The 142,109-nt window shown below is 41.6% G+C and overlaps 1 protein-coding gene across 1 annotated transcript; it reads left to right on the top strand.

Moving 5' to 3' along the window:
• The first annotated feature begins 64,647 nt into the window (after positions 1-64,647).
• On the top strand, positions 64,648-140,055 carry ACTN2 (actinin alpha 2). Its single transcript, XM_036828222.1, has 21 exons — positions 64,648-64,972; positions 98,444-98,558; positions 99,480-99,599; positions 100,506-100,592; positions 104,833-104,920; positions 106,528-106,606; positions 109,575-109,656; positions 113,715-113,800; positions 115,346-115,438; positions 117,055-117,285; positions 119,527-119,674; positions 121,325-121,475; positions 125,062-125,170; positions 126,545-126,685; positions 128,460-128,642; positions 130,980-131,114; positions 132,037-132,216; positions 132,853-132,999; positions 135,284-135,349; positions 136,261-136,419; positions 138,475-140,055. Exons 1-21 carry the CDS (start codon positions 64,847-64,849, stop codon positions 138,631-138,633), a joined length of 2,685 nt encoding a protein of 894 aa, XP_036684117.1. The 5' UTR covers positions 64,648-64,846; the 3' UTR covers positions 138,634-140,055.
• The last annotated feature ends 2,054 nt before the right edge of the window (positions 140,056-142,109 follow it).

The following is a 142,109-nucleotide window of genomic DNA, read 5'->3' as shown; positions in this document are numbered from 1 at the left end:
AGCACCGCGCAGTGGTTACAACTGTGAGCTGCGAAGTCACAGCCCGGGTTCGTATACCCGCGCTAACGCCTTTGGTCGGTGTGAGCTACACCGCATTCTCATCTCTCTGTTTCTTACCTCCTCTATAAAACGAAAAGAAGCTGAGAATTTCAGGCGATGAGCTACTGATCGCGGTGCGAGCCGCTCCGCAAATTCTGGACACAACCGTCCTGGGGCTTGGGGGCCATCCCTTCCTCCACTTTGCGTTCTTGGAGGCCACGCATTGCTTTTTGTTTGTTCGTTGGTTGGTTTAAACTAACCCTGGTGAGAAGTAATTTACAAACGAAATCACACTTCAGTTTAGCAATTCGATGAGTTTTAACAAAAGAATAAGCAGGTAACACTATCTCCCCATTCAAGACATAGAAAGTTTCCATCGCCCCTAAAAAGTTCCCTCTTGCCCCTTTGCTGTGATGCCCACCCCACTGCCGGCCTCAAGTAACCATTGGTCTTCTTGGTGTCACTATAGATTGGTGTTGCTGACGAGTGTCCCATATGGATATACCACAATCTATTCCCAAAGCAGCGTTATGTGCCCAAATGGAGTGAACTGGCCTCTGCAAGAAGCTGCACCGGACACAGGAGTGAAATTGGATATCCCACCTATCTTTTTTGGATGCATTCGTTTCTCTTAGGATGTGGAGCTCTTCGATGCCAGGGTGTCAGTCTTCTTCCTTGGAGACTGGTGGAAACAGAGTTACAGTTTGGGGTGCTCACTTCTATACTCCGTGCCGATCTCTCCCTTTTGTGAACACAATCTTCTGTTGTGCTTTGCTTTAACAGCATTTAAAACAACCAAAAAAATCTTTTCAGTTATTTCTACAGAGAGTTAATGATCTCCTTTTGCATGGGGTGTTGATTGCCTTGTAGTGTGGTTTTTCAAGTTCTGGTGGTATCTCTTTCATCCTTAACAACACATCTCTCAAAGGAATTTTTTTTTTTTCTTTACCAAAGTAGTCAGTTTGGGGAGAAGTGAAAGTAGTGAGAAATGAAAATCAGGCCTATTTTTATCCACAAAGACATATTTGTTTTTTTGCCTAAAAAAAAAAATCTTCATATTTTTAAAAGCTTCATCAAAGTGAAAATAAATGGAAAGTTACCGCAAGTATTTGGTTCAACCATTTTTATGTCAGTTCCAATGGTGTATGGTACCGTCTGAATTTTACTTTAGAAGCAAACTAGCAGGGCTTCCCTGGTGGCGCAGTGCTTAAGAAGCCACCTGCCAATGCAGGGGACACGGGCCCGAGCCCTGGTCGGGGAAGATCCCGCGTGCCACGGAGCAACTAAGCCCGTGCGTCACAACTACTGAGCCTGCGCTCTAGAGCCCGCGAGCCACAGCTACTGAACCTAGAGCCCGTGCTCTGCAACAAGAGAAGCCACCGCAATGAGAAGCCCGCGCACCGCAACAAAGAGTAGCCCACTCTCGCCGCAACTAGAGAAAGCCCACGCACAGCAACGAAGACCCAGCACAGCCAAAAATAAATAAATACATTTTAAAAAAAAGAAGTAAACTAGCAAAGTAAAAAGAACAAGTCAGAGATCCATAAATGTAATATTCGTTTCAAAAAGCTTTGATTTAAAAAAATATGCCGTGATCTTGAGTTACATCTTCTTCTCCAGAATTTCTCTAGAATTCTCATCTAATTTCTCCAGAATTTAAAAAGAATTCTTTTGATATATTCCTGATTGTTTTCTGATTATCACCTCCTCAGTTTTTGTGATTATAAGCCTGTCTCCCAGTTTGATTATTCAGCCGAGGACCAGAGCAAGTGTCCTTTCTCAGTTGTTATTTGAATTTAAAATATTGGTTATAGATCATCGGTAGCTCTGCAATTCCTCCTATCTTATAATCCTCTTAATGCCTTGTGCCATTTTACATTCATTAAATCCAAAATTTTAGCGATAGCGATACATATTTCTTGATGCCAGTGTAAACATTGTTTTCAGAGACGGTATTTTAACCCTGCATTCTTACATCTTATGGGGGATGTCATATGGCAGAGTGATGATTCTACTCTGTATTTCAATCACTGTTCATAGCAAGGACTCTACCCCAAAAAAGCAAGTTCATGAGTGATTTGAATGGATGAGTTCTTTTTAAAAGGATTTTTAAAAAGGACTTTTAAAAAGCCCTTCCTCAACCCACTTGCCTTTAATCCAGAGCACGGATACTTTGATTCATTCCATGTGTACTTATACCAGGCTAGGCATATGGTCATGAACAAGACAGGTAAGTTCTCTACTCTTGTGGAGCTTACATCCCACCAGGAAGAGACAGATAAAAGGCAAACAGATAAATCAGAAAACCATCAGGCAATGTAATAAGGGGTCTGATGACAATAATACAAAGCCATATGATAGGGATCACAGAGGGAGGGCATCATTAGTCTGAGTGGTTGGAGAAGGACCCTCTGAGGAGGGAACATTTATGCTAAGACCCGAGTGACAAGTCTTGATAAAGTGGAGATATCTCAGCTAGGGTTGATCTTGACATTTACTCCAATCACAAGAGGGCTAATTTCTGCCCATCAAATACACCAAGCTTGTATTTTCCTCATGTCACTTATGGCTACCTGAAATGATCTGATTTGTTTGCATACCTATTTGTTTCTTGTATTCCCTCACTAGAATACTGTCTCCATATAGGCTGGCATGGATCCTGCCCTTATGATATTGGAGCCAGGGCAAGGATACAGAGGGACACACACCTGTCAGTCTAAATACTTAAGAGTTATAAATCAACCTAACACACTGTTACCTCGGATATGTTATAACCTCCAAATTTGACAAGTAAACAATTATAATGATAAAATGAAAATGTTTTCATACGGCTGAAAGACAGCAAAATACAAAAGACGACAGCATTTAATTACCATTGTAACTGTCTGGGTACAATATTGATTGGCTGATGATTGTGGATGAGTAATAAAGATATGTAGAGCTAATACATATCCTATATATTTAGCCCATAAAATTTGGCCTTCATTTCAGCAAAATTACCAATTATGTTGTTTAATCCAGACTAGCACTATTTGTGTTCTATTGGCAAAAATGATCAAAGAGATTAAAAAATAAAATTTAATTACATTCAAAGTGTACAAAATTTGAATATATTTTCATAAAATATAAATTAGGTAAAAATCAATACATTTATTTTTCACTTGTTTTCAAGAGAATTATATTCAAGAAGGCAAAAGTACAGATTATAACGACAACATTTTAAATAAAATTAAATTAAGTTAGTTTTTTTTAATTTTTTGGGAAAATTTTATAACCTTATTTCAATAAAATATTTTCATAAAAAATTATTCACAAGTTTATTAATCCATGTCCTTCTAGTTGCCAGTGTAAAGAATCAGTATCACCCTTCATTCATGTTATATCTATATTTACCTATTTTTAAATGTAAGAGTCTTATGAATTGTTTAATGTGGTTAAAGGATCCTCAGCTACCACATCCAATTTTTGAGAATATGTAGTACAGTAATTCATGAGTACCTCCAGAACCATAAATTGGAAAACAAAAGGAAACGAGAAATTACATGTTTGGAACTACTTAGAAATAATACTTTACTATGCAAAAATCTAATGTGTACATGCAGTCTGAAAGGAAGATTGTGACAAGTTCATCAATTTATCCTTTCTCTTATCTAAGCACTTCCAGATTCAAATCTTCCCCCTGCTCTGAAGCAGTGTGCAGAAACAGTACAATCCACAAACCAGAACATTCAAACAGGCTTTTTTCTTTTATTTGAGGACACAGGGCAAGAGACCTGTTTCCCTGAAATTTAAATACAAAAATCAGACACTGGAGATTCAGAGTTATAGGATGTGAGGTCCTAAGTGGCAGTTTTTGAGGGACAGGCTTCCACACTAAAAAAATATATATTTCTTATGTATTTGTGATATCCATGTGCAGACCTTATGCTGGTCCAAGGATGGTGTTGAAGACAGGGCTTTCTCAAGTTTATGGTTGAATCCCTGCTACACAGTAAAGTGCATGGCATATGGTTGACAATAAATATTTATGAGCTGAACAAATGAATGAATGAATGTAAATGTGTGTAAGCTCTATCTGTATCTCCTTCCTGTTCAAGAAATATGTATCAGAATGCAAGTAAGAGTAGCATTGTTACAGGAATAACTTAGAATTATTCTAACTATAATAAAAGTAAATCATTCAGAAAATTCAAAATTGTATTTTTAACAGATTATTTGCATCATATATTACAACTGATGGCATACTGTCTCCTTGAAAATGTATCAATTGATGACAAACCAAGTAAGATGTACCTAATTAGCACTGTAAATGCAGCATGTGAAATCTACATTTTAGTCAAGTGCCAACAAATACATGACTAGTTCAATGACTGAGAAGTTAAGAATCTGTTTCTTCATGTTGTGTCCCAAACAAAGTAATCTACATTATTATGAGGTTGAGCACTGTGGTCTTGCCACCCAAAATTGCAATGATTTTTCTGGTTATTTTGAAAGCCATTGGTAGGGAGCTGGGAGTTGAAAGAAATGGTTTGGAAATCAACCAGAGTAACTGGTATATCTTCAGGAACCAGCAGATGGCACCAGAGCATTTTCCTGACCCCGGAGTGCATTCAGCTATATCTCCAGGTACCTTCTGTGGAGCACTAGTTTTCAAACTTTTTAAATTTGAAAGTTATGTACAATCAAATAAAAATTGGTTCATTAACTCTTCCATATATTATAACATGTAATAAAAATAATGTTTTTCAACGTTATTTTAGAGAACCACGGGACTTTAAAATGTTTATATTTTCTTAGCTAATGAGAAGCATTCAAAGTCATCTGTTTGCTAAGTACATTAAACGGTAGGTGTGGGTAGCCTGAATCCACCCCCCGCCCCTGCCCCAGCCCCATCCTAACTTAAATTCCATTGAATATTTGCCACTGGAAAGATTTTTTTTGTTGGTTAGGGTAATGGTGAAGTAGAGAACCAAGAAAGCCAGCAAAGTGGAATTAATAGGGTTATCAGAAAATCCAGGAAACTTTGGGTGGTGCTGGTGGGGGAAGAACTTGGCTCTATGTGAGCTGGATTTGAAGAAGAATGTGGGGCAGAGAGAGGAGTTTTGGGGATAAATTGAAGAGCAGTTCCCTGTGTGAGATGATATTAGATAGACAAGAAGTAAATAGAAAAAATAAAAATCTTTTGCTTTGTGTTACATTTGGATTCTTCCTTGGGTATTTTTAAAAGGATTCTATGAAGATTTCAATTTATTTTCAGTTCAATTTGGGATCCAGACTAATATTTCTTGTAGTGAAACTCTATGTTGTAGCTAGTTTCACGACCCATTTTATGGAATTATTTAAGTATTGTAAATAAAGTGACAAAAATACCATTATTTCCTAGTGACATGATTATATACCTAGAAAAGTCAAGGGTTCAGTTCTAAAAACAACTGGATATAGTATGGAATATGGGAAGCCAGATCAGTGCAAGTATATATACACAGACACACAGGCACACATGTGGCGTCAAGAACATTTTATCTGTAATTGTAGAAAAACAGATTGACAAAATAAAGGTCAATTTCCAATAGCAAACACACACACAGAAGTACCTGAGAGAAAACTTATATTCACAAGATCTTTGTGAAGAAACTATAAAAACCTTTAGAAAATTAAAGTGAAAGATTTGAATGAGTGGTGAAGATTGATAGCTATATTATGCTCCTGGATAGGAAGACAAATGTTATATAAAATTTCTGTGGGCCATCCTCAAGTTAATTTCCATATTTAATTCAGTCTTAAGAAAAATCCCAGAATGGTTTTATAAATTTGACAAAATGCCTCTTAAACGGATATAAAAGAATAACAGAATAAAATTTAAAATTCTCAGAGGAACACTTAATGGAAAAGTATAATAGGGAAGATTAGCATTATCACATATCAAAAATATATGACAAAGCACCTGCCAGTAAAAGAGCATAGCTCTGGGGTAAAATTAGACAAATAGATCCCCAGTACCCAAGAGCTGATCCAGAAATAAACCCCAATTTAAGTGAGTGTTTAAAATAGTGAAATGTAAATATCAACAACAATCAGGGAAGAAAATTTTCACTAATTAATGTTGGGGTAAATAATTTGGATGGAGTAAAAAAAAAAATCAAAATAGATATGCACTTCAACCCATATGCAAGAAGGGATTCCAGATACCTAAAGAAATTATAGTTCTGAACTGAATGGAGTAACAGGTACCATTTTTACACTCTCACTGGAAACAACCCAAACGAGGACAAAATATATGAAACAATGGTTTTCAAGACACTGTACATCAGGCAACTAAGCTGTCAGTGATCCTAGAAAGACATGACATAAATGAAGTGAACCCCATGGTTGCCCCAGTTTACTGCCTTGGGAGAATCTTCTGGCTGCAGCCCAAGAAGAGGAAACCCAGGCAGAACACAACGGACCCTCTGAGTTGAAGAAATGGAGCTAAGAGTCCAGGGAGGACAAGGTGGCTGGAGTTTGTGGGTCAGAGTATGAAGAAGAAAGAACCTCAGAGAAGGCTCTGAAGATATGCAGAGGGTCCGCCTCAGCTAATGGTCAGCACTTGCTTGTGAGGAAGCTATCTCAAGCTGAGGAAAGAGTCATCTGAAAGGATCAGAGGGAACAATATCTGTATTCACCAGGAATGAAATTCTATCCAATCATGAGGCTTTCATCTCACTCATGTCACCAGCGAGATGAAAGTCTCATGACTGGGTAGAATTCATGGAAAGATCTTGGCCTCAGAAGTGGGGAAAAATTGCCCCTGACTGACCACTGCTCCAATGCCACCTAACATCTCAACAGCAAGACATGGAAGATGAAACTCTTTCCAAGTAACCTAACCGCATTCCAGAGCAAAACTCAAGCATGTCTAAAGGAAAACAAAAATAGCCAGCACCCAACAAGGTAAATTTCACAATGTCTGACATGCAATAAAAAAAATTATGAGGCATGCAAAAAAAGGAAGAAAACACAACATGCAGTGAGGAGAAACATCAATTGAAACAGACACAGAACTAACACAGGTGTTAGAATTAGCAGACAAGGACAATAAACAATTGTTATAACTATATTCTGTACGTTCAATAAGTTAAAAGAGACATGGGATATTAGAAAGAAAAAAAAAGACCTACATTGAACTACTCGAGAAGGAAACTACAACGTGTGAGATGAAAAATACACTGCATGGGTATAATGGCAAAGTAGATATCACAGAAGAAAAGATTAGTGAACTTGAAAGCATAGCAATAAAAACTATTCAAATGAAACACCCAGGGAAAAGAAAATTTTTTTTAAAAATGAACAAAGCATCAGTAAACTATGGGACAACTTCAATTGGACAATGTGTTTGTAATTGGAGTCCCCAAAGGAAGGGAGCAGGCAGAAAAAACATTTGAAGAGATAATGGCTGGACATTTTCCGAACTGATGAACAATGATGAATCCATAGATCCAGGAAGCTCAATAAACACCCATACAAGAAACAAGAAGAAAACGACACCAAGTCTCATCATAATCAAATGCCAAAAATTTATATAAAAACTTAAATATTAGAAAACCCAGAAAATAATGGAATTGCATATTTATCAATTTGGGGGATGTCATGAGAGAGGACTTCCTAGAAGTTTCAGAAAACAATTATTGAGGAAAAGGTCAGCAGGTATAACTACATATAAATGACAAATTTAAGTACTTCTGCTTTTTAAAATAACATGTAAACAAACTAAACAACTTTTAAAAGACAATCAACAGAGTGAGAAAACAGCAAATATAGAAGATAAAAGGATATTATATATGTATCTATGTATGCATATGACACATAGTTCATAATAATAATGAGAAAAACACTAAGATTTCAATAGACAAACAGCCAAAAATCATAAACAAATGATTCACACACACAAAATCCAATTATTAAATTTACAGGAAAATGTTGAACTCTGTTAGAAAGCAAACAATGTAGGTTAGAATAATGCACCAAATATCTACTAAATTAGCAAACATTTTTTACAAAGTAATGTTGTTTATTCCTGGAAAGAGCAGATTTTTAATTTATATTTTCATGCATTACCAGTGATACTATAAATTGGTGTCACCCTTTCAGAAGCAATTTGGAAATACGCATCAGGAATTCAAAATATGTTTGGACCCATTAACTTCCTAATTCCATATCTGGAAGTCTGTAACAATCCAACATTCCACAGCTGTAAACAGACTGTTGTCACTTTATTGTGTGGAATGGTAGATTTTAAAAAGCATAATTATATATAATTAAATATACAGTTAATGTAAGTATAAAATTTAAATTATAAACTTAAAACTATAATTTGATAGTTTTAAACAAAAATAATCAAAGATCAATTAAAAATGAAAAATATAATCAAAGGTCTTTTTCTAATTTATCTATGCATACAAACCATTTTTACATGTCATTTTCCATTTTAAGTCAGCCTCTAATATTTGAACCTTAATTAATATAGTTAACATTTTTCTTCATAAATAACTCCATATAATTGATTAGAGAATATCTATTAACAAGTATTTAAATAAAAATGGACATTTTGTGATATGCTATTTTTTTCCAGTTTGATTGAGAAATAATTGACCTACCACCACACGAGGTTCAGCTAAAATCCATCTTCTCGTGTAGATAGATACAGTAAAAGGAAAAGAAAGAAAAAAGGAAAAATTTTTCTTATGATGAGAACTCAGGATCTATTCTCTTAACAATTTTCCTATATATCATATAGCAGTGCTAACTATAGTCACCATGTTGTACATTACAACCTTAGTACTTATTTATTTTATAACTGGAAGTTTACACCTTATGCTATTCTTTTTTAAAGGCTTTTCTTTAGCCTGGGAACAAACAGCATACTTTGAAAAAGACATTCCATTCTGGGAATCAGGTTTCTATTACAGAAGAAGTAATGAAATGAATTAACTCCATTTAATATACTTACAAAGACACTGAGAAATTTTTCAGTGTGTGTCTCAGAGGACCTATCTGTAAAAGTCATTATACTCATAAAAATTTTAAGCTATCAGCATAATTGCAGACATTAAGGAATTGAAGGCCTTAGATTAAAGGGTGAGGTATTTATGTATAGGCAGTTATTATTTTGGACTGTCAGATAGGTATAGGGGGAATCCATTCCATTAAAGCTCCAAAATTGGTCACGTCAAAATTCTTTGAACATTTTAAAGGTTGGGGATGGTGGTATACCTTTAAAAAATTAATTGGATGAACACTAACAAAGCAAATTGTATTTTAGTTCGCACATGTGGTTAGTCTTGTGTTTTCATTGAATGTGCTTTCAAACAGCTCAGAAGATCACAGAACCTTTAGGGAACCATGGCTATTGTACAAGAAGTACATCAAAGAAGATTGTAAAAATAACAGAATGAAATCTTTCTCATACCTCCTTCTCCCAATAATAAGGAGCCGGGGATCACTGTGCCACAGACGTGATTCATTCGGAGTTTGCATGATTTATAAGTGTAGTTTATATGACAATGCTTTCTTGGAACTTATTCCATGATCGCCAATAAAATGAGTCTCCAAATACACTCAGATTTGCCACTATGTCATTCAATTCAAGTCAATTCAATGAACACTAATTACGTCTGTACAGTATGCCCGGCACTTTGATAAATGCTGGAAAGATGACCGATACACAGAGCCTATATTTACCCAGAAAGAGGCGTTAGCAGAGTCTAGTACAGAAAGCAGCCATTGAAAATAACCTCTGCCATCTGTTTAACAGGCACGAGACCAGACATTGAGGGCACAAAAGGGGTCAGCTTCCCCTGGGGAGTTCAACTTCCCAGAGAAGGTGACATTTGAGCTGCATCTTGAAACGTTGAATAGAAACAAACAAGGGGGTGACATGCTGGGGGACAAGTCATTCTGGGTAGTGGGTCCACCTGTGAAAAGGCATGGAGATACAGAATAGAGAGTTCAGAGAACTGCCAGGCTGACACGCCCAGAACGTGGGGTATGCTATAAGGAAAAAGGCGAGGAAGGAAGTGGGATCAGGAGACCAAGATCAGATATGGAAGATGCTCTAAGCCAAATCTTCTATAAGGCAGGGACGTTGTAGGTTGGGTCAAAGGAACGAAGGCTGGTGGCAGAGAGGCCAGTAGGAGGTGATTACAGTAGTTCAGTCCTGGGGTTATGTTAACATTTTAATAAATTTCCCTACAGGGACTTCCCTGGTGGTCCAGTGGTTAAGAATCACCTTCCAATGCAGGGGACTGAAGTTCGATCCCTGGTCCGGGAACTCAGATCCCGCATGCTGCGGGGCAACTAAATCCGCGCACAGCAACTACTGAGCCCATGGGCCACAGCTAGAGAGCCCAGGTGCCACAACTACAGAGCCCACGCGCCCTGGAGCCTGTGCAACGCAACTAAGACCCAATTCAGCCAAAAATAAATAAATAAATAAAATATTTAAAAAAAAATTCCTTACAGGTGCCATTTAGAAATTATTTCCTCCATTTTTATAGTATGATTGATTGAAAATTTGAAAGGTAAAAGTTTTAAAATTGCACAAGGATTTTATGAAATAAAAAGAGCTACCAGAAAGGAAAGCATTAAACAAAAACCAACAGTAATTAAGACGTAAGCCTTTACCGACTTTCGGAGCTGGAGGGAAACTCAGGAGTACCTTAAATCTAGGAGACAGCTTCCAAACTGCTACTTAAAAGACGCCGTAACTCTTAATAGAGCAATTGAGTGCCAAAGCCAGAAGGGCACATCAATCAAACTAACCTTCCCCTGGGTAGATTTTCCATTGCTCTGTCATAATCTTTTTTTCCCCCTAGGGCTAACTGAAAGTTTTATTAGCATTAGCCTAATATCTACATACCTAAAGTTTAGCCAGAAAGAAGACATTAACAGAGATAGTTTCATCAGTAGAATTATTACCAATAGTTACAGAGTCCCTGTCAAATGCTAGATCTTAAGTACCGAGCTTTTGTCCTTGGTTTATTTATAACATACAGTATTGAAAGAAGGATTATATATTTTTAGCCTTTTTGTTATTTTTTTTTTTTGGTACTGTTTCCTCCTTTTTAGTTAAAATTGCTGAAAATAGCAACAATTGTCTTCGTTCACTTCAGATGAGATCGTCAGGTCCCATATCTCTAAATAGATGTCCAACCTCCTCTGGAACCCTCAGCAAAAACTCTCAGGACTGTGCATTATAGTTTTGCAGATGGGTCAGGAAGGGCCCGGAAAAGTCCATCATGATGGCAGACATTTATGTCCTTAGGGAAAGCAATTATGTTTTCCACATAATTCCACATGTAACATTTTAGAACCCAGATGTCCTTAGAGAGCATGCAATCCAACTCTTCCTTTTATAGATTAAGAAAGTTTCAATAAGGTTCCATTTTCACTGATCAGACTGGCAGAATATAAGAAGATATGTGATATTTAATGTTGGTTAAAGTGTGCAGGGGGGAGCAGTCTCATACTTGATTAGGGGAAACATCAAATGGTATGATTTTGGAGTGCAGTTTCTCACCACCTACACAAACTTAAAATATATATACCTTTTGGCTCATTTTAAAAAAGCTATCCTAAAGGAACCTAATACATACACATGAGAATATATATTCCAATGTGCTTGTTTCATGATTTTTTACTTTTCATTTTTATTTTTTACTTTTTGGCCACACCGCTAGGCACACAAGATCCTAGTTCCCCAACCAGGGATCAAACCCACACCCCCTGCAGTGGAAGCATGGAGCCTTAACCGCTGGACCGCCAGGGAAGTCCCTGTTTCATGACTTTTAGATGGTGAAAAATTGGGGTCAAAGTAAATGTCCATCAGTAATGGAAACTGTTTCACCAATTAGGGTATCTCTGTACCACGAAATATAAGACTGCAGTTGGAATGTCCACGATACAGTATTAAGTGGAAAAAGTAAATTATAAGAATATATAGAGTTTGATCCTATTTTTATTTTTAAAATACATTTAACTGCTTATAAAGAAATGTATAGAGTGATGTACACCAAATTTTAAACAGTGGTTATACCATGGAGTAGACTCAGAGAGTGAGGCAAAGTACATTTTTACTTTACATACTTAAATGTTGCTTAAAAATTTTACAATAAGCGTGCATTATTTTTGTCTTTTCTTTTTCTTTTTTTGGAAGAAAACTCTGAGCCTCAGATAAGTGAAGTAACTTGTTCAAATCACTCAAATGGTTAGTGAAAATGACAGGACGAGAACCCAGGTTTTCTAATCCAAATCAGACGCTTTTTCTCCTACAGCAAGGCCTTGAGAGACTTTACCTAAACATCTAGCTTCCCGCAGATCTAGTCAGATCTCATATTTCTTAAGAAAGTAGGTAAAATGTGTGGTTTCCTGCTTTTATCAAGGCAAATAAATTTTTGGGTCTCTTAAACAACAACATATCCTTCTCAAAAATTTTTTCTCTATGTACTATTGTAATCATCATGGAAATATTCATTGATGGTTACCATATTTTACTTAGATGACCAGTTCTGATCATTTCCCTAACCACTAGCTCACAAAGACAGGATCGAAATTAACCTGGATATTATTTCATAGTTGAACAGAAGACCCAGACTTTCCAACAGAGCTCAAAAGTCTATTCTCAAACTACAGAGGTATTTGCTATCATGCTTCCTCATCTGTCCTTAGAATATCTTCTGCAGTCTTACTATTGTTGGTATTTTTAGCTGCATTTTGGTATTCATGATGGATGGCACCATTAAGTAAAATAAAATATATGAAATCTTTGTTTAAAATCTACAGCAATAGTAGCTGTTTCTTTATGTTTAATTTTTAAGTTACTTTTACTGATTAAAAATTTCCCAGTGTGGAGTTAGATTTTTCAAACTTTAGGAATGGCCATAATTATTGGGCTGATCTTTTTCCCAATTAATAGATGAAGAGAAACATCTGAAAGTAATTCAAGGGTAATTACCTGTTTAATTGAATATTTAATTATGTTGGAAAATGTCTCTATGCTAAATAAAAAAAGATACCAAAAGTGTGTATCACAAATTATCCCTACTCAGTAAAGATGTATTTTTATATGCAATCATACATGAATAAAATAAGATCTTGAAAGAAACGTATACCAATATTAGCATTAACTCAGGATGATGAAACTCTGTTTTCTGTTTTCTTCTCTGTGTTCCTTGCAGTTTCTGGTTTTGTTGAAAGAATGTTTACTTTTGACATCAGAAAAAAATGTTTGAAGACCTGGAAGCCAATTTAACTTAAAACAATACTTCCTGAATGTCATTTCTTTTTTAAAAAAATTAATTTATTTTATTTTATTTATTTTTGGCTGCGTTGGGTCTTTGTTGCTGCATGTGGGCTTTCTCTAGTTGCGGCAAGCAGGGGCTACTCTTCATTGCGGTGAGTGGGCTTCTCATTGCGGTGGCTTCTCTCGTTGGAGAGCACGGGCTCTCGGCGCACGGGCTTCAGTAGTTGTGGCACATGGGCTCAGTAGTTGTGGCTCACGGGCTCAAGAACGCAGGCTCAGTAGTTGCGGTGCACGGGCTTAGTTGCTCCGTGGCATGTGGGATCTTCCCAGACCAGGGCTCGAACCCGTGTCCCCTGCATTGGCAGGTGGATTCTTAACCACTGCGCCACCAGAGAAGTCCCCTGAATGTCATTTCTGAGAACAATAGTCAACTTTAGGCACTCCTGGAAGGGCATGACATAACCTCATATTAATTTGTTAATATGAGGCGAGGTCTAATTGAAGTTTGACCTTTTTAAAGAAAAAGTGGACTTCAATAGAGAGAGAGAAAAGGAGACTAAAAGACAAGAAAAGAAAGAAAAGAGGTAAGTAGACTGTTGATTTGCCTGGGTGGAGCTCAGATTTCAAACATAGGACGTACAAAGCCGGGGGGCTTCCAAGCAGGGACTTGTGGAAGATGGTAGAGAAAGAAGGTGTGTTATAGAGGGAAAGGGAAAGGAAAAAAAATTCTGGCCACAGGAAGGCATGAGCTGTAACTGGGTTTTCCTTTCCTCACCCCACCCTTCACCCAGGCCTTACACAGTGTCTAGTACATGGCAGGGTCTTTTTTTTTTTTTTTTAAGGATGATAAATGAGGAAAGTGCAGCAGCTGTTTGAACCTAGATGAGATTGAGGTAGTAGCTACAATTATAGGGGAAAAGCCAAGATGGAACACACCAGCAAACTCTTGCTGGGATCATGACGTTGGTAGACAGCTCTGTTACTCAGCCAAGGCTGAAGAGTCTGTAACTGAAAGCCCCGTCTAGGGTCCTGACAAAATGATTAGGCAGAGTAAACTAAAAAGGGGAAACTGAGCTAATCATCATAAAATATTAGGATTGTAGAAGGAAAAAGAAAAGACCAATGATCTAATTAGTTATTTGTTGTTTTATTTTCCTAGGAATCAAGAAAATGTTGAGTAGCATGGATGGACCTAGAGATTATCATACTAAGTGAAGTAAGTCAGAAAGAGGAAGACAAATACCATATGATATCACTTATATGTGTCATCTAAAATAGGACACAAACGAACTTATCTACGGAACGGAAACAGACTCACAGACATAGAGAACAGACTTGTGGTTGCCAACGACGGGGAGAGAGAAGGATTGGGAGTTTGGGATTAGCAGATGCAAACTATTATATATAGGATGGATAAACAACAAGGTCCTACTGTATAGCACAAAGAACTATATTCAATATCCTGGGGTAAACCATAATGGAAAAGAATATATATATGTATAACAATCACTTTGCTGTACAGCAGAAATTAACACAACATTGTAAATCATCTATACTTCAATAAAATTTAAAAATTTTTTTCATACATTAAAAAAAAGAAAGAAAACATTGAGTAGGAGGTAAAAAGGTCTTAGTCATACTAAAGACAGATTGAGCAATGATATTAATAGCTATCATTTGATGGACCACTGACTTTCAAAGTAAAAATATTAATATCTATCATTTAATAGGCCATTGACTTTTCCATCTTGTAAAAAATTTTTAGCCTCTTTCCATGCTTCGATATTCCACTCTGTAAAATAGGACCCAAGTTATACTTGCCCTTATTCCTTAAAAATAGTGTAAGCATTAAAATGCAGTGCTGAAATAACAACTTATAAACATATCGTGATACATTACCATCTAGTACTCTTGAGGAAAAATTCTCTAGCCCACTCACTCCTGGTGAATAACAGTTTGTTTTGGGTGAAGTAAAAAATAACAAGGAATTATTTATAGTAAGTTCCCAATATTACAAGGGTTATTTACCTGGTTCCTTATTTTTCCTCCTCATTCATCCTAAGGTTCAAAATCAATTGTATACTCATTACCAACTCCTAGAGTGGTGGTCCGAAATAGGAAATGTAATGACAATTCCTTCCATTTTTCTTCTTCTTAGTACTCATTTCAGAAGTCATATCGAGGAAGACGGTTGAAACTATAGATTAAAACAAGAAAAACTAGATTATCTGTGAATGTCACTTGTCTAAACTATCCTTAACCAGGAACCATGCCATCTGCCACCTTTGCCTCCTATAATAGTTGATTGCATTGGGGAAGGTGGAGTGGAGTTGGTTCCTTAGAAGAAGTGGAGTGCAAGTTTTGGAGATTTTTTGTTTGTTTGTAACACTGCATATAGATTAGTATTGCTGCATATCTCCACAGAATATCTTGACATTGGTTTTAAATCTTCTGAAACCCATATGTTTGTCAAAAAACATTTATTAAGAGCTTAATATGTCCAAGGGAGTTTTGCTAGGGGGCTAGAAATACAGAGATACATAACACAGTCTTCAGTCTCAAATAGATCACACTCTCAAATAAAAATGAGCAAAAACTTCTAAGGCTTGGACTTTCAATACAAAAGTAATACATTTCACTGTATTTTTTTGATATAGCTAAGTCAAAAGAAGAACTATAAAATCACCTATTATCCTTATCACCTAGAGATAACCACTTTTAACATTTATAGACACATACATGCATATTATTTAAAAGGAATCATGTTTGAAATATCTACTGTTTTTTCAAACTGTTCCCCCCTCTCCAGGAACACTTTTCCATGGTAAAATCTCTGTTAATAGCTACATAGTTTGAGTGTACTATAATTTGTGGGTGTCAAATTTATTTAAATATTTTCCAAACACTTAAGCTGTGGAAAATATTCCACGTTACTAAAAAAATGTATTTAAGAGAGGATTCTGGATATGTGCCACCTCAGTGAGGCTCACTTGTAACTTTACTTTCTGTGCCTCACCTGGACCAGGTAGCTGTAGCAGCAGCTAGGAGAAGCAGACCCTTTGCCATGTGTGAGGGCGAGCTGCTCTCCAGGTACCAGGGAAGAGCACGGAGGCTAAGATATCAGGAAACTCTTATGTGAAGACCATAAAGGAGAGGCTCCTGGGTAGAACATATACTGCTAAAATCTATGCTCCTTCCTATGGTAGGTTGATTTTGAATGCATGAGTGTGTCTGATCTTCCTGGCCCCAAGAGGCAGACACATCCTAAAGTGGTCCCCACAGCCCCTGTACTTGTCTTCATGCCTTTATATAACACTCTCCTTTTGAGTGAAGATGGGACCTATGACTTGCCTCTAACCAATAGAATATGGCAAAGGTGACAAGATATGTGTGATTACATTGCATACAATTGTGACATTAATCTTGCCAGGAGACTCTCCTCCTTGTTGGCTTTGAGAAAACAAGGAACTGTTGGGAAGACCCACCTGGCAAGGAACTTAGGGCAGCCTCCAGCTGACAGCCAGAGAGAAATGGAGGCCCTCAGTCCAATAGCCCACAAAGAAATGAATGCTGCCGACAACCACATGAGCTTGGACGTGGGTCCTTCCCTTGAGCCTTAGATGAGCCCAAAGCCCCTGCTGATACTTTAATTGCAGGTTTGTGAGATGCTGAAGCAGATGACCCAGCCTGGCTGTGCCTGGACTTCTGACCCACAGAAAGTGTGAGATAATAAATGTTTTGTTTTAAACCACTGTTTGCAGTAATATTGGTACCTAGCAATGATTACTGATACACAGTTCAATAATGTCCTGAGTCATCACTGATCTTGAGGCTAGGAAATAAGAAGAAACTGAGAACAGAAAGATTTTGTCTGTGATCCTCAATGGGACTGTCCACTTACCTTGTTCTATATTGTCAAGCCATAGGAGGAGAGACAGCTTCAGCTTTTATTACACAAAGGGAGCTATCAACTTAGTCAATCTAATATCAGACCAGAGCCCCATAAGCCAACAAAGAAAAATACATCTTATTTCAGAAGAATTGCCAAAAAGAGGAGTTTAAGTCAGAACTAACAAAACACACGTTGCTGAAGATGACAGCCAACATCTTGAATTTAAAAAAAGTAATAAAAGAAGTCTCACTTCCAGTACTGGTATAGTACCTAAGATGGACGAATTTTTTTGCTGATAAAAATCATTACATCTTCATGAAATATTTTTTAAAAACCTAATAATTTAAGGGACTAGAGAATGACCCATAGCAGGCAGACACTGCAGAGAAGTTGATCCTTGAATAATGAGCCATGTACCAGTAAGATCTCTTAATGTGACCTCAGCCCATTTTCTTATTTATTAATTCTCTGCAAGAAGCCAGCCAGGCACTGCTGAACCTCTGTGTCTGGAGTTTGTTAATCCTGCCCTATGTCCTGGCCTTTCCTTGAATCTTCTTGTCTCTGTGGACTCAGGATCTCAGTGTTCCTCACTTACCCCCAGCCAAACCCTTGATCCAGTAGTGCAGCCTCTAGCCCTTCCCTTTCCATGGCTCATTTTTCCTTTTTTTCTCAGGGCTGCAGCATGCTTTTCCTAATGACTCCCAAATGACAACCATCCTTCTTAACTACACACAAGGTGAACTTGGTCTCTGAACATCACCATACCAAATTGGTGTAGTCTTATTCGTGTTGTAAGTCAATGACCTATAAGGCCCTACCTACCCCTTACATTTCTTTGGCTTCTTCTCCTATTTCTCTCTTCTTTTCTCTCTCAATTTCAGCCACATTTGCCTCTTTGATGCTCGCTGCTTTTCCAACGCAGGAGACACACTTCCACCTCAGGGCCTCTGCACTTGCTGTTTCCTCTGCCTTAAGTGTTCTTGCCCCAGATATCTCCATGGCTCTTTCCCTTTTTTTCAGGTCTTTGCTCAAATTTCACTCTTTTGGTGAGCCCTTACCTGGAAATTCCATCTAAAACTATCAACCCAACTCCTCTGTCATGACACGCCTACCTCCCCTTAGCACTTATTACCTAACATGCTAAATGTTTTACTTATTTAGCTTGTTTGCTATCTGTCGCTCCATCTAAAATATGTGTCATGTATGCATGGATTGGTGTCTGGTTTTTTTCTTTTGTTAATTCCGTAGAGTTGGAACAGTGACTGACACATGTCAATCATTACTTGTTGAATTTCTCAACTTGGCTTAAAAGTTTCATTTTCTCATAGCGTAACTTCTCCTATAGATTGGTAGGCTGGTACTAAGTTGCAGGGGTGTCTTGATGATCCACAATTATGGTTTTAATATTTCAGTTCCTTTTGGCTAGAAGTATTGATACTTGATTCTAAGTGACCAAGGCAGAAGGAAATAGAATATCTAGGGCTTCCCCAATGGACAAAGTCATGGGTTCCAAAGTTCATTTATAAGTCAATTGTTTGGACATCCTAAACTTATTTTCAGAACACGATTGGACACAGCTAGTTAACTGCAGGGAGTCTGAGCAGACTGGAAAATACCAGAACTTGGAACCAGATCTGCCCACTGGGATGGGGCAGGCCCCGAAAGGACAGGAACAGGTGCACTGCACGCAGATGGTGTTCAACGCAGCCGGCAGGAGACATTGTCCTGAAGGCAATGGCACAGGCAGCAGTTAGGTTAAAGAGAACCCAGAGAAGTGGGGGGACCCCACTGGGAAGTCGAGTTTAGCAACTGGCCGTCTAGGAGTAGCGATACTTAAAAGACAAGTTTATCTAAAATCACCACTAAGATAGTGCAAAGGCAGGCCAAAGATTAGAGAGAAAACATTTGCCATATGTGTATCTGACAAATGGCTCATATGCAGAATATTTAGGGAATGGCTTCAAATCAAAAAGAAAAGATAAACAACCCAATAGAAGAATGGGCAGAAGTCTTTAACAGTCATTTCAAAAAAGACAGTCTCTAAATGTGTAATAAATATATGGATATGTTCTTAGCATCGATTATAAACAGTCAAACTAAAGCCACGGTGAGATCTTACTACACATCCACTAGAATGGCTAACACTGGGAAGACTGGAAATAGAATGGTATTGGAATAAAAACAGATACATAGATCAGTGGAACAGAATTGACAACCCAGAAATAAATCTACACATGTATTATCAATTAATTTATGACAAAAGAGACAAGAACATACAATAGGGAAGGGGCAGTCTCTTCAATAAGTGGTCTTGGGAAAACTGTACAGCTACACACAGAAGAATAAAACTGGACCACTCTCTTACACCACACACAAAAAGTAACTCAAAATGGTTTAAAGACTTGGACATAAGGTCTGAAACTATAAAATTCCTAGAAGAAAACATAGTCAGTAAGATCCTTGACATCAGCCTTGGCAATGATTTTTTGGATTTGACACCAAAAGCAAAGGTGACAAAAGCAAAAATAAATAAGTGGGACTATATCAAACTAAAAAAATTCTGCACAGCAAAGGAATCCATCAACAAAATGAAAAAGCAGCCTACCAAATGGGAGAAAATATTTGCAAAGTATATATCTGATAAGGGGTTAACATTCAAAGTAGATAAAGAACTCACACAACTCAGTAGTAAAAAAAAACCAGTCCAACTTAAAAATGGGCAGAGGATCTAAATAGACATTTTCCCAAAGAAGACATACAAATGGTCAACAGGTATATGAAAATGTGCTCAGAGTCAGAAAGAGAAAGACAAATAACATATGATATCACTTACATGTGGAACATAAAATATGACACAAATGAACCTATCTATGAAACAGAAACAGAATCAGGAACATAGAGAATAGACTGGTGATTGCCAAGGGGGAGAGGGTGGGGGAGGAAATAATTGGGAGTTTGGGGTTAGCAGATGCTAACTGGTATATATATATAGAATGGATGAACAACAAGGTCCTACTGTAGAGCACAGGGACCTATATTCAATATCCTGTGATAAACCATAATGGAAAAGAATATGAAAAAGAATGTATGTATATGCATAACTGAGTCACTGTGCTGTACAGCAGTAATTAACACAACATTGTGATTCAACTCTACTTTAATAAAAAATAAATTTAAAAAAAGAAAAAAAAAAGAAAGAAAAGGTGCTCAGCATCACTAAGCATCAAGAAAATGAAAATCAAAACCACAATGAGCTATCACATTACACCAGTTAGAATGGCTACTGTAAAAAAGACAAGAAATAACAAGTGTTGGCAAGGACGTGGACAAAATGGAACCCTTGTGCGCTGTCAATGGGAATGTAAATTGGTGCAGCCACTATGGAAAACAGTATAGACATTCCTCAAAAAATTAAAAATAGAACTACCAAATGATCCAGCAAATCCGCTTCTGGGTATTTATCCAAAGAAAACAAAAACCTTAACTTGAAAAGATACATGCACCCCAATGTTCATTGCAGCATGATTTACACCAGCCAAGATAAGGAAACAACCTAAAAGTCCATTAATGGATAAATGGATAAAGAAAAATGTGCTATATATTATGGTGTAAAGTATATTTTATATATTTATATTTTATTACTCATAAAAATATTACGCAATATTACTCAGCCATAAAAAGAGAAGGAAATCTTGCCATTTGCAACAGCATGGATGGATTCTGAGGGCATTATGCTAAGTGAAATAAGTCAGACAGAGAAGACAAATACTATATGATCTTGCTTATATGTGGAATCTAAAAACAAACAAACAACTGAACTCATAGATAGATTGGTGGTTGCCAGAGATGGGGGGGGGAAGGTGGGAGGATGGGAGAAATGGGTGAAGGGAGTCAAGAGGTACAAACTTCCAGTTATAAAATAAGTAAGCCCTGGGGATGCAATGTACAGCATGGTGTCTATAGTTAATAAGGGAATTGGCTAGTCTCTGCTCCAGCATGTTAGGGCTGGGAAGCCTGGAAGGCAGGGGGGACTTGCTGTTGCCTTAACTCACACCCTGGTGGTTGATGCTGGTTGGTGGCTGGGACCTCAGTGGGGCTGGACCCCACACCTGGGGAGATCTCTCTACGTGGTCCCTCTGCCAGGGCTGGTCTGGGCTTCCTCACAGCATGGCTAAGGATCCCAAGAGAACCAGGCAGGAGCTGTATCACTTTTTTCCTTGTGGTAAAAAACATATAACATAAAATTGACTATCTTAACCACTTAAAAAACAAAAGAGAGAGAACCACTTCCCTGGTGGTCCAGTGGTTAAGACTCTGAGCTTCCACGGCAGGGGGTGTGGGTTCGATTCCTGGTTGGGGAACTAAGATCCCACATGCCACACAGCATGGCCAAAAACCCAACCAACCAACCAAACAAACAAAAAACACCTGTCCTCTTTTCAAGCAAAAGTTAGAGGAGACATTTCTCGATTTGTTGGGTTGGAAAAGAAAACTATTTCTTATTTTCAGCATCTCCATCCCCTTTGAATAGTGGCAGATGTGGAGGAAATGACATTCTGGGACTTCCCATCTCAGCACTTAAAAAGGCACTGTGGCTTCTGCTTTCACCCTCTTTGGATCCAATTGCCTAAAAAGGAGTTCTAGATAGACCACTAAATGATGAGAAACCACATGGAGAGCAAAAGGCCCAGCCAGTCCCCAGCCATCCAGCTTCATTGGCTGCAGTGTGCGGTCCCTAACACACAGTTAAGGAAGACTTCTTTGTGGTTCCAGCCCCAGGGGAGCCCCCAGCTGAGCACAACTGCATGTGGGACCTCAGCCAATATCTCATGGAACAGAGCCAAGTCATCCCCACTGAGCCCTGCCTAGATTGCAAAACCGGGAGCAAATAAATGGTGGTGTTTGCTTCAAGACACTAAGGGTTCAGGTGGTTTTCGTGCAGAAAGAGATGGCTGAAATACCTAGCCCTAGGCAGCACACAGATGGTATGACATTTTCATATTCCTTACCCCAGTGCACAAGGTCCTAAAAGATCTGCCTGCTGTTCTTACTTCCTCTGGTATTACTCCCTGTGCTAGTTAGCCAGGGCTGCTATAACAAAATACCACAGACTGGGAGGCTTAAACAACAGAAATTAATTTTCTCACAGTTGCGGAGGCTGGAAGTTCAAGGTCAAGGTTCAGTTTCCGGTGAGGATGCTTCCTGGCTTGCAGACGGCCACCTTCTCGCTGTGTCCTCACATGACAGAGAGATAAAACACATGAGCTCTCTGCTGTCTCTTCTTATGAGGGCACTGATGCCATCACGAGGGCCCCACCCTCATGACCTCATCTAACCCTAATTACCTCCCAAAGACTCCACCTCCAGATACCATCATATAGAGAGTTAGGGCCTCAACATAGGAATCTTGGGAGGATGTAACTCAGTCCAGGCACTGAGAGGCACTCCCTCTCATTTTTCTCCAACAGCACTAAGTTTTCAGTTTCTCAGACATGACACACTCATTCCTACCTTGGGCTGTGTAACTGCTGTTGCCTGTCTGAAATGTTGTGCCATCCAGACCTTTGCCGTTTCCTTCTTATCATTCATCTCAGAGAAAATGTCACTAATATTTCCTCAGCATGGCCTACCCTGACCACCCAGTTGTAAAGTATGCCTCCTGGCCACTCCACCACATCACCCTGTAGTGTTTCATTCACAGAACTGAAGTCTCTCTGAAATGATTCTATTTGTTTGTTTACTTGTTTCTTTGCCCATCTCCCCCCACGTGATGACCACGATGATGGGCACCTTACCTGTCACTTTTATGGCTGTTTCTCTGATGTCTGGAATAGTTCCCAGCATGTGGTAGGTGTAAATTTTAATCTAATGAATAATCTACAATACACCTACATTGTCGAACTTTTTTTAAAGATTTATTATTTATTTATTTATTTAATTTATTTTTGGCTGCATCGGGTCTTAGTTGTGGCACACGGGATCTTTGTTGAGGTATGCTGGATCTCTCATTGCGGCGTGTGGGCTTCTCTCTAGTTGTGGCATGCAGGTTTTCTCTCTCTAGTTGTGGCACGCAGGCTCCAGGGTGCATGGGCTCTGTAGTTTGCAGCACGCAGGCTCTCTAGTTGAGGCACACGAGCTCAGTAGTTGTGGTGCGCAAGCTCAGTGTGTGGCGCATGGGCTTAGTTGCCCCACAGCAGGTGGTATCTTAGTTCCCTGACCAGGGATCAAACCCGCATCCCCTGCATTGTAAGGCACATTCTTTACCACTGGACCACTAGGGAAATCCCTGTCAAACTATTAATAATTGTATCATATATTTGACTGTTCATCAAACACACATTATCACACAATAGTTCATTGGGAGTTGAAGATGGATCAGATATGTTCCTTGACCTTCCAAACACTCCCCCTGGTTGCATAGGGTGTCTGGAGAAGGGCAGGACATAAACAAAAATTTTAACGTAATGTGATAAACACTCTAATAGAAGTGTACACAAGAAGGGTGGAAATTCAGGTTAGGGAGTAATGAATTCTGTCTGGAGAAGCAGGTCATGGAGAACAACAGACAGGACATTTTAGTTGCTCCTTGAAGAACAAGTAGCAAATGGTAAGGAGGTGAAGGGCAACACTCCATGCAAAAGAAAGAGTGTGAACGAAAATACAAGTGATACCACTTGGCTTGATGCCGGGAGGGTGCAGGAAGGAGGGAGGGCATCAGTTATGGCTGGAGCGAGGAGCAGAACTAGGTTATAAAAGGCCCGTGGATCATAATGAAATCTGTACTTTGTCCTGCAGGCACTGGGGAAATGAGAGCAAACCCCACTTTGACAGAGACCTAATTCTGAATGTCAGGAACTTACGTCTCCTCCGCTGCAGTCCTAGAAATGGATTAAGAACCTCCCAGGTGTACACCACTAGCAAGGATCTCATGGCCCAGGGCAGAAGTTACTGAGCCTCGGAGGCTGGGAAGAAGTGGGGAACAAGGATTGGGGACCCTAAGGAGGAAGGGACTATGGCAGGAGATGTGGGAGCAGAGAAAGGCTGGGGGCAGACTGGACAAGGGTGGTGGGCAGAGGGCCCTGTGGGTGCTGAGTAATGGTGTGGTCCAGGGGGTCAGGGGCCGTGAGGGATAGCACTGTGCCCCAACCTCCTGGGGTCAATCTTTTCCCATCTTCCTCTCATTCTCCTCACCATGGACACGTGGCAGGCACGAGGTGGTGGGGAGGAGAGGGAGGTGCAGTGGCAGGACGTGGGTGAGAGCCTTTCCTTTCCACATTCAATACCAGGGACTAGTGTTGGGAAGAGAGGAACAGATGGAGTGGGGTGAGGAGGAGGAGGTGGAGAGGGAATCTCTTCCCCCCTTTCCTCCACCAAAGGTCCTATTTTCTATTTTTATCTATCTATCTATCTATCTATCTATCTATCTATCTATCTATTTTTGGCTGTGTTGGGTCTTTGTTGCTGCGCGCGGTCTTTTCTCTAGTTGCGGCGAGCGAGGGTTACTCTTCGTTGCGGTGCGCAGGCTTCTCATTGCGGTGGCTTCTCTTGTTGCAGAGCACGGGCTCTAGGCGCATGGGCTTCAGTAGTTGTGGCTCGCAGGCTCTAGAGCGCAGGCTCAGTAGTTGTGGCACATGGGCTTAGCTGCTCCGCGGCATATGGGATCTTCCCAGACCAGGGCTCGAACCAGTGTCCCCTGCATTGGCAGGCGGATTCTTAACCACTGCGTCACCAGGCAAGTCCGGTCCTATTTCCAACAGATACTCACAGTAGAACCAGGAGAGGAGTTGGGGGCGGGGTTGTCATGTGGGAGACATGGCTAACCTCAGACATGGTGTGATGCAGCGATGATTCTGCAATGGCAAAGGCACTGGACAAAGAGAGGCAAAGCGTGTGTGTGTGTGCACGCGCATGCACGCACACCTCCAGAGTTATGAAGTGAGGGAGAGGGAATCTCTGGAATCACCCAGTTGGGGGGGGGTGGGTGGAAGGGAAAGGGGCAGGTACAAGGGGCAGCATAGATTAATGTCATGCCATCAGGGACCGGCAGCCGAGGGCCGGAGCCACCTAGCAGATGGGAAGGCACATGACCTGGCTCTGTGGTTCTACTGCAGTGGCTTCTGAGGTTCTTGCCAAGAACTGCTTGATGGACTCCCACAGGACTGGTATTGGCCTTCAGTGGAAAGAATTGCTCCCCTATGGCAGGACAAAGAGGGTGTAAATTAGAGAAAAGTATGCTAGTCATTTGCTGGTCAGATTGCTTTTTTTTTTTTAAATTAAGAAGCTTAGAAGACATATTACAAATTTGCTTTTAAGCCTTTTCACCAAACTCCTAGACTAGTTCCACTTCTATGCACTGTTTTCCTAAAACAGCACAAAAGTCGCGAAAGTTGTCTTCTCCACCAAGACCTCATTCCATTACTATTAGAAGTTAACTGTTTAAACTTAAATTTTAATGGAGTCAGTTTAATTATTGAAACCTCATAAATGAACGGTATTTAGATAAAAATAATACGTATATATATTTTAAAGTCAAAGTATAAGAACTATGTGGTTATACAATACCAGTACTTTTTCATAGAATTGAAACATTAAAGCTGAATATATACATATATATTCATATATATATATATATATGATATGAATCACTGAATCACTTTACTGTACACCTGAAACTAACATAACATTGTAAATTAACTATACTTCAATTTAAAAAATGGTTTAAAAAAGACAGATGGAGAAAGAAAAAAAGACCTCAAAAATAAAAGATATCATCCATTCAATTATATAAGGAATATACATAAGCTTATAAATAGGGTTTATTAATTTTTTGAGCATTATATTTCACGGTTTGTTTTGTTATACTAGCAACTAATATCTATTAAAAAGAAGGTTCTGGAATCTTGCCCTGGCTTCCAGAATTCTTGGGGAAAATTTTTCTAGAAGCGTTATTTCTGTGCACCCTCCATTAAAATAGCCCTGCTCACATGTATATGATTCATTCGTTTGTGTACAACCTACTTGATGGAAGGTGCTGTGGCCACTACTCTGAGATGTCAGATATATAAGGATATACTTATATGTGTACATGCAGAATAACACTTTATGCATATGTCCTCTCCTGCTGGCTTGTGATCCTCTTTAGGGCAGGTTCCATGTCTGTTTTATCTTTGTATATTTGTCTGATTTTTAGGACAGTGCCTTGACCATAGTTAGGACTAATTAGGTGTTTGTTGCCTACTGTGTGGTCTGCTGGACAAAAATGGTAAAGATGACCACAGAAAAGATGGGTTTGGACAAGTGTGGCTAAAACATACCCTTTAAGTGAGTAAACTCTATCCTCTTCCAGAGTGCATTTCCAACATCAAATGGTGATGAACTAAAGCTTTATTTTATTTTCTCCTTAACGAGTAGGTTCGTTAGACAGGACACTTGAAGCAGGGAATAACAGGCGACGTCATTACATTCTCTGTCCATGATGGCGTCATACGCACTGGGCTCCAGTCCATTCAGCTTGTATAGCACTGGCTGTGAACATTCTCTGAGGTTAGGATACCGTTCAGGAGTCCCACGTCATCATTTCCATTCCTTCCAGCGCCTGGAGTCCCATTTTAGCTGCAGGGATCACGCGGTGTGTCTATCACGTCACTTGTGGAGATACCAGGACTGTTTTGCGTCTACTGTCCAGTGCCCCCACTCCAACACCCCGTGTCATGTACCGTGTGTGTGATTTAGAAGAAGGGCATCTGAGCTGAAGGCTTTGCCTGCAGCAAACTTTTCAAAAAGAAAGTGTGAGACATAGAGAACAAACTTATGGTTACCAAAGGGGTAGGGGGGGGGAGGGATAAATTAGGAGAGTGGGATTAGCAGATATACACTACTAAGTATAAAACAGATAAACAACAAGGTCCTACTGTATAGCACAGGGAACTATATTCAATATCTTGTAATAAACTATAATGGAAGTATATAGTTATAAGATATATATATAACTGAATCACTTGTGCTGTACACCTGAAACTAACACAACATTGTAAATCAACTATACTTCAATAAAAAAAATAAATACAAAAAGAAAGTGTGAGCAAGGCAATTTCTCAGTGTTCAGCAACAAATTCAGTCCAAATACCTAGGTAGCTGTAACCCACATCACCTTTTCTCTACAATAAGAGACAGTAGGATAAAAGGTCTCCCTCTGAGTAGCCAGGGCTCCAATTGTCCTTCAAATCCTCCTGCAATTCCATCAAGATTACCATCCCATGGGTAGCGGCAGGGATTTTTAGTAACCTATTTTTCCACCCGGGAATATCTCTTTAGGACAATCACTTTCATTTCATTGCTATTCAGTTCCAGACGCAGAAACGTAAAGAGGGAAATCCAGAAATAAAATCGGAGGGACAAAGAAAGCAAGCGATGTAACAAAATACTTTCTGAGAGTTACGTGGACTTTGTGGAATTTCCTTTCTTAATAATCCTCAGGATCATCGAAAATAGGTCCCGGCTGCCCTTCTGGGTCCTGCAAAGTTCTCGGTCTTGTACCCCTCCTAACTTGAACACCACGCTGGGCAGGTGGGAGCTCTCAGGGCAGGGGTCCCTTACAGAGCAGCTGCACAGAAGCTTCAGGAGCTCAGGGCTGCCAGCACTCCCTTAGCTGGTTGCCAGGTTTCCAGAGTGCTAGAATAGTAAACAGTTGTTTCTCAGAAACAGAGATGGGGTTATCCACAGCCTCACATGCTAAATTTAAATTTAATGAAGCTCTTTCCTAACAACCCGTATCAGTGATTTTCAACCGGGCTGGTGGTGAGACAAGATCCATCTCCAGGGGGGTTGGGGGAAGGAACCAGCACGTGTACTTTGAGAAAGTTCCCCAGGTGACTCTGTATCCCACCTGCAAACCCCAATGCCTCTTCAGAAAACCACTGGCATAGATCTTGGATGCTGGTGGAGGGCCTCTCTAGCTTTTTCTGCAATTTGCCCACAATGCTCCTGACATTTTGGAGTTCACTTCTGAAGCACTTAGGGAAGATGACCTAAGCCTCCCTCCCCCAATGCTGCCCTGTGAACTTTCTCACACTTAGGAGAGCATAGCTAAGGAGGCTGAATAGCATACAGAGAATGAGGTGGGTATAATTCAATACTGACAACAGTTGACCGAATGTCTTAGGTTTGTTCCTTGGAGCTGCCGAAGATTTCAAATGTAAATTTGGATGTCATCAATCACGTCTTCCATAATCCCTGCAGAGCAGGGATGGTTGCACAGCCTGGAGCAAAGGGCTGACGGTGGAGGCAGATGCGTCCTTCTACTGTCCCATCTCAGACACATCTTCCTGCTCCATATCCTTCTCTCATGCCACGAGCTTGGGAGGGAAGCTTCCTTCTTGCAGAGATGCTGGGAAGAAGGAAAGCACAGGCAACATTTATTTGACCCGTGACTGAAAAGACCCTATGACTTTCTGAATCCAAATGCATATTAGGGAAACCAAAATAAGTCTGTATTTACAAAACTGCCGGTCGTTTTCTGTTTGGTAAGCCGTGAAGAGCTGCACATAATCGTGGGGAAGACTGTTCCTTGGTTCTGAGGCTAACACTTGAATTGACCATTTAGTTATGCAAATAAAAGGCAAAGCCCCAAATTGGAAAATGAGACCATGGCAGACACCCCTCAATGGCTAACACAGGGCTTCCCAACTAAAGACCACATCTATGCTGCACTGGTTCTCAAAGTGGTCCTGGGACCCTTTCAGGGGGTCTATGAAGCTGGAACTATTTCTTCCAACACGAAGACAGTACTTGCCTTTGCCACTCCCATCCTTTCACGAGCATACAGTCACATTTTCCTGACGTTATATGACATGTGATAATGAAACATTGCAGGAGCCGATAGGAGAATCCAGCTGTCTTCTATTAAGATACATAATAAAGAGATGTGCAAAAAAGGCAAAACAATGCTACTGTACCTACCCATTTTTTTTTTTTTTTGGAAAATAGAGTTATGGGGCTTCCCTGGTGGCACAGTGGTTAAGAATCCGCCTGCCAGTGCAGGGGACATGGGTTCAAGCCCTGGCCTGTGAAGATACCACATGCCACGGAGCAACTAAGCCCGTGCGCCACAACTACTGAGCCTGCGCTCTAGAGCCTGCGAGCCACAACTACTGAGCTTGTGTGCCACAACTACTGAAGCCCGCGCACCTAGAGCCCGCGCTCCACAAGAAAAGCCACTGCAATGAGAAGCCCGCGCACCACAACGAAGAGTAGCCCCAGCTCGCCGCAACTAGAGAAAACCCGTGCACAGCAACAAAGACCCAACACAGCCAAAAATAAAAACAAATTAATTAATTAATTAAAAGAAAAAAAGTCATTAAAAAAAAGTTATGTTTCATAAAAATATATTCTTTGTGTGAAACCTATATTATGGGTTTGTTATTGTTATTCTAAAATGAATTAAGAAATATTCTTAAAATTTGATTTTTCTTTTTAAAATTATTATTGTGATAAAATATCATCACAATTTAACATTTTAACTGTTTTAAGTGTGCAAGTTAAGTGCATTCATATTATTGTACAACCATCACCACTATCCATATTCAGAACTTTTTCATCATCGCAAAATAAACTCTGTCCCCATGAAACAATAACTTGCCAATGTCCCTTTCTCCCGGTCCCTGGTAACCACTATTCAACTTTGTTTCCATGAATGTGACTATACCAGGTACCTCATGTAAGTGGAATCATACAGTATTTGTCGTTTTCTGTCTGGCTTCCATCACTTAACGTTTTCAAGATTCATCTGTGTTGCATCAGAATTTCATTCCTTTTTACGGCTGAATAATATTCCAGTGTAAGTACATACCACAGAATTTCTCAGTTTTTATATCTGCTATGGTAAATATTGAGAGATATAAGCCACATAAATAAAAGCTCTTTATGGTTCCACTATAGAAAGTGGGGAAAACAAACAGGAAACAGATATTTGCTTTCCTGGCTTACCTTGCATCCAGCATCCTTGCATCCAGTGGCCATGCGTCTGAGTTCTCACCAGTAAGACCTAAAAGTAGGTGAGAGTTGTTTCTGAGAAAGCTTCTGCTTCCTCCCAAAAGGTCCAGGTAGGAGACAAGGACATGCTGACATAACCCTGTCTTCTCCCTCTTGCCTGGAATGCCTGGGCTGAGGCAGCTGTATTGCAACTGTGAGGGGCCACACACATGGCCTTTTGGATGACAGCATGGGAAAACTGGCCTAGATGGCATCCCTGTGGAGTCTCCTCATTCTTTTTGTCACCTCAGAAAAAGAAACGCTATTTGTTTAAGTTTTAGTATGACTTCCTGTTCTTAGCATGCAAAGCATGGCTAATGGATACAGTTACCTAAAAGCTCGAAATGTCCTGTGGCAGGCGGTGCTGTGAATTTTGGTTGCCTTGAGGAAAATGTTTTATTCATTTTTCCCCCTTACATATACTTAGAGATTATTCCGTGCCTAAAACATAAAACCACACACAAAAAGAAAACGTGTACTCTGGCAGGAGCGTGTGTGTGTGTTGAGAGCTGCTGACAGATCAGTGGCTGGGCAGAAGGTGGGAGAGCTGTCCCCGCATCTCTGGCAAGAGCAGAGCTGCTGGGGCTCCAGAGACAGAGTGTGGGGAGAGCCAGGGAAAGGGCGCGAGAGCCATCCTCCCCTTTGCCTGCACCTGCCAAACCCCAGCACCCTGCAATGGTGCCCTTCCTGTGAAGTGCTACCCAGAGACCCAAACTGCCGAGACCAGTGTCTCCCTGGGCGAGTTTTGGCTGCTTTGCTGGGACCCAGGACTCTGGTTCCACAGGCCGAGCCCTTCGTCTCTGATTATGGCTTCTCTCATTGGGTGTTCATCTCAGCTCTCAACTCTTCTCAGCATATGGCATTCAGGGTCCTTCTACCTTCACTCTCTCCTCCATCTGCTTGCTGCATCTTCCATCAGTCTTGGTGAAAGCCTCTTGCTCGTGGTGCTGGGGACCTAACAGCCCCCATAGGACCTCCTGGGCCTGGCCCCCCTGTAAAGGGGAGGAGCAGGGAATACGGCCACTTCAAAGACCGGAGGCAATCATCCTGAAAAACGACGTGTGAAAATAATGCCGGAAATAGAGGCACCTAATCACATGTTATTATCACTCTTGTCCCACATTGTGATCTTTGGTGGGTATCTCAGTAGCACGGGACGGCTGGTGAGCCAGCATCCCCTTTCCGGTTCCACTCACATTCTGCATGCTGAACACTTCCTTTTGTGCCTTATATTTTCTTAAGGCGCCTTGATGTTTGCTTCTATGTTGTTTCACTGCTATAAAAAATGTAGGGGTTTTAAAAAGTATAAATAACAATTGTAAGATATGAAATCTAATAAACGAATAAAAATGTCTTCAACAAAAAATTTCTCAGCTTTTAATAATCACTTTCTTATGGTCAATGTACCTGATTTAGCTGCCTCATGGTGTGTTTATTTTTTGTAAATATCTTCTCTCCCCAACTAAATTTTAGCCTTGTATGGAAGAGAATACACTGTGTCCTCTTTGTAAATCCCAACATGTAACACAATCCCTGCACGCAAGGAACGCTCCATCAGTAGGGTACTTGTCCCTACCATAACCATTAACAGCCTCCCCTTTCACTTTCAGATGTATCCCAGTTTGGACAACAAATATTCTGGTCACTCTATGAATAAGTGATTGTGGATGGTGAACATGGTGCAGAAGCATCCTTCATGCTGCATTTTATCTGGCTTCTTTTTCCACTCTCCTTTCCTTTCTCCATGTCACAGCCAGATTTCTGATGTTTGTTTTTGAAAACAAAACAAAAGCATTCATTAGCGGTTCTTTCACATAGAAATACAGAATTGTAATTTTCCTTTCAAGTCCAGCAGTATGTTAGGATGAGAGAATCATCTCCTGAAAAGCTGTATGCAAAATATGGTTGTTCTCCTTTCAGCCTAGCTGATGGGGAGACAAGGGCAGAAGCAGGATGGCACAGAGGCAACCCGGAACAAACTTGATATTCTTCAAGTAGCCTGAGCTAACCCTTTGAGCCTGAATGTAAGCACAGTGTAAAATCAGCAGGTGACACAATAAGACAGCAATTAATTCTCTGATATTTTAAAACATCATTATAATGACTGGCACAAGGAAGATGTGTTTTCGGATGTCAATTATCATTGGTATCAAGGGGATTAAGAAATTAAAATTATATTTAGTCCCTAAGCAGTCAGTTAAGATGTGATCCACCCAGGCAATGTGATTTGAGGATTTAGAGTCTGGTTTCAATTCCTCTGAAAATAGCAGACATTGCTGTGATCTGAATTTAGCATGGCCCTTTTGACAATAAGCACAATTTGTGAGAAATCTCTATTTGGCAGTGGTGGAGGCCACTTTATCTTCCATGTGCAGAGGGCTGCCTTTGAATTGGGTACCTGTGTGAGTCTAAGAACCCTTCATGTGAGAACTGCACTCAGTTCAGACTTGGAGGAGACAAAACTGTTACAGGATGGGAGGATTCAGAATTGACTCTTGTGGCCAGATTTCCCCTCCTGGAGTATGTATATTTTTGGTACAGGCAATGTTATGGTAGTGTTCACTATGCTTAGATACATTTTGAAAAGCACAAAGTTTCAGAGGTGAGTGGTATGTTCAATTAACCCTGTGCTCCAGAATAAAAGCCAACTCTTTGCTGGAACCTAAATAATATCTTGTTGGTTTGGAAGATAAATCTTACCCCAGGTACCAGCATGCTGATATAAATGTTAATCCTCTTGTGACTCGGTTTGATTGAATTTTGATTCTGGCTTCTATTTTTGGTCACCTTCTTCTGGAAAATGTCTTATGTGCCCCACAAACATCATGTAAGACCCACATTCTGAGGTGGATCTCAACCTACGCTCCTGCAAAAACTCTGTTGCTCCAATGCTGAACTCAAGTGTCCTGCTGGTAAATTCAAAGAATGGTAACTGTTTCTTAACTTTCAGAAAACGATAATTTAATGGATAGGATTTTCTCAACTTCAAATTATTTTTTTTCCCTACTTTTCTTCACACTTAAGAACTTGGGTTGACCAAAGACAAAATGAATACAAATATAGCAAATAAATAAAAACTCACGCATTTCCTGTTTTCCTTTTTTAAGTTCATATTGATTGTTGCAACTGTATATGCATCTATTAAATAGAGTTATCCTTTCTTTTAGTCAAATTATCTTGGTTTTGGTGAACGATTTGAATATATCAGTACGTATCAGAGCCTAGCACAGTGCAGACACTCAATAAATGTTTGTTGAATGTCTGATTATGGGATGAATACATCATGGTCTTCCCGGAAAGCACCATGGGATTCTGCAAAGAGTATCCTGTCTCCTGAAGAAGTTGGTGAAATCTCCCACCAACCGAAGGCAAGACACTGTTCTAGGCCCCTGGAGAGACAAAGAAGAGCTAGATAGTTTCCACCCTTTGGAGAATTGTTAATCTTTGGCAAAGTTTGATTGGTAAGATATGGCAAGAACACAGATTACTGTACTACCATATAAAGAAAGATGGGTGTCTTGGGTGGACCTAGAGATTATCATACTAAATGAAGTAAGTCGAAAAGAGAAAGACAAATACCATATGATATCACTTATATGTGGAATCTAAAATATGGCACAAATGAATTTATCTACGAAACAGAAACACACTCAGGGACATAGAGAACAGATTTGTAGTTGCCAAGGGGGGAGGGGCCGGGGAGGGAACCATTGGGAGTTTGGGATTAGCAGATGCAAACTATAGTATATAGGAAGGATAAATAACAAGGTCCTACTGTATAGCATGGAGAACCATGTTCAATATCCTGTGATAAAACATAATGGAAAAGAATATGAAAAAAAAGATTTGTTTATAAACCATAAAATTGAATCTAAAAGAGATATTTAAATGTTCCTATGCACTTGTCTGGACTATGAAAATTCCTTAACTGTGGAAAATTATTATAATATTTCTCCTTCAAAAGGAAAAAAAAAAGAAAGATGGGTGTCAGAAGAGAGGTATTTTTCAATGGCAGAGTGAATAATTATATCTGATTGGAGATGATCAGAATAGATTTCACGGTGGTTCTAGTACTTAATCTGCACCCTGAAGGACAAACTGGATGTTGTTGAGTGAATTTAAGATGTGTAGAATGAAATGCAGGGGCAAAAGCAAAAAGTGAGGAAGCATCAAGGGCAGATCCAGCAAACCTTGAGTTCTATTTGGTGTGTGTGAATTAGAGTGAATTGGGACCCTTCTGTGTGGAAAGTCCTACAGGCCTGGGTAGGGGTTATGGTTAATTAGGAAAGCAATGGAAACCACAGGAAGGTTTTGAATGGGGAAGGTGATGTGACCAGAGCTGCTCTTTGGGAAGGTCAGTATGTATGGAATGGATTTGCTCCCCCCAGGAAGCAGGTATGATCGTACAACCATCCAGCGAAGAAATGATGATTAACAGCAATGCTATGTTCTTTTGAGTTCTTATCACACAGCCATACCAAGGTCAATAGGCAATAAGTATTAATTCTTGACAATGATCTGTACTGTTACCCGCAAGGAGATAATAGCTAACAGACCTGTCTAACATCCCCACGACTTTGGATCCTTAGAAATGGCCTTTGTTTAAAGTCTGGGTAAGTTGTGCTGGCCCAACTGCAAGGAGCGCCACGCACTTCAGGGCACCACAAATTTATATGGGGATGACGACAAGAAGCTGTAAAATGTCCTTAAGAAGGGGATCCCTTTTCTAAATTGCACAAAGTCTCCTGTATGCAAAAAGTGGGGTGGCGGGTACATGATCCTTCAGAGGAAAAGACGCTTAAATTTCTTGGTATTTTTAGAGGGGCTGCTCCATGTTTGCTGAAAGCTAACTAGTGCCTTTCATTTCTAGTTTGCTAACATTCTATCATCCCAGAAACTCTTTACTAACCCTGGTAACTCAAAACACCGGCTGAATCACTCCATTCTTAGTGAGCGTGTCCTGTCCTCTTCCTACCACCTTGAGACCAAGAATCTTTCTCAGTCAGTCCAAGAAAATCTTAATTTAGGCAATGACTCTTCCAATCTCCCATGCTTTTTGTCCTCTTGCCAAAACTTGTGTAGGTTATCTGCTTCTAGCAGTTAAATGCCAGTTACCCTAGAGAAGCAAAAGAAACAGATTTTGGCTCTACACTTCCCTACACTGTTGACATGCACAGTAATAGGACTGTATAAAACCCAAATGCTATTATTAACTCTGAGCCCCTGCCTCCCCTTCCCCCCAAAAATAGATAAATAAAACCCAAGTCAAGAGGTATTCCAGGGTAGACATAAAAAAGGAAGTGGATGTCTTCATTTTAATTAATTAATTTATTTATTTTTGGCTGTGTTGGGTCTTCGTTTCTGTGCGAGGGCTTTCTCTAGTTGCGGCAAGCGGGGGCCACTCTTCCTCGCGGTGCGCAGGCCTCTCACTGTCGTGGCCTCTCTTGTTACGGAGCACAGGCTCCAGACGCGCAGGCTCAGTAATTGTGGCTCACGGGCCTAGTTGCTCCGCGGCATGTGGGATCTTCCCAGACCAGGGCTCGAACCCATGTCCCCTGCACTGGCAGGCGGATTCTCAACCACTGCGCCACCAGGGAAGCCCCGGATGTCTTCATTTTATTACTCCAACCTTGATCCAGTCAGTTGGCTTGGCCATGTAGTTGGTCTCACTTGGGTTATTTTCAGGTCAGGCCCCTAAAGGATCTCTCCTCTTAGGGGTAAGATAATGCGGCAGCCCAGTCTGAGAGACAGGCTGGGCAGACAGCGCTTGCCTGTTATGATTCAAAGCGTGAAGTCCTTTACCCTCAAAAAATATGTCTATTTATATAATAATATTGCTTTCTCCCTGTAAGTACAGTTACCCTTGAACAACACAGACAGTGAGGGGTGCCCACCCTCCGTTACAGTTGAAAAATCCACGTATAATTTATAGTTGGTCCTCCGTATAGGCAGTTCCTCCATGTCTGTGGTTCCTCTGTATCCCTGGTCCTGAATCCTTGGAGTCAACCAAGCATGGGTCTGGACCACGTAGTACTTTAGTATTTACTACTGAAAAAAGTCCATGTATAAGTGACCCACGCAGTTCAAACACATGTTGTTTAAAGATCAACTGTATTCACCTTCTGAAACGTAGGCATCCCTGCTACAACCTGTTAAAGCTTTTCTGCCTGGGGCAGTGAGGAAGGCCCAGCCCATCTGGTGTACAGAGGAGAGGAAGGAGCAAAAGAAGGGGGAGGATAAGACTGGACCTCACCTTGCCCTAATTTTGCCAAGGGCTTCCCCGCTTATGCATGTGGATTAGCAGACTGGCAAAATGCCTGTAACTAGAAGAACAATTTTTCAATAAGCCTGTTTCTTGGGGTGTAGAAGCAGCTGAAAAGTTCTTAGTGGTTTTTTAAGATGCCTTTTCCAAATGACATTTGTTCATTACCCAAAGTTTATCTGTAAAACCAAAACTATGAACAGGGGGCTTCCCTGGTGGCGCAGTGGTTGAGAGTCTGCCTGCCAATGCAGGGGACACGGGTTCGAGCCCTGGTCTGGGAGGATCCCACATGCCGCGGAGCGACTGGGCCCGTGAGCCACAACTACTGAGCCTGCGCGTCTGGAGCCTGTGCTCCGCAGCAGGAGAGGCCGCGATAGTGAGAGGCCCGCGCACCGCGATGAAGAGTGGCCCCCGCTTGCCGCAACTGGAGGGAGCCCTCGCACAGAAACGAAGACCCAACACAGCCAAAAATAAATAAATAAAAAAATTAAAAAAAAAAAAAAAAAAAAAAAAAAAAAAAAACTATGAACAGGACCGGCTATGTAATGTATGGGGCCCAAAGCAAAATGAAAATGCAAGGCCTCTTGTTCGAAAATTTAAAATTTCCAGTGGTTGGTGAGAGCAGAGCATTAAACCAAGGACTAGAGCTTCTGAGGGGAGGTGGGGAGCCTGGGGTGCTGCCCAGGTTGTGTGCCCATGAAGAGGCTTTATTCACCAACTCTCCTTGGACCAGTTTTCTCCACTGCCGAAATCTAGTGTTCTCAGGGGTGAGGTCCCTAGAAAGTGGCATCAGCGAGATCCAGGAACTTGTTGGACATGCCCATCTTGGGTTCCTGTCTGTGATTTAATCAGCCTTCCAGGTGATTCTGTCTCATGTTCAAGTTTGAGAACCACTGCCACGTGATGGAATTCGATGTTTAAAATGATGGATCTCGGTAAGTCAGACGGAGAGGGACAAATACTGTGTGATATCACTTCTATGTGGAATCCAAAATATACAACAAACTAGCAAATATAACAGAAAAGAAACAGACTCACAGATACAGAGAACAAACTAGTGGTTACCAGTGAGGAGAGGGAAGGGGGAAGGGTCAAGGTAGGGGTAAGGGATTGAAAGGTACGAACTATTATGTATAAAATAAATAAGCTATGAGGGTATATTGTACAACACAGGGAATATAGCCAATATTTTATAATAACTGTAAATGGAGCATAACCTTTAAAAATTATAAATCACTATGCTGTACACCTGTATAATATTGTACATCAACTATACTTCTATAAAAAAATAAAAATAATAAAATGAAATAAAATACAATACCATGTAAAAATAAAATAAAATGATGGATTTCGGAATGGAAGCAATCTTAGGGATCGTGTGGCCTAACTATCTTGTACTGAGGAAATGCAGGGCAGGGTGAAGCAGAGCGAGGCCTAGAGTTCGTGGTTAACTCTTTACTCATCCGCTGAATAATTTTTAGAGCACCAAATGGTCTACGGTTCATCACTCATGGTCACCTTCCCAGTCAAGCCAGCTCATATCCCAGTTTTAAAGATGAGGAAATCAAAATGCCAAAAGTGTTCAATGAGCCGACGAGTGGAGCTGGGATTAAAACGCTGAGTTCTTAAATCTCCTGCCCACTGTCCTCTGCTCGGCCTACAGGTAACATGATACAGGTGAGCTAAGCGGCTAGCCACTCTCCACCAGCATCAAAACCCAACACCAAAAAAAAAAAAAAAAAAAAAAAAACCCAACACCAACCAACAGAGCCCCATGGGCCCAGCAAATGTGCAGCTCAGAGTGGCTCAGTTCAGTGTCATGACAACGACTGACGGGGGCCTTGGCTGTTTTGAAGAAGCTGGTATTTGTGATTCACGCTGTGTGTACTCGTGGATCTCAGCACTGGCACAGAAGTGAGTCTTGGAGTTTTCTACCCTAGTCTAAGCAGCCAGCAGGAGAGGGATGCAGCCTAAGTCTTCTGCACTCAAAGGTTCTTCGGGAGGCCTGTAATACCCTCTTCTGTATCCTCAGGTCTGCCCCTTGCATTCCTGGCATTCAGTCACTTTGAAAGCTTTGGCCCCAGCTTATCATTTTTTCCATTCTTAGGCCAAGGCTATTTGTAGTTTCTCCACCTGTCACCATGTGTGTTAGGCTGCAAAGGGCAAGTGCAGCTTCATGAATCACACGATCCCAGCTCAAGCTCATTTAGAACACCATGCTTTCTTTGAATGTTCCATTTGACGGATACTTTATGAATCTTCGCAGCTTTTCAGCCGTGCCGTTTCACTTGGGTTGGGTGATACATATTGAGTTAGGTATATACGAAGTTAGTTTCATTTAGGGTCTGAATTATTTCCCATTTTAAAATGAGAAATCTTTGACTTACTAATTGCAAAATATGCTCATGATTAAAGAAGTGATTGTACAAGTCCAAACCATATAGACATTATAAAAGGATTATTGCAGAAGAAATACCAATGGAAAGGAAGCAGAAAAACATAGTGGAATAGAAAGTAAGAAGAACACAATTTTCAGAGCACAATTTATAGTGTGAGTGGAAAATAGCCACCAATGCAATAATTAAAATGGGAAATTATGGAGAGTATTAATCAAAAAAGAAAATAGAATGTATCACAGATCTAAATGAAAAACTCCTGGAAGATAACACAGAAAAAATCAAGGTTACCTTGGTTTGGTGATGAGTTTTAAATACAACACCAGAAGTGTTATCTATGAAAGGAAGAAATAAGTTAACATAGAAAACAAACATGGTTACCAAAGGGGAAGGGAGAAAGGGATAAATTAGGAGTTTGGGATTAAGATATACACATCACTATATATAAAACAGATAACCAGCAGGACCTACTGTAGACCACAGGGAACTATATTCAATACTTTGTAATAACCTATAAGGGAAAAGAATCTGAAAAAGAATATATATAGATATAGATATAGATATAGATATGAATCACTGTGCTGTACACCTGAAACTAACACAATATTGTAAATTAACTCTAGTTCAATAAAAAAATTTTTCTAAAGAAATAAGTTGGACTTCATTAACATTAAAAAAAAAAACCTTCTGGGGCTTCCCTGGTGGCACAGTGGTTGAGAATCTGCCTGCCAATGCAGGGGACACGGGTTCGAGCCGTGGTCCAGGAAGATCCCACATGCCACGGAGCAACTAACCTGTGCACCACAACTACTGAAGCCCACGTGCCTAGAGCCCGTGCTCCACAACAGGAGAAACCACCGCAACCAGAAGCCCGCGCACCGCAATGAAGAGTAGCCCCCGCTCGCTGCCAACTAGAGAAAGCCCGCTTATAGCAACGAAGACTCAACACGGCCAAAAATAAAATAAATAAATAAAATAATTAAAAAAACAACAACAACAAAAAAACCCTTCTGTTCTGTGAAAGTTACTATTAAAAGAATGAAAAGTCAAGCCACACACTGGGAGAAAATATTTCCAAAAGAGATCTCTCATAAGAGACCATTATCCAAAATATACAAAGAACTCTTAAAACTCAACAATAAGATCTGAACAGATACCTTAAGAAACCAGATATACAGATGGCAAATAAGCGTATGAAAATATGTTTTATATCATATTGTCATTAGGGAACTGCAAATTAAAACAATCATGAGATACCACTACATACCTGTTAAAATGGCTAACATCTAAAACACTGACAACCCAAATGCTGCTGAGGATGTGGAGCAACAGGAACTCTCATCATTGCTGGTGGGAATGCAACATGGTGCAGCCACTGTGGAAGACTGCTGGAGTTTCTTACAAAACTAAACATACTCTTACCATAGGATCCAGCAGTAGTGCTTACTATTTACCCAATAATTTAAAAACTTATGTCCATATGAAAACCTGCATATGAGTGTTTGTAGCAGTTTTATTCATAATTGCCAAAACTTGGAAGCAACCAAGACATCCTTCAGAAGGTGAATGAATAAACAAATTATGGTACATTCAGATAGTGGAATATTATTCAGTGATAAAAAAGAAATGAGCTATCAAGGCATAAAAAGACATGGAGAGGGCTTCCCTGGTGGCGCAGTGGTTGAGAGTCTGCCTGCCAGTGCGGGGGACACGGGTTCAAGCCCTGGTCTGGGAAGATCCCACATGCTGCAGAGCAGCTGGGCCCGTGAGCCACAACTACTGAGCCTGCGCGTCTGGAGCCTGTGCTCCGCAACAAGAGAGACCGCGATAGTGAGAGGCCCGCGCACCGCGATGAAGAGTGGCCCCCGCTCACCACAACTGGAGAAAGCCCTCACACAGAAACGAAGGCCCAACACAGCCATAAATAAATAAATTAATTAATTAATTAAAAAAAAAAAGACATGGAGAAAGTATAAAAGCATGTTACTAAGTGAAAGAAGCCAGTCTGAAAAGCTACATACTATATGACTATTTATGACATTCTGGAAAAGGCAAAAGTATTGAGATAGTAAAAAGATCAGTGGTTGACAGGGATTTGGGGGGAGAAGGCAATAAATAGGTGGAGCACAGGGTATTTTTAGGTCAGTGAAACTATTCAGTATTATTCTGTAATGATGGACACAAGTCATTATACACATCTGTCAAGATCCAAAGACTGCAGTACCAAGTATGAACCCTAATGTAAATGATGTACTTTAGTTACTAATAACGTATTAATGTTGGTGCATCAATTGTAACAAACATACCACACCAATTGCAAGATGTTCGTATTAGGGGAAACTAGTATTAATAGGGGAAATAGGTGAGGGAGTAGATGGGAACACTCTGTACTTTCAGCTCAATTTTTCTGTAAACTTAAAACTGCTCAAAAAATGTCTATTAATTAAAAGATTATATAAACTTACAATAGAATAAAGGATTAACCAAGCCTGAATTGCCTACCTCTGGATTTCTTGTTATGTGGGGCTATACATTTTCCTTGTTTAAGTGACTTCTAGTCAAATTTCTATTACTGGTAGCCCAAAGTGCCCCAACATAAAGTTTTTGTTCGTTTTCGGTGGTCTTTTAGAATTATGCCTTTTACACCACTCTGTATTGCTTTAACACATTCATTCTCAATGAAGGGGTGAAAAAAATCGTACTCTTTTTATGTGTAAAGCACAGATACACACACAGTGTCTAAACAGATTTACAGATTTTCTCTCGTATTTTAATTTCATGGAGAAGGGACAGGTTTAGGGGGAAAAAGACCAAAAAAGACTCCTGGGGGTATAATAATGAAAAAAGTGGTTGAGAAGCTCTGCTTTCACAGAAAAGATTGGAAATTTAGATAGCAGCATGATGTACTGAAAAGAACATTTAATTTGGTGTCAGAACACCAGCTGTGTGACCTCCATAAAGACACCTAAATTGGGTTTCCCTGGTGGCGCAGTGGTTAAGAATCTGCCTGCCAATGCAGGGGACACAAGTTCGAGCCCTGGTCTGGGAAGATCCCACATGCTGCGGAGCAACTAGGCCCGTGCGCCACAACTACTGAGCCTGCGCGTCTGGGGCCTGTGCTCCGCAACAAGAGAGGCCGCGACAGTGAGAGGCCCACGCACTGCAATGAAGAGTGGCCCCCGCTTGCCACAACTAGAGAAAGCCCTCGCACAGAAACGGAGACCCAACACAGCCATAAATAAATAAATAAAATTAAAGAATATTAAAAAAAAAAAGACACCTAAATCCTCTGGCCACATTTTCTCTGTCTAAAATATGGGATTGCACTGATGATCTCTAAAGGTGTATTCAAGTTCCAACAGTCTATAATTTTTCTTAATTTTTACAAATGTGACATTTTCTAGCATTAGAATACAGTGTTATCGAAAGCAATCTCAGTGCTGACAGCATCATATAACCTTACAGTGAAGGAAACAATAGAAAAATAAAAACATGTTGTCTACATTGGAATTGATAACTGTTTTTAGTTTTCTGTCTACAGGAACCTCTTCAAGATGAGCACTGACTAGAAAACTTTATCTTGCTGAGGGAGATAGGGCTCTGAGAGCCAACTGCAACTGGTCCAAGGGTGATTGATGTGCGACAGGGCTGTTGCCAAGGTATGTGACAGCTCGCCTCTCTTCCCACTTCCACCCTCCCCCCACCCCCAAACACACAGACATAGATACAGTCATGCGCACATCCTTTTGCCTCAACCGATATGCGGTTAGAGACTGTGCTTTCTGATGAAGGTAGAAAAAAGAGGGAGCAGGAATCAAAAAGAGAAGGGAAAGGATGGACCAGCTTCCGTTTATAAACTCAGGTGTGCGCAGGGGACTTGAAGTACGCTAGGTGGGAGAATGAAGCCTGGAAGTTGAAAGAACTCTTCAAGAACAGAGCCTCTGCGTACAAGCAGAGCTATGTGGTATTCCAGATGAGAAGGTTGGAAAGGAAGCCCACCCCCTGGCCTCTGCACAGAATCCGACAGTGCTCTGACATCCCAAGTCCTGGAAGCACTGGGGCTCGGAGGTTGGTGGTCCACGGATGGGCAATCAGTGAAAAGTGTCTTTCAGGGCCATTCCACCAGCCAAGAGGCCAAGGAAAAGCAGGCCTGGCACTGGGAGGAAGTGAAGGTAACAAATTGCTTTATGAGCACTTGACAATCACTCTTTAAATTCTCCAGAAACAGCTGGGAGATGTTTTGAGGGGGGCTGAGACCCCGTTGTTATGCATATGAATGCTGTTGAGTCAGTCAGTACGTGGGTTAAGAATGATACCCTGAAATGGTACAGATGAACCTATTTGCAAAGTAGAAATAGATACACAGACGTACAGAACAAACGTATGGACACCAAGGGGATAAATGGGGGGGTGGGATGAGCTGGGAGATTGGGATTAACATATATACACTACTATATATGTCACTACTATATATACACTATATAGTAGTGACATATATACACTACTATATATGTAGTTTAGTAACTACTACTACTAGTTACTAAACAGATAACTAGTAAGTACCTGCTGTATAGCACAGGGAACTCTACTCAGCGTTCTGTGGTGACTAAATGGGAAGAAAATCCAAAAAAGAGGGGATATATGTACACATATAGCTGATTCACTTCGCTGTACAGCAGAAACTAACACAACATTGTAAAGCAACTATACCCCAATTTAAAAAAAAAAAAATAAAGGCAATGTAAGGAGAAAAAAAAAAAGAATGATACCCTGTTTAATGGGTCCAGAGCTTTAATTTGGGAAGATGAAAACCTTCTAGAGGTGGATAGTAGCGATGGGTACACAGCAAAGTGAATGTAATCTGTGCCACTGAAATGTACACTTAAAAATAGTTAAAATAGGGGCTTCCCTGGTGGCGCAGTGGTTGAGAATCTGCCTGCCAATGCAGGGGACATGGGTTCGAGCCCTGGTCTGGGAAGATCCCACATGCCGCGGAACAGCTGGGCCCGTGAGCCACAATTACTGAGCCTGTGCGTCTGGAGCCTGTGCTCCGCAACAAGAGAGGCCGCGATAGTGAGAGGCCCGCGCACCGCGATGAAGAGTGGCCCCCGCTTGCCACAACTAGAGAAAGCCCTCGCACAGAAATGAAGACCCAACACAGCCATAAATAAATAAATTAATTAATTAATTAAAAAAACAAAACAAAACAATAAACTAGCTGTTTATCCTCAAGCAACCGCTCTCTTTAAAAAAAAAAAAAAAACCACAGCATGTTATACTAGATATATCATTCACATTATAAACACATCTTTAAAAAAAAATAGTTAAAATATTAAATTTTAAGTTTTAACACAATAAAAAAAAGTCCTGCAGAAATGCTGTCAATCATCTTGTATTGCCAGAATCTTCTTTTTAAATAAAATTAATAAAACAGATGTATGACTGAATCACTTTGCTGTACACCTGAAACATTGTAAATCAACTATACTTCAATTAAATAATTAATAAAACAGAGGTCTGGGAAAGGAAAATTTGATTAATATTTCTGGGACTTTCTCCTCTGTGAAAATGATCTCCAATTTCCTCCAAGCTCGAAGATACCAAGCTTCATAATTCTGTGACTTAATTTGACAGGGATGTTTGCAAAACAGGAAGGTTGGATGGATAATGAAGCAAAAATGAAATGGAAGCAAAAATGAAATGGATAAAGCATTTTCTGCTTTATCATTTCAAGGTGGGCTCAGCTCAGCTGTAGTTCTAAATGTCTCCACAGTCTATTGATAGAAGCAGACTTCCAGGAAATGAGACACAATTGTGAAGGGGCGAGTTTTTCTCTCTTGCCATTTGTGGTACTTTCTGCCCTTTCTGGGCAGCACTGCTGAACTCTCTCATACCCCCCGACCCCCTCCCTCTCCCTCTCAGCAGATGTCCTTGCTTCCTCCACTTCACTGGTGACTCTAAAAAGCCATCAGACAGAAGCGCCTCATCTTCCGGGGACCATGCCCACAGCCACCCAGCATCTGTGCACGTCTTCACCATCCCCCCACCCTGGGAGCCCCTGCCTCATCCTCATGTGCTCCGATCCCATTCCCTTCCTTTTCACACACACCTTCCTCCCTATTTCTCATTTCTTCCCCGAATGCTTCCTCTCCTGCTCTCGTCTGGATTATTTCCCTCCACATTCAAATTTGCTCTAATATGTTCTACTTTTCTGTTTTCCTTTCTTTTTTCTTGCCTTTTTATGGATAAAATTTTTTCTTTTTTTCCTCAATCCAATTTTTCCCCTTTACTACTTTGAAAGTTGTACACCATATTTCTATTCTGTTAGCAGTTAGATGGGAATTACAACATGATAAATGCTAACTTCTAAAGTTATACAACATCTTTAACTTCCTCCTGGACCATGCAAGGACTGTAGAACACTGTAATGCTGAGCACCTGTTCCTGATTTATATGCTATTGTTCTCATGCCTTTAAATATACATGACAGGGACTTCCCTGGTTGCCCAGTGGTTAAGAATCCTCCTGCCAGTGCAGGGGACACGGGTTCGAGCCCTGGTCCGGGAAGATCCCACATGCCGCGGAGCAACTAAGCCTGTGCACCACAGCTACTGAGCCTGCTCTCTAGAGCCTGCGAGCCACAACTACTGAGCCCACGTGCCACAACTACTGAAGCCCACGTGCCTAGAGCCTGTGCTCTGCAACAAGAGAAGCCACCGCAATGAGAATCCACCGCAATGAGAAGCCTGCGCACCGCAACAAAGAGTAGCCCCCGCTCGCCACAACTAGAGAAAGCCCACACACAGCAACGAAGACCCAACGCAGCCAAAAAATAAAATAAAAATAAATTTTTTAAAATATGTAAGAAAAATAAATACACATGACATAAAAATATATAGCAAAACATATATGACATAAAATTTACCATTTTAACCATTTTTAAGTGTACAGTTCAGTGGCATTAGGTACATTCACATTGCTGTGCAACCATCACCAGCATCCATCTCCAGACACTTTTCATCTTGCAAAACTGAAATTCTACACTCATTAAACAATAACTCTCCATTCCCTCCTCCCCCAGCCTCTAGCAACTACCATCCTACTTTTTGTCTCTATGAATTTGACTCCTCTAGGTAACTCATATAAATAGAATTATACAATATTTTTCCTTTTGTGCCTGGTTTATTTCACTCAGCATTACGTCCTCAAGGTCACCTATGTTGTAGCATGTGTCAGAATTTCCTTCCTTTCTAAGGATGAAATATATATGTGTATATATTTCACACTTTGCTTATCCATTCATCTGTCCATAGACACTTGGGTTGCTTCCATCTCTTGGCTATTGTGAACAAAACTGCTATAAACATGGATGTACAAGTATCTCTTTGAATCTTTGCTTTCAATTTTTGCGGGTATATACTGGATCCAAGGTAATTCTATACCACTGGATCATATAGTAATTCTATATTTAATTACTTGAGGAACCTCCATACTGTTTCCCACAGCGGCTGGACCATTTTACATTCTCACCAACACTGCACAAGGGTTCCAATTTCTCCACATCCTTACCAACACATTATTTTCCGCATGCGGGGTGGCAGATTTGGTTTCCTTTTAAGTAACATGATGCTTCCATATTCAAATTTTGTAAAACATTATTGATGGAAAACACTGTAGATGATGAAGTCCTCATTTCTATGTGGGATTTTTCCAGAACATACCTCTGTGTTCATGCAGGTAGTCTGAGTGCTCTGACACTGATTTCCCTCATGAGGTTGGGGCTTTGTAAGATCAAGTGACTCTTGGGTAATAAAGGGAAAATGAAATTGTGTTCCAGTTACCTGTGTGTTCTTTAGGGCAGGAGATGGCTAACTTTGACTGTAAAGGGCTAGATAGTAAATATTTTAGGCTTTATTGGCTATATATTGTCTGTGTTGCAACCAGTCAACTTATTGTACTTATAATAATATAATTATTGTGCTTACACTTTGTACTTATAATAATACTCCATTGTACGTGTATTCTATCTTGATTTTTTTTTTAATTTTATTTTATTTATTTTTTTATACAGCAGGTTCTTATTAGTTATCCATTTTATACATATTAGTGTATATATGTCAATCCCAATCTCCTAATTCACCACACCACCCCCCCATCTTGATTTTTTAACCATCAAGACATTACTATTTTTGTTTCACACAGTTCAAAAAAAATTTTTTTTTGTTTATTTATTTTTGGCTGCATTGGGTCTTCGTTGCTGCACGCGGGCTTTCTCTAGTTGTGGCGAGTGGGGGCTTCTCTTGTTGCGGAGCACGGGCTCTAGGCGTATGGGCTTCAGTAGTTGTGGCACTCAGGCTCTAGAGCACAGGCTCAGTGGTTGTGGCGCATGGGCTTAGTTGCTCCACAGCATGTGGGATCTTCCCGGACCAGGGCTCAAACCCGTGTCTCCTGCATTGGCAGGCGGGTTCTCAAACACTGCACCACCAGGGAAGCCCTGGCTTCCATTGTTGATGTTGAGTAGTTGTGAATCTAATTGTTGTTTCTTTGTGGTAAACTAACTGGGTTTTCTAATTGACTAGCATCTCTTTCTCTTTGTTGCTCTGCGGTTTAACCATGAGAGGTCTAGGGATGGATTTCTTTTCATTTATCCTGCTTGAAATTCAATAAATTTCCAGCATCTGAGAATTAGGATCTTTCATCAGTTGGGACAGTCTTATGTAACGACTTCTTTGAAAGTTGCCTCCTCCCTCCTATTCTCTATTTTGTCCTCCTGCAACTCCTTCTGGTAGCACCTTAGACTGCCTCACACTCTCCATATTTTTTAAACTTTCTTTCATATTTTCCATCTCCTTTTTTCTATGCTGCATTCTGGTTTTTTTTCCCCCCCCCACATCAATCTCTAGGTTATTTATTTTCTCTTCAGAATATCTGGATTCGTTTTCTATTGCTGCCATAACAAACTACCACAAACTTTGTGGCTCCAAGCAATACAACTTTATTTTCTCACCAATCAGTAGGTCAGAAATCCATTGAGCTTGGCTGGTTTTCTCTGCCCAACTCCCACAAGGCTGAAATCAAGACCTTGGCAGGACTGTGTTCCTTTCTGGAGGCTCCAGGGGAGAATCTGTTTCCAGCCCATTCAGGTTGTTGGTAGTACTGAGTTCCCTGTGGCTGCAGGACTGATGTCCCCATTTTCTGGTTGGCTGGTAATCAGGATTGTTCTCAGCTTCTAGAGGCTGCCCTCAGACCATGGCTCATGGTCCCCTTCTGTCTTCCAAGCAAGCAACCATGGGCTGAGTATTTCTGACCCTTCTGACCCACTTCTGACCCTCTGACCCACTATAAAAGGCTTGTTACCATAAAAAAGAATGAAATAATACCATTTGCAACAACATGGATGGACCTAGAGATTACCATACTAAGTGGAGTAAGTAAGACAGAGAAGGACCAATATTACAGGATATCACTTATATGGGGAATCTAAAAAATAATACAAATTAATCTATTTACAAAACAGAGGACTTCCCTAGTGGCACAGTGGTTAAGAATCCGTCTGCCAATGCAGGGGACACGGGTTCCAACCCTGGTCCGGGAAGATCCCACATGCCATGGAGCAACTAAGCCCGTGCACCACAACTACTGAGCCTGTGCTCTAGAGCCCGCGAGCCACAACTACTGAGCCCACGTGCCACAACTACTGAAGCCCGTGCGTCTAGAGCCCGTGCTCCGCAGCAAGAGGAGCCACCACAATGAAAAGCCTGCGCGCTGCAACAAAGTGTAGCCCCTGCTCCCCACAACTAGAGAAAGCCTGCACACAGAGACGAAGACCTAATGCAGCCAAAAATAAATAAATAAATTAATTAATTAATTAAAAAAACAAAACAAAACAGAAACAGACTCACACACATAGAAAACAAAGTTTTGGTTACCAAAGGGGCAAGGGGGAGGGGGGGAGGGATAAATTGGTAATATGAGATTAACAGACACACACTACCATATATAAAACAGATAAGCAACAAGGATTTTCTGTATAACACAGCGAACAATATTCAATATCTTGTAATAGGGCTTCCCTGGTGGCGCAGTGGTTGAGAATCTGCCTGCCAATACCGGGGACACGGGTTCGAGCCCTGGTCTGGGAAGATCCCACATGCCGCGGAGCAACTAGGCCCGTGAGCCACAATTGCTGAGCCTGCGCGTCTGGAGCCTGTGCTCTGCAACAAGAGAGGCCGCGATAGTGAGAGGCCCGCGCACCGCGATGAAGAGTGGCCCCCGCTCGCCGCAACTAGAGAAAGCCCTCGCATAGAAAGGAAGACCCAACACAGCCAAAAATAAATAAATTAATTTAAAAACAAAACAAAACAAAACAAAAACAACATAGCTTTAAAAAAAAATCTTGTAATAACCTAGGGTGGAAAATAATCTGAAAAAAATATATATGTATATAACTGAATCACTTTGCTGTAAACCTGACACAGACACAATATTGTAAATTAATTATACTTCAATAAAAAATAAATTAATTAAGTTGAATTAAAGGCTTGTTACTGAACCAGGTTCATTTACCTGACTCACAGCAAGCTGAATGCTGAGATGCCAAGGTCTGCAGCAGAGAAAAGGTTTATCCACGAGGCAACCAAGCGAGGAGAAAGGAGAACAAATATCAAATTGTCCTCCGTCAAGGCACAGAGCTCAGGATATTTATGGGATAAGGAGCAGGATGGGCTGAGGTGGCGGGGGCGTGTGGCAAGGTGAACGTAAATAGGAAAAAGAGGAGGTAATCATGGTTTTGCGCAGGCGCAACTAAGCTACAGCTATCTTCATAGGACACGTGCTCAGAAATTTGGGCATTAGCATGACCTGAGTGTGGAGCTTTCAGCCCTCTGATGTCAAAAGGTCACGGAGCGGACACTCGCGCATGCCCGGTTGGTGGGGGGGGGGGGTCGGTGGTCCTAACCAGTCTTAACCGGCTCAAGCTCCAACTGGACACAGCTGACTCCAGGTTCCTAAAAATCAGCTCAGGCAAACATCTTATTGTTTTCACCACTTGACGCTTGGAGGACAGGCAAGTCTTTTGTAGCAACAATTAAAGCGAGCTTGATCGGTGAAGGCAGGTCACAGGTGTAAGAGATCTCACTGATGACTAATTGCCCTCAGTTTCAAGCTCCCGTGTTGACAGTGGACCCACCCAGAGAATCCAGAATAATCTTCTCATCTCAAGATCCATAACCTTAATTACATCTGCAAAATCCCTTTTGCCCTGTAACATAACAGTGTCACAGGTTCTAAGGACTGAGGTATAGACATTTGAGGGGAAGGATATTATTTGATTTACCAAAGTATATTTTCAGCTGTGTTTAATTTGTTGTTAAATTCCTTTGGGTTTTGTTTTTTCTTTGGGGGAGGGAGGTGTTTGGCATGTGGGATCTTATTATTATTATGTAGACGAAGTGTTCATTTCTTTTTATTACTGAATAATATTCTCTTGTATGTATATTAGTTTCCTGGGGCTTCTGCAACAAATTACCACAAACTGAATAGCTTAAAACAACAGAAATGTATTCTTTCCACAGTTCTGGAGGTTAAAAGCCTGAAATCCAGGAAGACCACTCTTTTTCCAGGGGCTCTAGGAGAGAAACTATTCCTTGCCTTTTCCAGCTCGTGGGGAAAGTCTCCATTCCTTTACTTGTGACTGCACCACAATCTCTGCCTCTGTGGTCACAGTGCCTCCGCCTCTTCTGTTTGTCTTCTCTTCCTCGTGTCACTCTTATCATGTCACTTACGGTGGTATTTAAGGCTCATCTGGATAATCCAGGATTATCTTTTCTTCACAAAATTCTTAACTGAATCATAAAAGCAAAGACCCTTTTCCCAAATAAGGTAACATTCAGAGGTTTCAGGCATTGGACTTGGGTGTCTTTGGGGGGCAATTTTTCAGCCTACCGCAGAATGGATATACCACAATTCTTTTATCTGCTCACCTGTTGATGGACATTTAGTTTATTTTCAGCTTTTTGGCTACTACAAATACTGTAAGGACATTCATGTATAAGTCTTTGTATGTACATATGCTTTCATATCTCTTGGGTAGATATCGAGGAGTGGATTGGTTGGAAGATATGGTAGGCATATATTTAACTTTTAAAGAAACGTCCAAACCATTTTTCATCAGCAATGTCTGAGAGTTCTGTTTCTTCCACATCCTGGCCAACACTTGGTATAGTAAGTCTTTTTAATTCCAGCCATTCTAACATGCATGTGATGTTATCTCATTATGCTTCTGATGTGCATTTCCGTAGTAACAACTGATGTTGTGCATATTTTATGGTGCTTAGTTGCCACCCCTATATTTTTATTGGTGAAGTGTCTGTTTAAATATATTGCCCATTTTTATGGGATTGCTGGTATACCTAAATATAGGCATTTTACCGATAGGATTTGTAAATATTTTCTCTCCTGTGTAGTTTGTCTTTTCATTCTCTTACCAGTATCTTTTGAAAAAAGAATTTCCTAATTTTGAGGAAGCCCAATTTGTCAATTTTTTCCTGTCATGGATAATGCTTTTGGTGTCATATCTAATATAATAATGCCAGCTCATTAATGCATTTACAAAGATGTTTTAAAATATTATGTACAGTCTCTTAATTGATTTATTGTATTGGACTTCTTTCAATCCCAGGCTCCCATTAGAAAAATTCTGACATTTCCCGGATGAGAGAATGAAGAGGATGGAAGAAGCCTTCCCATCATTTCATAAACCTCACTGTGCAGGTAATTACCTCTCTCTATAAACAAAACCCATCCTATCAACTTCTCGAAGGTACTTTGTTCTACTATCAATAGAGTCAGGATTATCCCCTTTCTTAAAAGTTGCTTCTCTATAATAAATGTTTACGAAGTTCTTTTGCATATATTATTTCATTTGCTCTTCATAATACCCCTGATGAAGTATGCAAGGCAGGAATTATTCACATTTTACAGCTGGGGAAGCTGGAGCTTGGGGGATAATTTGTCCAGCATCACGCAAATAATAAGTAATAATTCTGGGCCTTGAATCTAAATTCTCAAGTCCTGATGATGTGAAATGTGAATTTGATCTGTACAGTAAGTAATTTGTTTATGTATGCTTCTAATTTACGTTTTTTAAGTGTAAACACATTAAATGTAATGTTAATATAAATATAATACAGAAATAATATAACTATAAATAAATAAAAATAAATAATATACATATACATATAATGTTAATATAATTAGAGTGTTTATGCTCAACACTACAGCACAGAGTATTTAAACACAGTGCTTCTCAAACTCTAAGCCAGTAGTGGATCTTGTTAAAATGCAGAGTCTGATTCACAAGGTGTAATCTAGGGTTTGAGCCACAAGCTCTGCTGTATAATAAGCCCCCAGGTGTAGCTGAAGGTCTGCAGACAGACCACTCTTTGAGTAGCAAGTGTTTCACAATTTTTGCAAACAAGAACTTACGGCGTGAGGGGCAGTAAAGTGTGGTTAAAATGTCCTGGACGAGGGACCAGGTAATTTTGGCTCCGATCTTAAAAAAGCCACTTGGGGACTTCCTTGGTGGTTTAGTTGTTAAGACCCTGTGCTACCAATGCAGGGGGCATGGGTTCAATCCCTGGTCGGGATGACAAAAAAAAAAAAAAAAGGCCACTTGGCTGTTTCCCATACCCTTCCCCAGTGTGCACCTCCCCAGCCCCGAGACCTTGGTGGCCATGTGATTGAGGCAGTGGCACGCCCCCCCCCAAGTTCACATGGTGGTGCACCACTGTGCATGCAGGCACAATTAAAATAAACAAACAACAATGAAAAGCCCAATCAACCAACCAACAACAACGAAAAACCATTTTCAGGATGCTATCACTTGAAGTGATAGTAGAGATTTTATAACCCAGGTTTTTCTTTTTTACATGGATGGAAATCTAGCTCAGAGAGGTAACTAAAGCTGCCTGAGGTCTCAGAGCAGGACCAGAAGCTGGGTCAAACTGGCTCTAGTACCAGTTCTTTTCTGCCACCACACATGGCCTCTCCAGACACCAGTGATGATTAGCCCAAGGGCAGGCCCCTAAAATCCATCAGCCTCAGTAAGTATATCCTCACCTGTAAAATGAGAGGGTTAGACATGATCACTACAATCCCACTACCTCTAATACTCTCTGAAAGTTGTATCTCCTTTACTTCTCACGTTGGAAAAGAATAGAAGGACAAGAGACGGGGTCCCCCCTCCTACTGTAGCAATTTAGACCTAAGGCAATTAACCCAAGCACAAAGTGTTGTTTAAAATAAAATTTCAAGTGGGAATGTACTCTTTCCACTGTTAGAAGAAAGTACCCTGATTCTCAGTCTCTGTCAAGTGAGAAAATTGTTTTGCCTTTTGCCTAGAAGCACTTGTGTTATTTTCAGCTGAGTTGCCTTAAGGACTAAATTATAGGGTGGGCTTGGAACTTGGCTTCTTTTTTGTGACAAAGAGATAACAAAAACTCATCATCCTATTCCTTTACCATTGCCAGACCTCCCAGGAGGGAGCTTTAATAGCCCTTCAGGTGTGGTCTTCCTACATTTCCTCCACTGCTTGACTTCCTATTTTGTTTGAACTGTCAGGGTCCATTACTAGGGATTGGGAAAGAGAGTGGAATTGGTCTTTAGAAGATGTATTTGAAGATTTCTTTTAGATAAAAATAAAAGTTCCTAATGATTTTATAACTTTCTAGAAAAAAAGCATATTTGTACGAACATTCAGAAAAAAGAAACCATATTACTCAATCCCACATACAAAATAAAGAAAAAGGAGACTAAAATAGAATAGAAAGTTTTCTGGCTTTTTGCCAAAGAAAAACAGCTAGCCTAGGAGACTAAAATAGAATAGAAAGTTTTCTGGCTTTTTGCCAAAGAAAAACAGCTAGCCTATTGGTATATTTGGTAGATCCATGCATCCTGATTAAATTCAAACCAACAATAGCTATTTTGAATCTCTACTAATGAAAATAGGATGCCATTAAAAAAATGATTGTCAAATCAATGAGCAAATCCACCCACAACTAGTTAATGCTGCAGTCAGGATTCAAACATAGATCTTTCTGATTTCAAACTCCTTAGCTATTGTGGTATACTGCTTTTCTCAAGGCAGTAATCTCAGTCTATCTCATTTTAACTGGTAGATTCTGATCCAAGCTAGGCAAATATCCTCTGATGCAATTTTTTTTTGAATTTTGCTTTTTTTTAAAATTAAAGTATAGTTGATTTACAAAGTTGTGGCAATCTCTGCTGTGCAGCAAAGTGACTCAGCTACACACATAGAGACATTCTTTTTTTGGTATTCTTTTCTATTATGGTTTATCAGAGGATATTGAATATAGTTCCCTGTGCTATTCAGTGGGACCTTATTGTTTATCCACCCTATATAAAATAGTTTACATCTGCTAATCCCAAACTCCCAGCCCTTCCCTCCCCCTCACCTCTCCCCCTTCCCCTTGGCAACCACAAGTGTGTTCTCTATGTCTGTGAGTGTGTTTCTGTTTTGCAGATAGGTTCATTTGTGTCATATTTTAGATTCCACATATAAATGACATCTTATGGTATTTGTCTTTCTTTCTGACTTACTTCACTTAGTATGATAATCTCTAGTTGCAGTCTGATGCAATTTTGAATTTAGTGATTCTCCCCAAGAGAAGGTAAGGAAACCCAAGGCAAAAGAATTTGCCAGACCTGTGCTTGAGGAAAAGTAGGTTCACCTCTTGTTCTTGAATGACCCACTTCCCTGGGCCACTTCAATTTAGGATACTCCCATACAACAAGTGAGAAACTTCCAGAAGTTCCTCTGTTCTCTGAATCAGCTCTGTTGCAGCCAAACAATCCAGACAAGGCAGGTCAAGAAGGTCACTCCTTTATCCAGCAAATATTTTTTGAGCAGGTTCTAAGTACCAAGGACCTGGGTAGGTGCTGGGGATACCAAGAAGAAAGCAAATTGCTCTTACCTTCAAGGAGCTCACAGACTAAAGGGGAGAGAATCACAAATGAAGGGCGAAACAGCAGAATCATTTAGTAGCTGTGATGGGAGTTTGTACAAATGCATGGGTGTAAAGGAAGATGGGACTCGGTTCTGATCAGCTGAGACAAGTCAGACTTTACAGAGGATATGGGGTTTGAGCTGAGATGTGAAAGTTGAGCAGGAGTTTTCCAGGTACCTAAGCTGGAGTCAGTATTTAGGAAGAAGGAAAAACACATGCAAAGGCATGGATGCCTGTTAGAGCCCTAAGCGTGAGAATCTAATGTGAGGTGGTGGGGTGGGGTAGAGCAGGAAGTGAAAGCAGACACATCACACGAGGGCTGGTGCAGACCCTGAGGAGGGGCCTCGTGTACTGCACTAGACAGTGTAGACTTGGTCTATAAGACAGGGGGGAGCTACTGGAGAATTTACTAAAGGCTCATAATTGGATTATCATGTTAGAAAGATCCAAAATTCAGGCCCTGGCACCCTATAGAACCATAAATCTGCCAATGGCATTAGAGAGCTTTTAAGGAATTATTCCAGCCATTACCCAAGTTCTATCAAAATTACGAAGTATGTAAAAGTCTTCGCCCACCTTTCTCACTTCCTTCTTCTCTTCCAGCACTGTGTTCTGTCCTTTACCAGCTAACATCCTACATCCCACCCACCCAGGTGTTCCCATTTTCCAAAAGTCCAAATTAAACCTTGCTACCTAGAACCTAAACTCAAATTCACAAGACCATCTCAGACATTGCCTCAATAAAACAGTTGGCACAAATGGATGTTTATGAACAGGTAGACTTAACACTGTGTGTCCTCTGGCCTTCTACCATGCCCCCACCAGGTGTGGAAGAATGCCGTCCTGGGGTGAACTTGGCTTGAGTGAATCCAGAAGGGCAATTCTGGCAGGGAGAGGGTCTCTTTGGAGATTACCTATCAAAAATTGTAAATGTGCTCTTTGACCCAGAAATTCCATTTTTGTGAACCTGCCCTACAGATACAGACAAATGTCCATGTGTAGGGGGTTGATTAAGGAAATTATGGAACATCTCTAAATGTTGATGTCTGTGATTGAGAAATGAAAAGCAAGTTGCAAAAGTGATTTCATTTCTGGAAGAAAATTACATATGTCTATAAAATGTTTGTATTTAGAAGAAAACACTCCAAACTCTTCATATCAGCAAACCATGGCAAATGGGTGGGGTGGGGGGGTGGAAAGATGCAGGTACTTCGACTATTTTTTTCATACCGTTTTGTACTATTTGTTTTTTTACAGGGAGTGCGTCACATTTATAATAAATGATAGCCTTTATTACTCCAGCTGTGTTCTCGCCAGCTCAGAGAACAATGCATCATGTAGAACTGAATATCACATCTATTAATCCAGTTTAACTTTGCATTTGATTTTTTTGGTCCGCCTACAGTTGGCTTCTATTGAACTTGCTGTCAGTTAAGACACCTAGGTCTTTTTCACAGAACCAGAAAGCAGTGTGGGTAAAAAAACAAGAGATAAAATTCAGTCCAATTATTGTTACTTATTGTTAAGAACAGACTTAAAACAAGATGAAATCCTTGGCATTTCCAACATTTATTCATGCATCAACCCACATTCTCTTTCCTATTGATGATGTTTACGGTTTCCTTGAGTTACCATGAGGTTCAGAGTCTCTTAAGAGAGTGAAAAAGCGCAGGTGGGTGGCGTGTGCAGGTAGGGCTATTTGACTGTGCTGGGGGTGTTTCAATTTGTTTGTTTTTTTATAAATGTACATTTAAAAATGTGATGCTTTTCCATAAGTTTTTAAAATTTAAATAAGATTAACCTATATGAACGATTGTACAACTTCCTTTTTTTAATGTAACACTATCTTGGATATGTTTCTATATCACTGCATGTAGACCATTCTTCCTAAAGGCAGCTTTGTCTCAATAATGTTGATTTAACTTCGTGACAATCAATCTTTTTTTAACTGAAGTATCATTGGTTTACAATGTTTTGTTAGTTTCTGGTGTACAGCAAAGTGATTCAGTTTTATATATATGTGTGTGTGTGTATTCTTTTTCAAATTCTTTGAAATATTGAACTATTGAATATACTTTCCTGTGCTATACAGTAGGTCCTTGTTGTTTATTTTATATATATGGTGTGTGTTTGTGAATCCCAAGGTCCTAATTTGTCCCTCCCCACCTTTCCCCTTTGGTAACCATAAGTTTGTTTTCTATAACTATGAGTCTGTTGTATAAATAAGTTCATTTGTATCATATTTTAGATTCCACATATAAGTGATATCATATGATATTTGTCTTTCTCTTTCTGACTTACTTCACTTAGTATGATAATCTCTAGGTCCATCCATGTTGCTGCAAATGACATTATTTCATTTTTTTTATGGCTGAGTAATATTCCATTGTATATATATATATATATATATACCATATCTTCTTTATCCATCATCTGTCCTTGACCAATCTTTACATGTAGGTGGGAGGAGTTGGGGAGAAGGGGCCAAAGGAAGGGTAGAGATTTTATAAATTTTATTGTTTACAAATGCTAACCATCATCTGAGCCTTCAGCAAGTTGTAACCTTTTTGCTGGTGGAGGGTCTTGCCTTGATGTTGATAGGTGGTGGTTGCTGAGCCTGGGGTGGCAGTGGCAATTTCTTACGATAAGACAACAAGGAAGTTTGCCATCAATTGACTCTTCCTTCCATGAACAATTTCTCTGCAATGCTGTTTGATAGCATTTTACCCACAGTAGAACTGCTTTCAAAATTGGAGACAGTTCTTTCAAACCCTGCCGCTGCTCTATCAACTAAATTTTTGTAATATTTAAATCCTTTGTTGTCATTTCAACAATTTTCATAGCATCTTCACCAGGAGTAGATTCCATCTCAACAAACCACTTTCTTTGCTCATCCGTAAGAAGCAACTCCTCATCTGTTAAAGTTCTATTGTGAGAGTGCAGCAATTCAGTCACATCTTCAGGCTTCACTTCAAATTCTAGTTCTCTTCAATTACTTCCTCCACTGAAATCTTGAACCCCTCAGAGTCATCTATGAAGGTTGGAATCAACTTCTTCCAAAGTCCTGTTATTGTTGATATTTTGACCTCTTCCCATGAATCGTGAATGATCTTAATGGCATCTAGAATGGTGAATCCTTCTCAGGTTTTCAATTGACTTTGTCCAGATCCATCAGAGCAATCACTATCTATGGCAGCTATAGCCTTAAAAAATATATTTCTTAAATAATAAGACTTGAAAGTTGAAATTACTCTTTGATCAATGGGCTGCAGAATGGATGTTGTGTTGGCAGGCATGAAAACAACATTAATCTCGTTGTACATCTCCAGCAGAGCTCTTGCATGACCAGGTGCATTATCATTGAGCAGTAATGTTTTGAAAGGAATTTTTTTTTTCCTGTGCAGTGCCTCAACAATGGGCTTAAAATATTCAGTAAACCATGTTGTCAACAGATGTGCTGTCAGCCTGGCTTTATTGTTCCATTTATAGACTCAGAGAAGATTTAGCATAATTCTTAAGGCCCCAGGATTTTTGGAATGGTAAATGAGCATTGGCTTCAGCTTAAAGTCATCAGCTGCATTAGCCTCTAACAAGAGAGTCAGCCTGTCCTTTGAAAATTTGAAGTGAGGCATCGACTTCTCCTCTCTTGCTATGAAAGTCCTAGGTGCTGTCTTCTTCCAATATAAGGCTGTTTCATCTACATGGAAAACCTATTGTTTAGTGTAGCCACCTTCATTAATTCTCTTAGCTAGATATTCTGGATAACTTGCAGCAGCTTCTAGATCAGCCCTTGCTGCTTCACCTTATACTTTCATGTTATGGAGATGGCATCTGAGAAGAAGCTTCCTCACTTCTCTCAGCCATAGAATTGAAGAGTTAGGGCTTTGCTCTGGATTAGGCTTTGGCTTATGGGAATGTTGTGGCTGGTTTGTTCTTCTATCCAGACCACTACAACTTTCTCCATCTTAGCAATAAGGCTGTTTCACTTTCTCATCATTCGTGTGTTCACTGGGGCAGCACTTTTAATTTCCTCCAAGAACTTTTCCTTTGTGTTCACAACCTTTGCTCACTGCTTGGCACAAGATGCCTCGCTTTTAGCCTGTCTTGGCTTTTGACATGCCTCCCTCCCTAAGCTTAATCATTTCTAGCTTTGGATTTAAAATAAGAGATGTGCAACTCTTCCTTCCACTTGAACACACTTAGAGGCCACTGTTGGGTTTAAGTGGACTGATTTCAATATTGCTGTGTCTCAGAGAATAGGAAGGCCCGAGGAGAGGGAGAGAGATGGGGAAATGGCCAGTAGACAGAGTCGTCAGGAAACACACACAACATTTACTGATTAAATTTGCCATCCTGGGCACAGTTCATGGCACCTCAACACAATGACAACAGGAACATCAAAGATCACTGATCACAGATCAGCATAACAAATATAATAATAATGAAAAAGTCTGAAATATTGAATTACCAAAATGTGACACAAAGAAATGAAGTGAGCAAATGCTGTCAGAAAAAAACGACACCAATAGAGTTACTCAATGCAGGGTTGCCACAAACATTCAATTTGTAAAAAACAAAATGCAGTCTCTGCAAAGAGCAACAAAGTGAAGCACAAGAAAACGAGGTAAGCTGGTAGTATATCCTCTCAGGTGAGTTATCTGTTCAAGCCGTTTGACCATCTTTTTACTGGGTTGATTGTTTTCTTAGTGTTGCATGAAGAGAGTTTTAAAAATATATTTTGGATATAAGCTCTTTGTTGGATATGTGATTTGGAAATGTTTTTATTCTTTTTATATATAACCAGTTCAGTTTGCTAATATTTCATTGAGGACTTTTGTATCTAAGTTCATGAGGGAAACTGGTCTAGTTGGAAGAGACCAATTGGAATAGACTAATTAGAATAGCTTTCTCTCTCTCCCTTTTTTTTTGTACTGTCTTTGTCTGGTTTTGGTACCAAGATAATGCTGGCTTCATAAAACGAGTTGGGAAGTGTTCTTGCCTCTTCTATTATCTGGAAGAGAATGTGTAGGATTAGAGGTATTTCTTTTTTAAATTTTGTTAAAATTTGCCAGTGAAGCCATTTGGATGAGGATATGTCTTAATACAGTTGATTTTTTGTATATTGATCTTGTATCCTGCAACTTTGATAAATTAACTTATTAGTTCTAGTAACTTTTTTGATGATCCCATTGGATTTTCTACATAGATGATCATTGTCTGTGAATAAATAGTTTTACGGGACTTCTCTGGTGGTGCAATGGTTAAGAATCTGCCTGCCAATGCAGGGGACACGGGTTTGATCCCTGGTCCAGGAAGACCCCACATGCCGCGGAGCAACTAAGCCCGTGCGCCACAACTACTGAGCCTATGCTCTAGAGCCCACGAGACACAATTACTGAGCCCTCGTGCCACAGCTACTGAAGCCCGCATGCCTAGAGCCCATGCTCTGCAACAAGAGAAGCCCCCACAATGAGAAGCCCATGCACCTCAACTAGAGAGAGCCCGGGCACAGCAATGAAGACCCAACGCAGCCAAAAATAAATAAATAAAATAAATAAATTTATTTTAAAAAACACAGTTTTACTTCTTTTCCAATCCGGATGACTATTTCTTTTTCTTGCCTGATTGCCCTGGGTTAGAATCACCAGTACAATGTTGAATAGAAGTTGTGAGAGCAGACATTAACAGTTTTGTTCCTGATTAGTTCCTGATTTTAGGGAGAAAGGATTCAGTTTTTCAAAATTAAGTATGGTGTTAGCTATAATTTTTTTTTTTAAATAGATGCCCCTTTTCAGGTTCAGAAAGTTCCCTTCCATTCCAATTTGCTGAGGGTTTTATCAGTTATGAATGTTGGATTTTGTCAAATTTTTTTGTATCTCTTGAGATGATCATATGGTTTTTCTTTTTAGTCTGCTAATATGATAAATTAAATTAATTGATTTTTGAATATTTAAACCAACCCTGAATTCCTGGAATAAATCCCACTGGATCATCAGGGATTGAATTGGTAAAATTTTGTTGAGGAGTTTTGCATCAATTTTCATGAGAGATATTGATCTGTAGTTTTCTTTTTTTGTAACATCTTTACCTACCTTTGGTATCAGACCAATACTGGTCTTATTAATGAGTTGGGAAGTAGTCCCTTCTCTTCAGTTTCCTGGTTATGTATAACCAGGTCTTCCCTGGTGGTGCAGTGGTTAAGAATCCACCTGCCAATGCAGGGGACACGGGTTCGAGTCCTGGTCTGGGAAGATCCCACATGCCGTGGAGCAACTAAGCCCGTGCACCACAACTACTGAGCCTGTGCTCTAGAGCTCGCGAGCCACAACTATGGAAGCCCATGTGCCACAACTACTGAAGCCAATGCGCCTAGAGCCTGTGCTCCGCAACAAGAGAAGCCACTGCAATGAGAAGCCCGTGCACCGCAATGAAGAGTAGCCCCGGCTCGCCGCACCTAGAGAAAGCCCACGTGCAGCAACGAAGACCCAACGCATCCAAAATAAACAAACAAATAAATAAATAAATAAAATTAAAAAAAAATGTTTGATCGAATTCACTACAGAAGCCATCTGGGCCTTAAGAGTTTTTGTGTGCCTGTGCTGCGGGAGAGGGGTGTTTTAAACTACATATTGAGTTTCTTTAACAGATATAGGGCTATTCCAATTTTTTACTTCTTCTTGAGTGAGTTTAGTAGCTTGTGTCATTAAAGGAATTTGTCCATTTCATCTAAACTGTTGACTTTATTGGAATATAGTTAATAGTATTAATAATAGTTGTTATTATATTTTGGTGTATATAGAATTGGTAATAATGAGACCTCTTTCATTCCTGATACAGATAATTTGTGTTTTTTCCCTTTTTTTTTCCTGATCAACAGTGTGGCCTGAAGTGGATCAATTTTATTGATCTTCTCAGAGGACCAGCTTTAAGTTTACTGGGTTTCTGTTTTATTTATTTTATTGATTTCTATATTGATCTTTATTATTTCCTTTCTTTTGCCTACTTTGGGTTTACTCTGCTCTTTTTTCTAGTTTTTAAGGTGGAAGTTGAGGTTACTAACGTAAGATCCTTCTTTTTTAATATAGGCATTTAGTGCTATAAATTTCCCCCTAAGCACTGCTTTAATGGCACCCCACAACTTCTGATATATAGTGTTTTCATTTTCATTCAGTTAAAAAATACTTTCTAATATCCCTTTTGATTTTTCCTTTCATACTTGGATTACCTAGAAATGCGTTATTGAATTTCCAAATATCTGGGGATCTTCTAGAGGTCTCTTTGTTTCTGCTTTCTAATTTAATCCTATTGTGGTCTGAGACCATACTTTGTAAGACTTATATACTTTTAAATTTATTGAGAGTTGTTTTATGGCCCTGAATATGGTCTATCTTGCTGCTCATGCTGGTTTTCCATAATTCCTAAGTCCCATTGGGGTGATTCAAAGGACCCATAATGGAAGCCTGCACACACTGTGGGTTTCATTATAGGAGAGGAAGACTGAGCTTGGGGACTCATGACTTTCATAGCAAGCAGAAGCAAGACTGTTCTTTGTTCAAAGGGGTGAACATTACCTCATCTGTCAAGATTGCTCACTGCAAATACAACCCGGTGAAATTGCCTGGATAAAGCGGCCAGGGTTCTGCAATTTTGGCATACCTGCAAGAATGTGCAGGCATAATCAGGACCCATGGTGGATTACCCCCCAACAAGGGGACACAGTTATGTGACTTGGAAACAGTTTGACTCTTTCAGGTCTTGCTTTTGCGCTTTTTCAGGTAGCACCAGTACATCATTTAGTTTAAGCCTAATGCCCCTTTCCCCACTCCCCCACTTCTGAACACTCTATCTAATGCTCTGTGAATTATGAGGTTTTCCACTCTGGTCAATGGAAACAGGAACTATTTCCAGCCCTTTGGAAATTCTAAGAATCGTTCCTTCTAATCTTTTTGGGTGCTTCCTTCCTTGGCCTCAGGTGTTTTTCTCCCACACATTCACTGATAAGACTCAAGGGAGACCCTCTGCAAATCTCCAGGGTTCTCTCTCTCTTTGCAGCTCTCTCCTCTTCTGCAACTGGCCTTGCAAACTCTACCCGCCTTTGTCTCTCTGAACTCACAGTTGAGGGAGACCACTGAGCTATGCCTGGGTTCCCCTTATTCTGGTACATCTTGGAAACCTTCTCCAGGCAATAACCTGGGGCAATCAGAGCGCTCATGTCATTTGTTTCCTGCCTCTCAGGGATCATCATCTTTCATTGCCTGATGGTCAATGTCTTAAAAAGCTTTGCTTAATATATTTTCCTCCAGATTTTAGTTGTTTCAGGCAGGATTGTAAATCTGGTGTCTTTTAATACATTTCATCTGGAACCTGAAGTCCCCACAATTTTTGGAGCATAACATTAACAGTTTTTGTAATTGCTGGTCCAGTTTCTAATAATTAAATTTACTCATAAACTTGTTCCGAGATTATAATTTTAATCCAAAATTTAAACTTTAAATTTTAAATTTAAATCCAAGCAAATTAGCTCAGTCACTGTTTCTTAGGATACTTATCTTGTCAACAAATACTTGAGCACCTAGTGGTTTTTGGGGATTACAGCTGTGAACAGGACAAGAGCCCTGGCCTCATGGAGTTCATATTCTAATGGGCATGTTTTAAAAAAATGTTAGCATGATGTATTTGCTAATTTGTCAAAGTTTTTTTTTGCAGAAAGCTCAAAAAAATAAAACTAAGTGATGTAAAAATTCTAAGGAACAATGATGAATCCAGGCATACTTTTGGCTTGAAACCTGGCTTCAAACAAATTGAAGCCAATTTGTTGGCTTGTCAACAAATTAGTAGCCCTGAACCACAGTTGTGTAGCACCGGTGGGCAACTTTTATTCAATTTGGACATAAGTTGCATGAGGCAAGTGCCCTGCCTGTCAGCTGGCCTCTGGATTCCCAGTGTCTAACACATATGTGATGAAAAAATGTCAACCTCCTCTTCAAGGGACCTCATCTTGGTTCCTACAGCGGCATAAGGGACAGGAAACAGCCAGCCAGGATGGTAGGGAGGAAAAGGCTTAAGTGCAGCACATCAGGGGGAGATGGAAATGTAACGTGAAGCTGGCTGCTTGTCCTCAATTGTCAGTTGTTTTAAGACTGGCAGGTGAGAGCAGACACTTCCTGCCTTTGGTTTGGTTCCTGACTTTTTAACGTGGCTGGGCCAACTCCCTTGCCTCGGTTTCCGCAGGTGAGGGCAGGGAGGAGAGGAGGAAGAAAGGGGGTGCCGTAGCTTCTAAACTTTACTTTTTAGGGGTGTATGTGTGTGCTATCTATGAATACGTGGGAATATATGGAAAACGTGAATACGGGACAACTTGGATGTGCTGGGGGTGGTCAGGAGCCCAGGCCGTGTGTGTCCCTCCTCTGATCCGCGAACATCCACCCACCCGGGTAACCCACCTGGGCGCCCGCAAGTCCAGCCGCGCAGCGAGCCAGAGGGTGGGTGGGAGGCGTGGGCTGGTGCCGGCGGCCTCAGCTCGCAGCGCCGGAAGTTTGGGGCAGCACCGGGAACGCGGACCCGAGCCGCCTAGCCCCGCTGCCCGCCAGCAAGTGCTCGGAGGGGCGGGGGCGGGGGGAGGCCGGGGCGGGGCGGGGCGGGGCGGGGCGGTGGGGGCGCGGCCGGGCGGCTACGTGACGGGCGGCGCGAGTATTAAGCTGCGCGGCCGCTGCTCCGCCGCCCGAGCTGGTGTTTCGCCCGCGACCCAGCGCCCAGGTGTGCCGCCCCGAAAGGACCGCGCGAAGGTCACCCCGCGCCCGCCAGCCCGTCCGCCGCCCGCACCTCCGCCGAGCCCCGCGCGCCTCGCCGGCCCCGCCGCGTCTCCGCCCGCCCGTCCGACCGCCCGAGCCCCGCGCGCCCCACCGCAGCCCCGGCCACCCGAGCGCCATGAACCAGATCGAGCCCGGCGTGCAGTACAACTACGTCTACGAAGATGACGAGTACATGATCCAGGAGGAGGAGTGGGACCGCGACCTGCTCCTCGACCCGGCCTGGGAGAAGCAGCAGAGGAAGGTCAGCCAGGGCCGCGTGCCCGCCGTCTGCGGGCTGGACCCGCGTGTCTGTGTGTCGCCTTCCCCGGGGGGCGACTGCCCGGGGGCGCCGCCGATGGTGTGGACTAGCGGGAGGGAGCTTGATGGAGGGTCGCGTTGTCCCATGTCCTCGTAACCCGGGAAAAGTCCAGGGACAGGCACGGAACTGGGCGTCGTGAGTGCGCGCGCGCGAGTGTGCGTGGGTGCGCGCGTGTGTCACATAAGAGTCACAAAACGAAGAATGTTAGGGGAAGAACAGTGCAGCCGTTTCTGTTTTAACCTGCATTAGACCAGAATGTGAAAGTTTCAGGTCTGCTCCTGACCCCCTGAGTCTGTGACCTTGGCCACAGAGTTGTGTCTTCTGGTCCCGTTGTGTCCCATTTCCCCCTAACCCGTCTCTCCCTAAATAAAAGAGGTCAAAAGAACATAGGCTTCATTCCGATTTTCACAGGGCTGCCCCAGAGAGTAATTGAAAATCATTTATTACATGTTTTGGGGTTCCCTGGAGAGAGATGCTGTATGAACACTAGACGTTCACCGATAAATTAATAGTTATTTCACACTCTATTTACGGTTCATTGAGGTAAGCGCACAGGGACGAGGGAGTCAGCCAGCTTTAAAAGTTCCCTTCCCATCTTGGTTGGCGCTCTCTGGGGGCCCAATGGAACATTCCACTATCTCAAGGTTTCTTCTTGATCCCCTTGGCTAGAATTCTAGGGACTGCTCACCAGGAGGCTAAATCCCGCCTCCTGTTTGGGCATAGAGCCTGGCCGGGTCAGGGATGCCAACCGAGATCTGCTCACCCAACCTTATGATGACAGTGTCCTGGCAAAAGCAAAGTGCCCTCTGCTTTTCCCCCCTATTTTTCTCGGGTTGGGGCAAAGTGGGTTTCCCTTATAAGGGCCTGCCATTAAGTGGATAACTTCTGTTGACCATCTGTGTGCCTGGGAATGCTCTGTGTAGCTGCCACTGTGGGTGGTTATCTGATAGTGCCTGGTGAATGTGTCTGACTATAGGAAACACATACTCCCAACAAACAGTGTTAGCTGAAGGAGAGAGGTCCCATATTTGGATAATTATCAGATAACCATTTTATGGTTTTTTGTTGTTATTTATAAAATAACCATGATATTTTCAAATCAAGATTTTTCTTTTGTTGTCTATTCTCTCTTTTAAAACCGCTTACTATTACTGTTTTAAAGCTCTAATTTAGCTACATTTCATTCTCCGCCTTAGTTCCATCATCCTTGCCTTCTTGGAAACAGTAGAATTGGAGTGATAAGTAGAAGCTGAGTCTATAAAGGAGAAAAAAATTTCAAACCTTCTACAATTTTTTAAACACCTGGCTTGAGGATTATTAATGTGTTGTTATTATCATTATTATTAGTTTGTCATCTGGGCTAATTGCTGCATCATCAATGAGAAAGAAGTTAAATAGTCGCTTTAATTTTTAACAGTGAGTGTTTCTTTTTAAAAATTTTTCCCACAATTTTGATGACTACATTTTTTCATGGATTTTTTAAAAAGTCTTAAGTCTTTGTTGCAGAGATTGCTTTTTTTTTTTCCCTCATGAAGAAGAGCAAAATAGCTAAGGAATTGGAAGGGTAGTCTGCCCATCGTTTTTGAAAGTAATAGTCTAATCACAGTGGTTTCTGTTGATTTTTTAAAATTACAGTACAGGATAGAGTTAATTTTAGTTTCCAAAGACCACATTGATATATGTCTTCTGTCATATACACATAATTTTTAAATTATTTTTAATATATGATGTATAATTATATTTTTAATTTATTCACAGTATTTTTGGATATAATTTCATTGCTGTGATTTTTTTTAAAGTTTGGGGTTCCTGTGTGAATATATTATTATAATTGTATAGCACTTGTATATTATATATTAAAAAACAGACATATGTCCTGGTCCTTGTATAAAATAATGCTAAAAAGTTTAAAGTGAGAATTCATTTTTTTCCTCAGGTAGGTTGAGTGCTGTGTTGTGACTTTAGTGACAAACGAAACAGAGCCAAACATTACATTAGGACACAGACCTGAACAGATCCAGAAGATCCCCTGTTTCTACTTTTGGTAGAGAACCCACTCAGGTCGGTAAAGTAATACTGAACTGTGAGGTCCGGGCAGCCAGAGCAGTAGCCTCTATTTATGTCCTATGAGCCAAACTGCTGGAACAGGACAGGGATAAAATGCCATTGTTTCTATTGTGGGCTACCTTTTCCACACTTGCCATTTCAATGATATGCCGGGTATGAGATCTGTCAACAGATGCTGGTAACACATGATGACGTCTGTAGCATTATAATGGATGAGGGACCTAATTATATCCACAGTTCACAGAGTCTCATGGGCTGTGGTAAACCTTGCTCTGGTATGGAATGCCGTGCTACAGAAGGACTTAGTAAAACTGTAGTGCTGTGTGTGTGTGTGATGGGAGATCTTTTTTTTTTTACATAAAATTTACCATCTTAACCATTTTAAAGCATCCAGTTCAGGCGTGCTACGTACGTTCACATTGTTGTGCTATCAATCTCCAAGAGTCTTTTCATCTTGCAAAATTAAACTCTGTATAAAACAATAACTTTCTATTCTCCCCACCCCCTAGCCCCTGGCAACCACCCTTCTACCTTCTGTCTCCATGAATTTGACCCATAGGGACCTCATATGGGTGGAATCATACACTGTTTGTCCTTTTGCATCTGGCTTACTTCACTTAGCATAATGTCCTCAAGGTTCATCCACGTCGTGTCATGTGTCAGAATTTCCTTCCTTTTTAAGGCTGAATAATATTTCACTGACCGTATGGACCACATTTTGTTTACCCATTCATTGATGGATGCACACGTGGATTGCTTCTACCTTTTGGTTATTGTAAATAATGCTGCTGTGAACATGGGTGTACAAATATCTCTTCATGTCCCCGCCTTCGGGTTTTTTTGGTTAGATACCTAGAAGTGGAATTTCTGGATCTTGTGGCAATGATTGGTTTTCAGTTTTTTGAGGACATGCAGTGCTTTTTCCAAAAGAAGGCAATTTAGAAGATGTTGAATTTAGCATGAGTATGTACAGGCATTTCAAAGTGCTCTCCTCTTTCAGGGGTGTTTAAGAATATTTATAGTCACATAATTGAAGCTCTCTTTAGTGGACTTCTGAAACTTCTAGAGCTTTGGTGTTTAGAAGTAAGCTTCTCCTGGAAGCAAAGAGCACATTCAGCCTTTAATTCAACTGCGGCCTAATCGGGAGGTGACTTGTCAGAACAGCAATGCTGAATATGTGTGCTATCTCCGTGGGCACAGGACGCTGTCCTTCACCACTCAGGGAGGCTAGAACAGACCTTTTAAGGAAATGACTGTGTGTTTCGATACATAAAGGGTCCTTACCTCCTTAATCTGTACGGGGCTAGGTGATCGATACTCTTTTTCACCAGTTGTGGAGAGCATAAGAGAGTCGTTCATTTATTCCACATTCAGAATTCTGATTAGTTTTCATTGTTCCTAAAGAAATCCAAGTTCTTCCGCATAGTCACAATTTAGATGGACCAGCTCACCGTTCACCTCAGCACACCTGCTGCCTGTCCTGTCATCAGGCTGAAACGTTGCCACGTGGGGTCAGGCGGTGGGGGAAGGACGCTTGTGTGGGAGCAGCTGCGCACAGGTTGGATTAAATAGAGGATCCAGAACCTGCCAGTTGCCCCTTTCCGTGTCTCAAGGAGCAACTGCTGGTTAAGGGTGCAGGTCAAGGCTCTTCTCCCCTGCACAGTGGAGTACTCTCTTGCGGGAATTTTTCCCAGGGAAAAAAAGGCACGAATTGTTCCAACGAGGTGAACGATTAACGAGGGGCTTGGGAAGTGTCTCAGACTCATGAGACCCAGATGAATCTCAGCTCTGCCTGGTACCTACCCTCTGTTTGGCCGTAATCAAGTCACTAAGCCTTTCGAGTTCCATCTCTTCATCTAGAAAATAAAGATAAGGGATTCCTGTCTTTCTTGCCTCACAGAGTTTTTCAGAATCAAATGGTCAAACTAGTTTACGTCGAAGGGGCTTTGTATGCTGTAGAGGGATCTGTAAATGTTCAAATATTATTACTGTCCTAGTGCAGCCAATACGTATTAATTTCAGCAGGTGGTGTCGTTAGTAATTAGCACTGTGATTGAATTTGTGAGGATGAAGAAGCACGTGATTTGTTCCTTAGTGACTTGGATGTACTTTTCAAAAACTGTGGTAAAATGTACATAACATAAAATTTACCATTTTAACCAGTTTTAGGTGTACAATTCAGTGACATTAATACATTCACGTTGTTGTGCAACCATCACCACCATCCATCTCCAGAACTTTTCCATCACCCCCAAGTTAAACTCTGTGTCTATTAAACAGTAACTTCCTATTACCTCCTCCCCCCATGTACCTTTAAAGGTAGGGTTTACACGCTTCCACACTTAGAACAAGAAATTGTTTAATAACAAGTGCCAGGTGCTTGTTGTATAAAGAGCAAAAATTTTAGGAGATCAAATAAGGAAAACCATTGTGGGTGAGGATGATGGGGAAACAGCTTTACAAGGGAGTAGAACTTGGGGTGGGCCTTAATTTGAGGAATAACTAAATACTAGCTGGGTGGCGAGGAGAGAGAAACAGAACATTCCTGGCTAGAGAAATAGAGTGACCAGTCTAGGCTTCACTGAAGCTAAAGATGCAGATTCAGATTTAGAGAGAAAATTGCATAGGTAATCCGGGGCCAGTTTACAGAGGACCTAGGATGCCAGGGTGAGCGTGGACTTCGTTCTTCAAGCAGTGCAGAGCTCTGGGAGTATTTGAGCCAGGAAGAGCCATGCTTCAAGTAGAATACTGTTTGCAGAATAAATCGGAGTGGGTGAAGGCCTGAGGTGGGGGACCCAGGTTGTTGCATGGCAGGCTGTTGTATAAATCCACTTAAGCAGACATGATCTCACCATTTGAGCTCCTGGGCTTAAAACTCAAGATAGTGATATTGACAAGTAACAAAGAAACTAATGAGGAGTGTCTGCTTATCTGGTCAGGAGAGGTGTCTGGGTGGAAAAGCTAACCATTTACAGGATGTATCATTCAGTGCAGGGGGCTGAGTGCTGAGGGGCAAGTTGTGTGTCCAGGTGGCCATTGCCTACATGCAGGGCTGGAGTTTCAGGCAGCCTTTGATGTCCAGAGAGAGTTGCTGATGGGCAGGCTTGCAAAGGCAGAATCTTGTATGAGCCCTAAGAAATCTCTGCCCCCAGAAGGGCTGTTGTTCTCAAGATGCCCTTGGTTTTGCTATGGAGAACCACAGGTGCAGGAGTCGTAAGGTGGAGAAATCACTCTTTGTGATTTCTGCGTCTTCTCTTAGGCACTGCAGTGTGTCCTGGGGTCTGCCCTACCCCTTCAGCCACATTCACCAAGGAAGAAACTTGAACCCAAGATACGATTTTCCGGGAGCGTAGGAGGAGGAATAGAACTCTTAGCTGGGAAGCCTAAAGAACAGCAGCTTCAGAAAACTGTCAGAAAGCGCTGCAGTCGGTTGCTGCAGCTGGGCTACAGAAAAGGCGCAGCTCTGGGGTGGGTGGAGGCACTCCCGTGGTGAGCAGAGGAGTTGGTACGGAATACGTTGGAGGACAGTCAGAATTGTACCGCTGTTTCCCTGGGAACGGTACTAGTTCTTCCAGAAAGAACAGAACGCAAAGACGAGGGGGAAAATGCTTGCTAACTACCGTGCTAGACTTAGTTCAAAGGAAGGAAAATCTTGAGTGCCAGAAATGGGTTTTTCTAAAGAAGCTGAGGAACATGTTTTACATAAGCACGTGTCAGTCTGAGCACTTGCACACTCGCCTCTGAGCCCACACCACACCCGTACCCCTCCCCACGATTTTCTTGATCAGAAACTAGATGTTTTCTCCTGCAGCCGTACTGAAGGGCAGAATAGAAGTGGAGCACAGGCACGGCTGTTTATTCTTTTCATTCCTTTGGCAGACGTTTATTACGGTCCCGCTAGAGGCCCGGGTTAGGCAATGGAGTTGACACCACCCCAGGCTTTAAGGAGCTTGCAGCTTAGTTCAAGAGACAGAAAGGGCAGTGAGAAGTACAGAGGAGGGACGCGCAGTTCACCCTGGCCGGTGGAAGGGAGTGGAGAGCATTTCCAGAGCCTCTCCTGCATGGTCCCCTGTCGCGGTGCCTGGAAGCATCTACCTCCCTGGCGCCGTGCAGGGAAGCTGGGAGTTACCCTTGAGGCCTCCCTCTCTCTCAACTCCCGTGAGCCCACCTCCTAAAGTCCTCTGGACCCTGCCCCTTCCTCCCGTCATGTGCTTGAAGGTCTTCAGGGCCTCTGCACTTCCTGCCTGGATGGGGGTGGTGGCCCCTGCTTTGTCGCCCATCCACACACCGTGCTTGCCTTCAGGCTTTTTTCTGCCTGATGCTGCAGGAGTGATCTGTATAAAACACAAGCCTGGTCATGGTATTTCTGCTTAAAGCCCCTGTGTGGTTCTTTATTGCCTTCAGGAGGGTGTTGGGAGCCAGGCCTGAGCCAGCCTCTGTCTGCTCCGCCTCTCCCCCCAGGGCTCCTGGAGCCCACGTGTTTGATTCTCTTTGCTTATACCCGAGACTACCTCCTCTACCCGCCCTGGGAGTTCTTCTTCCTTGGGCCCCTCCTCTAGAACATGGGTCCCTGGGTGCTGTCCTGGTCTCCCCTATGAGCGGACGCTGTCCTGTGGCCCCCTGGCCCTGCAGTGGTCCTGCTTAGAGCCTGCGCTCGCATTTGTGCAATGCAGGAATTGTAAGTCATATCTCTGAAAAGAATTTAGTACAATTAAATTTATTTTTTGCAATCTTTGCAACTCCTTGAGCTACAAATGTATTAACTCCAGCTGATACTTGTTTAACGCTCCTTAAAGATGTTTTCTCAAAGCATTTTCTCAAGTTCCCCAAATGATGGACTTCTCCGACTTAGCCCTTATTCTCAGACTGAGCCTACAAAGATAAGCTGTTTAATTAAAAAAAAAAATAATAATTTGTAATTTAGAGATTTGGGGAATAAAATAAAATCATACATGTAGATTTATTTAAATGATAATAAAATGTGTCACCATATTAATGAACAAAGCTCTGGTAGCCTAAATTGGATTTGAAATGACTGTTTTGTCCAGATTGAAAACCTTTACCCACATCATAGAGAAAATTCCAAATTCATTTAGATTCAGAGAAGTATACATTTAAATTTGTTCTTCTGCATGTAAAACCTGGTAAGACAAAAACTTTTGGAAGACATGCTAGGCTTCTCAGTAGTGGAAATGGAAAAGAGAGAAGAGATGCAGATGATTCTGCAGAGCGTGTGGACCCTGGAAAAGAATTGGCCTGGGCGGTATTGATATAAGCTGAACCCAAGACTACAGAGTTAGCATGGCTTTGAGTTGTCTTGCTGTGTTTGTTTTTGCTAGGGGATAAATGTGTTTGTTTGTTTTTGCTAGGCGATAAATGTGTTAGTCATCATTCCTAGAAATTACTATCTAATGAAAATAGATTCTCATTAGCCTCCGTTACAACCTTTTCATTAAAAGGCATGCTATCTCGGGAAAAACTCTTATTTTTTTAGTGATTGTGAGGATCAAGTGGGCAAGTAGGTGAATATGAGATTGAGGGGAAATGAGAACAGTATTTGATATTGAAAGTATGACTGAGTCTTATACAGACAATTATAATTGAGATTGGCAACTCAAGAAATCCCCGGGAATGCCCTGGCGGTCCAGTGGTTAGGGCTCCGAGCTTCCACTGCAGGAGACACGGGTTGGATCCCTGGTCGAGGAACTAAGATGCTGCGTGCCATGCAGCACAGCCAAAAAAAAGAAAAAAAAAAAAGAAATCCTATCTTTTAGAGTCATGAGGAGTCTTTAAGTTCCTTCATTATAGTCCAACAGGATGGGAAGATAATAATTATTTAGAAGGTAGGTAATCTAATCTCATTGTTTTTTATCAGGATTTTAAGATATTTTGTATGCATCAGGTTGAACCGTAGGAAATTTTTGACACTGACCATTTTGACCTCCAAAAATTGCACTTTCTTATGGCTCAACCCAATAAAACCACTTTATCACTATTGTCCCACTATATTCAAGGTACTTGACCAAGACCACACCACAGCCAAGCCATAAAACTGAGTTCAGCTTGTTTCTAGTCTTACGTCTAATGCCTTTGGTATTCATTTGGGAAAATAAGGGATGGTTAGGTTTTGTAGAAGTTAAAAATGTGAGGTTTGGATTGAGGGCTTGACAGCCCATGGAAATATCGAGAAGGAAGGTCAAGCCTAGAGATTTAGGTGTGGGAGTTATCTGCTCAGAGGCCACGGTTGAAACTGTAAGGAGGGGAAAGTGGAAGATCTACCTGCCAGGCGCTGAGGTGAGCTAACATCGAGGGCTCCCAGAGGAAGCAGTGATTACCAGAACGTGGAAGCATCGCTTCTCTGGATGAAAACATGCATTTATTGGACGACTTAAAACTAGATGAACTGTTGAAATGTCTTTGATTTTCTTCCGGGAGAAATCTCACCTTGGTATTTCGCTGGAACTTCACCAGTCCGTCTGAATCTGACATTTGAATCCGTTTAGTTGCTGGAACAGAAACCCAGGGCTTTGGCACCGTGAAATGGGAGATCTTTTAGCTCATGAGATAAGTTATGCTTGCAAAGGAAGTGAAAAGCTGTAAGAAACTATTTATGGTGGTGTGCTCAAGTCTGTGACATAAAATCCTTCTGCAGCTGGAATGGCCAAGGCTGGGCTTTACTGAGGAAGACTTTATTGAAAATTTGTAAGGATTACTGAAGAAAGTAGTTTCATTACCGAAAAGAATTGGTTTCATCTTAACATACCAAGTGTAGCATTCAACCACAAGGAGGGTTTCCCTTTTCTGTTTTATCATTTATAAAATTAAGAAAATAGGATGAGTGATGGTCCTCATTTAGGGGTTTTGTTTTAAGGTTTAAAAAAATATTGATATTTTGGGTGTATCAGTCATGAAAATAGTAAAAGACATAACAGAATTACAATCAGTTTCGAGATTACCCATAGAGGGTAATATTTTTCTATTTTAAAACAAATCTATTTTGGAGGGGCGGCAAGGGTAAGGATCAGGTTGGTCTGGGACGTGAGGAGGGGATATTCGTTGGAAAAATGCAAACCATGTGTTTTACATTTTGTAAACCGTACAATTTCTATTCTGTTACTGCAGTTTATGAAATAGGAAGTGTCTGAATATTTCATTGCATACCTTTCCTGTTAAATTTTGGGACAAAATGATGTTTATTTTCATTTTTTCGGTATAACAGCAGAACAAAAATATTCTAGTAAGACAGTAAAAGTGATATTTTAATATATGGATTTTTTCCAGTGGATTAAAAAAAGAATGGGAAGGGATTTGGCATATTGTTCCCAGTATCCCAAACTATTCAGTATATAGGGCAGAGCAGCTATTTATTGAGAATTTTTAGACACTGTTTTGACCATACATATTATTTTATTCGAACGTCACAACAGTCTTAGGAGATGAGTATTGTGATTCTCATTTTTCAACCAGGAAGGCTAAGTAACTTACCTAAGTGTGGTTGAGGGTGGGGAAGTGGTAGCTGGAACATGCACACAGAATTTTGTCTAAATTACAAAGATATTCTCTCTCACAATCGAAATTTTATAACACATGGAGATGCTAATTATTTTATTGCATATTTTGGTCTGCAAGTGGCAGAGCTGAAGTTTGGATCCAGGTTGCTTAACTCCAGAGGCACTGCTTTTATTTTTATTATTTATTTTTATTTTTAAAATTTTTTTATTTTTTTTATTTTTTTAAAATTTATTTTGTTGAATTTTAGTTGATTTATAATGTGTTAATTTCTGCTGTACAGCAAAGTGATTCAGTTAGACATATATATTCTTTTCCATATTCTTTTCCATTATGATTTATCACAGGATATTGAATATAGTTCCCTATGCTATACAGTAGGACCTTGTGGTTTATCCATTATATATATAATTGCTTCTGCTAACCCCAAACTCTCAATCCGTCTCCTTCCCCCCTTGGCAGCCACAGGTCTGTTCTCTATGTCTGTGAGTCTGTTTCTGTTTCACAGATAAGTTCATTTGTGTCTTGTTTTACATTCCACATACAAGTGATACAATATGGTATTTGTCTTTCTCTTTCTGACTTATTTCACTTAGTATGATAATCTCTAGGCCCATCTGTGTTGCTGCAAATGGCATTATTTCATTCTTTTTAATGGCTGAGTAGTATTCCATTGTATATATGTACCACATCTTCTTTATCCATTCCTCTGTTGATGGACATCTAGGTTGTTTCTTGGCTATTGTGAGTAGTCAAAGGTGTTGCTTTTTAACCACTAAATTTTTTCTGTTTTTGTTGCTTTTTTGCTCAGAGTTTTAACCAACAACCCAGAGCAAAAGCCTGGAATTCAGTATTCCTAAGTTTTCACTTATCCAAAACCTACTGCCCATGCATAAGGGTGTGTGTGTCTGAATTTTTAATTTCTAAATGGGTCCAGGGGGAACATCTGATGAGAATGAGAAGACTAAATTTTGAGTTATGGAAAATACTGTCCTTCCAAGGTAACCCCAAGTGAGGGCCTAGCAATCACTCTGACCCACAGAAGTGCCAGAGGAGGAGGAAGGGGACCACAGGAAAAGCCAACTACACCTCTCAAATGGAGGCTTACAGGACATGCCATTAAGGGCACATCTCTGGAATTACCTGCTGGTCTGTCTGACACAGTTCCAAAAAGAAGCCGGAGTTCAGGATGCCCTAGTATTTGAGTCAGTTCCCTTTTGGAACTAGAAAAGGAGACTTCCAGAGGCAAGAGCATAGATTAGAGCCATCCTCCTGCAGACGTGATGCCTTGGTGGAAAGGGATGCTCTCCAAGATTGGGGCTCAACAGAGATTTGGCCAATGGCAGTGCCAAGGACTCCCTTCGCTTTACATTGAAAAAAATCCTGCCTTTTATTTATTTTTAACTTTTTTTTTTTAAATAAATTTGTTTATTTATTTATTTATTTATTTTTGGCTGTGTTGGGTCTTCGTTTCTGTGCGAGGGCTTTCTCTAGTTGCGGCAAGCGGGGGCCACTCTTCATCGCGGTGTGTGGGCCTCTCACTGTCGCGGCCTCTCCCGTTGCAGAGCACAGGCTCCAGACGCGCAGGCTCAGTAGTTGTGTCTCACGGGCTTAGTTGCTCCGTGGCATGTGGGATCTTCCCAGACCAGGGCTCGAACCCTTGTCTCCTGCACTGGCAGGCAGATTCTTAACCACTGCGCCACCAGGGAAGCCCTTTAACTTCTTATCATGGAAAATTTCAAACATACATAAAAGCAGAGAGAACATATAGCGAATCCCTCTGAATCCCGCTGGCCAAGGAAAACCAAAGTTTCGTGAATAGGGGATGCCTGGTTCTTTTTTTACCCCAGCTTTATTGAGATGTCATTGACAAATAAAAAATTTTATATATTTAAAGTGTGCCACATGTTTTGATAAATGTATACATTGTGAAATATTTACCAGGGATGTCCAATCCTAAAAGGAAAAGAAAAGTTTTTATGTTCAATAGATGCTTTATTCTCTAAACGAAATTTTGAATCAAAACTGCCAGTTAAGCCGACAGCTGCCTTCCCTGTTTTGAAACTCCAGTCTCCTCCCCGCCAGACCCCACGCTTCCTGCTACCCCTTTTGGCTGTCCAGGCCTCCTCCCTGCTCTGCTGGGTTACCTCTCCTAACCCCCAGCTCTCCTAGTAATTTCTCATGCTGTTAATGTTACAATTGGCTATTTCTAAAAACCAAAGATTCCCAAGACCTGCTTTTCCAGGGATCATCAATATTTTAAAGGTGACCTTTCTAAGACAATAACGCTGTTGTCTAATTCCAGGAAGGACCCTGATGGTGAATTTCAGGCTCTGTAGGAGAAGAGGACAGGATCGTGCTAAGAAAGCACTGTTGGCAGAGGCAAAGCCTTTTAACATCCTGTAAACGGGGATGGTTAACCGCTGTTTGTGGCCCCTTGTAAAGTCAGTACTGATAGGGTATTTCTCTTCTCCTGCTGCAGACTGATCTGATAAACTGACCCCATAACCTCCTTCAGGTTTATTGGTCTAGCTCCTGCGACCACTGCTTTTACTTCTTTGAGTGGGGAGCCTGAATTTGAGACAGGAGGTGGGCACCGTGTCTGAAGAGGCTGAATTTGATACCTCTGCATCTTTGTTTCCTCCACCACCCCAGAGTGCAGCAGGAGGAAGGAGCAGAACACACATATTAAGTGTTCTTGGGGAAAGGTTATTTTTAGGGACAGTCTTGCTAAGACTGCTTCCGCAGCTTTTCTTCAGGTACAGATCACACCCTCACCTGCTTAGGTATGTGAACTTCTAGGGGAGCCCTGGGAGGGATGGGGGCTGCCTGCATGTAGCAGTTCCAGGCCACCTCCTTCCTTATGAAGATTCATTTTATTTTATTTGTTTCCCAGCTTTACCGAGATGTAATTGACATGTAACATTGTGTAAGCTGAAGGGCTACAACATCTTGCCCATCTCTCAGGTTCTCTATTCTTCATGAAAGGAAGTGAGGAAGGAGGGTGGACTGATTCCAGAGGCAGGGTGACCCCTCATCCAGGTTTGCCCAGGGCAGTCCCAGCTGTGGCTCTTGGCCCAGAGTAACTATAAATAGCATCACCTTTGACTCTCAGAAGTGGTCCGGTTTAGACTTCGAATTCTGTGGTCACTGTTCAGAGGAGATACACAAGGCCACCTCAGAGGAGGTTAACATAATATTGAGACCCACATAATTTGTATATTGGACAGTAATGCCTTTTCTCAAAGTACTGGCCTATTTCTGAACTTGAAAAAACGCAAATATTGGTGAAATGAGAGTTCTAAAACTTCGACAGTTTTAAATATCACTGTCTAGTAATTTCTGAATCTTCTAACTCACGAATCCTTTAGAAGACCGAGCCTTGCAGCCAGCGGTGGGAGTGAGCCCTGCGTCTGGAGGGTATGGGACCACGGACCCCGCTGGAGGCCTACTGTGGGCCAGGTTTCTCTCTGAAATCCACATTGTCGTCGTCCTTATGGTAGTTTGTATGCCGTCTGTGTGGTTTTATAAATAGTATATATACTCATACTTCAGATAGCTTGCTATTAATATGTGCTAGGCTTTAAGGATGCTTATTTTGCACATCTAAAAAACTAAGGGTTAGACTTTATTGAAATATCTGGACCAATCTCCAAGGTTGGATCTCTAGGTTTGTTCTTATGACAGCTTAAGTCTTTTTCTAATAAAATTGTATATATCTTTAGACACTTGAAAGTCTGGAAGTGAAGTGGTGATACGTATATTTACTGTGGGATAAAATCGTGTTTAATGTAAAATTGTCCCTTCTGTCATGAGACACAGGTGGGGCTGTCACCATTCGAGTCCATTAAGGTCTTGGTCGGGAAGCAGGGTGAATGCTGTCAGAAATACTTGGGGAGTGACAGTGGGTTCTATTGCTGTCACTGGTGTCTGGGTAACTGGATACTAAGGATTTCTCTGCTGCGGTCCTTGGACTTGGACAGTGTGTACCTTCTCCATGGGCATTTTCAAACTTCATGTTGAAATAGGGATTTTAGTGTCAAACTTAAAAAAAGTCCTGAAGTAGCACCTCACCGACTGATTAACTTCAGAAATGTAGGCTTGCTGGAGTGTATCCAACGTAAGTAGTTTTTCTTTTTCAGGTAAAACGATGGAGGCTGAGTGAAAGAAAGCTAGCTAACATAATTACAGATAACCAGGGAAGGGAGAAGAATCTAGCCCAACAAATTATATAGGCTTTCCCAAACTACCTTTTTAAGATACATTTTCAAATAATCACCCAAGTCATATGTCTTCACTACAGAAAATATGGAGAAGAAATTTTAAAAAGTCATACCGTAGAGAAAACTAGTGTTAACATTTTGCCATATTGCCTGCTAGATGACTTGACGCTGTACTAGAAAAGCATATATTTCTGTGTTTTATACTATAATATGTAACTGTCTGAAATGGCTCAGGATACGAAGACTTTATTATCTCTTTTTATGAACGCTTTTTAGTCAGCATGAGCCCTAGGGAAGAACTTCTCCATGGAGGAAATCCCAGCCTGGTTCCCCCAGGGCGGAGTGGGCAGGAACTTTGGAAATGACCAGCTTCCCTGTTTTTTAGCCCTTCTGTTTTCCAGAGCTTGCCGCATATGTAGAGCAAACCTGTAGACGGACCTGATTGGGGGCTGTTCCTCACTTAGAACTGTGCTCTTGTCCAAGCTACCAACGCAGAGACTGGCGTATTATAGAGAGCTGTTCCCTTCGAAATGAACACTTTAATTTCTCTGTGCAGGCAGCCATTTGTTTGGGTCCCTGAAAATAGTAACAGTATGGTGAGCTTGAATTAAAGAATATTTATTTTGGTGTCTGGGTAGTACAAGCTGCTTCCCCAGTTGCTGGGATGGGCCAGGGTGGGGAGGGGGACATCAGTGTGCTTTTCTTTCAACTTGAATTCATCCTCAAGAAGAGAATCGTGAAAGTACAATTAACGTTGCTCTTGCCTATAACCGAGCAACAGTTGGTTCTGCCCTGTCCCAGAGCCACGTCTTACACATAATTAGCCAGGCTCCAAGGGAGCAAGTTATTTTGGGAAGCGTAACTCAGGATCAATCATATGTAAGGCTGTTGGGAGCCTTAAATGCTTGCTTACCAGAAAGTCGTCAAAGGAATTCTCCACGGAGGTCGTGCCAGCTTGGGGGAGGCAGGTGTGACCCCACAAAACTCCCAGCCAGCGGCTAAGTCAGGCTCTTGACCTCAGGAAATCTTTAAGCTCAGATGACCAGGCACCAATAGCTTTCATGTGGTTCTTTGAGCTTACCACTTTTTGTTTTTGTTTTTAATACTTTAGAGCAAAAATGACCAAAACTTTGATTCTGTAGAGATTTGATTTGGTTAGCGTATGCCTCCAATTGTTTGGGAAGTAGCTGCATATTTCTTACCTTAACTTTTTTTTTTTCCCGTTTAACAGTTAAAATGGGGAGTTTCATCAAGATCATTTAACTGTCCTTTAGAAGACAGAAGGCTGTAACTTTTTTTTTTTTAATTAAGATTTTGTTTCAAGCATTGCAAAACATCCCTTGGAATTAAAGGAGAGGTAGTTTGGATTGCAAACTAGTATTGGGAGTCAGTGGCTCACAGAAGTGTTTGATGTCCTTGCTAGGTTGCTTCCCTCTACCTTGAGGACTACAGAGATGCAGAGGTGAGTAATTGCAGCTGAAAAATAAGAATTAAGAGAATGAGTAATAAGGACTCCTGTAAGTGGTAATAAAATGTTTGTAGGAAATTTCATGAGCTGGGAGGAAATTAACAGATGGAGGTACTTTAGCTTCTAGAGAAATGTAAGATTTTTTATGAAACAGAAAAGTGCTAAATAATTCAACCCAAATCCAATATTATTTCTGGTGATCTGTATAAGAGGGAACACGGGGACGCACATTGGGTTTTAAATGAAAAAGGAATGCAGTAAGCTGAGACTTCAGACAGTTGTCATTTTCACAGGACAAGAGAAGCATACTGTTATTAACATCAGCAAGTGATAGACTTCAGTTATTTTGGTGTATCATTCTTTTTGTAAAATTTTTGCTCATGTCCTTTTTTATTTTTATTTTTTATTGAAATATATAGTTGATTTACAATGTTGTGTTAATTTCTGGTGTACAGCAAAGTGATTCAGTTATGCATATATAACTTATAACTATATACTTCCATTATAGTTTATTACAAGATATTGAATATAGTTCCCTGTGCTATGTAGTAGGACCTTGTCGTTTATCTATTTTATATATATTAGTTTGTATCTGCTAATCCCAAACTCCTAATTTATCCCTTCCCCACCCCCTTTCCCCTTTGGTAACCATAAATTTGTTTTCTATGTGTATCATTCTTGTGCATTAATTACTATTTGTCTTCATCAAAATCAGTAAAATTTAGACCAGAATAGTGAATATTTTAGCACATGTGAATGTTGACCTCTTTTTAGAAGACTAAAACTATTAAAAGATACTTCTTAAATAAAGGTAAAAGCACGACTCTCATACAAGAAGAAAAATAAACACGTTAAAGATGTTATTTAACTTACTAATGAGAAAACTGGAGAGGTGTTCCAGCCAGTTCAAAAGAGAATCTGAAGAACAGTCACATTTATAGATTGGTAATATTGAAATTAATGTCCAAATGGTGGCACATACTTTTCTGTGGGTGGAAGGAGGGTTGTCCCTGAACTGGACAGAATGCATTCCTTGTCTGTAGACAAGAATGACTTTGCATTGCTCTTGATCATCTTTGGCTTAGATAGATGAGTTGTAGAAGAGCGTAGAAGTGATGCCGTAGACAATGCACAACTTTCCCGTTGGAGCTCAGATGCTTCCCAACGTAAAGTACCTTATTTAGCTATTTCCTCTTTCCAAATTCCATAACTTTCAATCGCATCCTTTCTGGAAGTTACAGAAGAGACTCCACATATTAGGCAGGTCATTCCTTTTTTATTTATTTACTTATTTATTTTAATTTGGTTGAGGCTGGATCTTAGTTGTGGCACATGGGATCCTTAGTTGTGGCATGTGGGATCTTTAGTTGCGGCATGCGAACTCTTAGTTGCGGCATGTGGGATCTAGTTCCTTGACCAGGGATTGAACCCAGGCCCTCTGCATTGGGAGTGCGGAGTCTTATCCACTGCTCCATCAGGGAAGTCCCAGACAGGTCATTCCTTAAACCGGAATTAGTCCTGGCTAGACTTGGCTTTGTTAAAAAAAGTGAAAAGCATTTTTGTCCCATTAGGCAGCCTCAAGGCTTTTTAGCGTATTTCTTTATCTATTCTGAACATCCAGGGACTAAATGGAAGTCAGTCTTATGAGCCTGGTGATTGAAGCCTAAAATTCATGATGAAAACCAGACCTGGTTAGGACTGCCTTTTCAGAGGCTGGGAGAGCCATCTTTAACCTCCCCACTTCAGTCATCCATTAGCCTGATTCTATTTTTAGGTCCCCTCAGCAGTAAGGTTGCCTGTTACTTTTTATGAGGTGTTTTTTGGGGAGCAAGATTACAGACTCCTCTTTTTTAATGTTTAAGGATTCTCTAGTTAAGTTTGACATGATAATAATACTTTTCAAAAGCCTGGAACTTGAGCAGATAGAGATTTTTAGCTCTGCGGTGTTTTTTATTTTTTCAGTTTAAAAAATCTGATTGCTATCTTCTTTGATCTATTGCAGAAGGTCAAATAAGATGTTATTCAGCAAATAGTTACTGACTGCCACTAGGTCCCGGGCACTGTCTAGAACACAAAACAAAAATCCCAGCTTCTCTGTGTGGCACTTTCACAGACATTTTTAGAATGTTCCAGGTGGTGGTGTCACCCACCAGGTATTTCTGAGAGGATTATTCCTGCTTCCCTACCAAGTTCGTAAAGAATTCTTATGGTGACAGCCCTACTTGAGTTGTTTGTAGGCTTTGATATTCCTTAATTAGAAATTGTTAGATATTCTCACATTGCCTAGAAAGAGATCCTGAATCCTGCTTGAAGGCAGTATTTATTGGGGATGAATCAGTGGGAAAAGGCTGCCTCTGTTTTTTTCTCTTACTTTGTCTTTGAGTAATCAAATTTGTATTTATGAGTATTCCTGTTACTCAAGTTAAAAGCAGTGCGTTGTTACTGTTGAGGCTCCAGTTCATTCATGACTGAAATTGTCACAGTTTAAGCTTGAAGTATTAAAAATTTGAATGAGTGCTAGCTCTGTGTGCGTGAATACAGGTGTCCCTGCTGGGTGCTGATACAAAGGTGAATAAGAGAAGACTAGGGGCTACTGTGTTCACTTTGTGGTTCTTTGATTCATAATATGTATACCTGCGGGCATATAAAAGCCTGGGGAACCAGTTGTGGGCCTTCCATTTGCAATGGAATGTAATGGAATTTGTCTTTTTTTAAAATTTTTATTTTAAAAAATTTTTTGGCTGAATTGGGTCTTCGTTGCAGTGCATGGGCTTCCTCTTGTGGTGGCTTCTCTTGTTGTGGAGCACGGGCTCTAGGTGCACGGGCTTCACTAGTTGTGGCATGCAGGCTGAGTAGTTTTGGCTCACGGGCTCTAGAGCGCAGGTTCAGTAGTTGTGGTGCGCAGGCCTAGTTGCTCCACGGCATGTGGGATCTCCCCAGACCAGGGCTTGAGCCCATGTCCCCTGCATTGGCAGGCAGATTCTTAACCACTGCGCCACCAGGGAAGCCTGGAATTTGTGTTTTTACACGAGTTAATTTTAAAGTTCATGGGCAAAATATTTTTACCCTCTATGAACAAAAACTAGTGTTCTGAGCACCTTGTACCTTCAGGAAGTTAAGATATGCCAGTGGGTGTCTCTGGTTCTTTGAATGGTGGGGTGAGTACTTGTGATAAACCAGCAAAGATGGAGACCTGGCATGGTTCTGGGTTCTTGGATCACAGAGCTCCTTGCATCCTTCTCTGTGTACAGCAGTAGTCTATGAAATGTGCTGACTGACAGCATGTTTATGTTCAGTTATCAGAGGTGGAACATCTCCTCTGTTCAAGTAGACATAAATTGTGACCATGGGCTGTCTTTATTTTTCTATGCAATGACTTACTTCCATTTCCATTGTAAGCACCTCAAGTTTCTTTGAATTGCCATCACTGACTGCTGGTTTTTTTGTGTGTGTTCCTGTAGCATTTATATTTGCAAAATATTTTCCAGTCCTTTACAGTTCATCACACTTCCCAGCCAACTCATCGAATTAGGTTCATGGTGCATTGCTTAGGGGAAGAAATAAGCCACATGATTAGCAGAGGCAAACTATTATATATAGGATGGATAAACAACAAGGTCCTACTGTATAGAACAGGGAACTATATTTAATATCCTATAATAAACCATAATGGAAAAGAATATGAAAAAGCATATATGTATAACTGAGTCACTTTGCTGTACAGCAGAAATTAACACAACATTGTAAATCAACTGTACTTCAATAAAATGAAAAATACAGGATAAATCCAAGGAGAAACATGCCAAGACACATATTAGTCACACTATCAAAAATTAAATACAAAGAAAAAATACTAAAAGCAGCAAGGGAAAAGCAACAAATAACATACAAGGCAATCCCCATAAAGTTAACAGCTGACCTTTCAGCAGAAACTCTGCAAGCCAGAATGGTGTGGCAGGACATATTTAAAGTGATGAAAGGGAAAAACCTACAACCAAGATTACTCTACTCAGCAAGGATCTCATTCAGATTCGACGGAGAAATTAAAACCTTTACAGACAAGCAGAAGCTAGGAGAATTAAGCACCACCAAACCAGCTCTACGACAAATGCTGAAGGAACTTCCCTAGGCAGGAAACACAAGACAATGAAAAGACCTACAATAACAAACCCAAAACAATTAACAAAATGGTAATAGGGACATACATATCGATAATTACCTTAAATGTAAATGGATTAAATGCTCCAACCAAAAGACACAGATTGACTGAATGGATACAAAAACAAGACCCGTATATATGCTGTCTACAGGAGACCCACTTCAGACCTAGGGACACATACAGACTGAAAGGGAGGGGATTGGAAAAAGATATTCCATGCAAATGGAAATCAAAAGAAAGCTGGAGTGGCAATTCTCATATCAGACCAAATAGACTTTAAAGTAAAGACTATTACAAGAGACAAAGAAGGACACTACATAATGATGAAGGGATCAATCCAAGAAGAAGATATAACAATTGTAAATATTTATGCACCCAATATAGGAGCACCTGAATACATAAGGCAAATGCTAACAGCCATAAAAGGGGAAATCGACAGTAACACAATCATAGTAGGGGACTTTAACACTCCACTTCCACCAATGGACAGATCATCCAAAATGAAAATAAATAAGGAAACACAAGCTTTAAATGATGCATTAGACAAGATGGACTTAATTGATATTTATAGGACATTCCATCCAAAAAGAACAGAATACACTTTCTTCTCAAGTGCTCATGGACATTCTCCAAGGTAGATCATATCTTGGGTCACAAATCAAGCCTTGGTAAATTTAAGAAAATTGAAATCGTATCAAGGGACTTCCCTGGTGACGCAGAGGTTAAGAATCTGCCTGCCAATGCAGGGGATACGGGTTCGAGCCCTGGTCCGGGAAGATCCCACATGCCATGGAGGAACTAAGCCCGTGCACCACAACTACTGAGCCTGTGCTCTAGAGCCCGTGAGCCACAACTACTGAGCCCGCTCACCTAGAGCCCATGCTCTGCAGCAAGAGAAGCCACCACAATGAGAAGCCCGTGCACTGCAACGAAGAGTAGCCCCCACTCACTGCAACTAAAGAAAGCCTGTGTGCAGCAACAAAGACCCAACACAGCCAAAAATAAATAATAAATTAATTAATTTAAAAAATAAAAAAAATCGTATCAAGTATCTTTTCCAACCACAATGCTATGAGACTAGATATCAGTTACAGGAAGAAAACTGTAAAAAATACAAACACATGGAGGCTAAGTAATACACTACTAAATAACCAAGAGATCACTGAATAAATCAAAGAGGAAATAAAAAAATACATAGAAACAAATGACAATGAAAACACAACAACCCAAAACCTATGGGGTGCAGCAGAAGCAGTTCTAAGAGGGGAGTTTATAGCAATACAGTCATACCTCAAGAAACGAGAAGAATCTCAACAACCTAACCTTACACCTAAAGCAATTAGAGAAAGAAGAACAAAAATACCCCAAAATTAGCAGAAGGAAAGAAATCATAAAGATCAGATCAGAAATAAATGAAAAAGAAATGAAGGACACAATAGCATAGATCAATAAAACTAAAAGCTGGTTCTTTGAGAAGATAAAATTGATAAACCATTAGCCAGACTCAGAGAAGAAAAAAAGGGAAAAGACTCAAATCAACAGAATTAAAAATGAAAAAGGAGAAGTAAAAACTGACACTGCAGAAATACAAAGGATCATGAGAGATTACTACAAGCAACTATATGCCAATAAAATGGACAACCTGGAAGAAATGGACAAATTCTTAGAAAAGCACAACCTTCTGAGAGTGAACCAGGAAGAAATAGGAAATATAAACAGACCAATCACAAGCACTGAAATTGAAACTGTGATTAAAAATCTTCCAACAAACAAAAGCCCAGGATCAGGTGGCTTCACAGGTGAATTCTCTCAAACATTTACAGGGGAGCTAACTCTTCCAAAATATAGCAGAGGGAGGAACACTCCCAAACTCATTCTACAAGGCCACCATCACTGTGATACCAAAATCAGACAAAGATGTCACAAAAAAAGAAAACTACAGGTCAATATCACTGTTGAACATAGATGCAAAAGTCCTCAACAAAATACTAGCAAACAGAATCCAACAGCACATTAAAGGATCATACACCATGATCAAGTGGGGTTTATCCCAGGAATGCAAGGATTCTTCAATATATGCAAATCAATCAATGTGATACACCATATTAACAAATTGAAGGAGAAAAACCATATGATCCTCTCAATAGATGCAGAAAAAGCTTTTGACAAAATTCAACACCCATTTATGATAAGAACCCTCCAGAAAGTAGGCATAGAGGGAACTTACCTCAACATAATAAAGGCCATATATGACAAACTCACAGCCAATATCATTCCCAGTGGTGAAAAACTGACACCATTTCCACTAAGATCAGGAACAGACAAGGTTGCCCACTCTCACCACTATTATTCAACATAGTTTCAGAAGTTTTAGCCAGAGCATTCAGAGAAGAAAAAGAAATAAAAGGAATCCAAATCGGAAAAGAAGAAGTAAAGCTGTCACTGTTTGCAGATGACATGATACTATACATAGAGAATCCTAAAGATGCCACCAGAAAACTACTAGAGCTAATCAATGAATTTAGTAAAGTAGCAGGATACAAAATTAAGGCACAGAAATCTCTTGCATTCCTATACACTAATGATGAAAAATCTGAAAGAGAAATTAAGAAAACACTCCCATTTACCACTGCAACAAAAAGAATAAAATACCTAGGAATAAACCTACCTAAGGAGACAAAAGACCTGTATGCAGAAAACTATAAAACACTGATGAAAGAAATTAAAAATGATACAAACAGATGGAGAGATATACCATGTTCTTGGATTGGAAGAATCAACATTGTGAAAATGACTATACTACCCAAAGCAATCTACAGATTCAACACAATCCCTGTCAAACTACCAATGGCATTTTTCACAGAACTAGAACAAAAAATTTCACAATTTGTATGGAAACACCAAAGACCCTGAATAGCCAAAGCAATGTTGAGAAAGAAAAACAGAGCTGGAGGAATCAGGCTCCTGGACTTCAGACTATACTACAAAGCTACAGTAATTAAGACAGTATGGTACTGGCACAAAAACAGAAATATAGATCAATGGAACAGGATAGAAAGCCCAGAGATAAACCCACGCACATATGGTCACCTTATCTTTGATAAAGGGGGCAAGAGTATACAATGGAGAAAAGACCTCCTCTTCAATAAGTGGTGCTGGGAAAACTGGACAGATACATGTAAAAGAATGAACTCCCTAACACCATACACAAAAATAAACTCAAAATGTATTAAAGACTTAAATGTAAGGCAGACACTATAAAACTCTTAGAGGAAAACATAGGCAGAACACTCTATGACATAAATCACAGCAAGATCCTTTTTGACCCACCTCCTAGAGGAATGGAAATAAAAACAAAAATAAACAAATGGGACCTAATGAAACTTAAAAGCTTTTGCCCAGCAAAGGAAACCATAAACAAGATGAAAAGACTACCCTCAGAATGGGAGAAAATATTTGCAAATGAAGCAACTGACAAAGGATTAATCTCCAAAATATACAAGCAGCTCATGCAGCTCATTATCAAAAAAACAAACAGCCCAATCCGAAAATGGGCAGAAGACCTAAATAGACATTTCTCCAAAGAAGATATACAGATGGCCAACAGACACATGAGAGGATGCTCAATATCACTAATTATTAGAGAAATGCAAATCAAAACTACAATGAGGTATCACCTCACACCTGTCAGAGTGGCCATCATCAAAAAATCTACAAACAATAAATTCTGGAAAGGGTGTGGAGAAAAGGGAACCCTCTTGCACTGTTGGTGGGAATGTAAATTGATACAGCCACTATGGAGAACAGTATGGAGATTCCTTAAAAAACTAAAAACAGAACTACCATATGACCCAGCAATCCCACTACTGGGTATATATCCTGAGTAAACTAATTCAAAAAGAGTCATGTACCACAATGTTCACTGCAGCACTATTTACAATAGCCAGGACATGGAAGCAACCTAAGTGTCCATCGACAGATGAATGGATAAAGAAGATGTGGCACGTACATACAATGGAATATTACTCAGCCATAAAAAGAAACGAAATTGAGTTATTTGTAGTGAGGTGGATGCACCTAGAGTCTGTCATACAGAGTGAAGTAAGTCAGAAAGAGAAAAACAAATACCATATGCTAACACATATATATGGAATCAAAAAAAAAATAGGTTATGAAGAACCTAGGGGCAGGACAGGAATAAAGACAGATGTAGAGAATGGACTTGAGGACACAGGGAGGGGGAAGGGTAAGCTGGGACAAAGTGAGAGGGTGGCATGGACTTATATATACTACCAAATGTAAAATAGATAGCTAATGAGAAGCAGCCGCATAGCACAGGGAGATCAGTTCCGTGCTTTGTGACCACCTAGAGGCATGGGGTAGGAAGGGTGGGAGGGAGACGCAAGAGGGAGGAGATATGGGGATATATGTATACTTATAGCTGATTCACTTTGTTATACAGCAGAAACTAACACACCATTGTAAAGCAATTATACTGCAATAAAGATGTTAAAAAAAACTTAAAAATAAAATGAAAAGAAAAGAAAAGGAAAGAAATAAGCCACAGGAGAGATGAGCTGACTTGCCCACACCAGACGCTGAGCTGGTCACAGAGCCAGGCTTCGGATTTTAGGGTCGCTGTTTTTTAGGGACTGCTAAACTGAGCTGTTGCATGCCGTGTTATCCAGCAGGATCTTGGAGACTAAGCAGAGATCTGTGGGTGGAGAAGAAAGGGCTGCCCACCGTGTCATTAGCTGCCTGGTTATGCCAGTTACGAGAACAGGAGAGCCCCGAATGGACTTCCGAGATACCTGGTAATTGATCGTAGCACATGCAGCATCCTTAGAAGGAACACTCTTCTACTTGCGTACTTCTTGCTTTGATTCAATTTTTAAAATGTCTGTAGTTGAGAAGTCTACTTGGGTGCTTGGTAACCTTGAAGGTTTGGAATTTTTTCAAGATCAGATGATTATTCAGCGTTCACTGTGCTGAACAGTCGGTGACGACTGTTGAGTGACTGCTGGGTCCAGAGAACTGTCCTAATGTTAGTATAAACTCCAGCAGAAACACCTTTTTTTTTTTTTTTTTTTGCAATTTACATTAAAAAAATTTTTTAGGTGTTTTTTTTTAATTGAAGTATAGTTGATTTACAATGTTGTGTTAATTACTGCTGAACAGCAAAGTGATTCAGTTATACATATATATTCTTTTCCATTATGGTTTCTCATAGGATATTGAATATAATTTCCTGTGCTCTACAGTAGGACCTTGTTGTTTATCCATTCTATGTATAATAGCTTACGTCTGCTATTCCCAGCCTCCCACTCCATCCCTCCTCCAACCCCCTCCCCCTTGGCAACCACCAGTCTGTTCTCTATGTCTGTGATCCTGAGAAACACCTTTTAAATCTTTTTAAAGATGGTTGAGTGTCTGAATCTTTCAATTTAAGGTCATTCTGCTGATTTTTCTGATGTGATGCTGGAGTGGCCCATTTTTCTGGGCATTGTGGCATTGTCCAGGCTCACCCAGTGCTATTCCCCCTGTGATTTGTGGGTCAGGGTCTTTCTGGCTGAGGGATGGTGAAGCTTTGTGGTGAACCAGCACACCTGCTTCTGCCAGCCACATGGTTTGCAGGAATTTCTGCCCTCTCAAAGGAGCGGCTCCCTGCCCTTCGGGAGGGCAGTGTGTCCTTTCTTAAATGCTGGAGCTGCCCCCCTTCTCCTCCCTTAACTGGAGATTTTACAAAATGTGTGCATCTTTCCAGACACCCACACCCCGCCTTACTTTTTGAATATTTAAAAAGAACGAGGAAAACGATTAGGAGAGATCCTGGCAAATTGAGAATTTGTGAAGTGGAAAAGAAGACACTGTTATAATGATTATTGTAAATAGAAAAACAAATGGAGCGTTTTTAGAAAATCAACTTAACAGAGCTGTGGTTTTCAACAGTTTTTCATGGGAGGCTGTTCAGAACCATTGTGATAATAGGTCGTGTGGCCCGGCTGGCCTTTGTATTTCTTCTCCTCCTGATAACCTTTTGAATTGTTTCGTAAAGTTGATCATGACAATTTTTTGGTAGCTGGGGAAGTGTCAGGAAGTGAAGGATAAATAATTGCATGGTGTCAAGAGTCAGAAATGGAATCCGAGTTCTGAGCCACGACTGTGGGCTGGACAGGGCTCCACCTGTCCTCCCTGCTCCCTCTCAGGGACCACTGCCCCCTGCTCACCTGGGGCTCAGTTGTCCCACCCATAGGATGCAGGCCAGGAATCCCCATGCTAGCCACTTGATGTCTTTACCCTCTGAGAACAGTAAGTGATAAGCAAACTCAAAATTGTAGAACACTCTGATGATGCCCCAAACCTGTTTAGACCTGATAGACAATGCTGTTTTTCTTTTTTTTGATGTATAGTTGATTTACAATGTTGTGTTAATTTCTGCTGTACAGCAAAGTGATTCAGCTACATATATATATATATATATATATATATATATATACTTTCTTTTTTTTTTTTTTTTTTAATTTTATTTATTTATTTATTTATGGCTGTGTTGGGTCTTCGTTTCTGTGCGAGGGCTTTCTCCAGTTGCGGCAAGCGGGGGCCACTCTTCATCATGGTGCGCGGGCCTCTCACTATCGCGGCCTCTCTTGTTGCGGAGCACAGGCTCCAGACGCGCAGGCTCAGTAGTTGTGGCTCACGGGCCTAGTCACTCCGCGGCATGTGGGATCTTCCCAGACCAGGGCTCGAACCTGTGTCCCCTGCATTGGCAGGCAGATTCTCAACCACTGCGCCACCAGGGAAGCCCCACTTTCTTTTTTATATTCTTTTCCATTGTGGTTTATCTCAGGATACTGAATATAGTTCCCTGTGCTAGACAGTAGGACCTTGTTGTTAACCATTCTATATATAATAGTTTGCATCTGCTAACCCCAGACTCCCAGTGACAAGGCTGTTTTATAATCAGTGGATTTAAAAGCTGAAAATCATTCAGGCTTGCCTACCCTGAGCTTCATGCTGCGGGCTCTGCCCGAACGTCCCAGCCCTCAGTAAACCCTGTTCTATTTTGTTCAGAAACGCCCCGTGGCTGTAGTGAGTCTCCGTGTTAGGAAATGTGACCTCTAATTAGTATTTTATGCAGTTATTATGAAAATAAAAGCTGGTTAACAGAGTATAAAAGAAATTGATAGCTGTTGTGTTGCCAGATTTTTGTTTGGAGAAAATGGAATAGTAAATTGAACAGGGATAGTCTTATAGGAGCCAGCCCAACCCTAGAGCCTTATTGCTAGAAGAATTAATAATTAACTGATGGTATGAAATGAACTCAAACTCAGAGAACCGTGTCAGATTCAGGATTGATCTTTTTGGTCCTTATTTGTGTCTCCAGGTGATAATCTCTTCCAGGTAGAGATGCAAACTTGTGTTATTTAAACAATATATATAATCACAGATATTACTCATGTTGATTAAAAGACCTTGTTTTCCCTTCTCTCTTTGGAATAGTCTACAATGTACGTTGTTGTGTCTGTAGAATTCATTGACTTAATTAACTTAAAAAGAAACCAAATACAAATGCATAACGTTCAGTAACTCAAGCTTATCTCAATATTTCAGTGAGGACATAAGTGCTTTTTTTTTTTTTTTTCTGCTCTGCATGGCCTGTGGGATCTCATTTTCCTGATCAGGGATCAAACCCACGTCCCCTGCAGTGGAAGCACAGAGTCCTAACCATTGGACCACCAGGGAAGTCCCTTTTTTTTTAATAAGTGCTTTTTTGCCATTAAGCACATTGTACTGATTGTCATGGCATATAATTTAACTTTGAGAAAGACAGTGGTCTTAGAATTCCTATGGACTTGGGACTTTGCTAGTATGTTCTTCAAGGAAGAAGGTATGGCCTCTGAATGGGGGTAGCAATTCTTGCTAACAGATATTACTAGAAAACTCCTCCAACTGACATTTTTCTTTCTTTTTCTTTTTTTTAATTTTTATTTTATATTGGAGTGTAGTTGATTTACAATGTTGTGTTTCAGGTGTACAGCAAAGTGATTCAGTTATACGTATACATGTATCCATTCTTTTTCAGATTCTTTTCTCATATAGGTTATTACAGAATATTGAGTAGAGTTCCCTGTGCAATACAGTAGGTCCTTGTTGATTATCTATTTTATATATAATAGTGTGTCTATGTTAATCCCGAACTCCTAATTAACCCCTCCCCCCAACCTTTCCTCTTTGGTAACCACAAGTCTGTTCTCTATGTCTGTGAGTCTGTTTCTGTTTTGTAGATAAGTTCATTTGTATCATATTTTAGATTCCAGATATAAGTGATATGATATTTGTCTTTCTCTTTCTGACTTACTTCACTTAGTATGATAATCTCTAGGTCCACCCATGTTGCTGCAAATGGCATTATTTCATTCTTTTTTATGGCTGAGTAACATTCCATTGTATATATGTACTACATCTTCTTTATCCTTTATTCTGTCGATGGACATTTAGGCTGCTTCCGTGTGTTGGTTATTCCAACTGACATTTTTCTCAACCACCGTGTTTCAGGGGTTGAGGAGCATTTTCTGGATCCCTAGATTATGTTCAGGAAGATAACGGGGCAGCGACCGCTGATTGTTTGAGTATCCTTCAGACTTATCCCAGGAATACATAATACTGTAAGTCACAGGCACATGGCCTTAACCCCCAGGCCCTCTTCCTCTGCTCCCTGTGTTTGGAGAGTTTCAGTACCATGACCAGAGAGGGTCCTGTATGAGCAGGGAGACCAGTCTGCACCCACAGGACTGTCCATCCTGGCCAGTGACTCATGGGTTATGATTCTGTATGTTTCAGGAAGAAATGCTAATATTTGCTCCCGTTGCCTAAGGAATATACAAAGTGAGACAGTGACTCCCATGCCTTTCCGTCTTTTCCTCTGTGACTTGAACACTCATTCCCTTAGCTTTTTTTTTTTTTTAATATATACATATATATTTATTTATTTTTATTGAAGTCTAATTGATTTACAATGTTGTGTTAATTTCCGGTATACAGCAGAGTGATTCAGTTATACATATGTATCTATTTTTCAGATTCTTTTCCTTTAGAGGTTATTACAAAATATTGAGTAGAGTTCCCTGTGCTATATAATAGGTCCCTGTCGGTTATCTATTTTAGATATAGTAGTGTGTATCTGTTAATCCCAAACTCCTAATTTATCTCTCCCCCCACCGTTTCCCCTTTGGTAGCCGTAAGTCTGTTTTCTATGTCTGTGAGTCTACTTCTGTTTGGTATATAAATTCATTTGTATCACTTTTTATCTTTAGATTTTACACGTAAGCAATGTCATGATATTTGTCTTTCTCTGTCTGGCTTACTTCACTTAGTATGATCATCTCTAGGTCCATCTTTCCCTTACCTTTGTCGTGAGCGTCTTTGAAGGGTGAGAACAACTGGAAGCGTCAGCCCTTCCTGTCGGCAGGTGGACGGTTCGTGCTTTCCCATCTTGGTTCTCTTTGTGTGGCTCTGAGAGGTTTTTTTTATGTGTTTATTTTCAAGATGCAAAAAGTGTATGTATTTATCACTAGGTGAACAGGGGCAGGGAAGAAGCTCTTCTCTAGGAGAGAGGTAGAGGAAGATTTGAGTTGGAAGCAAGGGAGGAAGTTGGAGAACCTCAAATGTGATGAGGCAGCTTCTGAGGTGAGCTCTGGGCTGGGGAGACGTTGGCCTCTTTCCTTGAGGGTCTCTGTCTGGTTTGTAACACCATGTCTCTTAAGAAAGGACACCTGCCTTCCTAATCTGGTTTGAACCAAGGAGCCTCCCTCCGAAACCACATTGGACCTACCTTGGTTCCATTTCATTTCTCCCAGATTTAGTTCACAGGGACCTTAGCGATGCATGTTGCCATCAAAGAGCAAGAAAATCCACAAAGAAGTCTTTTTTTTTTTTAATTAATTAATTTTATTTTTGGCTGCACTGGGTCTTCATTGCTGCGCGCGGGCTTTCTCTAGTTGTGGTGAGCGGGGGCTACTCTTTGTTGCTGTGCGAGGGCTTCTCATTGCAGTGGCTTCTCTTGTTGCGGAGCACGGGCTCTAGGCGCGTGGGCTTCAGTAGTTGTGGCTGGCGGGCTCTAGAGCACAGGCTCAGTAGTTGTGGAGCACGGGCTTAGTTGCTCCGCGGCATGTGGGATCTTCCCGGACCAGGGCTCAAACCCGTGTCCCCTGCATTGGCAGGCGGATTCCCAACCACTGTGCCACCAGGGAAGTCCCCACAAAGAAGTCTTTTAGGTACAATGTGTGGGATTTTGTTGCTGCTGTGGTGGCTTTTGTTTTTATCTCCTCCACGATTAGCGGGATTTTCACAGAAGCGGAGGACAATGGGGAAGGCATAGGAACAGTCTCTGTAGGCCATGGTAATGGAAACTGTAAATAGAATGAAAATTAAACAGTCTAATAAAGATTAAAATTCCTTTTCAGAGTGCACTGGCCTCTTTGCAAGCTATTATCACAGAGCCTTGGGGTCCTTTTTCACATTTAAGTTGGTTAGTTACCACCTTTATTGGCTCTTCGGAATACTCATTAAAGAAAGCGAAACTTCATTAGGCTTAACTGACAAAATTGACCTGGTAGATTCAGTTCATTCTCTGCATTTGCACAGCTGAATAATTACCTGTGGTAAGTTACCTTCATCGCATGCATGCCTATAAGAAGGTGGTATCCAGCAGATGTTCACAGTGTTCCATAGTGGGGGTCAGGAAACCTGCACTGATCTCATGAAAAGCTTTGGGGTTCTATCCAGAAGTGCTTCTGATACTTATATTATGAAGGGGCTTAAATAACATGGTAATAAGTTAAGGTAATTTACACCAGCAATATTTGCCCATTTTTAATTAGAGTATAGATAAAGATAATTCAATAAATATTTTATATCATTATATTTTTTTCTCTGTCAATTCCATAACCCTCTGTTCTCTTGTGCCTTCCCCAAAAGGTTAGGTATATGGTTAGTCTTGGTATTGTGAAAAAAAGAAAAACAAACAGAAAACCTTTAGAGTAGTTTTGCTTGCTGAAAATGGGGCTTGGGAAGTTTTTCACTGTATGAACCTAGTTGTCTGGAAGCAACCTAAATGTCCATCCAAGGAGCTAGTTAGAAAATAAAGTATGGTATAGTCACGACAGTGGAATACTATGCAGCCATAAAAAGGAATGCTCTTTGCTGATATTGAATGACCCTAGGTTATAGTTTTCTTTAAAAATATAAAAAAGCCAGGTGCAGAACAATGTGTATATTATGATTTGTGTTAAAGGGATAGAAAAAAAATGTGTGTGTCTGTGTGTTTATGTATGTATACAATATTGTTGAAGAGAAACACAAGACACTGAATCTCTATGTTGTTCCCTCTGGGGAAGGGAACTTGGTGGCTGGGAACAGGAGTGAGAGGGAGGCTTTCCACTTTATGCCTTTTTGAACCACTTGAATTTTGAACCCAGGTAATAATAGACTCTTGTTAATAATCTTAGCTTCAAAAAACAAAATTTGATTATGTATAGTAGCACTGTCCAATAGAACTCTCTGTGATGCTGGAAGTGTTTTGTACACATCTGCACCATCCAGTACAGATGTGCTTGTACACATGTGGCTTTTGAACACTCGAAAGATGGCTTGTACAGCTGGGAAACTAAAATTTTAATTTCCTTTCATTTTAATTAATTACATTTAAATAGCCAAGTATGGTTACTGGCTACCATATTGATTGGGTGCAGACCTAGAGTATATGACTTAGAGTATCTCTTCTGTTTAGACCTGACTAAAGTTTAGATGTGTTTTAGGAGAAATAACTATTAGTTTCGGCTCTCACATTAACATTTATTATTGGAAATCCAAGAAAATACCTACATTTTCTTTTTGTCCTAGAATTTAATGCCATCACATATTTCTTTTTCTTAAATTTATTTTATTGAAGTACAATTGATTTACAGTGTTGTGTTTATTTCTGCTGTACAGTAAAGTGATTCAGTTATACATCTTTATTCATTCTTTTTCATGTTCTTTTCCATTATGGTATATCACAGAATATTGAATATAGTTCCCTGTGCTATACAGTAGGACCTTTATTTTTAACATCTTTATTGGAGTATAATTGCTTTACAATGGTGTATTAGTTTCTGCTTTATAACAAAGTGAATCAGCTATACGTATACATATATCCCCATATCCCCTCCCTTTTGAGTCTCCCTCCCACCCTTCTAGGTGGTCACAAAGCACCGAGCTGATCTCCCTGTGCTATGCAGCTGCTTCCCACTAGCTATCTATTTTACATTTGGTAGTGTATATATGTCCATGCTACTCTCTCACTTCATCCCAGAGTAGGACCTTGTTCTTTATCCATTCTCTATATAATAGTTTGCATCTGCTAACCCCAAACTCCCAATCCATCCCTCCCCCAGCTCCCTTCCCCCTTGACAACCAGAAGTCTGTTATCTGTATCTGTGAGTCTCTTTCTGTTTTGTAGATCAGTTCATTTGTGTCCTATTTTAGATTCCACATATAAGTGATATCACATGGTATTTGTCTTTCTCTTTCTGACTTACTTCACTTAGTATGATCATCTCTAGGTCCATCCACGTTGCTGCAAATACTATCACATATTTCTTGAAATAAGTGCCCATCAGTCAGATTTGAAAATCCTTTTTGTTACCCAGAAAAATCATTTTTATGGAAAACTGTGTCTTTTTGTAGTCTTACTTGGAAAAACTCTATTTTTGAGAGGTTCATCTTCTCATCTATAACACAAACCCTGTTTGTCTGTCTCTCTGCAGCGTAATGTGCCGGCACTTTGTTCCGGAGCCCAGCAGCTGTTGTGTGACAAGGGCACAGTTTGCATTCTTAGCCAGCAGCTGCCAGAAGCATTTCTAATCTGGTTTTGGCAGGAAATAGTGCACAAGTGGAAACCAAGTTAAAAGAAGTTTGAAAAATAAACAGAATGACTTTGGATGCCACTTAGTATATAGTTCATCTTTCTGCTTAATATTGCCCTAGTTATTTGTTAACATGACTAGCCTCTGAGCCCTTCCAGGGCAGGGCTGTATCTAACTGTCTTTGAAATCCGGGCTCTAGCCCAGGACCTGGAATATGCCAGTAGGAGTTCATTATTATTGCTACTACTACTATTATTATTATTAATGATTGACTATACTGCAAATTTGTTTAATTAATTCAGTTACTTTTTTAAAACTGTTGTTCATCCAGGATAAACTAGTTGTAGATAATTAGTGGTTATGGGTTCCTCTTCTCTTCCCCTTTCTACTGCACAATGCTGCCCACCCTCTGCTCTAAAGTACGACATTTTGAACATTCTTTAAGCATAATTTATTCATCCATTCTGCAAGCACGCTGATTTTTGTTGTATGCAGGGAATAAGCACATCCTAATTTCCTACAGAATAAGAGGTTTTCAGAAGGCAAAGGCATAGGTGTAAACATGGTATCTTTTAAAAAATTTTTATTATTTTTTTAATTGAAGTATAGTTGATGTACAATGTTGTGTTAGTTTCAGGTATACAGCACAGTGATTCAGTTATATATATATAATATATATATATTCTTTTTTAGATTCCTTTCCCTTATAGGTTATTATAAAATATTGAGTGTAGTTCCCTGTGCTATACAGTAGGTCCTTGTTAGTTATCTATTTTATATATAGTAGTGTGTATATGTTAATCCCAAATGTGGTACCTTTCTAAACCGAAGGCAAAAATTCCTCAGGTGGTTAGACCCAATAAATGATTTTTTTTTTGTCTCTAAAGAGGAAAGTTTATTAAAATCTTGCCTTCAGGCCTCAAATCATGCTTTCCATCCAATTCGGTCTGCTTTCTCTCGAAGGTCCAAGATGCCCCAGCCTCGTGTTCTCCCCAGGATGTGTAAGATGTCAGGCCTGGTCCATGTGGAGGGGCTCTGAGTGCTGACGGGGCTGTGCTCAGCACTGTTTGCTTCTCGTTGCAGACCTTCACTGCCTGGTGTAACTCCCACCTCAGGAAAGCTGGCACTCAGATCGAGAACATCGAGGAAGACTTCCGGAATGGCCTTAAGCTCATGCTGCTTTTGGAAGTCATCTCAGGTGAGTCTTAAACATTTTTCGTACGTGTTATACCCAATCTTACACGTACTTCTATGTCCGAGCAGTAGATACGCATCTGTTGTTTTTTTTTTTTTTAAAAAAAAAAAAAAAAAAGCTCCCTTTGAACCTGGCTGGGGGAGATGGTATTGCTGACAAAGCAAACCTTTCCAAAGAGCAGTCTGCCTGGAGTTATTTTTCTGTTCTAAAAAAGGAGTGAATTCTGTTTAAAATTGACTTATTAAAATCATGTTTCTACCACCCACTTCGAAACAGAATAAGAGAAGAGAAAATGACATTTATATGACTGCCCACCAGGCTGTCCTCTCCACTAAGTCCAGCTAGTGTGTATTCCAGAAATTGTCTTTCACACCAAAGGCCAGTGTACATGTTGGCTTAACTCTGAAAACAGGAGTTAAAGTCCCCAAGGGGTTATCCTTTGCCCTGAATTTCAGCTGGCTGGTTTAGACTTTGGACTGGAGAGTGGATCAGGCTTAATTAAAGAGGTGTGAGTGGGAAGGATGAAGGCAGGTCGGCCCTGATCCAGGTATCTTCGTAACTCCACGTCTGAGATGAGCCCTGTGATTTGAATGAAGCTCCCTGACTTTCTCCCACAGCTGGTCCGCACCTCTGAATGCTGCAAGGGCACCAACCAGCTTCTTTCTTACTCATTCGTACTTTGGCTCAAAGACCAAACCGGACTCTCCCAGCAGATCTGAAAAGCATATGGCCTTAATAGCACAGCTCCCCTCTGGTCCATTTGACCTTGAAAGTACTGTGATTTACAGAAACCAAGAACACATAAGGAACAGTCAAATAATGATTCCCATTTAAGGAGGGCACGGACTCTGAATTTTGGCATCTTGATTCTGCATCAAGGGTCTCCTTTCTCTGTGCCTACACGATTCTTTCTTCATCCAACAGGGGAAAGGCTGCCCAAACCTGACCGAGGAAAAATGCGATTCCACAAAATCGCTAACGTCAACAAAGCCTTGGATTACATAGCCAGCAAAGGCGTGAAGCTGGTGTCCATCGGGGCGGAAGGTAAATGGGGTGTGATGGGAATGACCCTGACCATGCACAGATCTCCCCCTGGGGCAGTGGGCCTGCAGCTGGGTGCCTGCTTCCTTCCCCCCCTTCCTTCCCCCCCTTCCTTCCCCCCATCTCCTGTGTCAGCCTCTCTTGCCAGGCTCCCCGTAGGCACCATGAACGGGAGACAAGGCTCTAGGATCATTTGTACAGAATAGAGTCAAGGGAGTTCCCTGGTGGTCCAGCGGTTAGGACTCCAAGCTTCCACTGCAGGGGCCGCAGGTTCGATCCCTGGTTGGGGAACTAAGATCACACATACTGCATGGTGTGGACAAAAAAAAAAAAAAAAAAGAGTCAAATATGATGCTGTCTTTTTCAAACTGATCATCCAAATGAGAAAGAACTTGTACATCCCAGTGACTCTTAATTAGAACTAATAGGAAGGATCTCCATTCTCTGTGGGAGATTGGGAGTCCTGGTGAGTCTGGCAGGAGCTGAGACTGCCCTACCTCTCATTCTATACAACTGAGCCCGAGAACCTGCCAATTGGGGAGCTCCGGAAGAGGGATCGGGGTAAAGATGATCCAGTGTTCTCTCTGTTTGATTATTTAGGACCTTGGCTCATCTAGTCTTTAAACCTTGGAAACCCCTGGGTTGTTTTCAGTGACTTTGCATATGCAAGCTTTGTGTTCATTATTAACTCATAACTCATTTAAACTGGAGACGTTTGGTTATGAATACCACATTTATAACTAGACACGCTGCAACGCTTACAAAAACAGAAACTGGTCTTTCCATATGTATATCTTCCAGTAGTTCTGAAGTCAAAACTTTATAGGAGACTCATAACTTATAGGAAAACTTTATGTGCTGATAATGTTATCTTTACCCTCATTTGTTGATGTTTTTTCTTACCTAAAGAAATTGTTGATGGCAACGTGAAGATGACGCTGGGTATGATCTGGACCATCATCCTGCGCTTTGCTATTCAGGATATTTCCGTTGAAGGTAAAGGACAGGGTTAAAAACCTGATGGTATTAAGACACTTAGCGTAATTTGTAAATTGAGCTGATGAAGTTGAATTTGGATAGGCTTTTGTAAAATTGAACAGTCACTGACAGGATTGAATGAAAGATACGTGACTTGGGTTTTCACAAATTTTCTATTTCTATGAAAAAAAGACCCCAGCAATGCTGTTTCATTCATGGGAGTACAGTCATTTTGGAAAAGATGAGTACATGTTCAGAACAGAAGTCACTTTTTAAAATGAGCATTTTTTGAGCTTCCTTATTGCTTATTATACTAGTAGGTTCATGACTATAACAGTTCTTTAGACTGTTATATCTTGAAACGCTTGAAACGCTTTCCTTCAAGTGCTGAAAGATAATCGATTGAAATCTGCGTTTGTTCATTTGTTCTTTCTTTTTTTCTCTCTCTCCCCTCCCTCCCTCCCTCCCTCCCTTTTTTTTTTTAAACAAAATCTCTATTGTCATCGTGTCTTTTGGCCCAGTAACTGTTCCATCGTTGTAACATAACCCTAATCCTCGGCACTGCCACTGAAGGTGCAGATCTTTAGTCTTTTACGCCCACTGCACTCCAGAATATTTTGATGAATTCAGCACTGTCGAAAGTGTCAAATTGACATTCCTAAAATTAGAACTTGGCCTATTTAGCACTCAAATCACAAAAGGTATAGCTGCAGAACATACTTGGGACTTCCCTGGTGGCACGGTGGTTAAGACTCTGCCCTCCCAATGCAGGGGGCCTGGGTTCGTTCCCTGGTCAGGGAACTAGATCCTACATGCATGCTGCAACTAAGAGTTCACATGCCACAACTAAGACCCAGCACGACCAAATAAATTAAAAAAAAAAAAAAAAGAACGCACTTAAGGGTGGTCTGACTTGTCCAACCAGGCAGTCTCCTCTAACTTTGTCACCTAGAAGGCAACCACGCCCCCAAATGGTCAGGGCTGGGAGCGTGGTTCATAATTCTGTCCAGGAATTTACTTATGCCCTCTAAAAATCAAACTAAGATATAATGATATTAAAACCTCAAGAATTCAGGCTCAGGAATAACAGCCAGCTCGAATTTATGAAGAGTCTGAATTTGAAAACTTTCATACAATGTACTCTTATTAAGGTACATTTCTTTCATGCTAGTGAAAATAATAATCTGCTTTTTAAAAGTTCCTGCTTTATTAAAAAAGAATAGTTTGTAATCATTTAATCAATTTTATATACTTTGGCATTTAAATATTTAAGCAGTTGAGCCCACCTGATAGAAGAAATATTATTTTTAAAAATCTTGTTCACACCACTGCATTTGCTACACTAGCAAATCCTTTTCCCACAGATATTACAGAGGTGAGCTTGACCTCAGGTTTTCTTCTGATTGGTTACAGATTTCAAATTAGTGATAATACTAATTGAAAACTTAATTCTGTTTCAAATGTAACTATGAATGGTGTGATCCATTAGGGGTTCCCCGATTTTTTATTTATGTGCACAAGATAAGATAATCAAATCATAGTATTTCGTAAAACATCATGATAGAAAGATATACTAATCTGCTTTTCAAAAGACTAAGAAATAAACATTCAAAAGTGTGATATCACTGACAAGGTGCTTAAATCTCTTCAAGCAGAAGTCTTCCAGTGTCCCACACAGCAGATGAAGTTAGTTTGCTAACTTATATTTTTATTTGTTTTACTTCCATGGAGTCATTTCTTAACAACCTCACTTAATTTCTGTAAATCTACAGAAAACTTGTCTAATTTATTTTGATGATGTATATTATGTAGGAAAATGACATTGTTATTAAACTGAATTCTTTGAGGAGCCAGTCTCCGTCAACAGAATGATGGACCTCTTCAAAGAAGGAAAATGAGAGATTGACATACCTGTTGGTGAGGGCAGTGCAGAGATGCCCAAGTAGATGGGGCTCCTTGGTGCATCCTATGGTTTTTCATGATGGAATAACCAATGACACTACCTATTTATGACATGCTTTTTATACCCACCGTCAGGGTTCTGTGTGTGGACTTCTCAGGTTTAACCTACACCTGCGGGGGTGAGGCGGAGGTACCACAGTCATGTACTATTTGGCACAGGCTTGTAACCTTTTGCTGAATGCCTCAGAATGGACTTGGGGTGGGAGAAAGTCAGCTTTGTTAGAGTAGCCAATTCAATAAGGAAAAAAATTTGTTCCACATTCATAGCCTAAGAGTGTTCAGACGTATTCAGACAGAAATTAAGTGAAACTCAATAACTTATAAATCTAAGCTTAAGTGGCAGTTGTAAGCTTGTATTGATCTACTTTACCTCTGTTTACTTTTCTAATCTAAGTGCCATTTAAACTTTATAAAAAAGTTTGGATTATTTCCTCCTGTTATACTTTTTCTTACTAATTCCGTTGGCCGGGACCCCAAAGGCAGGCAATTGTGTGTATAGCAGAACAACTGGATATGGAGTTCCATATTTCGATATCTATACCAGTTAATATTTTAATAAAGTCTTAGAACTTTCAGTCGTTTTCCTTAACAGGAATTTGCTAGATAAGAGACATGATCAGGAATCATTCAAATTATTCTTAGAGCTTGTGGAAGTTTGCGAGGGGCGGGGGGGGTGTTTCATATGGGTTATGGGTCAAAGAAAAATCTGAACTAGAAATGGACAATTTAGGTAAATAATTACAGCATACTTACTTTGATTTGAAAAAATCAACTTAAGCTCTTACTGAAATGGAAGGCCAGGTCCCAATGTTGGTTAGGAGTCCACATGTTCATAGGAGCTTTCTAAATTGTTAAGATGTAAATACAAGCAGAATCCCAGTTATGTAAGTGGCTCTTAGGAGCTGTTTGGATGTATAAAACTTTGGGTCCTCTAAGAAGCAAGTGCTAAGATGGTGTTAGAAGTTGTCTTAGTCTGTTCAGGCTGCCATACAAAATACCATAGACTGGGTAGCTTAAACAACAGAAATTAATTTTCTTACAGTCCTGGAGCCTGGAAGTCCAAGATCGGGGTGCCAGCATAGTTAGTTTCTGGTGAGGGCTCTCTTCTTGCCTTGTAGATGGCTGCCTTTTCTCTGTGTCCTCACACGGCAGAGAAAGAAAGGGAAGGGAGAAGGGGGGTGGAGGGAAGAGAGGGAGAGAGAGAGAGATTGAGCAAGCACTCTGTTGTCTCTTCTTATAAGGGCACTAATTCCATCATGAGGGCCCCACCCTCACGACCTCATCTAACCCTAATTACCTCCCAAAGGCTCCATCTCTAAATGTCATCACATTGGGGGTTAGGGCTTCAGTCTATGAATTTGAGGGGGACACAGACATTCCATCCATAGCAGAAATGCAAGAGATTTGTTGGGGGAAATGCCTGTGGAGGATAAGGGTGGGGAGAAGCAGGAGATGGCAGAGTCCCTTCAGGCATAGCGCCTGGCTGACACCCGTGCTGGGGAAGGAAAGGCTTGAGAAAGAAGAATCTCATTCTGCAAAGTGGTCCTCAGGCAGGGTCAGCGGGCCAATGGGGAGTCCTTCAGCCTCAGTTGTTCTCAGAGGAGTCCCATGTGTGGCAGGAATGGCCCAGCTCTGGTGCCTCTCCCTCACTCGGTCTGTGGCTGGATTAGCCCTGAAGAAGTGTGGCCTCTGGGGAATGCAGGGGCGGATTCAGAGTGTGGCAGCTGGGACATCAGTTCTGTCCTGTGTTCCCTGCAGCGGGACATCTGCGCAGCACGTCTTCATGGCTGCCACAGGGGTGGTTGCTTTCTTAACTTGGTCAGAACCCAAGTGGCCAAACTTGGAATTTGCCAATAAAAGCCTTCAAGTATTTTAAAATCAGTGGGTAAGGGAGTACATTTCAGACACAGTGGCCTCTGTGAATTCCATTTACCTAAGAATATAAATTATAAATGAGATAAATGAAGGGATAGTTAGGTCATAAATTATGCACATTAAAACAAATTTTCATCCGAAAGGTACGTTACCAGTAACCCTGAAGTCCAGTTTTGTATTCATCATGTCATAACTTGCTGTTGCTCCTGCACTGTCCTTTTCAAGTCCCTTCAAGTGGCCTCAGAAGTCAGTCCCGGGGAGCAAGGTTCCAGCTCCATCCTCTTGCAGAGACTGGAGAAGAGAGGTTGCCTTTGGCGTTGGCCCCCTGGGAGGTCTCTTTAGCAAGTGACTAGAAGTTGGGTGAGTGAGCAGTAAGGGTGAGTGTTTCCCCGTGGACACTTTTTCTTGGCTGTCATTACAGAAACCTCTGCCAAAGAAGGTCTGCTGCTTTGGTGTCAAAGGAAGACCGCTCCTTATAGAAATGTGAACATTCAGAACTTCCACACCAGGTGCGCAACCAGGGCCCTGGGGTCCTTGTATTCTCTTTGGAATCCAGGTTGGCAGGGAGAACAATATTTATTTACTCCTGTGTCTCCTCCTCCTGTCTGACGCGCGTTTTCTGTATGTAGCAGAACTCAGGCTCTAGAACGATTGATGCTTAGGGTCTCTCAGGGGAAAACGTTGGATTAAGGTTTGGGAGGCTGGCACTGTTTATAAGTGAGTATCATGCAGGGATGCGGCAGGGATGGATTCTCAGTGACAAGGAGACACCGTAGCAGGGTCTGCATATCCCACATACGAGCTCCACCCCATCCCTCCTCTCTGTCGTGCCCAAAAGATGCTTCGTCAGTCAGCTTTGTAGGCTGGGATTGGAGAGAAGTAGGCAAATCATGTTTGAAAAACTATAGGGAACTGGATGAAGAAAATCCAGATATAATCTGAGAGCATGATATTGTCCCTTGCTTCAGTCTTTTTTTCTCGTGCAGATATTTTGTCAGGTGTTTATATTTTCTCCCTCTGTGTGGTGGGTTACCCGTGAATATAAATGGGTCACTGGCCCCCATAGATCAGAGAAAAGAAATGAAGGATATGGACGAGCCACCAGGACAGACTGGGGAGGTTATCTAGGTAGATAAGTATTATTAGGCCCTGAGCCACACCCTGAGTGCACACAGGTGAGGAGGAGGCTTCCTGTTCGTACATCATGCCGTCAGGGTGTGGGACCTGCCCGGTGAATGTCTCAGGGCCCAGCCTGACCTCCCACTCACCTTCTTGCTTTTCTTCTTCTGGCCCGAGATGGGCCCGAGCCCTTCGACAGTGTGGCCCCAGGGGCTTCCGTCTTCCCCGACCCTTCGGGGCACAGGCTCCTGGTCTTCAGTGAGCCCGCAGGCTCCTGGTCTTCAGTGAGCCCGCTGCCCATCAATTGGGAGCTCGTAGCCTGGGGGTGTCTGGGCACGGTGAGCGCTGGTGTCTCTGGGCAGACAGACTGGAAATCCAAACCCTCCCTGCTAAGTCCCTCAGCTGCCTACACGTCTTTGCCTTTAAAAGAAGAAACCCCAAACAAAAAGGAACCTTATGAAGAAAGATAGAGGAGAACCGGGGAGCACTGAGTATACTAAGGGGCGTGCTCTTGGAGGAAAGTGTGTCCTGGGCATTTCTGGGTGGACGTCCTTGTGTCTGTCTGTCGGGCAGACTCTGGGGGTCAAGTCTAGAATGGAGACTTGGGGAAGAGAGGAGGAAGCCGGGCCTGCTGGGCACTGAGGGAGGAGGGGGACAGTAGGGGGCACCTTCCCTGCAGTCCCTGCCAGTTCTCCCAGCACGACAGGGACCAGGGCAGGATGCGGCGGGGGTGGGGAGAGGTTAGGGGGAGTGAGTCCCAGGCAAGGCTGGGCCTGAAGCTGTAGATGGAAAGGAGACTGGTAAGGGGGTGGCAGACCCTGGGAGGGAGGCAAGAGTCCAGGGAAGGGGCCAGGGTGTCACTGGGTGGGGGAGGGAGGGAGGTCCTTGGGGCCCCAGGTCCGAGATTTCAGGCCAACGTCTGACCAAGGTCAGCCCCTTGCTGCTGCCTGTCCATTAACCCGTGTTCCTGTTCCTCCCGACCGTGACCGTCGTGCAGCTGGAAAGACGGCCTTGGACTCTGTGCACTCATCCACAGACACCGGCCCGACCTCATTGACTACTCAAAGCTGAACAAGGTCATTTGGGGGGCCCGGCATGCTGTGTCCGCCCTGCCCCCAGCATGTCGTCCTGGAAGTGAGCCCATCGGCCTTGAACTCACACCAACACCTAGGCTGCCGCCAGCATGCCCTCCCAGCTAGCCTGGCACGGGATGAAAACAGGAAGGGTGGCGGGAAAATACTCACCTGTTATAATTAGGGCAGGACAAGACCCAAAGCCAAGTCACCTTTTTTCCCACATTACGATATGTTTGTTGATTTGGCTTGATTTCCTATGAAAGCTTTTATACATGTTTCTCAGAGATTTTACATTCCCAGGTTGTAAATATGAGAAGAAAAGTGTCTGTTTTGCTGCAGGGTGGGCGGGCCGGGGAGAGGAGGGGGTGGGGAGAGAGAAAGGTTCAAATACCCCAAACCTTCTTTTTAAATTCCTCTTACCTTTTCTGAAGGATTTAGTTGCTGACATATTTACTTAGAGTTGATTAACTTGTTTCTCACACAAGGGATGCTTATCTTGCTATTGATACAAGGTATTAGTTGCGCCCTTAGAAAAGAAGTTTGGGGGGTTTTTTTTTTCTCTCTCTTTTCAGAAAATTCAACTTAGGGAACTTATGTTTTCAGCTTAGGAAACTGTCATTCTCCCTTTAAGCTTAAGCTTTATTGTGCTTAAGTTTCAAATAGTCTGCACATTGTTTCTTTAAAAGTAGTTTGCACATGTGATCTGTAATGGAAAAAAGAAATCCTGGCCCCTTCTAAATCTTGCCGTGGACAATCCATCTGTCCTAGAAATAGTGCCGTGTAGAGACTTAAGATAGAAAGTGTTGCCCGCCCCATGACCATTCCTGCCAGGAGTAGTGGGGCACATTTCCTGTGGTTGCTGGTGTGCTTCGTTGGCCGTGCACCTCGTGTCGCTGTGTTTGGTGTGGAATCCGGTCCTGCTGCATGCTGCCCTCCCCGTGTGGCACAGGGGGTAGTAGGAAGAGTGTCCTGGCTTTTGCCACCTTTGCAGTTGTCATGTGCTCACCACCCTTCCCCTGGCCTCTCTCCACTGACGACAGGATAGCACATGAAAAATGTACTTGTATCCTGAAGATGAGAGCGACCGTACACGAATGGAAGGTTGCCTAAGGGATCGGGGCAGCCAGAGTTTCTCGACTTCCCCAAGCATATATTCTCATCCCTGAGTTATTTTGAAACGTTTCAAACATAGAGACGGTGTATATTTTTTTCAGTTACTCTTTATCTCATTTGCAAAATGAAGGGATTATACTAGATAGACCTCATTTCATTAGCAGTTTATAACAGTCAGTTTCTATTACAAAAGATCAAAATACATGGTAATTGGCCACCTATGATGGGTGGAAAAAGGATAATAATTAACCATAGCAGTGAATACTTCTATAGCTCTAGATTAGACATTGTTAATAAATAAGTATATATGTGTATTATATATGTGTATTAGTGTGTGTTACATATGTGGATATTACATCTATTAATGTTTTATATACATATATATAAATATTAATACATATATTTTATGTATGTTATACATACACAGTCATTCAATCTTCATAATGCACAGTAAACTATATAATATGATGCATCTATAAAGGAGGTACTAATTATCCCAGTTTTACAGATGAAGAAGGGAGGAATTCTTTAATCTTCCCAGGGTCACATACCAGTAGCTGAGCCGAGAAAACACTTAATTGCTACATTTTATCCAAGTTACAGTGTAAGTGAGATAGCTTTCACAAAGACTCAGAATCATTACTCTGTTTTTAATGCTGAAAATTTTCTTATATATTAAGAACAAAAGGAAACTTTTACTCAGCTATTTGGTCTTCTAAACATTTGCATAAAATATACAGGTAAGACTCACCTTATTATATGGCTGCTTTTAGTGAAATGATTTTATGCTTTGTTAAAATAACATGGAGCTGAAGAAACATTTTGCCTGAAATGATAGTAAACTCTGAGAGGCCAGGAAGCTTGCTTTGGTTTCTTCCTTGAGCACCGAATGTTTTTGAAGCCTCTGTGTTTTAGATGTTTCACTGTATTAAAATGATTGTGCCCATTGCAAAGCATTGCAGTTTCTGAAATGTTTAAACGGCTTTGATGTTAAAATTCATTACAGTCATCCCTGGACTAATGCTACTTTTCATTTTGATTTTTCTGTCTTACATACCCCCATCCCATTTCAGATTCACAACACTTAATCTCTTTAGAAGATTAAAACAGGAAATGTTAAATACCTCTTTTAATTTTTCAGTATTTCAGTTATACACCTCTGGGTCAATGTATTTTGTTATGTTACGTATGTATTTAACCAGTTTTACCGTGGAAGACAAACGCAATCGGACGAACAAAAATTTCTTCACAATTTTCTTTTATAATGTTAAGTTTCTTTCATTTCTGGTGGTCTTTAACATCCTAGAAACCTAACTTTTGCTCTTTGTAGCCATCTTGTAATATTCTTTAGTGACCTAAAACTTTCACCTAAACATGCTGAAAGCAGCGTGTTTTCTTATATTTAAAACAAAAATAAACAAAGTTAGTGTGGTACTAAATATTCTCCATGATCACCTTCCAGATGTGGAAAATGTATGTTTCATGCTTCCTTTTGGAATCATCTAGATTTTTGTTACCCAGGGTTGAAGCGCAGCACTGAGGTATCCAGGTGTTTTTCCATCCATGAGAAAATACCTCACAACTTTCCTTCTAGCTGCACAGTATCTGTTCTCTTCAACCTTTTGCTCACATTTTATGAAGTTGGAGTGTGCATGATTGGGTGATTTTCATGTCATTTTTGATATTTCTCTAAATGTTTGAAATGTTTGGGAAAAGATAAGAAGGAAAATCTTATCCTATTATGGTTATGTGTGGATGGGAAAGTTTCCTCCCCAGAATGAGGTATATAAAAAACAGTCGTAAGTCCTGTTCAAAAAAATATGCTAAAAAGCTGGTTGTGCTGTTTTCCATGCAGGATGACCCAATAGGAAATATCAACTTGGCCATGGAAATTGCAGAGAAACACCTGGATATTCCCAAAATGTTGGATGCTGAAGGTGAGATGAAAATTGTGTTTATTGGCTTACAGAAAATCTATTGCCTCCCTATGTTATGACCACACATAAAGACCTGTAAACTTTATAGCCAGGTTACATCTGAAGGACTTAGGATTCCTGAGAAGTTTCTGTCATTGGCCTCATGAATATTAGAGAATTTCATATGTAGCTTGCTCAAAATTATTTTTTAGAATCCTGCTCAAAACCAAGCCAGCAAAACTACAGTGAAAGGGTTGGGTAAAAGGTTCAGCTTTGGCAAAGAAACAGAATGCTTTGGTTTGTGATTTTCAATGGAAAGCTTCCTATTTTTATTTTAACAACATTTTTTTTTTAAACCACATAGAAATTTAACAAATAAATCTCCTTGTTCTTTAAGACTCCACAAGGAAAAAAATGCTTCCTTCCAACTGGAAGTCATAGAATCTCAATCTAGACTATGGAGCGGTCATTCATCATGTGCCTCTCAAACTTTCACATTTCATTTTTAATTTGTCCAAATTAAATTTAGTTTTGTTAGAGCTAGAACCTCTCAATATTTTGCAGCTTTAGCGGCCCTCATGCTGGAGACTAGTTTCAGTACCTCTTGTGCCCTTTATCTGAGATGAGTTCATGTGAGTTTTGCCCTGGCACAGCATTTAAAGCACAGATACGTGGAGACCATTCCTTCATTTCACTTATGCATGAGTCACCTCTTACTCAGCAGACGCTTACCGAGCACCTGCTATGTATAAGACCCTGGAGATGCTGCAGGAGATGATGCGATGTATAAGGCAGGGCCCGGCCCTCAAGGACTTATATTACTGTTAATCTTATTATTCTCTATCAGCTCATTGCTTCTGCTAATTAGCATTGTTGGGGAAAAGCAAAGACCTTGATTCTGGTCAGTTGTCAGTCTTCTGTTCCTCCTTATTTTTGGTGACTGCATCACGGCTGCTGTACCAAATCACCACAAAGTAGGTGGCTTTTGAAACAACAGAAGTTTATTCTCTTGTAGTTCCGTAAACTGTAACTCTGAAATCAGGGTGTTGGCAGGGCCATGCTCCCTCCGAAGTCTGTAGAGAAGGACCTTTCCTTGCTTCTTCCAGCTTCTAGAAGCCCCAGGTGTTCTTTGGCTCGTGGTAGCATCACTCCAGTCTCTGACTCTGTCTTTACATGGTCATCTTCCTTCTGCGTCTGTCTCTCTGTCTTTTTCCCTCTACTTATGAGGACACCGGTCATCATGGATTAAGGCCACACCTCACTCCAGCACAACCTCATCTTAACTTGATCACGTCTGCAAAGACCTACTTCCAAATAAGGTCACATTCACAGGTACCAGGAGGTAGGACTCCACCTATCATTTTTGGGGACACAGTGCAACTGAGACAGTAGTCTGTCCATTAGGATTCTGATTTTGCCCGTTTGTTAATTTAGCCATTTTATCAAACACCTGTATTATTGGGTGTTGAACACACTTGAATATGCTCTTCAGAATCTACTTTTTTCAAAAACTCTTTAGAGGGAGAAAGACAGTAAAACAGTGAAGTTGCCACGTGGGAAAATACCTTTTCCTTCTTGTCTGTCCTCTCTAAGCTAAGTTTGCATTTGGGTGCTCTGTCCTTTGACCTTTCCATGCCATAAATAACTACCCAGAGTTTACCACTTGAATCAACAGCTAGGATACTGAAGACAGGAGAAAACAGGCCACATTCAGTAAATTCATCTTTCCGTTCATTGATGCCTCTCTGATTTCCTACAGTTGAGGGTGAGCTCAGGATTACTGTCATTATTCCTCCGGCAGGCTAACCATCCTCCTGTTCCGGGGTTTCCCTTAGTCTCTGAGTCCTGGTCTGGGCGTATGTTCTGCTTATCCTCTGAGTGGATGGGGTGCGTTAGCACTCTGTTCATTTCTTGCTCCCTTGTGACACATCCTAGTCTCTTATTACTTTTCTTTTTCTTTCCTTTTTAATGGCTCGGAAAAATGCTTGCATACGATATTATTTTCTTTGCAGAGCAATTTCTGTAAGAGTCTTCTGGTGAAAGAGTTATGAACTTGACTGACTTGGGTGAGGGGCGAGCTGTGGTATAACCAACTCCCCAGCAGATCGGCCCCCATGTGTTAGTTACCCTTTGCATCTTTGCCACCTGCATCCGGACTTACCTTCCCCACAGCTTCCTATGAATGTGTTCTTACTTCTGCTGCTCTTTTACTGTAATGTCTTACACTGGTCTCCTCCCCTCACATCACTTAATCCCTTTGGCGAATCCTTGCCTCTCCACCACCTGCTGCTGTTGACCTTACTTCCTGGCATTTGTGATAGTCTCTGAACCCTAAATGGGGATTTTCAAGTGGCTAATTGGGCTACTCACCCATAAACCTGTAGTGAAAACTGGTGAAACTCTTCCTCATCTTAACTACCTTGCATGCTTTTTAAAAGGTTATGAAAATTGTTTCTCTATTTTCCTCCCTCTGGTGAGTACCGGTTGTAGATTTGTGGGTGCCCCTGTTCTGTGCGGACTTGCAGGAGGGACCTTTGCTGACCCCTGGGCCCTCCATCTGTCCAGAGAGAGAAAGTGCTGTTGCGTGCACTCTGTGGAATTCTGGAGGTCCAACTCTGGCCATGGATGTGACTTCCTTGCTAGTTTAGGGCTCTTCTGAGCTGGCCGTGCCCTTCTCTTTGGCGGTTCTTCGAAGTGCACACAGAGTAATGACTTTGCCAATGTGACTTCTTTGATTTGAGCCAAAGTTTGAACAACACAAGTGTGTGGGGCTGCTGGGGGAAGGTTCATGACCTTGGCCTCTCGGAGGCAGCCCTTAGCAGGAGCCTGCTGCTGTCGGAACATCTGAGCAGTTAACCTTTTTTCCACACAGATTTAGTATACACCGCCAGACCCGAAGAGTCGTAATGACTTATGTCTCCTGTTACTATCATGCTTTTGCTGGTGCACAGAAGGTGAGGAGGTAAAACACAAGTCACCACTCACCCTTTACCTTCTGTGTCTTGATTTTTTTTTCAATTGTTTTTCTCTTTTTCCCCCGCAACTCCTCTGAGTAAGGAGACCCGTCTGGTTCTGAGGAGGCAGTCGTTTGTCTTTTTCAGTCCAGTTTTCTTTGAAACTTACTTCCTGTCCCTGCAGTAGTATGCCATTCGTCTTTGTTTTCCAGAAGATTCCATGCTGTTCCACATCCCCACGTCCTTTCTATCAATATCCTCTGGAAACCCAATGACTAGGTTCCACCTTAGGGAATTACGAGGCACCTTTTTAACTGCATTCTGTCCAGTGACTGAACTGAGTCTGAAGTTAGAAAGTAATTCAGCCAAAAATGGGGTGAGGCCAAGGTGAGGAAGGAAGGGTGTGTGTTCCCGTGGTTCTGTTTTCTCTCTTCCTGGTAGCTGTCTCGGCAGCTCATACAAATAGTGGCAAGAGTCATAGTTAATAAGTACAAGCCGTGTAGACCCTTCTCTTTAGATGCTTTGTTACTCTGGGTAGTTTCTAGCAATGGCATGGCAAGTATGTATAGAAGGATTAGAAAACATGCCATCTTCAATGAACTTCATCCCCACACAAGCCAGGGCCGTGCACAGAGCAGAAAGCCAAGGATTATGAGGGTGGGGGCGGGGAGTGGCATCCGAGATGGGGCCAGAGAGGTCTGCGTGTGTCCCCGCATCTTGCAGAGGGACATGCCTTGCTCACAGCCAAAGTGGCAGATGACCTGATCCAGTCAAAAGACAAGAAGACGGGATCCCCCAGGTCCTTAGGAAGTGGGTACCAGCCCTGATAGGCAGCCCACGGGTTCCCATAGGAATGCGTCACCGGCACTTTAAAAAAAGCCATCCAGGGTAGGGGAGGAGGGAAGCCCTTGGTTTGATGATGTAAAAACAAAAAAACGTGCTGGTTGAAAGCATTCTGTTTACGCGTGTGTCAGTTCCGTACAGCCTTCCTGAGGGTCAGGAGTGTGGGCCCGAGAAACACAGAAAGTCAAGTGTAAACCAGTTCATTCTTCCCTTTGTTCACCCTGGTTTCTGCTCTTCATCTGTGCGTGTGTCTGTTTTCTGTGTTATTTTTCCCTCCCTCAGACATTGTGAACACTCCCAAACCCGATGAAAGAGCTATCATGACATACGTTTCCTGCTTCTACCATGCTTTCGCGGGCGCGGAGCAGGTATTTAACCCTCGTCCATCCGGTTGCCGGGCTGCTCTTGTGCATCGGTTTTAGTTGTGTGGGCACACGCGTGCATACCTGGGTGCGTGTTCGTGCGCTTCACATCTTACCTTGGACTCTTTCTAAGTGTCTTGTAATGACCTAATATGGCAAGTTCCAAACTGCGAATGCTTTTCTATTTAACAGCTTTACCTTTAGACAGTTCTGAAGTGTTCTTAGCTCTCTGTCTTTCTAAGATATTGCTCTTATTTCATTAATCAATGGTGGGAAACATTTGTGCTTCAGGAAAAAACAAGGGCCATGAAAATTGAGCCGCACTGATTGAGCGGTGAAGGGGGACTTGGACAAGGAGAGGTGAGCGCCTTTCCAGGGCCCCTTTCCCGTTCTCTGCCTGGAGATTGCCTTCACTGTTCAGTGATGTGTTCAGACATCTTGCAAGATGAATCTGAATTTAACTGAAATAGTGAAAGTCTAACAGTGTTAAAACCTCAAAAAAATTTATACTCCTTAAGATAAACAGCCTGAGGGACATCATGGGTGGGTGTCCCTCTGCTTTCCCCACGTTCCCCTGTTTCTGCTTCCCGCCCCTCCCCCTATCTCTACTTGCAGAGTCCTGAGAGATGGGGTTGGACAGAGTATGTATCATTTCTGTGATCCGTTTAAGACCATCACTGGGGGACTTCTCTGGCGGTCCAGTGGTTAGGACTCCGTGCTTCCTCTGCAGGGGGTGCGGGTTCGACCCCTGGTCGGGGAACTAAGATCCCACAAGCCGCCTGGCGGGGCCAAAAAAAAAAAAAAAAGACCATCACCAGCAAACAATGGTAACTGGAAATCGGCCCCTACTAGGGCTTCAGAGGCAAGGCTGGGGACCAGGCTGCAGGCCCGGAATCTGGACGGATCTCATGGTCATGGTTTAAGGCACTTGGCCACTCCCAGCTCAAGCTCCCCACAAAACAATGATCGGGAATTATTGATACCTCAGCAGCTACTCACATGGGTTAAACAAAGTATTAAAGCAGGTTCTGCCCCGTGGAAGGATCCCATCTAGCACATTCGACGTATTCATTTCACGAATGAATACGTAGAAGCCCTCGTGAACTCAGTGCAATGACAGATATACATTCAGGATCCAGTCCTGTCTGCTTTGACTTCCAAAGGCTAATGTAACTCAGAGAGTTCTCTCCCTGTAGTTGTGAGGTTGGCAGGGGGCTCAGGTGGACGCCCAGGGACTGTTGTTTCCTCAACCCATCAGTTTCTGTTACTAACTTGCTTGATGTTTCACAAAGCTTGTGTTTGCGACTAATGCTATTTCCCTACAGTATATTCAGCCTGCCATGTAAGTCTGTGTGAAAACTGTCCCAAAGGTGTGAAATGACCCATAGTGTGAAAGAGCCGTACCCTCAGGCTTACCCCACCCGAACCCAGAACCTGCACCACTTACAGCACATGCCGCCTCCCTGGTCACCCCCTGCCCTGCCACCTTCCACGTTGTGTATGCACGTCCCTGTCGACAGAGCCGTCCTGTTTACCTGTTGTGTTTTACAGGCCGAGACAGCGGCTAACAGGATATGTAAGGTTCTTGCCGTGAATCAAGAGAATGAGAGGCTGATGGAAGAATATGAGAGGCTAGCGAGTGAGGTAAAGGAAACGGGTCCCCGCGGTCCTGTCCATCCCCACCCTGAGGGGGAGGCACAGAGGGTGAACACAATTGTCAGTGTTGTTGTTGCTTTTTTTTTTTTTTTTTGCATTTTTCATCTCAGACAGAATAAAAGTAGGAAAGTACACTCGCTCTCAGGGGTTGGTCATCTTGCTTAATTATTGGCACAAAGGTAGTGCTGCTGGTCTTTCCAAGCATTGCAAGGCACAGAGGTAGTTTGCATGTTACAAAACGTAGAATGTGATTCCATCCTCAGCTCTGCACCTCCGGGGTCGGGCTCCCCTAGATGACATTGCGTTCCTTGTTTTTTTCCTGCTTCGTCGGCTACTGACATCACGTAGGGTGAGCTCCGTATTCAGAATCCCAGCTCCACGCGGTGACTCAGCATCTAAGGAACATGCCCAGTAAGACAAGGCTCAGCCTTGTGTCTGTATTTAAATATCTAGAGGGAAGCTCAGGAGAGGCAGAGCCCTCCGTCCAAGACATTTGAGCATGAGTTTCCAGGATGCCTTTCTACAGCTCTTCAGCTAGATTTCTCAGTTAGAATAGCACTTTCCACGTTGCTTTTCTTTTCGTTCTTATTATAGCACAAATCTTAACTAAGCAGGATCTGAGTGAGGTCCACAGCCACCTTCTCTCTGGATTGAACTCAATCACAGTGACAAAGTCAGAGGCCAAATAATGTTTGCTCTGACTTACTTTGGCTGATACTTAGTCTGTACTGTGCAAAGCATCAGGACACTGGGAATCAATCTTCCCAAGTAGTGGTGTGTATTAGTCCAAGCTAATGATACTGTTTATATTTCCTGCTGCTATGGGAAAATTCCATTTGGCAACATTGTTTAATGCCAGTGATCAACGTCAGGGTTGAAGTATGACCAGGACCGAAGGACAGATGCTCCTCAGTGATGATAGCCTTCCTTTTCTTACTTGGTCCTTCATTTATACCCCTCAAACAGACTATGCAGGGCCTTTGTAAGGCCTTGTTAGTAATTCAAGAGAAGGGGGCGTACTTCATCCTTGGAGTCACTGCCATTTTCACTTTCATCCTGTGGATTTCCTTGAAAGCTAGCTATTAAAATAAAATATACTTTGGCATTGAGTCAGTCCCAGATTTACGATACTTTCATCTCGTAAGTAGACCCGTTAGATTTAAGCTGATTTAAACTAGAAATACATTTTGAGTTAAACCCAGTTCTTTCCTGATTTTATTCCACCACGTGAGGTTTTTGTTTTTTCATTTGAAAGCTCCATCCAGCATTTGTCTGCTAATGTCTGGTCCCCGAGTTTCCTGTAAATGTCCCATTTTTGTAAAACATGACTCGTGCTGACTCTGAATTTTCGACCTGTGCGTGGTGTCATTGGGGCGATAGTGAGTGGCCCTGGGTGAGCACAGAAGTTTGTATTTATGCCCTCCTTCCAGTCAGGGCCGTTACAGTCACACTTCTGTAATCTCGGGAGCATTCAGTCAATCCATTCCCAATCGTTCGGTGCCTCTGTTTTTTAACTGAGGGGCAGTTTGCTGGTGTTTTCAGCAGTTTTGTGTGTGTGTGTGTGTGTGTGTGTGTGTGTGTGTGTGTGTGTGTTTTGGGAACAGCTTTTGGAATGGATTCAGCGCACGATCCCCTGGCTAGAGAACCGGACCCCTGAGAAGACCATGCAGGCCATGCAGAAGAAACTGGAGGACTTTCGGGATTACCGCCGGAAGCACAAGCCTCCCAAGGTGCAGGAGAAGTGCCAGCTGGAGATCAACTTCAACACCCTGCAGACCAAGCTAAGGATCAGCAACCGGCCGGCCTTCATGCCCTCTGAGGGCAAGATGGTGTCGGTGAGTAGCCCCCTGGCCCCGGGGGCAGCCCCCCCCTTTTTTTTTTTTCTCCCAAAGTCCTTCCTCTGATGGGCCACTGAGAAGAGGCATTGACTATAATTTTGGCCCTGTGACCACTTCCTTCTGGCTATTTTTCTCCCTGCCGTCATGCAGTTCTCGACTCTGACTGCTCTTGGTGCCTCACACAGAACAGGCCTCTGACAAACACCTAATGATGATGGTCCCCTTCCTCTCCTCCCCGCCTCCAGGTGGACCAGCATCTAGATCACAGGCCCTCTGTTCCCTCCTGTTACCATCTCCCCGATTCACCTTCTCCAGGGCTCAGTCCCACATTTACATCCCTCTTTGCATCATCAGTTTCTCCCGCTCTGCTGAAGCTTTCACATCCGCATAGGAAGCACTCTAGAATCTGCCAGACGAAAATGAAAACCTCCTGTGACTCCACGCCTCCCTACAGCACCGGTCCTGTTTCTCGGCTCCCCTTTATGTCTAGCAGGACATCTAGAGAGAGTTCTTTATGGTACTGGTTTTTGGTCGCTCCCCATTCCTTTATGTCTTTTACTCTTCAACCTGCAGTAAGTAATCCGGCTTCCGTCCACCCTAAGACAGACTGTTCTGTTCAAAGTCAACAGCGTCCGTGTTGACAACCTAGTGGTCACTTTTATTTTCGTATTCGCTGTAGCTGTAACCATGGCCTTCTTCTTGAAACTCCTTCCACCTTTGAACTTAGCTGAGTTCCTCCCACCTGACCACCGAGTCCTTCCCGTCGCTGCTCACAGCTTTGCCTCCTCCTGTCCCCGGGCTGTAGGTGGATGGTTCGTGGGTACAGGGATGCTGACCTTCTTCTCTGTCTTGACACCTGCAGGTGACCTCATCCAGGCTCGTGGCTTTAACTACCAGCTGTAATGGCAACACCTCCCAAATTTTACATCTTCAGCTCTGATTTCTCCCCCAGTTCCAGGTTCATAGAGCCGCTTGGATGTCTCAAAACCTAACATCCAAGAGTCCTCCCGCAGTGATCTCTGTCTTAGTAAATAGCATCACCATCCCCTAAGTGACTAAAGCCCCAAACCCAGGTGTCATCACTGATCCTCCTATTCTGTCCCTTTCTCGCACCTGGTTCCTCAGCCAATGCCACTGGCTCTGCGTCCGGATTATATCTTAAATCTGAGCAGCCCTTCAGCTGCTGTCACCTATGCTAAGCCACCAGTGTCTCTCCTTCGACCCTGCAGTAACCCTCTCGCTTGCTTTTCTTGTTCTTTTTCCCCTAAAATGCATTCTCTACGTAGCAGCTGCCGTCATCTTTTTAAAACATAAATCAGAGCGTGTCTCCTTTCTTCTCAAAACCCTCCAGTGACTTCCCGAAATACTTAGAATAAGATCCAGATTCCTTACCCGGGATCCGATGTGGTCTGACCCCACGGCCACCCTGCTGACCGCATCTCTGGCTGCTCAACCCCTCACCCACTGTGCGGCCGCCGCGCCTGCTGTGGTCCTTCCCCTACGTGGAGTGCACCCCCTCCTCAGGCCTTTAGCTCGTCCCCCACTTCATCCCATACCTGGCTTTTCCATCAGTGAGGTCTGGGCTCCAGTGCCACCTCTTCAGAGGGGTCTCCTCTCAGTAACCCGCCTAAAGGAACTGCCCCGACCGTGCTCTCATCAGCACCACTTGACCGTGATTTGTTTTTCCTTCAGAGTGCATCGCAATCGGAAATAGGAATTACACTTGTTGTTGAATTCCTTATTTAATGTCTTTCTCCCCCAACGATCATGAAAGCTGCACAGGGGCCCAGGGAACTTTACAGGTGCTGTTCACTCTTATATCAAAGGCTCTCACTGTGCCTGGCACGTGCGTGATGCCGGGGAAACAGTTAACGGCTGACTGAACCCAGTCGCTGAGTCAGAGCCGTTTTGGGCTGAGTCACTGTGAGGCTTCATCTTCTCGTAGCCAGAAAATTAAAGCCCCATTAAAGCCTTTGTCCACATCCGGAGAAGCATCAGGTTATCTGTTCGCCGATGAGAACCGTGATCTTAGTTCTAAAAGGGTGCAGTGGTAATGAAGACGTTTAGAAGCCAAAACATTTGAATGGCTATTTGGGGCGGGTGTGGAGGCACAGGGGTGAGGGAAAGACAAGAAGACACAAAGGAAAACACTGTTGGATGTGGTGGAGGGGATTCGTAGAGAGGCCCAGGAGGCCAGGGCGTGACGGACGCGCCTTTGCCGGTCCCCAACCATCCCAGGACATCGCGGGCGCCTGGCAGCGGCTGGAGCAGGCGGAGAAGGGCTACGAAGAATGGCTGCTGAATGAGATCCGGAGGCTGGAGCGCGTGGAGCACCTGGCAGAGAAGTTCCGGCAGAAGGCGTCCACGCACGAAACCTGGGCTTACGGTGAGTCCACAGGATGCGGCGGTGCTCCTGGAGAATCGGGCTTGAGCTATGGACAGAGCCCCATGTGCAGTGACCACTGTCCCTGGCGCCTGTGACCCTGCGGGCAGCTGCCCTCGCCCCTCTGTCGTCTGCTGTCCCAGGTACTACGGTTCTTCAAGAGGTGGGTGTGGGGAATTCCCTGGCGGTCCAGTGGTTAGCACTCGGCGCTTTCACTGCCGTGGCCCGGGTTCAATCCCTGGCTGGGGAACTAAGATCCCACAAGCAGCGCGGCACAGCCAAAAAAAAGAAAGAAAGAAAAAACAAAAGAGGTGGGTATGAAGATGGATGTTTTTATAAAACAGGACTCACAATGCGTTCTTCCCACACTTACCTGCATAGGTATCCGCCTCCTCCTGACTCCCCCGCTTTCTTCTATCTGATTCCACAAGCATCTGTTTATTCCCTAACTGCGGGTCAGAGAACCCTGGCCCAGACACTAGCTTCTGCTGATACAAGGTTTATTAAATGCCGCAAAGCATAATTGCCCACTTAGAAAATCTGCTTGGAAAGGAAGAACACGAGGTGTGATTTTCTATAGTCTTAACTGCTTTGTTTCACTTAGATTCATCTACTCCTTTCAGACCTTGCAGACATACCTATTTCCATGGCCGTGATACTATGGTCATGATATTTTTTTTTTGGCTCTGCTGTTTGCTGAGGTTAAAGAACAAAACATTCACCTCAACACATGGTAATCTATTTCGAGAAAGGGCAGGGAGGTTCCCCTCATCCCTTGGGTCCCTTTTGCTGTCTTACTGCTTGATTGTCAGTGTTGCACAGCGAGACGGTCACAGGCACAGACATGCAGTTGATACTTCCCAGCTGTGGGCCTTGGATGCATTCTCACCTCTCAGGGCCTCAGCGTCCTCTCCAAAGTGGAATAACAATCATACCTCCCTCACAGGGTTTTGATGAAGACTTAAATGAGTTTGTATTTATAAAGTAGTAAAATTGGTATCTGGCAGATGGTAAGTGCTATGTTGTCATCATTAAATATATGAACATTTGCTTTCCATGTCTAGCTTTGTGGAATTAAATTCTTAAAGGTCATCAACCAGGGAATAAAAATGGGTCCAGTTATAACCACAGCAGCCGCTTAACTTAGGAAATATTTGTGGGGAAATAGGTGGAGATTCGGAGAGAAATTTTTCTAATGTTATTAGATAAAAAATCACAAGCTGCATTTAACCACATTAAAAAAATAAAGCTTTCAAACAAAAAGAATTGGAGTAAAGGTTGAGCCCATGGGCAGACAAAGAGAGTACAAGTGTTTTACCTAATAATCCCAGGTAATTTCTGTGAGCTAATAATTACTAACTTAACTGAGCATCTCACGGGAAAGTCAGATACTTGTTTCTCAGGTTTATCACAGACTTGTTATTTAGAAAGTGCTCAGCGTGCTTTCTGCCCTGTATTTGTAGACACGAGCTTTCAGAACACAGAGGGACTCGGGGCCTTAGCAGAGTGACAGCCTGAATTCCAGTTGAAATGTGGCCTCTGCCTCTCGGGGCTGTCCTCCTTTCCTCCTCTTGGTTCTCTGGAATCACCCAGGACTTTGCAAAGAGGCTGAAGTGTGACAGCACTCACACTCCCTTGCTACAACCATTGCAGGCAAAGAGCAGATCTTGCTGCAGAAGGATTACGAGTCGGCGTCTCTGACCGAAGTCCGGGCTCTGCTGCGGAAGCACGAGGCATTCGAGAGCGACCTGGCGGCGCACCAGGACCGCGTGGAGCAGATCGCGGCCATCGCGCAGGAGCTCAAGTACGTGCTCTGTGTGGGTGCCAGTGCTGACATTGAGCCCTGGGTCCAAGCGAGGACTCGGTGGAGAGCTTCCCCAGGCATTCCCAGGGAAGGGCAGGGGAGCGCGCCTTTCCTGTCCTGTCCCAGATGTATCAATAGAACCAAGCCAGAGGACCCTGTGATGGGATTGGTCCTGTTTTTTTTTTTTTTTAATTGAAATATAGTTGATTTACAGTGTTGTGTTTGTTAGTTTCAGATGTACAGCAGAGTGATTCAGTTATACATATATATATCTATTCTTTTTCAGATTCTTTTCCCTTCTAGGTCATTACAAAATACTGAGTATAGTTCTCTGTGCTATACAGTAGGTCCTTGTTGACAACCCAATCAAAAAATGGGCAGAAGATCTAAATAGACATTTCTCCAAAGAAGACATACAGATGGCCAACAGGCACATGAAAAGATGCTCAACATTGCTAATTATTAAAGAAATGCAAATCAAAACTACAATGAGGTACTAACTCATACCAGTCAGAATGGCCATCATCAAAAAGTCTACAAATAATAAATGCTGGAGAGGGTGTGGAGAAAAGGGAACCCTCCTACACTGTTGGTGGGAATGTAAATTGGTACAGCCACTATGGAAAACAGTACAGAGGTTCCTTAAGAAACTAAAAATAGAGTTGCCATATGATCCTGCAATCCCTGGGCATATATCTGGAGAAAACTATAATTCAAAAAGATACATGTACCCCTGTGTTCATAGCAGCATTATTTACAGTAGCCAAGACATGGAAGCAACCTAAATGTCCATTGACAGATGAATGGATAAAGAAGATGTGGTACATGTATACAATGGAATACTACTCAGCCATAAAAAAGAATGAAATAATGCCATTTGCAGGAACATGGGTGGACCTAGAGATGATCATACTAAGTGAAGAAGTGAAGTAAGCCAGACAGAGAAAGACAGATATCATATGACATCACTTATACGTGGAATCTAAAAAAAAGAAAGATCCTTTTTTTTTTTTTTAAAGAGATGCACTGACTTCTGCTCTGGTGCTTTGATTGTGGTAGTGTCCCTGTGTCCTCCCATCAGGCAGCACCCCCAGCCCCAGCACAGGCAGCTTCGTATCCAAGAGGATGAGAAACAAGTAACAAGACAGAGCACGGCTCGCAAAGGCGGCCTCACCCAGGCCTGGGTGCAGGAGACGGGACCACATTGCCTGCCCAGAAACCAAAAACAAGACACCTCTGAAGGAAGAAACATTAAGGCCCCACTTTTCTTTGTCGTCAAATAAGTGCTATTTCATTTTCATGCTTTTTATTTTATGGGAGGAGCTAGCACGAGGTTGAGCCCAGGCTGGTTTACCCAGTGGGAGTTGTAGGTCCTACTGGTCCAGGTGGTGCTGCCTCTGGCTGTGGCCACCCTCCGGGAGAGGGGCCTCCCTGCAGTGTTTCTAAGCTTTTTTTTTTTTTTTTTTTTTTTAAGACCCTTGCTTCCTTTTGATAAATACAGAATTTCATTCCCTACTTCTTTGTCTCTCATTATAACCACGGATATATCTGCACAATTTTTAGAGCCTGTCACATAATGATAACTTTAAACAACCAATAATAAATGTTTATTATGATATGTTACATTTTAAGACCCCCATGTTGCTCACTCTTAACCAGAGCAAATGCCTTAATTAACAGAGACGGCCTCTTTTAAGAGTATCTTCCTATTCGGCCTTGCCTAAATATATTCTTAATTATTTGTGGTCTTCATATCTAATTTGTTCACTGTGTTTGTGGCCTTACTCTTATTTCTCATGTTTCTTGCATGTTGGCCGTTTGGCTGCTTGTTAACAATTACAAATAAAATAAGGGGGAGAAACTCAAGCAATTTAATGCTCTATCGTAGCTCCCATAAGTAATTTGGAATGGTTTTAAGTGTTGCCCTTAAAATTTAAGTAATAATTTTATATTATTATTATTCTCGGTATCCTCAATGCGTATTTCTTTACACAGTCAAGAGAGGAACCACAGAATTTAAAGCTGTGCTCATCTTACTGTTATTAGTCTCCCTTTCCTTTTTACCTTTTCTAAAATAACGAATGTGTTTGTGCAGTTCTTCAAGTGCAAAAAATAAAAATAGTATGCACAGTTATGCAAACCCTAAGTCCTTGAAAGCAAGTAGGTGTAGAGCTAGTACGTATGAATTAGAGAGAAGAGGGAAAAATGTACACCCTAAAGATAACCACGGAGAGATGAGCGTTGATGTCTCCATTGTGGATCAGTAGACGGTTCCTAGGTTTTTGTTTTTGAAATCTTTCTGTTCTTTAATAGTTGCATTGTGAAGGGCCATGGCCTTTTCACTTTGTATTCAAGGCTGTGCACATTGCTGGTGTATTTTGGTTGGTTTTGGTTTTCTGGTTATAATAATAAGCACAGAATCTCAGTCCATCTCAATTAGTGAAGTGTGTGTATGTAGAAAGCTGCTCTTAAGAACTGGACAGGCTTTCATTAGGTGATAGGGAGCTTCTTACCCACTGAAATGACACTCAGGTCACAACTCAGGTCACAACTTCTTTATTCAGTAACAGAAACAGTAACATTCCATAAGGACAAGCTAATATCACTTAAGAGAAAAAAACAAGTAATAAACAACCATTGCCTTCATTTAGATTTGGAAGAAGAAATAACTTAAGCTTCAGGGAAATGGATTTGGATGGATAGGAGGGAATTTCCTAAAAGCCTCACCTTGGACCATTTTTGAAGGAGAAGTCTCCTGAAGATGTCTTTAAACCTCCCTGAGTCTTGCTTTCATCTTAACTAAAAGGGTGATTACATTTTGTCCAGGATTCAAACTTTTTACCCCCAGAGAGAATAGGTTAACCTTCTAGTCGAGAATCTGCTTGATATTAAGTTCAAGTTACTTCACGTCACAAAGATCCCGTTAGGCGGTACAGACGGGGCTGGAGAGGAAGAGGGACTACGGAGTGAGAAATCATTTTGTTCCTGCTGTCACACGAATGGCATAAGACGAGTCGGAATCTTTGTCAGAAGAGGAAGGACTGTGTCCTGCCGGGCTCTGAGTCCCGGCGCCCCTCCTGGACGTGGTGCTCCATCCAGCCCTGTGCCCTTTGAGGGCAGCCAAGGACACGATGGGGTGCAAGCTGATCCCTTCCTCCCTCCCTCCCTCCCTCATGACTCATTTGATGTTCCCATCACCGTGGCTTCAGCACAGCCCCTGGGACTGTCCTCCAGGTCAGATACTTGGCTTCATTTACAGGTACATCACCACTTAAAAATAATGCACTCCGGAGGCCTGGCTAAGAAAACGAAGGGAGAATAAAGTTAGCCTGAGGCATCGAGAAGACAGCCTTTCTCTCTGTTTAGAAATCTGTTGACCACCAAGAGTTTTACTAATTCTTCCCGTGATGTAAGGGAATAGTGATCATGTTTGCGATGGTGATGATGAACAAAACCCTGAAATACCCTGCCAGTTCCCCATCAGATCTTTTTTTAAAAAAAAAATTACCATCTGTTTATTTTGAGCCCATGTCCACTTTTCTTCACGTCATCTGGGAAAGTCAGTCTTTATTTTCCCTTCTAATAGTGAACTGGACTATCACGATGCTGTGAACATCAATGATCGGTGCCAGAAAATCTGTGACCAGTGGGACAGGCTGGGAACACTCACTCAGAAGAGGAGAGAGGCCCTGGAGGTGAGTCTCCAAGCCACCCGCTGGCACGAAATCTTTTAATAGGGGCTCTTTCAGTAAGTCACTGTTACTAACTTTGTTTTTCTGTGGTATGGTGTGTATAAATCGAAACAGATTACCTAGTGAAAGGAGCTTCTACAAGAGAACATGAAAAGTAGGAGAAAGAGGGAAATGGAAAGTTGGTAGTTTTGTACTGTAATTTATCCATACAGCAGTGACGCATCCTTTTGAATTAAAGAAACAAAAATCCAGTAGTAATGAGATAACGGTATAAACTCATTTTGTGTGAAGTAGTAATGGCAGTTAATTCCCCAGAGTCCTTATCTGAGAGTAATTGAGCCATGAATGAGTCAGGAAATCAGGAGGAACGGAAGTTGAGATGTGCAAAGGGAAAATGGCAACACATGTTGAAGTAAGGAAAAATGGATATGAAACAGGATCAGGATGAATTTGGCCTTGTTCAAGTATAAGGCTTGGAGAAACAGCTGGTTTTTAGCTGAACCTAATCGTCTCTCACCACGGAAGACTCAGACGATGTGACAGAAAGAAGCAGTTAGCAGTTTTCTGAGTCTTTTCACCCTGACTCTGATGAAACTTTTAACACATGTGATACCAAGCTTCCTGGATGCCAGCCAGCTGTTAACATATCCACCTAAAGAAAAAGGCTGAGAGAAAGGAAGGACCAGGCATATAGCAGAGACAGCTCAAATATTTTAGAACAGGAGGAAAAATGAATCTAATTATAGAAGACTTGAAGATACCAGACGCTTCCGTGCCAGCTCCCCATCCTCTCTGCCATAGGAAATGCTTAGTACCATTCTCAGTGGCTTGAAGCCTTGTGCTTTCATATGCTCAGAAAGGGAAAGAGGATCTCTGTGTGAAATCCTGAATGCGGATTTAAGAATGTGGAACTGTAGTTCCTTCTGTCTTCTCTAGGCGACTTTTGGGAAAGGCACACTGTTGATTATAAAATGAGGAAGATACCGTGAATTTTCTGGGAACCAGCACGGTTAGGGAATCAGGTCCTATAACTTACAAAGTACTGCTTTAGCTGAAAGCAAGTGCCTATATACCCTACGTGGAGTCTCAGTTTTCAAAAGCGTAGCATGTGGTAGAGTATTTTAAATACTTTCAGAACAGTGTGACTCTGGATGTTGTTAAATCCATCTCTGATGCAGAAGGCACTTCGGAGACCTGCAGGGCTCAGCCTAATCATTTGAACATCAGTTAATCTTTTGTGTACACAAGCTAACGATGAGAGGATTGTGACCATCAAAACGTCCGATAATAGTTTACTGCTCTGGAGTGCCTCTTTACACGTTCAGAGAATTTTTATGATTTAACCTATCATAACACTGGTTTCTATTTGATCTCCAGAGAACTGAGAAATTGCTGGAAACCATCGATCAGCTTCACCTGGAGTTTGCCAAGAGAGCTGCTCCTTTCAACAACTGGATGGAAGGCGCCATGGAGGATCTGCAAGATATGTTCATTGTCCACAGCATTGAGGAAATCCAGGTAACTGAAGCCAGCCCTGTGCTCTCACTGTACCAGAAATGAATTGTAATTTTAAAAACTTAGAGTTCTCTTTTTGGTTTTGTTTCATTTTTTAACTTAAAAAAAAAAATGTGGTTAGAAAACCCATATTACCCTTTGGCCTTTAGCTTAAAAATGTGTATACCACTCTTTAATGCAACTAAATTAACATCAGCCAGATAATGGTGACTACATCTAAAAGGGTCTGTTCTCTAAAATGGAATGTGGAATCATGTGAGCAAAATAGACATATGCTCTTGGAGTTAGTCACAGCAAGTGGCTGCTGAGTTAACTACTTTGCAAATGTTTGCATATTACCCTTCATTAAGATCTATAGGGTTTTGCCAGATCATAAAGCATAAGAAGCCACAAATCAGTACCCTCTGCTTCCCGCCATCCAAAATGTTCTGCTTTTGAGTTTTGCTGGAGCTTCAGATTGTAAATAAGACTTCTAAGTGATCAAGTTAGGGAGGAGCGTTCCTCTCCAATAGCCAGGACCCAATATATTAGAGACTGTTGTATACTGAATTTGACGTATAATGGAATATAGAGAAAATACTTTTAGATTCTTTTTTTTCCTGTAAAATAGATAGGTCATCGAAAAGAATCCAAATGTAAAGGAAATACTGAAGGTTGGGATTTGAACCCATATCTCCCTGCCAAGGAGCATTCTAGAAGGGTTTGCACCGGGGTGTAAGAGGAAAGAAATTTGTTGAACATTGCCTTTGTCTTCTGAAAGAGGCTGTGATGGTGTTTCTTGCATAGACTCTTAAGCGGAGGTTGGCAACCTAAAACCATTTATTTTTGGAATAAGTGAGATGTCTAAGTATGCCTTGGAAGCCATACTTGATGCATGAAGTAGTTTGTCTGTTTAGTGAAAGGTGTGCTAGCAGCTGATCTGTTGTAGCATCTGAACTGAGTGTTAGCTTCGCCCTGGAAGGTGGTCCATGTGGCACCTTCCTACAGCTGAGCATAAAGGGCTGCTGTCTTATACTTTAGGGTCCAAGGGTATAGGGTTGTTAAGTGGAGGTTTTATAAAGCCTGAGGGGAAGAAGTTGGTTTCTGTGGCCTTTTCTTTTGGAGAAAGGGATGTACTTCCTGGTGATCTTATAATTTCTTTTTTTAATTAATTTTTATTTATTTATTTATTATTTGTTTTGGCTGTGTTGGGTCTTCGTTTCTGTGAAAGGGCTTTCTCTAGTTGCGGCGAGCGGGGGCCACTCTTCATCGCGGTGCGCGGGCCTCTCACTATCGTGGCCTCTCTTGTTGCAGAGCACGGGCTCCAGACGCGCAGGCTCAGTAGTTGTGGCTCACGGGCCCAGTCGCTCCGCGGCATGTGGGATCTTCCCAGACCAGGGCTCGAACCCGTGTCCCCTGCATTAGCAGGCAGATTCTCAACCACTGCACCAGCAGGGAAGCCCCTTCCTGGTGATCTTTAGGTATAAAGGCAGCAAATGTGAGGTTCTTTTCTTGGGCTATAGGTAAACCTGGTCATTAGAAAGGGCAGCTAATTTCTTTTTTTTTTTTTTTTTTTTTAAGTGTACTGGGACACAGCCACACTTTTTTTTTTTTTTGGCCGCGTTGGGTCTTCATTGCTGCGCGCATGGGCTTTCTCTAGTTGCGGCGAGTGGGAGTTGCTCTTCGTTGCGGTGCGCAACGGTTATAAAGTCATTTATACACGTGCTGAAGGGAACAGCAAGCCTGTAAAATTCACACTGAAGTAAGTCGGGTTTTCTCTGCTGTGTCTCTGGCTTAGAGCTTGATCACCGCCCACGAGCAGTTCAGGGCCACGCTGCCCGAGGCGGACGGCGAGCGGCAGTCCATCCTGGCCATCCAGAACGAGGTGGAGAAGGTGATCCAGAGCTACAGCATCAGGATCAGCTCGAGCAACCCCTATAGCACCGTCACCGTGGACGAGATCCGGTCCAAGTGGGACAAGGTGGGCGACTGAAGGGGGAGGGGGCGAGGCTGACGTTCTCGAAGCCGAGGTGGAGGGAAGAGGTGAACCCCTGGGGGAGTTAGAGTGGCTGCGTGACGTTGCCTCACCATCGGGGTCGTCCTTCACCCCAAATTTCACAGACGTGTTAAAAGAGAAACTGAGGCATAGTAACAATTTTAAGTGTTTGAGCAAAAATCGGTTCGAATTGGGCAGCATCCAGTCTAGCCGACAGAAAGGGACTCCAAGGAGCTGAACAAAATGAAAGACTTTTATAGGCAGAAGGGAGTAGGAACAGGGAAGTTATCTGGCCAGAAAAAAGCGGATTGGTTATTGCAGAGTTACTTTCCTTTAGGGGAGGGAAGGGGTCTACCCAGATGACTGATTGACTAAGATTCCGTTCCTGGGAGAGCGGAACCTGTAATAAAGTCTTGGTCTGGTGGAGTGGGATTTAGCACTCGACTCTATTTTGGGCCTGTTGTTTTTAACAGATGAAATATGTTATACTCTTAAATACCATTCAGCAGCTTCTGTGATTTGTAAGGAAAGAAAGTAGAAATGATTGTCCTTAAGGAAAACCTTATCAGTGTTGGCAAACTCAGTACAGGTTATGATACTAATACCATAAAGGAAACTACTTTTAAAACCCCAACTGAAAATTTGATGGAATCGGCTTGCCGCTAGTACTTCATTAAAGAATTTTTAGAATATGGGATAGACATGTCCCAAGTGTGTGTGAATTTTAAATGCGGGAAAATTACTTAGAAAACTGTATCTGGGGAACCAAAGGACTTCCTGCTAATTTGCTGCCTCTTATATTTTGGGAAACCGTACAGATTTAATTATAGTCCAGGGGGATCATTTGAGCCTTTTTGTCTCATTCTTAAGAAAGATTTATTTTCATGTTTAAATTGAGGCACGATCATCTTAGTATGCTACTACATAGTCTTTAAGAAGTCCAACACGTGCATTTGAAGTGACTTGCTATAAAAACACACATTCAGCAATCGTTTAGTTATAAAAAATAAAAAAAAAAAAAAAAAAAAAAACAGGTATGGGAAAGAGTGTTCACCTGAGAGACCATAATTAGTTATTGTGTTTGACCTTAAAATTAGCTCTGTTCTTCTGACAGCCAGAGTGAAAAGGGAACCGTGTTGAGCTAAGTAGTTTCCTTGAAAAAAAAGGGAAAATGTATCATTTCTTAAAGTGAGACAAACTTTTCTCTTGTCACTAAGTTATAAAGCAAAATTTGCCAGAGGGAGTTTTGTAAAAGGGACATTGAATAATAATGTCTTTAGCAGCAGTTTTGCCAACACACAGAAAAGCCTTCTTGAAGTAGCTCTTTTGTCTGCGGATTCAAAAAGAACTGAGACATAGCATTAAAGTGTAAATCACAGGGTACAAATGGAATGGAAAAGATGTAGGCAGGGTAGGATACTTTCCTGTGGTCCAACATCATATAGGACTGAGCTCCTGAAACTGGCAGGGGTTCTCAACTTTTTTGTGTCTTGGATCCACTTGGTAGTCAGGGAAGCCCGTGGATCCCTTCTGATAATAGTATCTGTAAATTCATAAAAAAATTTAAGGTTACAAAGGAAATAAATTACATTGAAATAGTTATTAAAATATATTTTATATATATATATGTATAACTGAATCATTTTGCTGTACACCTGAAACTAACACAACACTGTAAATCAATGGTACTTCGATAAAAAATAAATTTTAATGAAAGGCTATATATATATATATATTTAAAGTTGGGATATAGTAATGTATGTGTTTCTTTACTACCACATTTTAAACCAAGATCTAATAGCAGGTCTAATAATTGTGAGTAGTGATGAGTGTATATGATATTTTGAGAGGCAGGCAGTAACTGGTGTATATGAGAATGTCTGTGATTTCTATTGTGATAAAGTCACAGTGGATTTGGTGCCCGCATTCATAATCAAAGGAAATGCTCATTTTCCATTAGGGGTGGTGAAAAAATAAGGATGCCAGTTTTCCCTCATTCAAGTTCACAAATTCTCTTCACCCTGGACCCAGCTCCCCGCAGGGTTAGTACTGCAGGCCGAGAGCCCCCGGCTAGAGGAACGGTCAGTGTCCCTCTTGCAGACTTAGCCAGTCTTTCAGCAGGCAGTGGAGGCACTGGGTGGCAGTCGAGGCTAGACTGAGCTCTTCCTTTAGTCCCTAAAGTAGGGACCCCACTCCCCTTCCCCTCTCTCCCTCCCTCTCTCTCTGCTCCCACCCCTGCCCTTCAGCCACCACCACCGATCTTGGTCCCTCCTCCTGGACCACAGCTGGCCTCTAACCCCCGTTGCCCTTGAACCCTGGCAGGTGAAGCAGCTCGTGCCCGTCCGGGACCAGTCGCTGCAGGAGGAGCTGGCCCGCCAGCATGTCAACGAGCGTCTGCGGCGCCAGTTCGCCGCACAGGCCAATGCCATTGGGCCCTGGATCCAGAGCAAGATGGAGGTGGGTTAGTGCCCTTCAGCGGGAGCCTGTCACAGCCTCCAAATCGGCCCCTGAGCTGACACGACGACCCGTCTCCACTCAGTGCCGCGAGAGCCCCATCCAGCTCGCCGTGGGCCTTACTCTTGATGGCCCCTGGGCTCTTGCAGCCTGGGCGCCCATGAGCGTCAGTGCGGGGTGGGGGGCAGGGAGGGCACCTGTGCACCAAAGTTGAGGCTCTTCTTGCTGCCATCCATTCATTCTGTCCTTAAGAGTGGTGACGGGGCTCCTTCTCAGTTTTCAGCCTCTGCAGGACCTAGATTTTTAAACCGTCTGTCCCTAATGAGTCACAAATACTTGGCATTTTCAGAACATTCAGGGAAAAGTAATCTTTGAATGACACTGATTGCTGGGTTCATTTTATCACCAAGAACAGCCAAGAGACATTTATTGGCCTATTTATTCTTCTCCCAGCCTCCCTGTTGGTGATAAAACGTTAACTTTTTTCTTAAAGAGGAGAACATCTAAAAATCTAGGAAATTCTTCTGACCGGTGGTGAAGCATCCAGTGGTCTGAAATCGCCCTGGCAGCTGCATTCATGCACACCGTCCCCTGGCCTCCTCCGGAAGAGGCAGCTCCAGCCCGGGGAGCCTTCTGAGTTCACTGGAAGAGGCCTAAATGGCTCCTTTCTTACCCGTCTTGCTTTGCTTTTATGGATCTTGGTGGTTGGGTTTTGTTTTTTCCCCATTCCCTAGACAGACTAGAAATAGAGCTTGTTTCACGCTGCGGTACTCTCCTGTTTCCCATTTTATCTGAAAAAGCAAGTGTCTCTAGCTGCCGCCTAATGCCGGCATAGCATTGGAAGCAGAAGCAGGAAGGCCCCCGTAGTAACCTGAAGGGCCCCCGTAGTAACCTTGTGTTCTTCTCCTGTTCATGCCTCCACCAGGAGATTGCCCGGAGCTCCATCCAGATCACGGGAGCCCTGGAGGACCAGATGAATCAGCTGAAGCAGTACGAGCACAACATCATTAACTACAAGAACAACATCGACAAGCTGGAAGGCGACCATCAGCTCATCCAGGAGGCCCTGGTCTTTGACAACAAGCACACTAATTACACCATGGAGGTACAGCCACCGTGCAGGCCTGCACTGCTCTGGTTTCTGGTTGTGACCACTTCACCTTCTCAGGGTGTTTTCCTCCCACGTTTGTCTCCATCGGTTCCTGTTTTGTTCTAGAAGTATGAAAAGGGATCATTAAACCTTTCCTGTCACTGTATGTGAAAAAGCTTTGTGAACTAGATCAAGCACTACATAGTTGTTAATTATCATCACCATCCTCAACAACTTTATCCTCATTATTATCACAACAAGGAATTCATTGCACTGCTTTGGAGAGACGAACCGAAATTGGACTATTAACGTTTTGGCCAGTTTGACCCAATTTGATCTTGCAAATTGGCCAGTGGGTATAATCCAGGGCCCATCCTGCTATTTGGTAAATGCTAGTGACAAATAATACATTGTACATTGTATATTTTATCTTCACAGTGCCAGTTGTCACTGTTAGAACCCTGGTCTCACTTCTGAGTATTTCCCACTATAGAATCTCGAAAAAAGTGGAAAAGTAGAATTAAAAAAAAAATAGCATGGGGAAGCCCTACTTATCTCCCTTTGGGTTGACTCTCTTGTTATGAAAATGAGGAGGCAAGATTGACCTGCTGGGAGGACCTGGAGCTGATCGTTTGCTGTTTCCCTCGGTAGCACATTCGTGTGGGCTGGGAGCTGCTGCTGACGACCATTGCCAGAACCATCAACGAAGTGGAGACCCAGATCCTGATGAGAGATGCGAAGGGCATCACCCAGGAGCAGATGAATGAGTTCAGAGCCTCCTTCAACCACTTCGACAGGGTACCTCACTCCCTCTAGTTATTTGAAAGGCACCACTGGGGACATCAAAAGATGTATTTGAAATAATATTCATGCTATTATTTTAAGTTTTAATGTCCTTAAAGGTTATGGGGAAACAGGATGATTAAGGCCAAAGGAAAAGAGCCTCTGAAATGAAGTGTGCTAAGCTCTGATGTCACTCAAGGTGACACAAAGTCTAGGTTTGTGGGCTGTTTTATACAGAGCACTTAACGAATGCCTTTGTAGTTGGGGGCAACACTAGATTTGTTCTAAGTGGAAGTGTATCCTTAGCAAAATGTGGTTTTGGGATTTAGGTCATTTTCTAAGTACTTAAATACAAAGCTGTAATGAACTTTTCCTAATTAACTATTTAGGTGAAGCACCTGATGAAAATTAGCCTACTCTTTTGCCATAAAATTTAATTTTCTTTTTTAATTAACAAAATTGATTCATGGAATGTTGAAGGAAAATGCACCAACAAAAGGGTGATCATATAAAAAGTTAAGTGCAGCTCTTAAAATATTATCTAGTATTTTGATTTGAATACAATTGAGTAAAACCAGTTCTTCACAAGAAAATGCCCAGTTTGCTTATCATCTAGTTAAAAGTGACTCCTAAGGCCACATTCCATTCGTTAAAAGATCCGTAACAAAGTAAGTATATTTCATTACTTTGCTTGGGGACCCGGTTTATGGTTTACAGATATCAGTTAAATGGTTCTTAAAATGCCTCTGCTCTAGACCAGCCATATTCAGGCCTATCAAAGAGTTCAGAAAGTAGACTTCTGATCAGGGTGCTGAGGCATAAATAAAGAATTACACACAGAGTAGGACATTAAAGTTAGCTTGGCTTCAGCACAACTGCACTGTACAAAACATGCTGCAACACTGACCTGACTTCCTTCAGGTTGAGTCATTTTCCTCCCGTGGAGGGAAATAATTGATCATCGTCCCTACACACATCCACCCGGGCTTATGCGAAGACAGCCCTCAATCGTTTGGGCCACCTCATAGGAAAAAAACCCCCAAATTTATTTGAATCTAGGATAACGAGACTGTCTTTTGCAACCAAAGTTCAAAGGCAGACAATGCAGAAGCTGCCAAGTTTAAAAGTTTAAATTAAGGATTTTTGTGTCTTGGAGGGACATGGGCCTGAGAGAGTAGCTGCGGGGTGACTTTCCAGTGTGAGTCCTAGCCATGCTTTCATCTTTGGGGGAATTTTACAAGTGAGGACTGCCTGGGGCCGCAAGAGCGTGAGCATTTCTCAGAACACTTAGAGTGTGTTCGGCCATCGGTGGGTGGCCGTGGGCAGCTCCTGGCGAGGTCATTGTCACTGGCACTGGGTAGTCCCTCCTGCTTTCTTGAATGCGTGGTCTCCTTTCATTTTTGACTGCTGTTTACCCTCCTTTTCTCCTTTTTCCTTTTTTTTTTTTCAAAACTTCTATTCATCTATTTACTTATGGCTGTGTTGGGTCTTCGTTTCTGTGCGAGGGCTTTCTCTAGTTGTGGTGAGCGGGGGCCACTCTTCATCGTGGTGCGCGGGCCTCTCACTATCGCGGCCTCTTGTTGCAGAGCACAGGCTCCAGACGCGCAGGCTCAGTAGCTGTGGCTCACGGGCCCAGTTGCTCCGCGGCATGTGGGATCTTCCCAGACCAGGGCTCGAACCCGTGTGCCCTGCATTGGCAGGCAGACTCTCAACCACTGTGCCACCAGGGAAGCCCTCCTTTTTCCTTTTTAAGAAACTATTTTCTAACATCCCTGTGTCGGGTCTGTCCTTCCTCTAAGTCAGTGATGACATTTACAAATTATTTGGCAAATCTCAAAGTGTCCCTTCTTGTATTGGATTTTGTTCCCTGGTCAAGTAGAGTTTTTTCATTTTGCCTCTCTCAACTTCTTCTTTTTATTTATTTATTTATTTTTATAATTTATTTATTTGGCTGCGTTGGGTCTTCATTGCTGCGCGCGGGCTTTCTCGAGTTGCGGCGAGCGGGGTCTACTCTTCGCTGTGGTGCGTGGGCGTCTCACTGCGGTGGCTACTTTTGTTGCGGAGCACAGGCTCTGGGCATGTGGGCTTCAGTAGTTGTGGCACGCGAGCTCAGTAGTTGTGGCTCGCGGGCTCTAGAGCACAGGCTCAGTTGTGGCGTGCGGGCTTAGTTGCCCCGCGGCGTGTGGGATCTTCCCTGCCCAGGGCTCGAACCCGTGTCCCCTGCATTGGCAGGCGGATTCTTAACCACTGCGCCACCAGGGAAGCCCTCAACTTCTTTGTTCTTTGTATTTGTTGGCAGAGGAAGAATGGCCTGATGGATCATGAGGATTTCAGAGCCTGCCTGATCTCCATGGGTTATGACTTGGTAAGACAGAAGTTGAAAATTTTACTACCATGTGATGTTCTATTGAGCTTAGATTTGTATTATAGGAGACAACTGCCTTAAACTGGCAGCTCATTTGGGGTTCGTTGATTTACATTGTCTAGGGTAACATTTTTGAAGGTTTGCCTGGTATCATATAAAAATAACTTCACAGAGCCAGAACATATATTTTCATTCAGTTATCGGTCAGCTGGTTTTTTTCTAGTGAGGAAGAGAACATAAACTTTCCTGATGATTTTTAAACAGCTTTAACTGAGAGATAATTCACATACCATACAATTCACCCATTGAAAGTATATACTTCAGTGGCTTTTCCTGCTGAGTTTTAAAGTATTTTTTCCTCTAGTATTTTAGAAGGTAAAAAGTTTTTAGTAAAAATCAGCTAAGAAATCTTATATTTCCCTGTGGGCTGTGAGTGTGCCCTTATACCCTCACTTCTCTATTACCTGCTAACGTGTAATGTTGAACATGAGCTGCTTTGATTCCTCTCAGAACTGTCAAATAAGCATCATGAGAACCCTCCTCTGACCTGCCTTCTCTTTTGCAGTATTATTCTTCTCAACTGTAGTCTGAGAAAAGGCCTAACCCTCTCTAAATTCCTCTTCCATAACTATATTAAGTCCCAACGGCAACATGGGTTAGAGAGAGGAAGGAATTCTGACATTCAGGAGCTTCTGGGTTGATGCTACAGCAACGTTTAAAAATCATTTGACGGCAGTAAACTTAAGTCACCTGTAAGGGGAATCTGTTCCAAAAAACGGAAGGGAAGTGCAGGGAATATGTAAGTTTTCAAGCAAAAAGGAACTTGCATGCCAACAGGTAAAAGCAGGAGAACGGCACTGCTGAGAGTTGTGTACGGTTGAAGTAGATGTTTCTTTGCAACCTTGCCTCAGGGTGAAGCTGAGTTTGCCCGTATCATGACCCTGGTGGATCCCAACGGGCAGGGCACCGTCACCTTCCAGTCCTTCATTGACTTCATGACCAGAGAGACGGCCGACACCGACACCGCCGAGCAGGTCATCGCCTCCTTCCGAATCCTGGCTTCCGACAAGGTCTGCATGGACATGTTTTCTTCTGCTTTTGTGACAGCCCACTGCTTCATTCTAATAAAAAAGGAAACAGCGTTGCAAATAATAACTATTTTGATGTATGGCATTTTGTACCACATCGGCACTGAATTCAGAAAGCACGTAAACATAACAGTGATGCACCCAGAACAGGTTAAACACAGACATTCTGTCCTGGCATTTGTGCTTGGCCTTACGGGGAGTTCTATAGAAGGAACCGAGAGCATGTATTTTGCAGTTTTTTGTGTGTTTTTCTGGTTCGACCCTACTTCACATTCTGGGTTGGTAGCTATGACTCGGAAAGAAGGAACAATGCAATTCAGATGTTATAAAACTGAGAACCTTCTCTCAAGGATCAATGACCCTGACACTGTGCCCCACCCCTGGAGCAAAGTTAAACAGAGCTATTCATTCATTTAAAAAATTGGCTACTTTTTCATTATCTGAAGCCTAGAAATTAAGTAGGAGTTTAATTGCAAGTACAGAATTTTTAAATCTCTTTCCCAAAACAATATAAAAACATCTCAGTATGTATAAACTCAATTTGGGCTATGATTCCTTTACCCTGTGTTCTAGCTGAGAGGGAAGGGAAGTTAGGATTCTAAGACACATCAGCATGGGACTTCCCCTGCAATCTACTGGTTAAGACTCCACCTTCCAATGCAGGGCGCATGGGTTTGATCCCTGGTTGGGGAACTAAGATCCTACATGCTGTGCGGTACAGCCAAAAAAAAAAAAAAAAAGAAACACATCAACATGGCCATGTTTATTACCTTAAAAAAACCCTTATCAGACAAGATAAACTATCTTTAAAATAATTACATTTGTTTTAAAATGAATCCTTTATCATGGGGATAGGGGTGGAGGGGAAGAAGTCCAACTGATGTAGGAGATAATAAACCAAGTCTTATTGAACCCCCCAAAAAACCCTACTATAAATTACAATATGATATTTGCTATTTATCTTGACCAGCCAATCTGTTTTTTTAAAAATAAATTTATTTATTTTACTTATTTACTTTTGGCTGTGTTGGGTCTTCGTTGCTGTGTGCGGGCTTTCTTTAGCTGCGGCGAGCGGGGGCTACGCTTGGTTGTGGTGCGCGGGCTTCTCATTGCAGTGGCTTCTCTTGTTGTGGAGCACGGGCTCTAGGCAGGCAGGCTTCAGTATTTGTCGTACGCGAGCTCAGTAGTTGTGCCTCGTGGGCTCTAGAGCGCAGGCTCAGTAGTTGTAGCGCACGGCTTAGTTGCTCCACAGCATGTGGGATCTTCCCGGACCAGGGCTAGAACCTGTGTCCCCTTCGTTGGCAGGCGGATTCTTAACCACTGCGCCACCAGGGAAGCCCAGCCAAGCTGTTTTATGTGAATTACCCTATTTCCTCTTGGACATTTGACATGAAAAAAAAAAAAAAAAAAAAAAGAGTCCATTGTTCAATGTCAGTTTTGTTTTGTTTTAGAAAGAGCTTTTCTCCAGTGGTAACATGCCGCTAGCTTTTAATAAACTGTGTAGGAAAGTGACTCCATTTTCTAAAAGTGCACATCACATATATTTAAAAAAAAAACAACCTCATTGATAATTTCAAATTAAATAATCCTGCGTTTTCATCAGCATATGATGTAAACCAGCCTTCCCTTAATCTTTCTGGTATGAAATTTACGTCATAGTATTTTTCACTTGCATTATGGCTCAGTTCGAGAAGTACTGAGGGTACTGCTCCCTTTGCCTTTATGAAGTATATTAAATTTCCTGCTGGCCAGATGATGAATTACAAGTAAAACTCAGCCTTTTGTTGGTTGTCCAGTACTGTGCACATTAGACACCCTGCCTTTAGTCCTTTTTTATTTTTAATTTATTTCTTTTAATTTTTATTTCATATTGGAGTATAGTTGATTAACAATGTTGTATTAATTTCAGGTATACAGCAAAGTGATTCAGTTAGTCCTTTTTTAAAATTACACAAATGCAAGCAGTGTATTTAAACCATTTATGTTCCTGTGTTTTCTGCAGTTGATTTTGCAAACACGTGTGTATTTTTTTTCCAGCCGTACATCCTGGCGGAGGAGCTGCGCCGAGAACTGCCCCCTGACCAGGCCCAGTACTGCATCAAGAGGATGCCCGCCTACTCAGGCCCAGGCAGCGTGCCCGGCGCCCTGGATTACGCCGCCTTCTCCTCCGCGCTCTACGGGGAGAGCGATCTGTGAGGCCGGGGTTCTGTAATCGCTGGTCCCAGCAGAATGCAATAAAAGCTCAAGTTATAGTTTGTTTCTTGGAAACTTTGACAAGATTTATTCAGTTAAGAGAGAGAGAAAACTTTTTTTGCAGCTCAGTTATTGCCAGCAATGTAATATGGCTGAAGTTTTTCCAGTAGATGACATAGCGTACTTAACAAATAAGTTTCTTTATTTCTGAGATTCTAGCCAAATGCAATGAAATATCAGGGTTTTTGTTGGTTTCTTTGATAAAACAAAGCAAATTCTTGAGTAGTGTGAAATTAGGAAGACCTAGGGACAGAAGAAATGTACAAAATGGGAAAATTCCAAAATACCCAAGATTCAAGAGCAGAAAAATAATAGTAAATGTTTGATACTTTAAAAAATATTCTTCATATATATAATATGCTTATATGGTTATCCCTAGGGGAATATATTTGGGATACTGGTGTTTTACTTTCTTGCTTATCCAAAGATTAGCTATATTTAAGATAAATGGTACTGTCGCCTCTTTAGCCGAATTTAATATTGTGAGATGGAACTTCCAGGGAATAGAAACAGACTACCCAAAAGAGCTTCAGTACTTAAAACATTTTAGATAGAGATTATAGTCAGCTCTTCATTATTTAGGACTATGTAGTCTAATTAGTGGGTTTCAATGCCTTACTCATCCTCCAAAGTAGGGACCTCAGGAAACATGGAAGTCAGTTTAATTGCCGGGGAAGAAGATGGAATCACTAGGTAAAATGAGTTTTTTAGGATTATTTATTGATTCCAGGTTTCTGTACTTTGTCTAGAGCTTGTTAGTATGTTAGGTTCTCAAGAGATGACCGTACATAAGTGCTCTGTTTTTAAACAAACAGGTGTTGATAGTAGTTCATAACAGGGGACAAGTCAAAAACTGGTACCTTTATAAGCTCTCCAGGCAGAACTTCTCCTTTATACCTTGAGTTTTATGATATGGTGAAGAGAAGGCATCAGAAGGAAGAGTTAGTACGAAAGGACTAGTTCTCAACAACAGTAGAGGTAAGTTCTTTCACTGTAGAACCTTTACATATTTCAGGTGAATTCATTTCGTGTAGTAGGAGTTCCTAGATGTTTCTGCCAGCACTCAGTGCATGTTCCCGCTGTGATTGGATGATGCATCCTAACACATCCTGAGTCTGGCTCTGTCCGCGTGGAAGCCCCATGCTGAAGACACCAGTGGCTCCCACCATCAGCTAGATCTGTCAGTGTTCGTTCATTTTCCTGCTTGTGCTACCGTATGCTGTACCTCCCCAGTTTTTCCATCTTGTTGACAGCCTGTAGAGAATAAAGCAGGCATTCTTTTTATATCTGCGTCCTTAATGATCAGGACATGAATTATAAACAAAAACAGTTGTAAACAGCAATTAAAGTGTTACTAGAAAAGCAGTAACGTGTTACCTACAGTTTGTTTCCTCAGATTTTTGTAGATTTCCACCAGTAGTTGGAAATGTGATATTTTCCATTCATGACTGTCTGGTAACTTAATACCTTTACACAATTGGCCCACTTAGAATCTTCAACTTTTATAAATTTCATTTAATTTGCTTCATTTTATTAAATAGTTGATAGTTTACAAATTCCTGAAATATCTAAGTCCTTGAGTTCAGTGCCAAACACTTTTGGGGTGTCATTTAGATGAACTGTGACTCCTTATTTTACTTCGAGCAGGTGCTATACTCCAGCCATAAACATTAAGGAAAAAATGGGAAGTTGTTCTGCCTTTGAGGCTACTAGGGGGATTTGTGGTGTTTTAGGATAGGTATAGGTAGTTCATCTACCTAAAACTTTAATTTCTTTACAACATTCAGGCAAGAGAATGGATCAATACTATCTGCTAATAAATGAAAAAAGGAAATAAACTCTGAAAACACTTAACATGTTTATACTCTCATTTTAGAAGTTATTTTTATTTCTGAAGCTGAATTATTAAACTTAATTTGTAACAGAAAAGGAATCCCTGTTTTTTATTATTTCAAAGAATAACCAGCTTCTTTGGTTAACCACAAACTTTTCTCATGTAAAATTTCCATCATCATTAAAAACTCTCATTTGGTTTAGTATTTGCCTCCCTTAAATTATTAGAGACTGGCTTGTTGGGTAAAGGGTAAATTTGAGATGAGGAATTAAGGTTTGACTCAGTTAGAGGTGAGTGATAAATGGATTAGGAAACTAAATGGATTAGGAAGAAATTTTTACCCAGGAGATCACTTCAGAGTCCCCAGTAGGTATTTTGAAAATGTGTGCATACCCAGCCCTAGCCCCAGAGTTTCAAGTTGTGACGGTCTGGGTTATGACCTGGACATCTGCATTTTTTAAAAGCTCCATGGAGGATTCTAATAACCCTCAATTGAAAATCACTGGATTAGAGGTAATGGAAAGGGTCATTAGTAATTAGGAAGTCTCGGACAATTAGAGAAGCTCTTACTGGAAAGCTTAATGGTAGGACCGTATGAATGACCAGGCCAACCCCTGCACCATCTGGTTGGTAATATACAAATGCTTGGCAATGGCTGAATTTCAAATGGGTACGTACACTTGGCTTCATATTCTTTCCTGCTACGTACCTGATTCGTGTATGTTCGTGAAATAAATAAGCTGGAGATGAGCTCTCTACAGCCTTTCAATGAAAAGAAATAAATCTAAATGATATAAAGTCAGAAACTTGTATTTTAAGAAGTAGTATCTAACTGTTACCAAGCTGACAAAGATTTGCCCACAGTTGCCTTGGAATATTTGACAAGAAGGTATTGAGTGTGTCTGTGTCCATGAACTTTCTCAGATGCAGGAACCTACAGAGTGATTGCACTGTCCTGTGTGAGGCGTTCTCATATTTCAGCTGGAATCAGCAAAGAAGGAGACATTTTTTTTCCCCTTTTGGATTCATTCATTAATAACTCAATACTTTATTTTTAATTTAATTTTATTTATTTTTTTATACAGCAGGTTCTTATTATCTATTTTATACACATCCATGTATACATGTCAATCCCAATCTCCCAATTCATCCCACCACCACCACTTTCCCCCCTTGGTGTCCACATGTTTGTTCTCTACATCTGTGTCTGTATTTCTGCCCTGCAAACCGGTTCATCTTAATAACTCAATACTTAAGCAACTGACAAACCATCATTCTTTTTAAGCTGGGAGCTGGAGGTGGTTGTGATTTGTCAATGAGAATTCCTAGCCAAGGATTCCCCGGGACCTTAAGGTCTTTCCGAAGTTATCTCCACAGCACTGCAGACTTCCCTGTTGGTAAAACAAATGGGCAGAAGTGATGGCAAATCAGAGCATCCATAAGAAATAAATGGCTTTTTTTTTTTGGTCATCTATTTAAACATGAGCAATTCTTTTCAACTATTTTCAAGAATAATCCTTAGGACAAAGAAAAAACCCAACTGAAAAATGGGCAAAAGACCTAAGTAGACATTTCTCCAAAGAAG

Source organism: Balaenoptera musculus, chromosome 16 (assembly GCF_009873245.2).
Source record: "Balaenoptera musculus isolate JJ_BM4_2016_0621 chromosome 16, mBalMus1.pri.v3, whole genome shotgun sequence".
Lineage (NCBI taxonomy): Eukaryota > Metazoa > Chordata > Mammalia > Artiodactyla > Balaenopteridae > Balaenoptera > Balaenoptera musculus.
Note: the sequence above shows the minus strand (reverse complement) of the source record. Positions and strands in the feature narration are given on the sequence as shown.

Excerpts from the sequence above, each read along its gene's own strand:
- ACTN2 (XM_036828222.1), top strand. The coding sequence starts at position 64,847 with ATGAACCAGATCGAGCCCGGCGTGCAGTACAACTACGTCTACGAAGAT. Across the intron at positions 115,439-117,054 it reads ATGAGAGGCTAGCGAGTGAG|CTTTTGGAATGGATTCAGCG; the intron begins GTAAAGGAAACG and ends TTTTGGGAACAG. Across the intron at positions 125,171-126,544 it reads AGAGGAGAGAGGCCCTGGAG|AGAACTGAGAAATTGCTGGA; the intron begins GTGAGTCTCCAA and ends TTTGATCTCCAG.